The sequence below is a fragment of the Ammospiza nelsoni genome, chromosome 2 (assembly GCF_027579445.1).
Source record: "Ammospiza nelsoni isolate bAmmNel1 chromosome 2, bAmmNel1.pri, whole genome shotgun sequence".
Classification (NCBI taxonomy): domain Eukaryota; kingdom Metazoa; phylum Chordata; class Aves; order Passeriformes; family Passerellidae; genus Ammospiza; species Ammospiza nelsoni.
This window is the reverse complement of record NC_080634.1, coordinates 93,981,478-94,125,656: the sequence shown is the minus strand read 5'-3', so window position 1 is coordinate 94,125,656 and position 144,179 is coordinate 93,981,478. Positions and strand designations below refer to the sequence as shown.

The 144,179-nt window shown below is 37.9% G+C and overlaps 1 protein-coding gene across 3 annotated transcripts; it reads left to right on the top strand.

Moving 5' to 3' along the window:
• Positions 1–23,825: 23,825 nt before the first annotated feature.
• ATP11A (ATPase phospholipid transporting 11A) lies at positions 23,826–141,798 on the top strand. Of its 3 annotated transcripts, XM_059493689.1 has the most exons (30): positions 23,826–24,044; positions 80,385–80,507; positions 91,386–91,475; positions 92,606–92,686; positions 94,181–94,288; positions 97,110–97,238; positions 97,752–97,855; positions 100,503–100,553; positions 102,012–102,076; positions 102,460–102,541; positions 103,794–103,944; positions 105,129–105,326; positions 107,723–107,896; positions 109,275–109,438; positions 109,723–109,794; positions 111,292–111,365; positions 111,605–111,708; positions 113,383–113,564; positions 114,048–114,299; positions 116,163–116,337; positions 117,543–117,645; positions 117,897–118,042; positions 119,554–119,613; positions 121,194–121,321; positions 123,032–123,167; positions 123,725–123,748; positions 128,566–128,631; positions 128,917–129,020; positions 130,833–130,998; positions 137,597–141,798. In XM_059493689.1, exons 1-30 carry the CDS (start codon positions 24,006–24,008, stop codon positions 137,852–137,854), a joined length of 3,609 nt encoding a protein of 1,202 aa, XP_059349672.1. In that variant the 5' UTR covers positions 23,826–24,005; the 3' UTR covers positions 137,855–141,798. The 3 variants fall into 3 exon arrangements, with proteins under 3 accessions (XP_059349672.1, XP_059349673.1, XP_059349674.1); XM_059493690.1 differs by lacking the exon at positions 123,725–123,748; XM_059493691.1 differs by lacking the exons at positions 119,554–119,613; positions 121,194–121,321; positions 123,032–123,167; ... (3 more) ...; positions 130,833–130,998; positions 137,597–141,798 and adding an exon at positions 118,520–119,172.
• Positions 141,799–144,179: the final 2,381 nt, after the last annotated feature.

Here is a 144,179-nt window from a genome sequence, read left to right as displayed (position 1 = left end):
AAATAGAAATACATTTTTTCTGGATATGTATTACTCTATTATTTTAACTATTTGTATATACTTGTTATGTTTCACTAATAGGAGAAGTACGCAAGAATATGGACAAAGAATTAAAAGACCTTTAATTAGAGGTCATGGACAGACCAGTTTTGATGACTCAGACACAGGATGAGCAAGTTTATTTACTGCTAGGAAGAGCTTCTCATCTGATTCATATAGTCAAGAGCCATCTTTACATAAAGTCTCTGGCCATTTTCCTGGGAATGTACAACTGCTGCCACAAAGACACTAGCTACATACCACACAAACTGATTTTAACATTTTATGGCACTGGGACTCCACCTCATGTTGTTTCACAGTCTACATTTAATAATAGATCAAGTCCATGTGCTTGAGCATAGTTTTTATCCCTTATGCAAAGGATGGCTATGGGACATTTTGTTTGATTAAAATTCTGCTGTGACCTAGTCCTCCCGAAAGGAATACCTCTTAAGACAGACAAGTGTCTTGGAGTCTCCACTTGCATTCCTGTCCTTACAGATGTTTGTCTTCTGCAGCTTGGCCCTTGCTGCTCACTTTTTTGATTAGGGGCTGGTAGAACAACACCTCAGTTGCTCCAAGAGCAGCAAAAATGCTTGCAAAACTGATTGTTAATTATACGTTTGCACTTGCTGGGAATTCTTTAGAAAATAACCTTGGAGCAAGACATCCAGCATAGTGAAAACAACAACACACAATGTCAAGCACATATAAATGTATTTCTGGGATCCCTTCAAACTGCTTAGCTGGTAAACTATAGTCATGCTTTTGTCTTTTCAGAGCTAAGACAAGATTGGGTGAAGTACCATTAGCTTTTAATTGAACATTAAAAATATTAGACTAAATCAAGGCACTGCGATGGATAGGTTTTAACTGCCATGAAATGATGTACAGATCTTTTTTCCACCACCATGATGAAGGCTGATGGTACTAATGGGGTAGGCTATGAGAAGAAAACATTTACAATTCCTGTAGCCCATCCCAATAAATCTACCTCTGACAGATATGATCAGACAATCTCTTACTGAAGGAATTAATAAAGCATGCTGTAAAAATGCATGTGTATTTATAACATGCCTGCTTGTATCTGCAAACTGAGTAAAGTCAAATAATGATTCAAACTGCCACAGAAGAACCTTTGCTTAAGTCTCATTTTGAAATACATCTGAAAACAGTCAGTACCAATTAGGATTTCTTAACTGCCAGGGGTGACAAGTATCTATTATTGATGGAAAAGATGAGCTGTGGCAGAGCCATCTCTTAATATGGAAACACTGATCCACATTCCATTCATTTAGAATGAGAATTGCTCATACACAATGAAAATGTTCTACTCCAGCTTCTACAAGTCTGAACATGACAGAGACATATTGCATTAAATCAATTTTGAACACCTCCACAAGACTATTATGATAGGATTTTGAAAGAACATATATCTATCCTATGTCTTTTGGAAGACAACGTATTAAATCCTTTTCTGAACTATGAATTCCTTCCTGTCTTGGCCACATGAACACACACACCCACACTACTCTAGGGGAGTTACATTACTCAGAACTACTTACCTCAGTCTAGAAATACTCACAACAAGCCTATCAGTGAGAATAACTGTATTTTATAATTAGAACCTAAAGGAAAATATAATGCATCTTACATAGTTCTTCTAATCTACCAGTGATTTTAGTTTTCTGTCTTATAACATAAGCTAACAATAATTCCTAAATATGCAATATTTTAGTATTGTACTTCATCAAGGTTAACTTAGCTTAACACCAGTACAATTCCACTTTCAGAATGAACTTATTTAACATCACTGTAAATGTGGTGAAAGAAGTTGTCAACTCAGCACAGATTACTTGTAAGACAAGGTGGAAATTCCCCAAAGGACCAGGTTGTTCTTTTCCACTGAAGGAAAAATTCTGTCATGGGAGTCATTAGCTGCAGGAGTTTCCCCAGGTTAAATACTTTTAACCTTTTTCTGAAGAAATAGCAGAACTGCAGGTTCTAGCTCTCACCTTCCACAGGAGTCTGTGCAACCCCACCAAGATTTTATAAGAGCTGGATGTCTTCTTGTTGCTCATCTACTCCTACGTAGAAACACAGTTAAAAGTACCAGCTGTCCAGTATAGATATCTGCATAATTGCATGCTTTTAAAAACTTACCAGTTTGGAATATTTTCAGTGTGGGAAATATTTCAAAGGAAAAAAATACATCATGTGGCAATTTTACAGACCACTGTCCACTCTGTACCAGGAACAAGGTAAAACACATTCTGTTTTTCCTCTAAAACCATATTCTAATGATAAAAGTTTAGCCACATACTGATTAATTCAAGGAGATAATTTGGACTTTGAAAAACTACATTTAATCACTTATGCAAATCATGTCCAGTTGGCCCATCATTATATCTTGAGATTCAGTTCTTTATCTAGGATCTAACTCTCAATATATGAGTAACAAAGCATCTATGTTTAAAAAAAAATCCACATATTCATTTTACAGGATTGTTTCATAGTCTTACAATTCCATATCAGCAAACTGAATGCACATCACTGAATTTATTGAACTGAAATGAAGGTGACCATAAGTGTTACTATGGTAACTCTTGCACCTAAAAGTTCTAACAAAGAGGAGAAAACCCCTTCTGGCCCTGTTGCCATAGAAAGTCAACATTTCTTGCCCAGGGCTTTTGATCCTGAAAAGTGCTGTTTGAGTGCTCAAATTATGTTAATCAGATTTATTCATGTACTAAACAGAGAAAATGTGTAAGAAGGGAAAAGAGAACCATATCATGTGAATATAAAATAATTAACAAGGTTAGTGGTGGCTGTCATTAGTAGCAGGTGTTAAATGGTTTCAAGCAGAGCTATGTCTTGAACATTTAATTTCATTCCTCCTCTTACATTATATCTGTGAATTCCTATTCACCTTCACTCAAAGGCATTGCAAAAGTCAGTACAGATGTTTCTGTGGTATGAGGTGTATAGAACAGGTATGCTATTATAACTCCAGCATGATTTGTGTTCAACTTTAAATCAAGCTTGCAACCACTTGCACTTAAAGGACATGAGATACGGCACTTAGGTACATGGTTTAGTCATGAACTTGTCAGTGCTGAGTTACTGGTTGAAATCTATGAACTTTTAAAAGTGTCTTTTCTAACCTAAAATATTCTATGATTCTGTGGCTTGATTACCTTCTGGAGTAGCACAGTCTTACCTCTAAGAGGTGCAAGGATTAACAGAAATTTTATTGGATTGTGTTACTGTTTAAGATGATGAAGATTGGAGGAGTTTCTCAGTCCAAGGAAATAAAAGTTGCCCTGGGATGTCATGAAGGGGCAGTAACTCACAGCCTATGGAGAATGCCTTAAATCAGGGAGTGACTTGAAGTGGTGTAAACCAACTTTATGTATGTGACATACAAATACCTAGATCATAAACCTGTATGATTGTATGCAGCTTGATACATAACATATATGTGTATGATAAAAAAAAGGTAAACAAAATTTATAACTGGGAAAAAGGCTGAAGTGGTAAATACCAGCTAAACAATGGGCTATACACTGGCATTTAGCATAATTCAAAATACAAGATGAAAAAAATCTCCTTAAAAGACAGTTAAAGCAGGGCAAATATTTGAAATTCTGTTCTATACAGTAGTGTCCTTTAAAGGCTGAAATGGATATTCACATGAATTAGTAGTAAAAATGAGCACTTATTTAAAATGCACAGTCAAATTGTCCATTGTCATTGCATCATTATATAAAATGAATTAGCAGGCTCCAAAAGTTTCACCATTTTGGCATAGCTTTCATAATTCCTAGATATTTTCAACTGACACAGATGTCTAAGAAATATTATTTATGCTAGGCAGCGGTGTATGAGCTGTCATGGACAGAATAAAAAACTTGAATAATTTTGTTAAACTTTTGCATAAAAGTATTATTTTTGTTGCCTTTGCCATTGTGTTGTCTTTTCAATGAGTATGACAAGTTCTAAAAAATATATCCTAGAAAAGAAAAATTTTCTTGGATGAGGAATTCAATCTTTTTATCTTACTGAAAATAATATTCCAAATAATCATGTTTATTTGTCCTTAAAAACCTCACCATTCTTTCAAATGTCAGCATATATTTGATAGTACAGGACTGATCTGACTTTATTGAATAATTGTATTTGATATTAGATACAAAACTAGCTGACATTATATAACAAGAGATGTGATTATTTCTACTCAATTACATATAACATTATATATTTTGAAATGTAATAATTTTCAAATATTAGTAAAATAACCTTATACATCTGAAATATGGTTGGTTTCAGCCTTCATAATGGCCCAGATTACACATTCTTATAGAAAGAATATAAATATTCTCTATTAAGAAAATCACAGTTAACATAGAAGATAAAATCAAGATGCCTTAGTCTAAGACTCTTTGGCAATTCCCTGTTATGCATATTCTAGAGCTTCTACCACATGAAACTGATTTTAAATACAATCTTCAGTGATCTAAATATCTATTGACTTCTTAAGTAAGTAGAAAAATCACCCCCGGCAGTGTGAAGTTATTTTGAAAATGGCTTTAACCTATACTTACCCTGAAGGTTTGTACCCGTTTGGGATTCAGCTTCTTCTGAAGAAATGCCAGGAATGCAAATATGATAGACTTGGTCTTCTAATATCAGCCAAACAACCCAGGGAATAACAGATTTTACATATTCCATAAATACATCTCTTCCATAACTGAAGACAGGGAGCTCCATGCTCCTAGAGTTAAGTGAAGACAGTTTTTTCTCCTGTACCAAAATCTGTTAGACTTGATTGTGAGAGCAGGGATGCTTTTATGCAAAGGTGCAGGAGGAAAAAATAAAAGAATATTATGAGAAGTTTAAAAGCAACATTTTTCACTCTCAATAATAATGGCATCATAACTAACATTAATATCAACATCAATATCATCAAATGCATTGTGATCAAAGAATGTTGGCCTAAAATCTCTTGCCAAGGCTACATTTGTTGCACAGAGGATGCTGAGACAGAGTCACTGGCACAAATTGTTGTTGTCAGGGGCAATTACTCACAGCTGGCTTACAGTACTTCTCATGTTTTTTTACTTTTTGGGAAGAGGAGAGAGGAGGTAAAAGAGAAAATAAAACCAGCTGAAAAGAGGAGGGAAGGCAGATCATCTGATGAGCACTGTCCCCTGGGCAGCTGGTACCGCCGCCATCGCCTTTCCCTGCGGGGATGCCCCGGGTGGCCTCGGCCCTGCCCAGGCCCTGTCACATTTGCTGTCCTGTGGACAATGCCAGCGTGATCAGGGTGGGCAGGGAGTGCTCTGTGTGACTGCTCTGTGCACTCCTCGGGGTCTTCTCAGGTCAGCAGAGATGGGAGACAGGAGAGGGAAAGGTCAGTCTGGCACTGCTGGTCACTCCTCAGAAGAGCCGCCACCACCACCACCACAGCCCTGTGCCTGCTGGGGTGAGGCTGTGGGAGTAACAGCGGGACAAGAAGCCTGTGGGGCCAGCAAGGGAAAGCACTGAGGCTGTGGGGCCAGCCTGGGGACAGCAGCACCCAGCTGGGAGGAAAAGCAGCGCCCAGAAGGGCCAAAAGGAGACCATTTGTAGTAGCAGAGCAGAAGGTACCCAAGGTGCTGTGCAACACTGGGTATCCTGGGATGACTATATGATACTTTTATCCCCAATTGTCTTGTTCTGTTTATGCTGAATAATAAGTTTTGCCCCTTTAAGACTTGTTCCAGAGAGTGAAGGGGGGAGAGAAGAAGCGTGCAGTTTGTTTTCAGACACTGCACTCACTCTTCCCATATTCCTGCTCCTGGACTGTGATGTCTTTGGATGGACAGACAGCAGGACAGAGCTCTCCTTTGCTTTTAGTTAGTTTTAGCTAGCTGAGGCAAACAATTTCCCTGGACTATGGGGTTTTTTTCCCTTTTCTTTGACCTGTTCAAACCTGCTCTGGACTGAACACCCAGGGGAGCACCGGCAGCTGCACCTGTGGCCCACCGGGCCGGGCCTGGGCCGCGGCATTTCCAGCACTGAGGGACTGACCAGAGACTGAGTGAGCTGAGCTGCAGCCCGGGGAGGGACTTTCTCAGTTTGTCATCTCTTTGGGACCAGAAAGGGGTTTTATTGTTTAATATGGTGTAGGTTTTATTGTTTAGTAAACAGGTTTTTTCCCACTTTTCTCCAAGGAGGTATTTTCTCCTGAACCAGCTGGGGGAAGGGGCCAATCGAATCTGCTTTCCTAGAGGAGCCCTTTGGGGGTTCTCTCCAAAATTTGCCCTGAACCAGGACACTGGGGAACAGAGATTATATAAAGTAACCATCTATCTACACATCCCTGCACATTCTAAAGCTTTTTTTACATCCACCTTTCATGATTTAACATATATAAACTAAACTTCATGAAACACCTGTGTCATCCTTGACTGCACTGAATGCACACATTCCATCACAGTCACCTTTCCATACCCCTCCCAGCCTGAGTCAGAGGCATACCCACTTTCTGTCTACCTGTACTAAGACCAGCATGCAGTATGTTGTATGGTTTTCCTAGACTGAGCAAATTTAGCACTTTTCCTCAGAGGCACAAAGTACATATAACACCACTCTGTCTCTTCTTTTGTGACATGTCAGTGGTCCCTAATAAAATGGCAGAACTCAAAATTATTTCTGGTTCAATGAAAACAGATGTAAAAAGCTAACAGCCAGTTCAAATGTATTTCTATATCTCATAGAAGTGTTTTAAATTAATGCACTTAAGAAAAATAAAAAATAGTCATGAGACACATCAAGATGGATTATTTAGATGTAAAACATTAGCCTAAAATTTGGCATACCAGAGTTTCTTTATATTCTGCCTCAAAGACTTTCTCTATAACCTTTAATAATTCATGTGGAGACAAAATCCCAAAGGACTTCAGTGCCTGACTCCCATGGGATCTAGTCTGAATCTTACTGTTTTTATCTGTATTATCCCATAGGACAGAGGATGGGATAATAGCCAGAATATTTCCTGACAGACTTTTGTTCCCTATCTACCTCACTCAGTAGTTGGTCCGTGACCACCTTGATCAAAGGATGAGGCTACATGGGCTCCAGACACCTACAGAGCCCAGCTGTCCATGCCACATGGGACACAGGGCCACTGCAACTCCCACACCAATCACACACTCCTTGGCTGACATGTCCATTCTCCATCAGCCACACCCTGTGAGAAGGGCTCTGGCTGGATATTGTCCTGGACTCAGCCTGGATGCAGAGGTACCAGCATGTCCAGCTGCACCTGGGATTATGTAGCACCTGGGGTTCCCCCAGTAGGTGTCTACAGTGGAAATGTCTGCATACAGATATGTGCCTACAGGGAAACACATCTGGTGATCTGAGAGCCTCCCTGAGCTCCCTGCCTGCAGTGCTTAGGTCTTCATTGTTTATAGCAGGGGCTCACTTTGTTCAGGTGAAAATTCTTACAGTGTAGACACTGGAATGTAAGTCAAATCACACTCCTAGATTTCATGCCATGGTGTACACTGCATTTGGAAAATCTGAGCTAAAATCAAGACATAAAACAACACACAAAATGCACCACAGATGAGTGTTCTCAGATCCCTTTTGCAAGTGAGGAGAAAGTACTTCTTCTGCCTCACAGTGTTGTTTTATGATAAGAAAGACAAAATATATTACAGCCAATGGTACAAAAAAAAGTGAACTATTAAACTTTCTCTTTATAGATAGAAGGGACAAATATTTTAGGAAGGAGTTGAAATTCCTAGTATATTTTCTTAGTCCTTGCATGTTATGTAAGAATTTATATAATGCAGATTAGGATGAAAACTATTGGTTACCATTTATCTATTTTTCCAGTAAAAGCCTATTCTTAGGCAGCTACAGTAGAGCCTGATATTACAGAATCACAGAATGGGTCTGGTTAGAAGGGATCACAGGGATCACCTGGTCCAATCTCCCTGTTCCAGAAGGACCATCCCAAAACACAGGGCACAGGATTGCATCCAGACAGTTCTTGAATATTTCCAGTGAGGGAGACTCCACACCCTCTCTGGGCAACCTGCTCCAGTGCATGGTCACCCACACAGTAAGGAAGTTCTTGCTCATGTTCAGGTGGAACTTCCTGTGCCTCAGTTTCTGCCCATTGCCTCTTGTCCCATTGCTTGGCACCACTGAGCAGAGCCTGGCTCCATCCTCTGACACCTCCCTTCAGACACTGACAGACACTGACACAGTCCCCTCTCAGCTGTCTCTCCTCAAGGCTGAACAGGTCTGATGCTGCTAAGAGAGAAAAAGCTAAGCAGGCTAGCCAATTTGAATGCATTCTTGATGGCGTTTTTAGTATGATATCATACTAAAATTATATGTTAATGCTGGTTAAACCTTTAATTATATCCTTTAGCCCACGTGCTTGTAACAAGATACTGAAGAGAAAGCACTTTTTGTCATTGCTTTCATCTTTAACACCCACTGGAAGACACTGAGGTTTTGCAGCTAAGGTTTTAGGATTTAATGTTTTACGGTCTTACCCTGATAGAAATTTAGTGATGCTTCACTCCTGAAACTGTTCTACTTGTAAATCCAAATTCCAAGAGTATGATACAAGTTTTTTGCTCAAGACAATGTTTATTAAAAGATTGAAAATCTTGTTAGTTTAGAGGAAACCAAGCAAAATACACCAGTGCTGAGCTCCATATCACTTGAGGAGGTGGTTAAAAAAATCTAATATTCTATTACAGAAATAACAAAATAAACAAATAATCAGAAATATTTATCTTACTTCCCTGGGTATTTCTCTTGATGGGCTATCAATTTTAGAAAATAATCTTTAAGGGAACTTTCAGGCTTAGTATTCAGATTCCCTAGGACTTCTAGTCTCAACCAAAGGAAAAAGCTTATGGCCTACAGTATTCAAAGGCCCTTTCATCCCAGTCCTTTATACTCTGAATAATTTTGAAGATGAACTGTAAGAGACCTCATCACCATATCAAAGATGTCAATCAGAGATTCTTCAGAATTTCACTAATGCAATGTTGACCAAGAGATATCATTTGGGTGAGAAAAAATATGCCTGTATTCACTACTTAGGGTCCTCTCTGCCCTTCTGTAAGCTCCAAATCCCCCAATTTCCCTTCAATAAATTCAAAGGTTTTAGGGGTCCCTTTGATCTTGCCAGCACCTGGCTGAACATAAAAGAACGAATGCTTTGGATCCTAATTTGCATGTCAGCTATTCTGGCTTGACATACCAGGTAATATCAAGCTCACTCTGCCTTTGAAGCAACAGTGTTTGATTTTCTTCCATAGTTTAACTAGATATGAACTGACAGATTAAACAGCCACAGAAGGGCAATGGCTGGGATATAAATGCTTTAGACCTCCTCTGCTTGCTGCAGTGTCTGGGTGATTTGCTTTAAAAATTTCTTCAAGTGGGACTTGAATTAGTGTGCAGAGGTGTGTCTGGTTTCCTTCTGTGTTATGCTGGAGCCTTGCAGGAAATAGCAGATCCTGGTCCTGCTTGTTCAGGCAATCATTTACAGAATTACTCCTTCTGAATTGTCTGTAAGGGAACAGATAAAGAAAAGGAGAGATTCTGACTCTCACGAGTACTAGGTTAAATACAACTGTGACCTCTGCTCAGTACCTGTAGCCTTTCCTGGCTGCACTCCATGATTCTCCATCTCTCCATCCAGGCTTCAGGCTGCTGTTCCCATGCTCAATCTCAGTGACTCCAGCCTCTCCATACATATCTTATTCCTCCAGTTCCCTTTTCTCTGATGATGATGATAACACAGCAGTGCACACCACCTTCAGCATTTATAAGTAATGGAGGGCAAGGAAGTATGTAAGAGAGACAGAATTTAAACTAATGAAGATTTTGCACAGGTCATAGGTATTTTCCCATGTGGGGATCCTTCTGGTCTACATATTTTCTACCTCTTTCAAACCCTCCTCCTGCTCTGCCTGGGAAACATAATCAGCTTTCTTAGCACATAAACCAATTGCCTACCTATGAATGGAAACCAGCAAAGAAAAGCAACCAACTGGAAGAGCATTAACCCTCAATGAGGTTAGCAATTTCATTAGTAGTTTTTTTGGGTTTATTTATTTAAACCAGGCCTATTTAGCTATGGTAAAGAATACTTTAAAAATTGTTACTGGTTTAAGCCAAACTGCAAAAGAACATATAAATCTCATTAAATTCCAGGCAGGGATTATTACCCTGGCTTTCTTGAAGACTTTCTGTCCTGTATGACATCAATGGAAAACTGGTAAACATATAAAATCATACCCAACTGAGAGAGGAATGATGTAGAAAAGTAGACAAGTTTGAATTACAGGGAAAAAAAAAAAGGAAAACCTCAGTGGTATGCAGAACAGTGAAGGTACCCTCATTTTGATGGTACTACAAGCATATTATTAAATTGGTTTCATGACACCCACTGTAGTTTGGGTGAACAGGCAGAAATTTCTGAACTGAATTCAATGATCTAATTTTAGTCAGATATAGCTGAAACTATATAGATGGAGCACAAACAAAATTTGTGGGTTTGGTACATCTGGACTTGTGGATCCCACATGAAACAAGAAAACAGTCCCTTAATAATCATGGAATCATAGAGGCATTTAAGTTGGAAAATACCTTTAAGATCATTGAGTCCAACCATTAACCCAGCACTGCCAACTTCCCCACAAAGCTGTGTCCCAAGTGTCACATCTGTACATCTTTTGTATACATATTTTGAACACCCTGGTGCAACTTGAGGCCATTTCCTCTTGTCCTGTCCCTGGCTGCCTTGGAGGAGAGGGTGATCCCCACCTGGCTGCAGCCTCCTTTCAGTTGTTGCAGAGAGTGATGAGGTCCCCTCTGAGCCTCCTTTTCTCCAGGCTGAACAACCGAGTTCCCTCAGATATTCCTCATCAGCCTTGTGCTCCAGACCCTTCCCCAGCTCTGTTGCCCTTCTCTGGACACTCTCCAGGCCCTCAGTGTCTTTCTTGCAGCTGGGGCCCAGAACTGAGCACAGGATTTGAGGTGTGGCCTCACCAGTGCTGAGTACAGAGGGACAATCCCTGCCCTGCTCCTGCTGCCACACCATTGCTGATCCAGGCCAGGATGCCATTGGCCTTCTTGGGCACCTGGGCACTGCTGGCTCATGTTCAGCTGCTGCCACCAGCACCCCAGGTCCTTTTCCACTGGGCAGCTTTCCAGCCATGCTCTTTCTGCACTGGCAACACCATGCAGGATTAATAAAATTCCATCAGTATTCCTAGAATATTATCATAGAGCTGACTCTTGCATTTTTTATTTTTTATAGAGATTCATTTTGGCCTCTTCCTTTCACATGAGAATCTTCACAACTTTAGTATCAGATTTTCCAGCATAATCAATCATGATGGCATCCTATAAATCATATTAACACAAAGAATCATTTTTCCAGGGAATGAAGTGCCTGCTAGATGCCAGAAAACTGTTCTTCCCTTCTTATTGTTTCCTTTCATCAGAGATTTACATTTGGTAAGTGATTCTCTAAATCTGTCCAAAAGTTTCATTGAGCTTGCATTCCTGGCTCTGTAATGCTTCTAAGAGCTGTGAGCACTAAGAGCATCCTAGAAAGTTACTCCATTCCTCTATCTACTGACAGATTTTTTTATAGCCCTTTTCCACAAATAGGACCAAAATAATGTTTTGAGTAATTTCTGGGGTCTCCTTTCTTGTTACTTAACATTCCAGATTATTTTGCTGATACAAAAGATGACTTTTAGTGGACAGATTTAGAGGAAACAAGCCATTTTGACATATCTGATTGCCCCCAACTTCCCCTCCCCCTACCATTTCAGTCTACCATTGTAGTTCAGGACAGTTTAAAAATTTCTTCACCTGTTGAACAGAAGATGAAAAACAATTAGCATGGTATTGGGTATATTCTGCAGCTGCTACAACTGGAGCCCCCTACCTCACCCTTGTCAGGCTGGTGCTGAATCCTGCCCTGGAGCAGATCACAAAAAAAGTCTGACAGACATCAAATTATGATATTGTTGATACCTACCTATCACAAAGAACACACATTCAGGGCTCTAAATATGACATCTAAGTGAAAAGAGCACTATTATGCTGCTTTACAGCTACTTGCTACGCTCCTTACCATGGGACCAATGCTAAGTAGCTGAAGGCTGCAGGGATTCTCGTCCTGTTGGCAATGTGCTGTGCAGGTCCAGGCTGCTTTGATTTTTAAGATATGAATGTCAAGGGCACAAAAACCTCAAGCACAATAAATCAATTGCCTCATATGTGCCTGCATCAGATGTATGAACAATCCACCCAGGTCTGAGGGGAAAACATGCCAAATTTTCCAGCTTTTAATAAAAGCCTTGGCAGCCTATCAGCATAGGAAGAGTAACAATTAAGCTTATTGAAAAAGGAAAGGATGTTTCAACAGAAAGCACTTTTTTAACCTTAATCATGGCAGAAAGTTCATTGTCTTCACCTTTTCCTGACTGACATAACAGGCTGCATAAAAAAGAGACAGGCTTTGTCAGCAGTGACTGAAACACCTGGAAACACTGTACAGTGCAGGACATTTTGCAGAACCATATCATTATATCACAAAAGGAAATTGCTGGGCAAAAAGGAAGCACAATTATGTTCTTCTCAGCACAAACAATACTTGAGTAAAGGCTGCAATAAGGAGTATCTATTTCAAGTAATGTTTGTGTATTGGAATAAGAGCACCATGAATGTGTAATGGAAGTAGGGGGGATCTCACTATCTGATCTTTCATATTTTTCCACCAATTAATATCAAATAAACAACCAAGCTTCTAGACAAGGCTTTCTAGTGCATTTCTAAAACATTATATGCATATGAAGCACCTCATTAGTTCTGTAGGTCTTCGAAGATGAGTTTTATTACTAAATGTTCTTTTCTTGCATTATTTAGTAAAGTTATTTTATAGCATTTTGTTTATGTGATGAACACAGGAATAAACCAAGTCAATACTCATATTTCATGCAGTTTCCAATTTCATGCAGTAAAAAATGCCCAACAAGGCTTTCACTGTAAAATAAAATTTCTTTAAAAAATCCCATCAATGATTCTCATTGAAGTCAAATTACCTGTTTACTTTCTGCATAAACACAGCTAAATATATCCTGATACCAGCAGATGCACAATTGTGAGATAAAATGTTGTTTGCTTACTTTTAAAATTTTTCTGAGTGTAACATAGTATTCCCACAGCCTTCTTTTGCTCGCTGGGTATGAGACTGAATAGAAAGTCTATGACTTAACAAATGCTTTTATTATCCAGGGTTTCAGTGCCATTAAGAGCTTTTCTAAAAACTACAGAGCTGTAATGGGGCCATCCAAAATCTCTTTAGGCTCACTAGCATAAAGCATACTGGCAGCAGTCTACTCATGGAACTCAGGCAACATATGCTGCTTCTTGACTAAAATTAGCTTTTATGTCCCATAACTGTAACACTTAAGGGATATGTAATACACTGTAGTAATACAGTTTCAGCTTCTGTATTCCAATTCTTTTTTAGCAGCAAGTTCATCTCTACAAAGAGTGTAATTCATACGTATCTGCATTGCATCATCCTGTGTATGTGCTATATTTACAAATATGTAATGTATCATATTAGAAATGCTATCCATTATTAGAAAGGTACCATGATTTTGTATTACTCTGTCTATGTGTGTGTGTGTAGACAGTGACTGGTACTAAAGGGCCTCACTGTAGTCATGCTGTTAAACAGAAAAAAGGAGTTTGTATGCATGTGGCCATGTACACATTTATAAATAATTATGTCAGAAATTAATTGATAAGAGCTACCCACCTTTGCTCTCTCTACTCCCTTTTCCCTTCATCCCTCTTCTCTCTGGCTAGCAGTTGCCCAAGACTTGGTCAAATGTTTTCACAACACTTTGTTTCTGTCTTCACTGTCACCACCCTTAAGCTCAAAGCAGCTCCACAGAAATGCAGGAAGCCATTCAGAGTGATTCAGTGTGATGGTCATTAGGGGCAAATTCCATCTGTTAGCCAAGTGCCAGCCCACCAATGTCAATGGAACTGCACAGTAGCAAGCAAAGATGGGGAGGCGGTCTAAGGGCTAAGTATTTCAAGGAATGAATCCCTGACTCATGACCTTAAAGCACGGAAGCCTTCACAAATCTCTTATCCCTTTACTCGGCTCTTAATATCTTGCCTTTGATGATTAACCCAAGCCACCTTTTCTTTCCAAAGGGGGAGGAAGGGCATAGCAGGGAAGAGTGGAAAAAGTGACATTTCTCTTACTCCCATAGCAAGGAGGAGTGGAAAAATTGACATTTCCCTTACTCCCCTCTCTAAGCAATATGGAAAACTAAGGGAAAAATTTGAAATTCCTCTTTTCTCATGTGCTTCTCAGTACAGAGGAGGCAAAGTAGTTGCTAATTGTAGAACTCAATTTCAACAGCATGATGAAAACAAACAAACCCTCCCCTATCGAGCTATAAATCAATTCCCATTATAGGACTCATTCTAAAAATGTCACACAGGCACATGCACTCCCCAGTTCAGATACATCAGGGCAGGCCTGTGCCACTCGGGACAGAACTCCTACTTTACGTGGCTTTGAATCACAGCTCATCTCCATGTATAGGAAAATTCAGCACATTGATCTTTCTGCAGTAACACTGAAGATCATTTGTAATGGTGGCCTAATTTTAGGCAGTAAGCAATTATTTTAGGAAGCAAAGGGAAGAGGCATACTCAAAAGGTCAGTTTTTATTGTCTCCTTTCACCTGGGGATGTTAAAGCATTAGTTGTTGCACTTGTCACATATTTTTGGCCCTTCCTTTCCAGCACCAGCCAGCTTTGCAGAACCTGTAGCATCAAAATGGGGCAAAGCAACAGCAGCCATAACTGTCTTAAAATCAGTCAACACTGAATGGCTGCTGCAGGACTGCCCTAGTAGACATGTCTATTTATAGAGTACCAAATAGTGTTGGTGGCATTTACTACTGATACATCCCTCTTAAATGGTTTCTGCTGTATTATCCGTCTCCACTGTAAGTTCACTACTACTAAACATCAGTTCCCCTGGATTAATTACCAGCTAAGGATATTTTTTTTCTGTCCCACATTTCTGGACACTAGAAAGTCACTCAAACACCATTAGCAGCTTGTGCCTGGGTCCAGCAGAGGCTTTCCCCCGTTGACAAGGTGGTAACTGATGTCCCTTGCCAGGACAGCCTACTGCAGCAAACAGGCTTTTCAGTTAGGTGCACAAAGCCAGCAAGAGCTTTCATTTGCCTGATCAGAACTTAGGACCAGTTACATGGAAACATGAGCTTCCTCAGAACAAGCCACCTCAGTGTGCACAGACTGAGCATCTCAGGAAAGACTGCTGCTTTGCAAACTACAGCCTCTTGATAAAATCTTTTCCCCACCAGCCTTTTTACCCCGTGTAGATGTTGATTCCCCTTCCTTCCTACTCTGCTGTAAGTCAGGTGGGCTTCCTTTCAGAACTGACAGTTTTGGGAAGCATCATGACAAGGCATGGATGCCATCACTATTGTTTATTACTCCTTTTCTATGCAGCACACAATCCTTATGGCCATTACATGAAATAAAGGAAGACACAGAAAAAAAACCAAACTTGCAGTACAGCAAAAGCACACACAGTGTCAGTGGGCAAGCTACTTTCATAGTCACTAAAATCTGCCTCCACACTCAGCAACCCACATGTCATACTTACAAAACTTAGGCAGACCAGAGCCAAATTTGCCAATTTATACATCTGTCCACAGAGAACACCAGTCTCTATAAAAGTCTGGCTCCCTTTCCTGCTCCCTTTTAGAGGATTTGAACGTGTGGAATGTTAAAGGAGAACACGGAATTGAAACTTCTGTAGTTATATATAATACAGAGATATTTTACAATATAATAGGCTGTGTTCTGGAGAGGAAAGATAAGACAATGAAAATCCTAATATAATTTTTATTTTTGCTCTTTTATGCAACTAATTTATATCTTTATGAGCCCTTTGGTAAAGATGTAAAGGTTTGTGATAACACATCTCTGTCAGGAGGAAACATTCTTCCTGGAATTATTACCTGCTCAACTACAGCAATTTTTCTTAATATATAAATGTCAATTGGAACAAACTTGTAACAGCAACTATATTAAAATTACAGCAAACTCTTACATGAAAAAAAAGAGCAATGGCTGTGGCCATTACATGTTTCACAGCAAGTGACATGATGGAATTGAATGTTGTTATGGTTGAAAGCTTCGGGGATCTCACACACTTCATTGAATCCATCTACAAAATGCTAAGTCCCACTATGTTCCCTCACAGCAAGATTCCCAGTCCACAAAATGCTCATCAGGCCCAGCCTCTGCAGTGCTCAAGGAGATGAGACAGACAGAGCTGCAGTAAGGGAAAACACAGCAGCATTTTAAAGAACTATTTCTCAATTGAATAAGCGGTCACCATAAAAGCACTTTTGATACTTGCTACGAGCAAATGAAAAAACCATGTACAGGCCATTAATACTGAACACATGGCCCAAAATTACTTTGAAAATATATATTGGAATACTTAATATTTTTACTAATCTGAGAGGAAATGCTGATGCTTTTTGGACAATGGAAATGAAAGAGGTGCAGTCTGTGTCACTGTCAACTGGTATTTACCTACAGGCAAAATAATGGACTTCAGACATCCTACTTTCATCCCTACTGCCTGGGGGGGTCATCAGGAGGCATGAAGGGGTGAAGAAAGGACTCTGTTTTGGACATTCTCCTGCCACCACCACTCCACCACTGTGCCCACTCCCAGCCCTTGAGCATGCAGCTTCCAAGAATAACAAAAAGGGAAGGGAAAAGAGAACCATACAAAGGTACATGGACAGTGGGACAAGTCAGAATGCCAAGGCTGCAGTGCTGTGTCCCTTTCTTAAGAATTTGTCCTCCAGCTAGCAGTAACTCAAACTGGAAAATCTGATGACTGCATGACTGCATCATTATTATCTAAGTGAAAAGCTTGTTTTTGTAGTGTTTAATATTTCTGGTACTTTATGTATTGATTTGCAGTTACTCATGCTTCCTAAATAAACAGTTATAAAACAAATTGAACACAGTCAGGAGAAAAAGCAGATATTCTTGAGAAACCTGAACCACTGCTTTTTTTGAAGCCCAGAATGCTGAGATTGCTATATTTAGTGCCTTATTTGGTGGGAAAGAGCAAACCACTAAACGATTTCTTCCAGCTTTGATTGAATGCTACATCAAAACAAAAGTAATTTTACAGATGACATTAAAGTAGTCAGAAAGTGATATTATTATTGTTATTGTTATTATTGTTATTTACTACCCTTTTGGAGGATCAGCTGCTTGCTTTTATGGCTTTAAAGTATTTTCAAAAAGTATTTTCTAACCTGGAAGTGCGTTACGACAAATATTAGTAGTAACTAGTCTATCTGGTTAATAACCATGGAAAATTACTTTTTAAAAAAGTTCTCTCTTTTTTTCTTGATACCCGGCGGGGGGCAGGGGGGAAGTAACCTCAAGACATGTAATTTATTCACAATTTGACAGTTTTATAGTGTAGGATTACTATACAGTTGGACTGTCTGATCAGAAATGTGTAAAAGGTGAAAAAATATATGTAAATGTGGGAACACCTTTGGGAAGACCTGTGAAGTCCTACCAAAATGAAATAGCAAAATAATGTGCTCGTCCCTTTAAGATACCAAAAATAAACACAATATTTTGCTCCTCTAAATCGTGATGCTGCACTCAGCTCTACAGTTACAGGAGTCTGACTGTGGGGAGTTCACTGCTGGATCGAAGCACTGAGGTGTAAAATAGAGACATAAGGCAAGACCCACATTAATGCAAATCCAAAGTGAAGAGAACACAAAGTTCACAAAGCAGCAAGGACAGAATATTATTCACAATAACTGTAGATTCCAGCACTTTCTTTTCTTCTGTTTATTTGCTGATCATTTGTATCTTTTTTCTCTTTGATTGTGCATGGCTTCCACTAATGAGGTTTGTCACTATTCCAACTACAAATATCTCTGGAGGTACTTGTGCATGGTGTTTGAATGAGAAAGCAGGTGAGTGAACAAGGAAGTAAATGGAAAATCACATTAGTAACCATAGCAGCCAACAGCATTTCATCCCAGGAGAAGCTTCCTCTGCTGGAGGCTGGGCTTCCCCTTAATGAGTTTCATACAGTTTCACAGTGATGGGGCAAGTCTTCCAAATGGTCCATGTGACTGCTCTGTCTCAGAAGTAAGATATTCCTGATTCCTGTGCCTTTCCTGATGAAGAGGATAACTTTGCAGCAGCCAGGAACTGGATCTGCATCAGGTAAAGCAGATGAACAAATCTTGGTTGTAATTGCAGTTGACTGCCTGAGCTGGCAGAAGATGGCAGCCAAATTATTTCAACTGATGTGCATTTGTTTGATTGCATCTGTTTAGAAGCCTCTGTTCTTTTAGAGGATTTTGTTAAGAAACTATTTAACAAAGGTCACCTTTGTTAGCAAGGATGTGGGAATTATATGTTGTCACAATGACAGTGCATTTAGCTTTTATAAGAGAAGTTATGCATTATTGCCAGAGGTTAGAAACAGAGAGGTCAACGAGCCAGAAATGTGTCTCTTTTTCACATACATGTTTTCTGGAAAAACAAACAAAAAAAAGATCTAGACAAATAAAGTCAAGCAAGAGTGAAGTGATCTTCAATGTCCAGCGCTTTTTTGAGCCTCCCTCTGTCCCTTTGGGCTACTTTACTTCTATTACAATCATCATCAGAGCAGTTTGAGGCTGGTCATTTTACTTGCTTTGTCTTTACCTTCAGTTTGTTATCTCTCCTGGGCAGAGAGGTTGTCAGAGTACCACTGTAACTGTTAATTATATTCTTCTTCAAATGAAGTACATCTGTCACAAACTCCAGGCAGTGAAATGTTTTTAACATAAAGCATATTTCAGAATTATTGTTGGTATCTCTTTTCACTAACAATATTTAGAGGGATCTGAAAAAAATATTATTTCAGTAGATCAAAACACAAACATCTGTTCACTGAGGGAATAATTTCTCTTTTTAGTACCAATTTACTAGTTTAAATATATGGTGACTCAAGAATGACAAGTTTTTCTTTTCATTAACTTTTCAGAACTATAATAGATGGAGAGACACAATTAAGAAGTGATACAGGGGAAAAGCCAGGAACACTGCAGGATAAACAATTTCACTCAGCGCACATGCCAGTTTCTCAAATAGGTAAGCTGCATACAATTAACAGCTTTTCAATCTCTGCCATTTCCCACTCCTCACACTATTCTCACACATGCCTGAGTTAACCCCTATCACCTATACACAGTTTTTCCAAGAAGTATTTAGTAACTTTGGCTAGAACTACTAGAGGTAAATAGTCACTACCATAATAGGAAGCAGGAACCTAAACAGATGTTAAACTAAAATCTAGAACAAAAATCCTGATGTCTACCATGTTATCCATTTATATTTTATCACCAGCATGCTTGTGAGAACTGTGGCACATTATTGGAGCCCAACTTTAAATCCTGCCTTCCCACCTTCCAAAATCAAGGTGGACTAAACTGCAAAATATCTATTACTGCCTCAAGAAGAGAATCCAGCATGTAGTGAGCTGCTGCCCTTGGACCAGTCTCAACATTTTCACTGCAATGATGAAATGGAGTGACTTAATAAGGGTTTAAAAGTAACAGAAAATACATCTGTACATAAGAAAAGTACATCTTTTGCACACTAACATATTCACCTTGATTTCTAATGCTATTATAGAATGAGTGGGATGTTTCAAGCAGAGCTGTACTGGCACAGTAAGTAAATCAGAAGGGGTGTGAGATTCTGTGCTAAGTAGTAGGATCTAGAGAATGTGGTAATTCAGCTGGGCAGGTAGGAGAATCCTGAAAGGCCAGTAATGGATCACAAGGGATCAATCAGAAGAATAGGAAGGAGAAACAGAGAGCAATGGAACAGGAGGGCAATTCTGCAGTCAGAAAAGACACAAGAAGTTTAGAAAATACAGTATACAGGTAATTTTAGGAATTTTTAAAATGAGAAATGAGGAGTGAAATAAATGTGATGGCATATTCAAAGACAAAGATGATTATTTTAATAAATTGCTTAAAAGTGAAACATTGCATAATAGGCAGAACAGATCCATGACCAATAAGATCAAGGCTCCTCATTTGGCTTGACTGCTAAGTCACAACGTGACCTTCAGCAGGTCACTTTAGGATAGATCCAATAAAGGACTTAGGCACCTTAAGCCTGACTTAGGCAGATTTGAGGTACCTAAGTCTAAAACTGTGACCTCAACACCCTCCTCAGTTGCCCACTGACCCTGGAGAAGCTTGCCACTCCAAAAATCAAATGTGCTGTGCAGTCCTCCCTGCACAACCACGGCTCAGTTGCCAAGGACCTGTGCCAACTTTCAGTGTCCCACCAGTGCTGGCTTCTGGGCTGCACAATGAGGTGCCTTTTGTGGAAATATGGGCACAAACGTAGGATGGGATTTCACCTCAGTATGTGCCCAGAACCCAGATGTGCTCATTTTCTCTCTTTCCTGGCAGTGCAGGGAAGGCAGAAAAATGGCTCAGCTTTGCTTGAGCAGCACCTGGAAATGGCTGTGCCTGTGTGTCCTCTGCCCTGCACTGCAAGAGTCAGTGAGGACAGGAGCTTTTTGTCCCCTTTTCACCTCAGGGAATGCAGCCAATCTACATCTATGAGTTGCTTCCAGGCTGTGGATCTGAGGAAAATGCTTCTTGCAGCTCCACCTTGGTTACCTAAGCTGAGGAGAGAGCAAGGAGCTCAGAAATATCTCCATGATGGTCATGCTCAGAACTGAACCGTTGTTAACTGCTCCCAGCTCAGCAGGTGAAATTCCTTCCCTTCAGAGGTGCTCTGTGAGGTGCACCAAGTAACGTGGGCATGGCACACAGGGACACTCAATGAAATGAAAAAAAACAGATTGTGGCACCTGGATGAAAGAAACTACTGAAAGTATTAAAAGAAAGCTTTAGAAACCAACTTTGTGCATAATTTGAAAATTTGCTTTCACTCCAAGCCCAGGTAAGAAGTAATGTCATTAAAAAGACTGGATTGACTAAATAGTACTGTTTGAATAGAAGCTGAATAACATGAAAAAATATTACAAAATATGAATATTCTGTAAGTTCTTTGAAATTGGAATAGCTATACAGAGAAGTACATTAAATGGAAAAAATTTCCTGTTACAGCTTTGCAATGTGTTTGTTTTGAAACTATCTCTTTATGTTCATGAAGTTCTTCTGTAGTTTTTACTTGATAATAAACTAGTTTCCTGAAGATTGATGACATGCACACATAATATTATTTTAATATGTAACTATTCTTGTAAAGAAACAGAAAATAAAGAAGTTTTGTGTTAATTCATGCAGAATTGCTAATTTTGGGGAAAACTGTTATTTCATGGATCTTTTTCTTATTTTCACCTTTCAATTTCAGTGATGATTTCTTGAAGCTGAAATGCAAGTAAAGAAACCTATGTCACAGAAGTGTTAGGTCTGTAAATGGGAGGTGCTGCAAAATGAATATAAATTATTAGTTGTAACCAAGATGAAAATTGGGGTTTAGACCAACATCCCTTTAGAGTTTGAACAGCAACATTAGCTTGACCACAGTGCACTTAGTGTTCATTAAATGATACATTTTGCAATCTAACCAGCAATAAAAACTGCTGAATTTATAAAATGCACCTACATTAAAGGTGACCTGTAAAGAAACAGTCATATGTTCTTTCTGTTAGTATTTATGTAATGATCTCAAATAGTTCAGTTTCTATTTTTTCTACGTGCTTGTTGTACTGGAAATTTGTGCGTTCTTTGTGGTAAAATATTTGATGGTCCAGAGAGCTATGTAATTGTGACAAAACAAAAGCCAAAATAAGCAAAAACTTCATTGTTTTAGCCATGAACTAGACAATAAAGGACAGCTTATGTGATTGCTGCCAAAGAAGGGAACGAATTTTCATAAGCATACAACTCTGATTTTGTTAAAATCGACTTTTTTAGTAAAAGATTGACTTTTATAAAATCAATAAGTTTCATTTAGTTATTGAGAGAGTATTTGATTTAGAGCCTTCGTTTTATATGAAGTTGTAATCTGAAACTGCGTACAAAATTCCTGCAGACTTGAGTGAGCTCCGCGGTATGAATGGCATGAACAAACAACAGCTGCAGAAAACAAAGGCCTAAATACCTAAAAGGTGTTGTCTTAGGCATCTAGGGGGAAAAAAAGGAATAATGATACGCTTTACTTCTCCTTCGTGCGCATTTTTTGCCGAGTTCTGCTTCTCCCTTCATTTATCCCCAAGTAGTTTCTCCAGTTTGCAGGCTCAGCAGGGCTGTGATGTTTGGGCTTGTACCGCACAGAGGGTTCCTAATCTGCTCCCGCCGCGCTCCGCAAGCGGGGTCGGTCCCGGCTGTCCGCGCCGCGCTGCCCCAGCGCTGCCGTCCCTCGGGCCGGAGCGGGCTCGGCTCCAGCACGGCTCGGTCCCGCGGCCGGGCGGAAGGAGGCACGCTGCAAGGAGGCTCCGCCGCACCGGCACGGCGGGGCAGCGTGCCCGGGAGGCGCCGGGGCGGGCGGGGGTCGGCGCCGTCCCGCCGCGGGCACCCCCGCCCCGGAAAGGCGCGGCGGCCGCTCCCCGCTGCCCGGGGCGGCGCAGGTGAGGGCGGGGCGCAGGGAGCACCCACTGGCACTGCTGCCGCGCCGCAGCGCTCCCGTGCCCGCCCAGGATCGTCGTCTCCCTCCACTGCTCCCAGTTTCCTCCCAGTAGTCCCAGTATCACTGCCCGACTCGCCCTAGTGGCCCCAGCAACATTGCCCTGCTCCATCCCCGTCCCCCCAGGTCCTCGTGCCCATAGCCGGGGGTCGGAATGAGATCCATCTTTAAGGTCCCTTCCAACCCAACCCAAGCCATTCTGTAGTTACGAGTACTCCCAGCATCATTCACTAACTCCCCTTAGTGTTCCCAGTTCACTCCTAGCATCATTCCTGGTTCCCACTCTGTGCTCTTATGCCATCCCAGTTCTTCCAGTATCGCTTCGTGGCTACCCTCAGTGCCTCCAGTGCCACTCCCTGGCTCTCCACCAGTGCTCCCAGTCCCCTCCCAGCGCACCCAATGCTACTCTCTGGCTTCTCCCTACGCTTTCCCTTCCCGCCCGGTTTCACTCCCTCCGGTGCTCCCAGTACGATGCACTGGCTCACGGCAGTGTTCCCAGTCCGTTCCCAGGCACGGGCAGGTTTCCCGCCTCCCCCCGCCGGGAGCCGGTACCGGCCGCTCCGGGAGCCGCGCGCGGGACGGGCGGGACGGGCGGGACGGGGAGCGGGCACGGCTGCCAGCGCGCGCGCCCGCCGCGCGTGACGTGCGCGCCGCCGGGGCCGCCGGGCGCGATCAGAGCGGCGCGCGCCGGGCGGGGGCCGGGCCGGTACCGGGCGGGCCCGCGCGCGCGCGCCAGGAGCGGGGAAGGGCGGGGGGAGCGGCGCGGGGGCGGCCCCGGCCCCGCCCGCCGGATAAAGCGCTGGGCGGCGCGCGCGGCGGGCAGAGCGCAGCGGGCGGGGGCGGGAGAGCGTTCCCGGCAGCGCGGTCCCCTCCGCCTGCCCTCCCCTCGGCGGGACTCCAGCGGCGACGGCAGCGGCGGGGGGCATGCGGGGCCGCGGGGCGACGCGCCGCAGCGGCGGCGGCGAGCACATGGCATAGCCGGCGGACGGCGGCGAGCGCCGGGCCGGCGTCACAGCGGGTCCGGCGGGGCGAGCGCGGCTCTCTGCATGTGGCCAGTGAGGAGGCGAGCCAGGGAGCCCGGCGGCACCGGCGAGCACCCGGCGGCGCGGTCCTGAGCCGCCCGCCCGCCCGCCATGGATTGCAGCCTCCTGCGGACCCTCGTGAGCCGATACGTGAGTAGCGCCGGTGCCGCTCCAGCCCGGGCGCGGGGAGCAGCCCCGCCGTGGCCCCGGGCTCGCCGGAAGGGCTCGGTCAGGAGTTGGACGGTCCCGTGACCGGCTCGGCGGCCGGGGAGCCTCGGGGCCGCCGCACGTGATGCCCGGTGCAAGCGGAGATGCGGCGGCACCGGGTGCCGTGCGCTCCCGGCTGCCCGCCCGCCTCACGGGACTGTCCTTCGCTGAACCTCGGCGCCTTGACCTGAGTTCAGAGCGCGGAAATTCACAGTGTGCTGCCATACGTACTTGGCAGCGCAAATACAACCTCCAGCTCTCCAGCTGCCTTTTTTTTAAAATATCTTTCTTTTGGTTTGTTCATTACCTTTCTCTTCCCTATATTGTTTCAGTCAAGCGACCTTTTTTTTTTTTTTTGTGGAATTGTCCCATTTAAGTATACTGAGGAATGGTCGGAACGGTCCCAAGTTTTTGTAGGTGTGCGTAGTAAGATTCAAACACGCGGGACTTGAGAGTGCTCCGGGGAAAGAGGGCAGATGTGGCTTGTTGGTGATGGGTGAAAACCCATCCGCATGGCCCGAGAGAGCAACCGGGGAGCGCATTGGAGTGGGGTCCGAGTGTAGGCTCAGGTGCGTCAGTGAGTGCAGCTCCAGTTCCATGGAGCCCTAATAAATGCTCAGGATAATAGTTTAAGTAGATTAGCAGGATGTCTCTAAGTGTGGGGTTGTTCAGTACAAGGCATGGCGACCACCAATACTAGGAAAGGGCAAATTTCTGCTTTTGGGCAAAGAAGTAATTTTTAAAAGATGGGGAGAGATAATAGCAATTTTCAAATACAAATAACTTTTCTTTCTATTCAGGAAATACTTTTGCCTTGGTTAGAGCACTCAGGTTTTCTCACTTACAGTAAATACACTTAGTTTTGTGTGTGCCAAGAGCTGTATCCACCTAATACCGGCTGAAGTCTGTCTTTCTGAAGTATAAATGAAGACAAGTAGCAGAGATGAAAATTGTTACTCTTTTTTCTTGTGGTTTACAATAGGATATATATGGGATGAGGAGAGAGTAGAGAGGGGAGTACTAAAAGCAGCTATGTGTGTATGGATCTTTAGAAAGTGGTCCTAAGAAAACAAAGAGAATACTCCAAATAATGTGTAGCAACAATAATGATGAGGTACAAGAGAAGCAATGGTCTCTGTGGATGAAAAGACCAGGTGAGTTGTGCTGAGGTCTCTTTGGAAAGAGGTAGGATCACTTTGGGTGTAGAGATCTGTCAGTGCTGATATAACTGTTGGATTTAGTTTAAGATTTCTTCCTTAGTGTTTGCTCACAAATGGTGTGGTCGTTTTGCACAGAGCAAGCACACTGTTAAATCTCCTGTGCATAGCATTGTTGGTGACCTCTTCCAAGGTGGGCTTAAGCATCAAATATGAAGGAGGTGGGCTTGAGAGCAGCTGCAGTAAAGATCCATGAGAAGACAGTATGTTGAAAGTAAGGAGCTTGAGCTTCTGAGTTGTGGACTGTCACCACCCTCCTGCACTGCTGATGAGTCTAAGGCAGCAGTCTAAAAGATAAATGAAACATTATTGCATCCCATGTGAAGAAGGCTTCCTATTGCCTTGGTCACACTACCTTCTGTACTGTGTCTATGCTGACAGGCTGTGCCTAGATAATTGGGTAATTGCTTGGGATGGTCCATGCTGCCTTGTATATTTTCACCTGTTGCTTCTTGTTATTTTGCTTGGTGTCTTAACTTTGAAACCTTTCTTCCACGGAAAGGTAATTTTAAGGAGAAGGTGCTGTTAAGTAAATTTGTGTTCATTTCAGTAAGACCGTTGAGGTCTGGCAACCTTATGTTTGTGTTGCATGGTTTTTCTCATCTATTTCTCTTTTGCATCTCCATGGTTCAACTACTTTTGTACATCTACAGCAGTGAAAATGAGAAGTCCTAGTTTGACTGCTGGGCCTGAAACTGACTGCTCTGCATGAGCAGCAGATGCAGATGTCAGGTGCATCACTCCAGAGCTGTTCACCAAAGCTCCGTGTGCACCAGCCAGGCACACAGATGTAGATGTGCTTGCCACTTTCCAAACTGCTTTTAATAAGGGAGACAAGGCAGAGACTTCTGTGGGAGAGCTGGAGTGGACAGTTACATCTTGTGTTTATTCCAAAGTAAGCTCAAACTTGGCTTTAGTTAAAGTCAATACAAAAACTCTTTCATGATCAGGGTCTTAGAACTATAAATTTTTGTTCTTCAAGTCTCCTGGACTTGTTCAGCTTCATGTCTTTCCTAGAGAAAGACTGGTCTCTGGATTATGCTGAAAACCTTGGCTGCTGCATCTGGAGATGCTGGGTTAGCTGGGAGCTCTTATGGTATGATGTGGGGAAAAGAAACAGTTGGGATGTGATGTACTAATGGAGACTGCTAATGGATGGTTTCTAATAGTTCTGTGTCCTTACTTTTCTTTCTTGGTCCTGTTTGTTGTAGGACATAGAGGTATAAGCTAAATACCAGAGGATTTGTTGTGATTGGGAAGTTCCCTCCCATTTCTCTTTCATTTACTGGACAGTTTCTGTCCTGAAGCAGTGCAAAATCAGTGCACGTATTTCCAAGGCCCAGTGGAAGAGTAGCAATGACTGGGTGCTGTCAGCTTGCTGGTTAGCATTTTCAAATATTTGCTGCTTTACCTGCACTGAATGTCCTTTTTCTATCTTCAAGGCATTCAAGAGTTTAGTGATGTGGGTTGAATAAGATAATATGTTCAGCATGCTAGTCATACTGTACTTCATATCTCTTCACCAGGAGATGTTGTAGTCTCTTAGAAGGACAGAGGGAATTGTCTTTATCTTACTAAATTTTTCAATTGACATTATTTTATTCTGCCTCTTAAGATCATCCTGCAAATTTTGGGTTCTTTTCACTTCACCTTTTGCTTCCTGTAACCATGACTGCAGCCATACTCAATTTATAGGACTGATAGTGACAAATAACTTTGTTATGGAAAAAATGTTTGTTTCACTGCAGTACAGCTGACAGGAAGTTCAGTTTTCCAAATCCTTTGGAAGCTGATAAGCAGCATTGTAATTTTCTTATTTGTGTATATTAAGGTTAATCTGTATATTTTACTGCTTTAGAATGCGTATGGTCTATATTAGAGGCATCTTTAAGTAACAAAATAGAAACACCCTAATTTACAGCTTTGCTTCCACATGGAATCATAGGAACTTAATAAGTCTTCTACATTAAGGTAAATAAGATGCATTTTGAGACCAAAAAATTATTTTCCAAATAATGAAAATAATGGCTGTGTGTGGGCAATATGAACATTACTAGGTGGGAGTATACTTTTTGTCACATACTCTATAAAAATAGAACCTTTTTTAGATGTTGCTTTTGCATCAGACAAAACGCTTCGCTGTCTTCTCCCTGGATTCCCTAGAGGATATGTGCTACCCCAGGGAGGGCAGCTGCACAGCCAGAGAATACAGAATTAGCATGGGCTGTCCTGTAAGTGTCATGCAGAACCTGCTTAGTAACAAGAGAAACTTGTTAGCTTAATATTAAGCAGTACGCTATTTAGGGAAAAAACAAGCATACAATGGCAATTAAAACTACCTCCATACAAGATTAGCTTCTGTTTTGTAGTTAAATTATTTGGGACACTGTGGACATCATTAGGTGATCTGTTCTGCCTGTGTTAATGCAACTGCTTTAGTTTTCTCTGACCACTTATTTTTTGCTGGTGATATGACTTCTGCAGTCTGTCCCCATCACAGTCGAAAGTTGGTTAATAAGATTTAAACAGGTTTTGGTGACATTTTTCACCAAATGAATACTTTTCTTAATAAAACATGGTCATGTGTTTTTTGTAGCTGTTCATGGCTGAACATGGATTTGGATATTCCTGAATATTGTTGATTTGACTGTATCTGGGCAGTCTGGGAAGATGTTGCCCTTCAGCATATGCCTGTTTGGACACTAAATGGTTGCTGAACATCTTGCTGCCTGTGGTGACAGTCTGTTCTGTATCTGTAAGACAGCTGGCCCTGGTCACTGAAAGCTCCTGCCCAGGTTGATGGCTTTAGGTTGTACAGTAAATGCTACTGGGTCTGAGGTCTGTATTACTGATGAGTTTTGCCTGTGTTACGTAGTATATTTAGAGATCTTGCTACTTTACTGCTTCTCCCCTTCTCCTGTTACTTTAGGATTACAAATCTGGATCTTAAATATTTGTTACCTGTGTAAGTATCTCTAAATGGAGGTAGTAGCAGGTAAGACATGTTTCCAGAAGGAGCAGGGATTTACTACAGCTTTGGTCTCTGGGGAGCTGCTGGCCTATTAGTTGTGCAAAAGATCTCTTTTTTTGGGAGGCTGGAATAAATTGAGTTTACAAATGGATGCTCTATTTTTCACTGTTGTGGAAGTGGGTCAACTTTAATTGTAGTTTGAAAAGACATTTGACTAGCCTAACCAGGATGTTATTGTAGGGATTTTTAGCAAGTTCTTAACTAAGTTTCATGACAGCCTGTGACTTTTTTGTCATTGACTTAGATGATTTTGTTGCTTTTGATCGGCATTATAATTCTAAAACTGTTTTCTAATTAGATTTCCTAAGTATTTTACTTGTGTTTGTAGTCTTAGTAGATATAAATTAATATTGAACTTATTTATTTATCTAACTTCACAGTAGAGGTTGATAACTGCTTTGATCGGAAAGCTGGTGAAATTGTAAGCCTTGGTGCTTTATGGTCATTTGTGTCTTAAAGGACAGTCCATTTGTCAAGTGTTTCAGATTTGTTTTAAATCTAAATTTAGATTTCATATTGTTTTTAATCTAAATTCAGTTAATTCATTTGAGGATGTTTGGTTCTTGCTTTTGATTCTGAATTTATTCAGCCTCCTTTGCAGTCTTGCAGATGAGTATTAAACTGGTGCTGTCTGTTTCTTAGTCAATGTTCCTGTTAAACAGTTTTCTTCCTGGGCAAGTAAGTCAAAAGCATTGTTATGTTTTGTTTCTAAGTTCAGAGATAAAACAGCTTCAGATTTTGTCAAATTATAAGCTGTATATAAACACATTTATATGACAGACTTTGTCTGCTGGCTGTGTTGAGTGTACAAAAGATGCTCTGTGTAGTATCTGTATATGTATTCATGGGTCAGCAATTAGTAACTTGCAGCTCTTAGGAGTTTGTGTCTGTTCCTGGTATGTAATCCATTTTCGTTATCCCTTGTGCAAGTCTGCGTGTCACAATGTTTTTTTGAAACTTGCGGTGCTTCCCATCTCTCAGCCCTGCTTCTCTGCAGGTACCAGTTCTTCCTGCTGTGGAAGGTTCAACAGAGGGCATCAAACAGCACGAGTAACTTTTGCATTCCTGTTTCCCTAAGCACCATTGCATTGTTATTTGCCTAATTGCCTTTTTCTCTTAGTTTTTGGGGGGGTGGTTATCTGTATGGAGTGCTTCCTGCTGACTTTTCAGTGATTTATTTAAAAAGAGCAAAGTTTCAAAGCTTTACTTAAGTTAATCTTGTTGAATGTGGCTGACAGAATTTAGTACTCCTGCAAGTTTCGCTCTTCACACGGATAGTGAGTCTTGTGTTCATTCTGGCTTGTAATGGACTTTAAAGACATGTCAGTATTATCTGATGCTCAAAAAGCACCCAGATAGTCTCCCTTCCCTCCCTTCCCCCATCAGTTATTTATTGCTGAAGGGCAATAAACATGGAGAATTGCATGAGCTTTGTTTTTTCCCCTCCCCTCCACTCCATCAATTAACTAATTTACATAAGAAAAACATTATTTCCTTTTTCTTTTGAGAATAAACAAATGAAAATAGGACATTGCATATGTAAAGCAGTTAACTTGCAGGAAGTCAGTGTACATGTTACATGCTGGTTGCTATTGACTACAAAATATTACTCATCTGCACTCATCAGATGTTCTATGATAGTAGAAAACATTGCTTTTGGAGCATCTAAATTGTAGAACTATTTCAGTGACTTAAAATAGATCAAGAAGTTTTGATCTTTTTTTAGCATCAAAAATACTGAGATGAGAACTATATAGTTGCTTTTGTCTCTTGATAACATGTTGTTTGGCTTAAAAAAAAGTTTATATTGTTCCAGTTTTGTGTTTTCTCAAGCACCACTGAGTGTCAGTTCTGCAAGCAGGAAGCCTTTTGAAAATTATTTTTGGGAATGGAAGAGGACAAAGTACCACACAGCATGTTTATAGCTTAACATATCTGATCACCATTTCTCATTGATTCTTTTTCTTCTGTCCTACAGTAGTGGTCATACAGCACTCAGAAAACGGTGACTGGGCTGACAAGTGAAGGATTCCACAAATACCATGGCTGGCTACTGTTTATGGTCTTGAGATGGACATAATAAAACTTAGTCCGTTTAACTAGGTTGAAGTATGACTGGAACCCCGTTGTGGTTTCTGAGGTGCTCCAGCAGGATTTACTGTGGGATGCCTCTGCATGTCTTGTGCAGGTGTGTCAGGGAGCAGAAACAAGAGAAAACTGTCACAGAGAAGACTGAGCAGATGTTTCAGAACCTGTTATACAACTGGATTCAACTCTACTGGTTTTTTCTTTGGGTTTTTGTTGGGCTTTTTTTGCTGTTGTTTGAGCAAAATAGCATACCTCTGCTCCTACAAGTCTTTCAGACAGATGATATTTTTTCCAGAATAATTCTGGTTATTCAAGTGGCTTACCATTACAGAGGATAATACATTATTTTTATAGTTGTTGAGCAACATTTCAGCAGAAGTTCATCCTGAGCTGTGAAGTAAAATGACACTGGAATGCTATTATCTTCTCTGCTATAATTACCATGGCAACAGCTGCAGGTAGACAAGGCAAACCAGGGATTCTTATTCTACATCATATGTACACAAGCTGCGTTTCTTCCCTCTCAGTAGTGACTCTGAGAAGCCTGTGGTACAGACTCTTGAGTCGTCATTAGAACTGTTTCATTTGTTTTTTTTTTTTTTTCTTTTCAATTTAACTTTGTAATTTTGAAAGTATTGAGTATTTGTGATACTATATTAAAAAATGCCCTTGTTTTGGGAAGAAACTGGCAGCCTAGCTTGGATTGTTTTAGGGGACTGAGGAGATGGGAGTTTTAGGAGATTGAGGGTTGTTTTAGGAGACTGAGGAGATGGGCGGGTGGTCCGGTAATTTTTTTGTTTGGAGGATCACAGAAGATAAATGATAAATCACCTAGATATCTTTCTGCTTCTGGATGTTAATTTCTATGTGCATTCATCCTTTCTTGGGACAGGGATGAGAGTATCGTCCACCTTTGCTGTAGCAAGAAGTTGTAAGGGCAGCTGAGTGCTTCCAGGTAACAAAATTACTGTGTCACCGGAAGAAAACTGGGTGTGAACACAAGCTTGTAATGACTGTGTTTTGGAGTTGTTATTTTTCTTGTTACCTAAGTGTTCTGCATTGCTTCTCATGATACCACCTATTTTCCTCTTTATTTCTCCATCTGCATTTATATGCATTCATGTGCAGATGGGTGTACGTGTGCTTCCTTAAATCATGTGCTATTCATTTAGCAATATCAAAAATTATGACAAGATTTACTAGAGATACAGATGTGTATTGGTATTAAAAAAAAAAGTTCATATGAGCTCTTTTCTGATTAATGAGGCATACTGGGAAAATGTGTTTTGGTGTGCTTCTTATTTACATCATTTGTGTTGTTACTACTAGCATGGAAGCTTAACAATTTGGAGATTTCATAGAAACATTTTTCCTTTTCTTTTTGGTCTTCCCTGTAGACTAATTTCCCTTTTTGAAATAGGAGAATCTGTTTCCTTCATTAATCATTAAGCTCATCTGGATATGGGCCACGGTGAGGGGGAATAGTGTTTCTTTTTCCTGGTGACACTCACTAATCTCTTTGCTTCAGTCCAAAGAGGATTTCATCTAACCTATTTTGAATAGAGGATTAAGGACAATTAGGCTCTTCCTCTGCTTCACCATTAAGATGGGATGTTGTGAAATCCTCTGAAAAGAACATCTGCTGATGCGCCATTAAAGTTTTGCAAAATTAATGTTAATAATCAAAATAGTTGTATGCAGAAAACAAGCCTTGTGTATGAAGTACTTGTCTGGAGATAATTGTATGGATGGACTGGGGAGAGGGAAGGAATACTGAGCTGTTTGCTCAGTAGTTTTTTTGTCTCTAATGCTTCGAATTTACACTGTGGAGTAGACATGCAGATGAACCAAAATGGATTTTTTGTTATCTGAATTGCATTAGTAACTTGCAGTTCATGCTTGGCATTATACATAGTTCTTCACTTCTTTTCAAAGTCCTATTAATGAGCTGTTTGCAGAAATTATTTATGCTAGTTATATTCATTGTAAGTAGCATCTCTTGAGATGAATCTGAATCAGCAGTGGCATTTGATGGCTAGCAAGACACTTCTATATTTGTCAAGAGGTCATTAGAAAATAAAACTGAAAAATGCTGCTGTTACTGGAACATATATGATGTGCCTAAGACGATATAAGGATTAATGTGAAGGAAAAATGTCTGTGTGTATTTTTGAGAAGTTTGGCTTGCAATTTTATACTGTAAATGATGGAACTGGTTGCCTTCCATGAAGCATGGGTAGTATCCTGTGAACCTACAAAGAAGGCAGTTGAATGACATTTGCCACTGAGAAATTGCACTTGCAGTCTTAATTTCATTAATAGTAGTTGTAGGTAGGTTACTGAAACTCATAGCTTTAGGATTATTTCCTGCAGAGCAGCAGAGACTCAAATCTAATCCTGTTTTTTGGGTTGGTAGTATATCTGAAGAAGGGTTGTTGAGAAAAAGCTGAAGTCTATTTACTTGGTCTTTATTCTTGAGGTGACTGTGAGTGGAATAAACTGTAATTTCCCAGGCTGGCATTATCCATGGTTCAGGAATGAGAGGAGTGTTGGGCTCTGGGATCCCAAAGCTCACTTCAAGGAGAATTGGGTTCTGTTGAAATGTATCTGGTGTCTTTGCCTATGGCTTGGGCTTGAGGCTGTAATCATAGAGGGCATGCCAGTTGCTGGATGAATTTTGGGAATGTGGAGGAAATGCTGTTGGGGAATTTGACATCTCCTTATTCAGTGAATACTTTTCCAGAGGGGGAAGACATTATTTAAAATTTAACTGCATGAAAGTTCTTAAAAACCAGGTTTCAATTTAATCTTACTGTAAGATGTGCCTGTGTAGATATACACTCTTACTATGTGATATACAGTATGTATGAAAGAGCTTCATGTAGGCTTAAACCAGTTTATTGACTGAGTCATGGCTAAAAAAGTAAACTTTTATGCTGGTATTTGCAGAAGTGTAGTGTAAGTTCAGGCTACAGGTTGTGCTTTGGTTGAAAAGACTCCATAGACTCTAAGCAGATTTTGATAGATTAATGTTAGTCCTTTAGTTTAATACTCAACACTTTTTCTGTAAACATTGAATACACTGACATGCTGTTATTTATTGGTGTGTTATGTGTGTGTTACAAAACAGCTGTAAACATCTTTCTATTAAATTGTGTAGTTCCTTTTTGGTTTTTTTTTCCTGTGGAATTACACTAATAGTAACCATGATGTTCAGAGTTACCTTAATCTTTCATATTCTAGTTTCCTCACCATCAGTATGAACTTTGGAAAGCTTAGCTCTGATCAGTCAAACTTCTTGCTCACATAGGCCAAGAAAAAAAGTAATAATAAAAAAGAAAATATTTCTCAGGTAACCTTAAGTATTAAAAAATTATCAAGATAATTTAATGTTTGAAATACAGTATATAGATTTTCAAATTTCTTATCCTGATTATTTTAAAAATGATTTGGTGTTTTTATCCTTTTAAACCAGAAGTAATCAGATTTTCAATTACTGACTACCTTAAACAAGCAATTTTCAGAGTTCTAAACAAACCCCCTTTGTTTTTGACTTTAGGCTCTTTCTATGTTGTTGGTACAGCAGATACATATCTAGTTGAATATATGGTTGGTTGTTAATACCGTAGTGGGGAGGATGGGGGCAGGTGGGCTAAAGCTAGGCTAAGAACTTTGTTTAATGACAATTATCGAGCACAAGTACACAATTCTTTCACCTTCTAAGATTAAAAAAAAACCCAAAAAGCACAAAACTAACCCACGGGGTTATTTTAACTTCACCTGCAAATGCTGTGGTATTGTTAATCTCCTGAACAATGTTAACTGACTGCTTGCTATTTACAGCTGTCAAGTGACCAGATGGCCTAATTTGGTAGGAGGTGCCTGTGTATTGGCACTAAGAGGGGAGAAATGAAGAGAAAAATGGGAAAAAGCTCTCTGCTTAGCCCAGAATGGCATGATTGCTTTAAGCTGGTTCATGAATATGAATATGTTGACTTCTTGATGCTGTAAGCTTTTCTCTGACATAAGGAGGTTATGTTTCCATACTGTTGGCTGTAATGACACAGAAGCAATAGGAGAGCTTCACGTGGTTTGGTGAAGCAGTGCACAGTGAGCACAGGCAGGTACAAAGGCATGTTAATAAAGGGCAGTCTGGACTGTGGTTTTGCATCTCCTGCCTCTTTGAGCCCAGAAGGTCTCAAATTTAAAAGGCTTGTCTTTTTGTCTTAAAGGAAGGTTCTTAAGCCTCTGACTGACTTCCTAAGAAGTGGAGAGGTTACCTTGAGCATTTTTACTCTGTTAGTGATATTTGCTGTAACTTGTTTAAAGCCCTTTTATGGCAGCATATATATAAAAGAAGTTTTTTTAAAAAAAATTACTTGAGGCTACATTTCTGCTGGGCATGTGGAATTAAAATATCAGTATTCCTTTGCTATTTTCTTGCAAACTCCAAGGTATTTTAAGATGAAAATGATAATGCTTTTACACAGGCATTTGCTTCCTTAAATGTTAAAAATGGTGACAAAAGCCAAACAAAGTTTGAGTTTTGGCTTGAGTTCAGTCATTGAGAGAACTGCAAATACTTGCAGATCTTTAAGGCTGGTAAGGCAGTGGCATACAGTAAAAACAGGGTGCCCCTGACATAGGGAATGATTGGCATCTGACTCCATGGATTCAGAATGCTGAACAATTGCTTTATTAAACTATATTATATTACATTACATTACACTATATTAAAGAGATACTATACTATACTTAATTACATACTAAAGAAAACTCATGACTGTCTCGAGACAGCCAGGACAGAACTTTGAGTGATTGGCCAAGGAAACAAAACAATCCTCAGCAGAATCCAATTGACAGATCACTTCAGGTGATCTTGCTAACACATTCCACATTGCAAAAACTACAGGAGCAGAGAATAGATATAAGAATTGTTTTCTCTTTCTCTAAGGTTCCTGGCTGCAATTCCCAGGAAATATCCTTGGGAAGTTGTGCCTGCCTGCTCTCTGTGAAGAGAGCTGTGGCTACAGTGGCATTGGCTTTTCTTGCTTTCTCCCTCTGCCCACAGTCAGACCACTTAATTCTGCTTAAATGGCTATTTCTTGCTGCAGAATAGCAGCTGCTTGGTTATGTGGTGTGCAGCTGATCTTTGACAGCCTATGATAAAGGGAAAAAGTGTTACTGCACTGTCAGATTCATAGTTATGTCTCAGAGGTGTGGAAAAGGAGGAATGTGGTCTTTCCAGCCCTGTGGATGGGAGCACAGGGAGCTTCCCACCTTGCACTGGGCACTCAGGTCAGTAGAGGAGTGAAAAAGCATGTTTGTGGGGGCTGCTGGCTGCAGGCAGCTGCATCTTGTCACTTCTTCCTAAAGCTGATTAAAGGTGTGATCTGGACTTCCCTTCAGTTTCCTGCAATATGTGGAAAAGACCAAAGCAGAAGCATTAAGCAAGCTGAGGCAGTGGTATGTGGCTCCTGGAGCCTTGCAAGAGCTGACAGAAGGGACTCTGGCTGCACACACAGGTCTGTGCTTTTTTTTCCTCTTGGGGTGTGCTGTTGGCTCGTTCATAGAGACATCTGTTTCACTTTGCTGAGTGACAAACCACTGGGCAGTGACTGTGTGGGTGCATTCCTGGAGAGGCAGCTCTGTTCCTCGGGGTTTGAAGCCGAAATGGGTGAAGCAGTAGCAACTTTTGCTGGGAGGGAGGGAGTGCTGCCAAGTGCCAGAGTTCTAGTAGTGCTTCTGACTGGGTGACATCCCTGCGTGCTGACTGATGAGTCAGGGGCTGATTTGGCAAGATGCTGACATCCATGGAATGCTGCCTTGTTTCGTGAGTAGCAGCTGGCATCAGAAAAGAAGTAATTGGGAGAGGGGTGGGAGTTAACAGTTTGTGTAAATGTCAAGAAGCTTGAGGACTTACAGAATGAGGAGAAGTATGTGGGGGACTACATACTGGAGAGGATGTTACTGAAAATTAAACCAACTGGGAAATAACTCCACCTTTTTCTCCCCAGACTAACTTGCTGATGTGTATGGTCTTGCAGCACTTGTGTCGTGTGGCTTGACCTTCCTTAAGTTCTAAGTGCAGTCAAAACATAGTGATGTGTGGGGGAAATGGAACAGCCCTTAAGTGCCTAATGTTTCCTCCTGTGTTTATGAGAAGATGTTTTATAGAAATGAGGATGCAAATGCAGGACTACTTTGAGATTATTAAAGTCTATAGCACAGGCAGCTGTGGGAGACTGGTATCTTTGGTTTTATGTGAAGCCAGGGTAAAATGCTTAAAAATTAAGGTTTTCTTTGCATGAAGGCAAGGTGTACACAATCTGTTTCATTAATTATATTTGGAATGAGTTAATTCTGAACATATTTACTTAAACTCAGCATTGATAAAACAAGCAACAAAAAAAAATTGTTATTATCAGGCTAGTCTGAAAAGGCTTCATGCTTTTTAACTCTCTTCCAATAAAATGTGACAAGACGATCTGGAGACATCCCTTCTAACCTGCATTGCTCTAATTCTAAAGTAAGAAGTAGTGACTTCTGCTTAATTTAAATGAAAAAATACTCTTGCCTCTTTTGCAGCCATCTTGGTTTTAATCTCTGAGCCTGTGGTAGGAATAGGACACCCTAAAGTTTAAAACAGGCTTTGTGGGTAAAGCTGCATAACACCCTTAAGTGATAACCCAGAGGCTCCACAGCAGCAATTGGACTGTGTGGTGCATTTGTGCTTCAAGATCACTACAACTTCCCTTGGTTTATCTGCTCAGTGAAAACTGCTGTAGGTGGAGCTGAGGCTTTCACAGCTGGTGCACGTGACCAGGGTAAAGTATTTCTCTTAGTTCCTATTTTTCTAGTCAAAGAACAATTATTGCAGTCAGCCTGTACATGGTTATTATCATCCTTCCCTACTCTCTTTAACTCATGTGCCTATTACGAAAGTTTGTCCTTAAAAAAATTGATTTTTCTCAAAGTATAAGTGTTAAACTGTCTGATTCCTGTGCCTTAATTCAGATGTTCATAATATCTAAGGAAGTTCTAGCCTGAAAAAGGATGATGGTGAGTAGCTGGGTGGAGAGGGAGCTGTGGATGGGGCACCCTTTGAGAGCTACATGCCTAGAACTTAATTTGGACGCTGCTGTTGTGTAAGTGTGACCTGAGAGGCTGGAAAAGAAAAGCTACTAGACTTTAATTAGTAACAAATAGTGTGAAAATGCTTGTGCCCTTGAGACTTAAGCTGGCCTGTCTCAGTTTTCATGACGAGATCGTTGTCACCATGGAGCACTGATGGGTGCCTGTGCTCTGAGGAGTTACTCTGGGGCTCCATTTAGGTGCTGAAACTACATGTGTTTAGTTTTGGGAGTGTGGGAATGGTAACAAGAAGATAGAAAATAGCATAAACTCTGGGCCTTGTTATAGAGTTACTTATGCAATGCCATTAATATAGAAAAAATACTGGATCATGGTAATGGGCATACAGCAGTAAGCTCTTCTTGAAAGACTTCTTACTGGGTTAAGAGGTTACAAGTTTTGGAAAGGATCTCAGGCCTTAAATTGAGGAAAAGGTGAAGAGTGTTTGACTATTAGGAAGGAAAATATGAATGTAAAACCTCCTTGATTTCAGTGCAGTTAACATATTCTCTTAAAATAATTCGGGTTAATGCAATGGGTTTCTATGTCTGTTTTAAAATATTAAAGAGATAAGAATGGTAAAAGAATATTCCGTAGAAGAGTGGGAGTCCTTGACTGCTAGAGAAACTTGAGCATCCTGACTTGCTATCATGTGCTTGAAGTCACGTGTTGCAGCGTGTCCTCTGTGGTTTCTGGGCTGGTGGCTGATGGGGAGCAGGCTATAAATACTTCCCTCTTCTCCACTTATGTGGTCAGTTGAAGCTTGATCAAACTTTTATTTAGAACTTGACCACTAAATTGGCAAATTAAGCCAGCTTTCCTGCTTCTGATTTTAAAAAAGGGCATAGTGAATCTACCTGCTCCTGTGAAGTGCTTTATATTGGGATGCACTCTTAAGAGGCATGTTCTAAAAGAGGATCTGTAAGTTTTGGTAGACTGTTCCAGGAAGATGATTTTTCTTCCTCTCTTTGGGGTAGACTTTTGAAGAATTAATGTCACTCCCTGGAAAGGCTGACCCCAGTACAATCTGTTTACATAAAACTGTTTTTGCTAAAAATGTTTATTTTTATTAGCAAATGTGTTAAAACATCTGGTCTTATTTTGCACAGTTCATGGATGTTTCCATTAGCCTTTAAAATGCTGGAGGCGTTCCTGAAAAGGGTTAATACTGAGCCTAAGCTCAGAATAGATCCCAGAAAGTATACAGCCCTTGCTCTGGAAGGCATCTAACCGCCTCATTTGGCTTGCTAAAGCTCTGTCTGTCCAGCTTTTGCTTCCTCTGCAGATGGTTCAGGATGCTGTTTCTGCATGCACTGTGTCAGAATAATGAATTAATCTTTGTCCAGATGCATCTTAGTCCAGGACCTCAATTTCCCTTTGGTGCTGTTTCAGGTGATCTTACTGTGATTCTTGTTTCTTCTGTAAAGGCTTTCTCAAAGGCCTTTTCTGCTCAGATTTCCTGGTTCATTGTTCCACAGTTATTATCCTCCTTGAGCCCAGATTGTGCCAGCAGGGTCTCTCTGCAGTTCTTTGCCCACCGGGTCTGTCTCCTTGTGTGCATCCCTACTGAGAGGGTACAGGAAGGAACACAGTGAACTCCAGATGAGTTCTCATGGCCTGACAGGAACAGGGGCTCCCCCTTCCCACAGTCTGCTCTGGCTCATCTGATCCCCAGCTGACCAGATCAGCTGCTGCCCTGTGGGGCCTTATACAGGAAGGATTAATTGACCCTTGCTTCCTTTGAAGATCCCACTGCTTTGGGTGTTTGGGAAACTGCAGCCAACAAAGCCTGCTTTTGTTATCTCCCTCAAACCGGGCTCAAGTGTATGACTGAAAGGATTATGCCACACTAAGCTACTAAATATATTTTTGCATGATACTCTTACACTAAAAAGAAAGAGACAATGATAGCTATCTCCAGTAATGACAGGAGTACCTTCTTTTAGTGGACATCAGTGCCAGAACTTTATTTTAGTACCTTCTAAGTCATTAGTACAGAAAACAGTGCTGCAGCTGTCTTGGCAGGCTGTGCTAGGAAGAAGTGCAGTTCCTAATTTAGTGTGTATCTGATTGATGCATTTGAAAGTGGCAATTCAGCCTGGCAGCAAAAGAGGATTGAAAGCTGGTGCTGAGCACAGTAGGGTTTAGCTTATGGTAGCTCAGGGCTACTTCATTCTGTACAAAGGGGAAATGTTAGGGTGCTCACCCTGTTTCCTCAGAGAAATGGATTGCAGGATGGTCAGTGTTGCAGCCTGGCTGCTTGTTGCTAGAAGGAGTTGGAAAATAAAGGTGTCTTTTGGAATAGGTGCCTTGTTGCCTTGAGGCTTTGGAGCTTTGACTGGCCTTCTAGCTGTGAAGCAAGTTCTGTACCTGGGAGAACCACCTGAAAACATTCCCAACCAGCATTATTTTGGTCAGTCCAGGTCTGGTTTACATTTTGGGTTACCTAAATAATGATCTGATGCTTAGGCTGGGAAGCTTTTGTGAGGACACTGGTTGCTATTGGGTCACTTCAAATAAAATCTGGAGGCTTATTCTTACAGGCACATGGTTTGCAGGAGCAGTGATATACAAACTGTCTGGTTGCAGTTTTACAGAGACAGCAAGAGCCTGAGGGAAGCATGTTCCTTTGGCCTCTTGCTAGAGACTCACAGGGAAAAATGGTTGCATTGCAGTGTGTGCTGAGGCCTGCCAGAGCCCAGGAATTGTGGCTGTTCCTGCAGTGCAAGATGCACCTCCTTGATTGCAATCAATCTGGAAGTCACAGTGGGATTGCTGGGTCTGATTATTGCTCTGTGTGTGCCTGTTGTCTTGACACGTATGACTATGACCAAGGCCACAGTGAAAAAACAGATTTGGGGTAAGCTGAAACTTTCCTTGGGTGAAGGGGATGGGCTTTTGAGGAAGGTGTGTTATGTTAAGGCTCCTGCATTCTTCATCTTAGGGCTTTTTTTGTAGATGTAACACGTAGTTTGGTTTGTTAGGTTTACTGTTCTGAAGATAGAACTGCTGCTGGCAGAGGAGGATAGATTCTTTCATTGCATGCATGGAGTTGGTAAACAGTTGTGACCTTTCTAGGTCTGTAACACACACCAGTGGAAAGCTTGGAAAAGCATTGGCTGTCTTTTTGCTTCACTGGAAATGTTTTCTTAAATTTTTTTTTCAGGTGGTGACAAATGACCATTTTGTGGAAAACCTGCATTGTTGACCTTAAAGCAAGGGGTTAAGCTGTCTCATGAGGCTGCTTTTTGTCCTGGAAAGAATCAGCAGTGAAAGTTAGGCTGTCAGCTTTGTTTGCATTTCCCAGCTATTGTGCACTTGCCAGCATCTTTTAAATGTTTTAAATGTAGCTTTTGTATTTTTCTAATGCATAACATTTATATGCGGTGGTTTTTGTGAGGATGCCAGAACAGCTATATAGTAAATATTTAATAAGAATAGTAAAGATTTCTTGTTCTCAGTGGGCTAAGTTCTGATCTAAAGGAAGTGAAGTTGCCATTTTAAATTATTTATGAAATGCTGCACATAAGGAGACATGGTTTGTTTGCTTTATTATATGTAGATGGCAGGAGTAAAGGTCTCAGTTTAGTTAAGACGTAAATTATGGGAGTGGGTTTTAAGCATGATAAAAACCTAAGTAATCCTACTTTTATGGCTGTGAGGGATATATGCTCATCTAACATGGTAGCTGTACTACAGGCTGGATGATGGAAATTATCCTGTCACTCCATACTTCAGCTAACTTGATTTTTGGAGGCCTCGCTATGTAACCCTTTATCTGAAAAGCATGAACTGTTTGTTTTAAAGTCGTAATAATGGAACTGTCATTTGTGCCAAAAACATATTTTTTAACATGGCAGACATATCTATCAGCTCTCATGGGAACATGGATTTCCCTTGTGTTTTACTAGTATCACAAGAGAAATGATTATTGGTGTATCTGTAACTTCAGTGTAAGAGGAAAGAAAGTGAAGCAGCTGTGGTTGATGCTTTGAGCATCTAAGGAAACATGCAAGAAGTATTTTCCTCTTTGTTCAAATGCAAAAGTGACTAGGGAAGAAGTGAACAGAAGTAGTGACGTGTTGAAGGTAAAGGAGACTGAAGTTGTTGCACAAGATAAAAAAAAGGACCCAGTGTGGGTGTCCCTCTGTGCTGACATAAAGCTTCAAGTGCAGGTCCTTGTGTGCTCAGTCAGTTGAGGCATCCTGTATCTGTCCCTTCTCCCCTCCCTCACTATCAGTGTTTGGTTTCTGATGTGTGGAATGAGGAGTCTTAAAATAGAGGAGACATGTGAAAAATTTCTGAAGATTGTGAAGTAGGGTCTCACTGGGATTTCCCAGTAAGGGCCCACAACTTGAGGAGTTAGCTCTCTGGAGAGAGGGGCTTTCTTTCAGCATTGTCATTTTCACAGGTGTGTGGTTCCATTGTGAGTGTTTGTTGGTTTGTTTGTTTTCCCTGGGGACCACAGCTCTTTTCAGGGATAATAAATATTTATTTCAAAACTGAGTCTGTGCTAATGATGGGAGACATGTACTGAGATGGCCTTTACCCAGCTCACTGTAGACCTTTAAATGTAATGCTGGTCTGGTGAGAAGCTCCTGTAGTTTTTAGAGCATTAAAGAAAAAAAGAGCAAGATTGCCTGGCAAACAAATAAGGGCTGTACATGAGAGGAATAATACTTCTTGAAAGTGAAAAGTTCAAATGTGCTTTTTAACATACCTCAACTTTGCAGTTTACTTTTGATGCTGGGTTTTTCTTTTACTTCCTAGTATTAATTTTAGTTTTTGCTTATTGTGCTCCAAACAAGAAACTAAGTTGTGTTTTATAAGCTTGAGTGTTTCTGGAGTGAAAACACATTGTTAAATTGTAAATCACATGAGTATCTTATGCAGCTTTTAATATAAATTATCCAAACTCACTTCTTTAAAAATGAGGGAAGAGATTCAAAGTAGAACCCATTGAAGTTAAGCTTCATTAAAAAATAGGTCCTACTTTTATATTGCATCTCAGTGGGTTTGCAGTTCTCTCTTCCTCTGTTTTCTGTTAAAATAAACCCATTTTGAAGCCCTTACTATGTGCTTATATCTGGCTAGCTATATTCCACTTCTGTAGAAGGTGAGCTCTCAAAAAAGTAGTTCAAGACAGAAACATTATATTTGTGTTCAAATAATGCCTTCCCTGAAAATGCTGATAATTACTCTGTTTTTATGAGCATGTTATTTTTTTTTAGTTTGGGCAAGATAGAGTGAATCCATGCTATTGAGAGATTTATTTGTTTAGAGTATAAGATGGTCTTTATAAATCTTTATAAACATTTATAAATGTTATCAAATATGCTATTGCAACATTAAAAAGGCCTTAATGATTGGGATTTTTAAAAGCACTAGTGTTTGGCTTAAATCTACTGTGGTTTGCTTTAAAATGTCTTGATGTCTTTGGGGGATTGAAATGGAGCCTGTGAGTTAACTTTAACTTTCTGCTATTGTTGTGCATGCTGTACCTCTAATGAAAGACATGCTAGTAGATGTGTGCAGGTTAATTCTAGTGGACCTGGAGAGAGTAAATGGACTTTTTGTGTTCTAAAACATTCTATGAATTAGACAATTTATTTTAAGCTGATTCTTTTTGGGGCAATAGAGATATAATTGAATACTGTGAGTTCATGTATGTGTATGTAAATATATAAAACTTCTTGTGGAAACAAATTGTGTATTGTAGATACCAAGGATGTAGGTGTTCAGCGGAGAAAATGAAATGTGAGAGCTGTTCAAAGTCTCCATATTCCTCTAAGTAGCCCTTTCCATTTCTTTTACTTGAATTCATCAGTTTTGATTCTGAAATAATTTCTCCCTTTCCCAAATGTTTGGTTTTGCTTTGCATGCATTTTTTTTAATGTTGCTTCCCATGTCTCCTGCAGAAACAGCAAATGGCTTTAACAAAGATGCAGCCAATTTTGGCTGTTTTGCAATGAGCCACAGACCTCACTCATGTCTGGTTGAATCCACATTTGGGTTTTTCTGCTTCTGTGTCTGTGCTTCTGAGGAACCTGTTTCTTTCCTGGATTTCATGCTCAAGAGTCTTTCATAGGCAAATGTTTGCAGTTCTCTGCTGTCCTTGTCTGAATTTTGGGATCTCTTCCTGGCTTTTAACATACTGTATTAGTTTGGTGCTTTTGTAGGAAGGCTGGTTATTTCCTGTAGTTTGGAGGAAAAGCTTTCTCTTCTGTAGGAGCCTTTGTCTTCAGGACTGCCTCAGAGCCTATTTATCACCTGGTAAAGTAAGTTAGAAATCATCTGACTTAAGATCTTAAGCAGGTTGTTTTTGTTAAAGCACAGCTTGGTGTATGCCTGTGGTTCTTCAAAGTGCCAAAATGGTTTGCTTGTAGAGAATGAAGTGTTGAAACACTCATGATACTGAGCCAAACATAAATCCCACTAGGGTTTCTACTTATGTATGGAATAACTTCAGAATATGCTCTTCTTGCAGTGGAACCTTTGGGGTTTTTTTGTTGGGTGTTTATTGGTTTTTTGTTGGATTGTTTATTTGTGTTTTTTGTTAGTGAGGGTTTTTATGTTTTTTTTTTTTTTTGTGTAAGGTGATGGTAAGAAAGGAACGCTGAAATAAAGTACTGTTCTTGCTATGTTTCCCCCCTTCTTATTTCAAGGAGTTAGTTACCAGCTTAGATTGCTTTCTGATTAAAAAAAGTATCCTAGAGAAAGGATAATAAGGTAGATTGTTCCAAAATGGTTAATAATCAGCAAGGCATGCTTTCAAGCTATAAACAGTATTGTCCATTTAGCAAATGCTGTTCTTGTACATCTTAGTACTCTTGAATATTTTTGACTAGTTGCAGGTGCATGCAGACTTGTGTTGTCCTTGAGAGCTCTGCATGCTTTCAGTGTTCTACTGTGGGTCATGCATTTACCAGTTCTGATATAGTAAAAACAGTCATGATAAAGTAGTAGATAAGTGAAGACTTACATTTGAGTATGGAAGGGAAGCAGGGAGGGGGCAAAATGTTCAAATGGTGCAAAAGAGTTGTTTGTCAGAGCATATAATGTCATGGACTTGGACTTGAATTTTGTATTTCACCTATTTAAAATGTTTGAAGAATAAAATACTTGGCAGTGTTAATCAGCTTAAGTGGACATTTAAGAACTAAAACCAAGAGAATGCTTGGACCTGTTTCCATGGGTTGTTTTTAGGACCCTTAGTGAGAGGTGCTGTTCCCTGCATGAAGAGAACTCTTTCTGAAACTGGGGAGTCAGGAGAGTACTGGGGCACCAAGAAGTGTGAAACTAAGAGAAGTAAGGATTGTTTTCCTGGTTGTTTCTGGAGAAGTCCCTGAAGGCTCTTGTTGCAGCACAGTTTGGAGATGCCTCCCTGATGTAAAGTGTGTTTTGTTCTCTTGATTAGCAATATTGCCATTTACCACAGTGCTAACATTAGACTCCTCTACTACTACAGCGATATATGATAAAAGCCCAATCAGTAGGGGCTCAGATAGTAATGACTCCTTGCTACAGTGCCATATTTATAACATTGATGACCTGGAGTAATGTGATTCTTGGACTGATATTGCTGCAGTAGACATGGATATAAATTAGGAAGGAAGGAAGAAAGCATTGCCTGCGTAAAGAAAATATTTTCTAAAATCGATACAAGTTTTCCACTCCTTTGTATTTTCCCAATCTGGTAGCATTATCAATTACTATGTCATTTAGTAAGAGATATAAAGTTGCTCAAGTATGGTTAAGTAAATTATTTGAGCTTAGAATGGAGTTTTGGTAACTTCCTTGGCAGTTACTGCCCTTTTAGTACACTTATGAAAAAAGCCCCCTGTGTTTTAATCTTAAAGGATAAATCTCTCAAAATGTATTGTGATGGTACATATAGATGTTAGCCAGCTTCTGTGTATTTAAAAGAAATTTAAAAAAAATCTCTTTTTACTCTTGAGATTTCAGGATGTGCCTCTGATATAAAGCCTGCTTCTTGTGTGTGCATGTTTGAAGCTTTCATATTGTAAAGCATTCTGTGTGCTGCTGTTATGCATTGTGGAAAGCAGCTTCACTCTCTCCATTACTGGCACAGCTTTCTAATGTCCTGTGGAATGCCTTGCCTTTGTGTTCTCCAGCAGTGGTGCTGTCTGTGAAGCATCCTTCCCTTTAACTGCTGTTACACACCAGCTGAGTCTGCTTCCAGGGAAGTGTTGCTCTCATTTCTCCAGTCATCAGGCCTGTTACTGAGAAAGTGGAGCTTGACAAGTGTCTCCTAGTGGCAAGTAAACATTTGTTCATTGAAATTTTTGGGTCTGTATCTGAGTTGTTCTCAATTTTACTTTATTTTGTCTAAGACACCAAAAATGAAGGAAGGACATTTAATGAGGCCTAGCATGCAGGTTATACTTCTCAAGAACAAGTTTTATACTGGTTTAAATCTTGAGAGTAAATGACAAAGGCAAAGATTGAATTATTACATCAGGTCACCTGGGCATCTTAGAGCTGAAAATGGCATGCAACTAATAGCTTTACTTGCCCAAGAGACCTTGAAGAACAGAGGCACTAAGAGAATAAAATTGTTAGATATTTAGGTAGCAATGGTAATTTTGTTACAAAACAAGATTATTAATGGCATTCTTTATTTTGGCATTCTGACTATGTCAAAGTTCATAGTCTAAATTGTAAGAAGGCTGCTATTTAGCTATTCATGCTGGGTTGGTAGGAGGACGAGCCATTATACAGTTGATATCAGATGAATTAAAAGCTTTGTACAAACAGACGTGTGGTGCCTCACCCCAGTTCAATATGTAAATCATTTAATACATTCAAGAATTCTTGTAATTTTGACCTTGGGAGATTAGCTAGGTCAGCACTGGGCATGCTTGACAACTGACCAAAGAAATTAATGCCAGTGAATTGCTGTCTCTGTTTCCAGAGCTGGTTGAGCTGGAGGAGTTTTTTTCATATGCAATGTGTACAGAGTGTCCTAGATAGGATAAACAGCCTAGGCAGGGTCCCTCAAACATAGTGGTGACAGTCAAAACTAGAATTTGTCTAGTGAATGCTCTCAGTAAGACTAGGCTTTCTGATAGAACTGATAACCTAAAATGGAGGTTTTAATCTTTGAGCACCATCTGTTGTGCAGGGCAGCAGCAGGTGGTCTGCCTATTGAGAGGACGGGCACAAGTGGCTGCTGTGCTGCAGGGTGGGTGGAGCTCTGGTGGCAGTGAAAGCTCTGTGCAGTTGTTTGCCTGCTAATGCTTTCTCCCTACCTGATTTCCATTCAGCAGTTATCCAGATGTTGGTTTTGAGAAGTCTGTACTTAGAAGACAAGTTGAGAAAAGACACATCTTTACCTAATGTTGTAAAATTACTTAGTGTGTTCAGGCTGAGATTTCAGATCAGCTGCAAGTATCCTCATTTCTCATGTTTACTGCTGTCACTTTCTTTGAAAGGCTCAGGCATGTAACACAGTTTAAGCAGAGGATGTCTAGCTTTGACTCCAAGGTTTGCAAAGGTGAGTGATGTGATACTCTCATTGCTTATTGCCTTGCAGCAATGTATCAAAGTTACTATGCCATTCTTAACCCACACATTATTTGACTTCAACTGTATTCAGAGATGTACATGTGATACCTCTTGTGGTTGGTGAGAAGGTAATGCACAGCTCAATTGTAACATCATGTGGAAAAAAACTGGTAAAAGCAGGGAATGCTTATGTGGATAATAAGTTTCCCCTTCTTCAAAATCAAGTAGTTGATTTTAACTAACAAATGAAAGCAAATTTGTGCTACTACTTTTTAGCTATTTTTATTTGGAGGAGCAGCATATCTTTGGGTTTGTGGATTTCCTTAAAGACACCTCCCTGCTAGGTGAGCACCTGAGTCATCTGATTTGTTGTTTTAATTGTAGGGCCTATGGTAAAAGAGTCTGTCCTGGATGGGTGAGCAGTCCTCTCCTCCTTCTGTGTGGGTACTGTGCAGGGCTGGTGAGCAGTCTCTGGCTTTACTCATCTTTTAGGTAGTGCTAAGACTTCACTTCTTTTCTTGTTCATGATTTCACTAGCGCAAATGCAGGTTTTACATGCTGGGGCATGCTGAAGTGTGTGTATCACCAGCTATTCTTACAAAGGTGTTTTTCCCATAGAAGAGGGGAGCAAAGACATTGCTTTGAGCAAAGCAGAAACTGGCAGGGTTGAACAGTGTCAGAATAGCAAAGGAACTCCTCTAATTTTGAGGTTGAGGGTTCTGTTTGATTGGTTTCTGTACCTTTAGATACTCTAGTATTTCTTCTAATCCCAAGAGAGTTGAAATAGAACAAAAATTAAAAACTGTGAGTAAAAAATGTACTTCTTTTTAACAGCATTTTTATTAAAGGTAGTTTGCTAGTCATGATAGTTTTGAAAACAATAAAACCAAGAGGCCTCCAAACTCTTGGAAAAATTATCATGCTTAAAAAACTAGACAAAGACTAATTCTGTGTCCTTCTAGGAGCAATGACTATATAATCTGACAAAAAATAAGCGTTCTGTAGTCTAATATGTCATTTTTTGGTGTAATAAGAAAGCTATTCCATGCTCTATTTCCTTTCATGCTATTAATAAGAGGCTGCCACATTGTATTACTTTGTTCCTAAGCTGTGACTTAAATTTTTCACCCTTCAAGCAGGCCAAATTCAGTGATCTGATGTCCACTACATTTATTTTGTATACAAAGTCAGATGAAGTGACAGAATAGCTGCAGGTTATGAAACTTTGACATTTCAAGAGGAGGCAACAAAAGGCTTCAGAGTTTGACAGCTAGTGAGCTACATCAGAAATGTCTAACAGAATGTAAAGGTTGCACTGTAGTTTAATGTGATGTGTTAATAAATGGAATGCCAGTAATTTGCTGTGTGCTAACATTTTTATTGGCAGCATATATTTAAATATGTAGAAAGCATATCCCACCCAGAGAGCATCTGAGCCAAAATCAGGTTGAGACCCAAAGGGAGGATTGCCAGCTGCCATTTTCTTGCTGAACTTTGGGCATTTGTTAACACCTACTGGCAGTGTAGGTAGCTTTGTCTGCTGTTTTGTTTCAGCCAAGTCTGGTTTTCTCAGGACTATTATGATAAGATATGAGATGATAGAATAACTTAGGATGGAAAAGATCACAGAGTCCTGTGATGAACCTTACACTGCCAATCCACTGCTAAGCTGTACTAGTCTGGTTGTATTATTGCCATGCTGTTAGTAATTTCCAGAGCCCAGGAAGTTCATACAGACCAATGCGCTGGCAGGTGGCTCACAAAGTGAGAAGGGTTAAGTAATGATGATAGAAAAGGGGACCTGGAAGAAGCCAATTCTGAGCAAAAGATATGCTTCAGGTGGGCAACAAGCTTTTTAGGCATTCCCATTCTCAGCCTAGTTGTGTCAGAGAGGATGAATGCAGAGGGCTTGGGTGTAGTGAGCTGGTGGTGGCACTGCAAAGGTTCATGAAGGATGTGGCTGAGACTCATAGGGCAATATTTGAGAAGCAGGATTGCTGTGTGATGGTGGTGAGCTGTTAGACCTCCCAGGAACTGCGGAGGGGCTAAAAGGTTTTTCAATGGAGAACTACTGCAAAGTGTAGGAATGGGGAGGTGAATTAAAAATGCAAGGGTTCCTTTTTAGTCCCTGGGATTGAAGATGCACTCTGCCTGTTGTCAAAATCTGTAGTGAAATTTCAAAAGTATACTAGCTTTATTGTAATAAATTTTTTATCATTCCTTAAACTGAAAGCTGTAGAAGAAAAGGGTTTTATTTGGATAGTATTTCACTGAGTGATGAAGGGCCAAGGAAAGTACTTCTGTCCCTTTTTTCTTGTTGCCTCTTTTCTGAATTTTAATGTGTTACCAAATTAAGTCCTCTTCAATGGTATATGAAATGATATATAAAAACAGACAGGTTGATAAAACATGGGATCTTGTGTGCCCTTACTAAAATGCTGTGTGCCTTTTGAAGAATGCAGTAGACTGAAATAGCTATTTTAAAATGAGCTTACTCATGCTAGAAGTGTTTTGAGAAGTTTGATGGAAGACAGATAAGCAAAGAGACTGCAGTATCTGGGTGTGAATATGTAGGAATTGCATTACAGATGAGTTGCTTTAGTAGAAAGATGCTATATTATTAAGGAAAATGGGATAAAGTAAGATATATTAGTTTAAATGGTTTGAAATAGATCTTAAAGGGAGAAGGGGGTTAATACAGTTGCTGTTTTGTTGACTGATAGTGTAGCTGTGCTGTTTAGGCGCTTAATCAGAACACTGAAAATTACAAAAATGCTAGAAGGCATGGAAAAACCAAAAGGCAGAAGTTTTGGTAAAAGTAGTACAGTTCATTTACTCAGGACCGAGGAGGAACAAATCCTAATGTGATGGAGACAATTCTTATTTCAGCTGTTGAGGATGGTTTTTGATCATCTACCTTAATGCACAGAGGCAATGTTTATCTTAGGCAATGGAGGAAGTCTGATTTGAGATGTTAGTTGGCAGTCATCTTGAGAAAATTACCTGTGTTGTATTGGTAAATGGCATTCCTATATGAACAAAAGTGCTCCCAAATTTTTAATAAGCCTTTTTCTTCTCCTTCCCAAAACCTAAGTCAAGCCTCAGACTCAGTGAAGCCAAGTAAGGAGAAATGAAGAGGTAGAGCTGTGAAGGTGAGTCTTGCATGTCAAGACAACAGATAGGAGATTTGGAAGTAACATAATTTTCAAGAAATTAAATAAAACCCAAATCCAACAGGTTGAATAGAACAAAAAAAAGCTAATGGTAGTAATCCTTCAAAGAGCAGAACTATTTGAAGAATGGCAGATTTACAAATAAAAGCCCAAGATAATTACTGATATCACTGACAGTGGGGAGAATGTGAGGAAGGTTGTTGTCTGTTCAGTAGCCAGCACATCAGGGAATTCTTACACATGCTGCAGTTACAGCAGACAAGCCACAGGAGTTTTTTGCAGAAGTGTTCACTGTTAGAAGACTCTACATGAATTCTCAGACTGAAGAATTTCTTACAGGCATGGTCAACAAGATCTTTTTAATTAATGTGTTGAGAGGCAATCAGTATAAATGAGTAGGACATCATGCAAACAATTTAAAACTTAGTCGAGGTGTAAAATACCTCAGACATGTAAGTATCTAGTTTTTCTGTCAGAAGTATGTAATCCATCACTTACAACAGGCTCTGGGTACCAGAGGAATGGAAACTGCAGACATGATACCACAGTGACCTAGGAATTGAGTGCTTTAAGAAAGTAAAGTACCATAAAAAATTTTTAAACACATCAAGTTAAAAAAAAGGGCCCTTTTAAGCTAGAAGTCATGCATCATGAAGCAGTTAGAATCCTTGGAGGGTGCAGGGAGGGAGAGCAGTAAGTATATGGCTGGTGTAATGCACTTCGATTTACAAAAAGCATTTGACAAGACCTCCTGCCAAAGGCTTTTAAAGGAAATCAGCTGCTGTGGATTAAGAGGAACCACCTCCTGTTGTATTAATAACTGACCAGAAGATGAGAAAAATGTAAGACTAAATGATCAATTTCCACAGAGGTTTTTCCAATGGGATCTTCAAGGATATGTGCCCTCAGCAAATTCATACATATTCTAGACAAAGGAACAAAGTGTGCTGACATTGAGCTAGGAATAAAAATGACACAATCCAAAGTTAGTTGTGAGATGTTCCAGAAGAATTTTAAAATAAACAGATACTGGAAAATAAATAGCTGGTGGGATTTTGTATCTGCTAATTGTAATGTAATACCTACTGCAGGAGGAGGATGAACACAGTTCTGGTTCTATGTCTGCTTTAACAGAATCCTAGTTAGTTATGAACCTTTGGCAGAAACGTTATTGGTTTTTTGGTCAACTCTTTCAAGGTATAAACTTTGAGGGCAGAAGTGTTTAGGAAAGGGATAGGAAGTAGAACAGAAAAGATCATTATTGTTCTTCCTTGGTGTGCTGTATCTGTCTTTAGTTCCTGTCCATGAGTAACACTTGTAATGGTGACTGGGATAATCACCGTGGCCTGGCTTCTGTGTGAGAGGAGGCTAAACAGGATTGAGCAGTAAGAGGAGACTTTGTGGGTGAAAATTAAACATGAGCTTCTTCTGGAAAAGGGACCCAAAGGATGTGTCTCTCTGCCTTTTTTTTTTTCCCCGTTCTCTCGCAAGTCCCATCATTTCATTGCATGAAAATTTCCATTATATGCATTACTGTATGGTACTAAAAGATGCTTTGCAGAGGAGATTTTGTAGAGGAGGTCACAGAAGACCTTGGAGAAGAGTCCTGATCAGTTTAAGAATTAATGCTAAATATAAAAAAATAAAGCACTGCAAATACAGCTGACTTTTCAAGGCTGTCATGTAGAGTGTTTGTAATTCTGCTGTCTCTGAGTGACTGGGTCCTGTGTAAAACTTAGGAAATTTGGGTTTCTTTTAACTACATATGGGAACACAAATGTGGACTAACTTGGGCACGTGAACTTTGAAACCTGAAAAACAACTATTGTTAATAGAGGTTTTAATCACCTACAGCCCTGATTATCTACTTCAGGAGAAGCAGTAGTGACCCTTTAAAACAGGAGCAGCTTTAATTTAGTCACCTTCCTCCAGGCCCAAAGTAGCAGCTCTGGTCTCCTCTTCAGAGACCTTGGTGAGTGTTTCTGGGTCAGGTTGATGGCTGAAGCACTGCTGCTTTTGTGAAGAATGCAGGTGTTACAAATTCAGTTGCCAAAATATTCCTGTGTGTCACCCCTGAGTGACTCACCTAATGGACTAGCAGAATAGTTGCCTCCCTGTGAGCTGTGGTGGTTGATGACCACCTACTTAAATTGCTGTCAGATATTATGGGTAGTAGAAGAAAAAAAACTGATCATCCAGTGTAAGCTGCCAGGACTAATTTTCATTTTAAATTTGATGTAAAGGACTGAGGTTACTAACCCTGCCTTTCATTTCATTCCCCAAATTGCTAATAGAAATTTCTGAACAGTTTTTAGTCAAGTGTAGAAAGGGAGATAAAATGGGGGTCACTTAAGTGAGAAGGGAGGGGGGGAAAAAAGCTCTGAAGTTTTACCTTGTCAGAGACAGTCTGGCTATAACATTACTCTGGTTTTGCACAGTGGTTGGTGGTGGTGGGCTTTTTGGTTATTGTAAAAATTTATGCTGAGACACATACTACAGAATTACAAAGGGAAATAGATAGATAGAAATTGAGAATTTTTTTTATTTACTGAGTTATAAATTGTATCACAAGACAACTGCTTTTGAAAGATTGTGGTTTTTGTTCTCAAATTAAAACCAGTAGAAAAAAAAAAATTGTAGCTGAGATTTCTGGTATGCTTGAATCTACTAGAACTGAGAATCATCTGACATTATGTAGAATAGTTTTTCTCCATGTAGAATAAATAATCTAGCAGTAAACTTGGATTTTTGATCTTGCATTTTTTAAAATGGTAGTATAATTTTCTGACCTAATGTTGTTAAATTGGATGTCTGTTAATGTTGTATACCTGTTTTTTTACTTAAATTTTTGTTGAACAGAGAGAAGAGTCAAATTTTCTATATGGAGAAGAGAATTGACTACTCTCTCCTCTTAATAACTGATGTATTGGACTCTATATCTTAATAGTGAAAGTCACCTGAATATTAAGCAAACTAAAAATGAAGCCGTCTCAAGTAAAATTTTTTGTGGACTCTTGTGAAGTTTATTCTATATAACGAAAACAGCTTTCATAAAAGCCTGTCAAAAGTTTCCTGTTAGCAGTCATGATTGGACTTCTGGAGCATTTTGAAGAACAGTGCTGCCCTAGCACTGCTCTTAAGACTTTGAACTTACAGAATTTCTTCAAGGCTTTCTGTAGAAAGGAATTTTTAAGCTCCAGTTCAAAACAGTCTAATCCATACCAGATCCAGATTTTTTTGGATGAAGTTTTGCAATCTTAGTCTTGGTTGTTTATATTGCAGAAAAGATTTATGGGTATTTCTGGATGTAAGTTCAAGAGCTCATTGTTACTCTGCAAGTACAACTTCAAAAATTATTCTTATAGGAAGATGTTAGTTTGTGCAAGAATTCGTGTGGAAATGAGCTATGACAGGATTAGGTCTGCAGGGGGAAAGAACAGGTTCTCCTTTAGGGACTATGACTGTTGAAAATCATTTCTCTAAAGGTAAAAATATTTGACTTCATTTGCAATTTGTATGCACATGCCAGTCTTGTCTCTAGGCAAAATACTTCATTTAATCAACCCCTGATAATGCCTCAATTTTTGGAAATGCCCAAATCTGTTTAAATACTTAGCAAATAAAACAATATTAATTCTAATCTGACAGTGTACTGAAACATGACCACTAAATTGCTTCTGTTCATTACCATTTACATACTAAGCTACTTCAGCCCTTTTTCTACTTAAGTATTGTTAAACCAGCTAATGCTGTGTAATGTGGGTCACTGACTACTCAATTATCTGAACAGAAGGAATAATATGAGGAGGGGAAGACGGATGTACTTCCTGAAAAGTTGGGTTTGTCAGTTTTTGCTTTCTTAATGTTTGGGATTTTTTTCCTGAAGGCTTAGCATACATTGAATAGTTGAGATTTAAACCTGAAATATCATCCTGTAAGGACAAGGTTCAGATTTCCCTTTTTTCTTTTTATGACTAAGTCTTGGTGATTCTGTCAAGTTTAGGTGGCTCTATTACTGGAGGAAGGAGGTTTGCATGATGTTTTGCTCATTCCGGTGCAGCAGAAATTGTCTGGAGAATGGTTTAGTTCATAGAAGGATTAGTATTTCCCAGTTAGAGAATACCATCTCAAAGCTAAAATCATTGTTCTCTAATGTGTGGGAAGAACATGGTTTCAGATTATTTGGGGAACTTATAGGGCTTGTTTTTAAAATTAGGTACAGAAACATCTGTACAAGTGGATTGCACTATTTGTATCAGTGCTTGCAAAAGAAAAAGCTCTCCAATTGTGGCAAAAATCATGTTATGTGCTTATTTCCACAAAACAGAAAATGCTATGGAAAATGACAGATAATCTTAGAGATGCTGATGAGGTATGAAATAAATGCCTGATCTGTGTATTGTTTGAGTGTCAATGCTGCTTAGCAATTTGCTAGTAGAGCACATCTTTCCTAAATGGATTTCTGTCAGGAATAGAATAGCTTCTGTATTTGTGTTGTGTGTAGTTCCCTTTTGAATGTGGAATCATATTTACCAGGAACTTCATTTTAGTGACATTGAAGTGTGTCAGATGTATTTCAGAAGAAACATGTTTTTTCAGAGGACTTGTGCCTATTTGCTGTTTTCATTTTCATGGCTCCTCTTTTCCTTTAAAATTTTTTTCCCCCCTCTTCCTTCCATCCTCTCTTGCTTCTTGTACTCAGTTACATGGTGCTGTCTTGCAGATATAAGTGTTGCCTGGAAGGGCTCAGGTGTTGTGTGGAAAATGAGAGTATACTGATCGTCTTATGCTCGGGACACACTTCACCTCTTGAGATTCTCTTCCTCGATATTAATTCTTTTGTCTTTCTACACACGATGTATTTTTGTTCCTGTGCACATACTAACCTAATTTCTTTGCTCAGAATGTATTTTGTTGAAGCTAGATTTGAATGTCACATCTACTTATTGTTTCAGAAGAGTGAAATTCTTTCTTCTGATGTCTATCTCTGGTGAACAGTCTGAAGAATGCTTTACAGTGCTTATATCATCAGGCAGGATTTTGTGAACTTTGTCTGAATACTAAATAAACTTCTGTAGAAATGTGTTGAGATAATTTTTATATTTATTGCCATGTCCTCACAGTAAATTGTGTGATTTTGCTCTCTTCCCAGCTGCCTTTGTCATATGTGTTAGTACAGTGCCAGGAGTCTGGGTGTTTGCAGTTAAGCTAGAGTTTAAAGCCTCATTTTTACATCAAGACAAATTCTGACACAGCTGCTTTACAGAGACTGTGTGCAGCCAACCTCATGTTAGGTAATCCTTTGGTGTAAACTCACATTTCTTAATCTCCTGTCCCTTTTGTCCCTCATTTCCTATGACCCAAGAGTTGTCTGCCTTGCATTGTTGTACACAGTTCAGCTTTGGCAGTGTGGGGCTCCTTATACCCAGGGAGCCATCCAGGATGCTTAGCTGTGATTCTGTTAGCACTTACCAAGCATGGTTCTGAAGTTTAGGGCTCACTAAGACTGCAGCTCTAACTGCCTGCAGCCACTAGATAGCTGGTGTTTGGTTTGTGAGTCAGACACTGTTAGAAGCCATGAAACAACTTGATCTGGCACTTAGTGCTGTGGTCTGATTGACAAGATGGTGCTCAAAGGTGTTGGACTCTGATCTTGGAGGTCCTTTTCAACTCTAGGGATTCTGTTATTCAAAGCCAGCTATAAATATTTCTAGCAAACTGGTTATATCTCTTGCTACAGTTAGGCCATTATTATAGTGGAGACTTTTGTGGGAAGTTGAATATGTTAATATTGTATGACAACCCCCCAAATACTATTTATGGGTCTTTCAAAGGCTGAAGTAGATGGCTTTCCATTAGCCATAGCTTAGGAAGTTTAGACAGCTGTGCCATTTTTTTGCTGTTGTTTCCTTCATCAGAATGATCTGTTACACTTAAAAAATTCAGTGAGTACAGCACACACAAAGTGCTTCCAAGGAGCACCATCATCTTCTGAGGCAGGAGATACATCTGTGGAATTGCTCTCAGTTTCTTATTCCTTATCTGTATCTTGGGGCAGCAGCTCTGTAGTCAGCAGCAAGATGACTTTGTCTGTGCTGACACTATGACATAATGTTGACTTGACCATACTGAAGTGAGAACAGAAGTTGCTTCACTTAGCTGTGTTGTAGCTATGAATGCTATTAACAGGGAATTAGGAGGGAAGAACAGGTTGCCTTACAGACAGTGATGATTGATTGCTTGTTGCTTCTAGTTCATCACCTTTTTAGCCCTAAATACATTTTGTAGAAATCTTATTGCAAAACTAAGGTAATTACAGTGTAAGTGTAATTAAGTAGGATGTTTATGAGACTTCTGACATTATAAGTCATCCCCATATAATACTATATATAATACTATGGGGATACTCCCAGTTTCAGCCACTGTTTTCTTGGGCAGGAGTCTGCTGGTACCTTATGGACAGGTTTTTGTTTAAGCAAAGTACAGCCATGCCACTTGGACTTGATTTTTTAACTTGGTGCTCTGTTGTTCAGTTAAATACTGCCACTTACCCAGAAACTTAAAAATAATCTCTATAAAAAGGTTAAATTTAGCTGTGGTGGCTCTTATCCCAGTGGAGTATCCTCAATGGTAGGCAGTGATATTTTTATGACTGTAGTTATGGTACTGCAAGGTGAAGGCTTGAGCATTTTAGGATTGTACTATTCCCCTAATGTATTTTGCTAGTTTTGTTTCCAGAGCTGATCCATAGCAATTAGAAAAGGCTCTTTCTATTTCTTAGTGTTGAGGTTTTGTTAATGTAGGTGTAGTGATCTTCAGCTTTGAGGCTACAGGCTACTAGCCTTAGATAATTGAAATAAGCAAAGTCTGAGCTTCTTCCATTTGTTTGGCAACTGCATTAGTTTTCAGTTCTGACTATTGCCAGTTCTGTTAGCTGCACTATATATATATATATCAAATAAATACACATGCATAGGTGTAGTCATCTGTCTTGTCATGATTGTCAGCAGAAAGTTTTCTGGGGTGGAAGAACATTTTAAGTATAGGCAAGATGAGCAATTAGAAATGCTAGGATTGTTAGAAACTTTCCAGTAGAGCAGATGGCAGGTCATGTTTTTCTAAGCCCAGTTCTGAAATACTCTGTATAGACTTAGTAAAATAAAGTCTTGTATTATTTCAAGTGAGTATGTTTCTGTAATGAACAATATCTTAGGATTTAACTTTTTTTGAATGTTAATACATTTAACAGTGGAAGAAATATGCAGATTGGTGGTGACTTAAAAAAATCTCAATGAGAGATCATGTTTTTGTGAGCAAATGATGAGCAGTGCCTTCCCTCTCCCAGATGCCTTTTGGCATTTATTCTTTCATATAAAGTTCCATATGCCAGGCAGCCTGCCAGCATTTGTGTCATCAGTTTGCCAAGTTGGAGAATTGTTAGAACTTTTTTCCCATTGGAAAATTTTTCTTACTCTGCTTCCAAAACCCGCCTCTACAAACAATCAAAATTTCACTACTTTCTTTGGAATCTTAATTTTCAGTCAAACTTTACAGACAATTGATTGATATCTCTTAATGAGCCAAACATTTGTTTAGTACTGATCCCTTTTTATTAATTTGTATTTTAGAGGAAAACTCATTTTTCACACTTAAATGTAATGGATTTCTAGGTCTTCCTAGACAAAGAACGGTTAGGTTCTTCTCATCACAAAGACTCTCTGATTATTGATATAGACCTGCTGTGTGCCTGGTTTGATTTAGATTGATCTTTTATAAAATAAGGAAGACCAGAATAGTCCTTTTTTTGGATGCCACCCATGCCCTGTAAAATGTTATCAGTACATTTCTTTCTCTACAGGCCTATCTTCTGGCCCTCTCCCAGCTGATGAGCTGCCAGTTTATTGCCACAGCTTTTGCTTTTAGTCCTTAGAGGTGCTTCAGCTTATACTCTGGTTAAATTCTACTGCCTTTTTTTTTTTTTTTTTTGTTCAGTTCTCAAGGTGTTCTAGTACACTATCCCAGTCCTCTTTAGGTGTCCAGTTTTGTGTTGTCCTCAAAATTTACTACTATTATGTAAAACTGTCTTGGGGTTTCTGTGCAGTGGTGTGGGTGATCCCCACTTTGCCCAGGCCTTAGTCCTGTTTGGTCCCCAGCTGCAGGTTTGCTTTGCTTTAGTGGCCTGCCTGCATGCTTGCTGTGCTGAGTGTCATCCAGACATGTTGCAGCTTCCATGCTTTCATTATCTGGCACTTCCCCACCAAAAAGCAGATTTGTTGTTCTACTCTGGATTTTATTTGCTTCCCTGTAGTGTAGGACAGTGGAATCATAAAATGGGTTAGGTTGAAAATGATAGCTGATTGTCGAGTCAAACACTAACCCAGCACTGGATAATATTGTCCATATGTATGTCTTTTGTTCTGGTTCAAAGGAAAGGATAGCAGACTTGAGAATCTCTGTTTGTGAATATCAACACCACCCTGCCTACACACACACATTTCCCTGCACACCAGGCCATGTAACATTCTCAGTCATTTTTGGGGGACTGTTACAGAAATAACACATTGAGCTGCAGTGCAGTGTGTGGTCCTGCTGCTGGGTTGATCTTGGACCTAGCTCATGGTTGTGTTGTTCTTTAATAAAGAATATCCTAAAAGCTACTTTTGTGTTGACTCACGCCGATCTCAGCTGGGAAGGTTCTCAAGGTAATGTGTTTATGATCAGATTTTTTTTTCTTTTGTTAGAATTGCATGTCAGCAAAGAACAGGATGAGCCAGCTTAGTTTCAAGGGCACAGTAAGAGACTTGATTTTTCGGTGGAAGTCTTTTGTCAGTATGAATGTGAAAAAATGCTTTCCCAGGAGGAAGACAATAGAAAGCAACTTTTCATGGCTGAAATGGGTAATATAAAGAGTGGAACAGCAGAGAAGGATCTTATTAAAATGTTGATACATTTTAGAGAAAAAGAGTTCTCATGTATGGCAGCCTTGAGAAAACAAAACTTAGAGCTGGAACTACAAGAAGTGTTTAAAGATCTTGTCATATGTCTTACAGTCTTAAAAGAAACTACTTTTCTGTTAGGTTACAGTGTTTGTTTTATTTCCCCTTCCATATATCCAGGTTGTGGCAATGTAAACAGTGTGAAAGGTGGAGCAGGAGACACATTGCATAAGAGGATGCTGCTTGTTATATTATGTCTGGGTGACTTAACAGCTTATGCTATGACTTACTTTTCCTTCATGGAACAGGAGCTGTTTCAATTAATGAAGGCATTTTCTTCTAGAATAATTCTGTATCATTCCCATCATAGTTGTTTAGATCATGTTGTTTTGAATGCAGTTAGGAATAAAACTGTATAGGAAACCGAAGCCCTGATTTTTTTTTTTAACTTGACAGCACTATATGAAATATGATAATCTGATTCAAGTTTTCCTTTGTGATGCCTAGAGTAAAACCTACAGTATTTGAAATTTGCAGATCAGTAGATTGCTTCTCTTCTTTTTGCAGATTTTTTTAGGCTTTAATATTAGTGGATATTAGTAGATATCTTGTTTGTTCCAGCAAGTAAATCTTACTTTCTGTAACATTTGGTGCATTGTTAACTTCTAATCTCTTGTTAGCAGAACACAGATACTGAAGTTTGTAATTCCAAGTACTTTGCTTTTCCAAGAAGAAGAAAGCCAGCATAGCTTTATAACTAAGCATTTTTATTTTGTTTGTGTCAACATAGAATGTAGGGGTTGAAACTTTTGTAGTTTTCTAATTGGAGCAATATTTCAGAAACACCGTATACACCATAAAATAACAGTGCACGTATATTGAAATAGGACAGTCTTGTGCCTTTTGGACTCATCAGGCAAGCTACAGTGTTGTGAGTGAAGGATGGTGGGGCATGGGATGGTAGCGAAGCTTCTCAGAAGGAACATTGCTTTTCCAATAGTATGGTCACAAATATATGAAAGTCAGTTGCTACAGTGTAAAACTTTTTGATTACTGTCCTTGTCTTTACTGCTTCAGAGTTAGTAGTTTAACTGAGGGTGGGAGGAATTTATTCATGTATATAGCAGGAAAAATCTGAGATGCAGATTGCTTTGTATCAGTATGGGTTGGGTTAGGCACATTGAGAGAATCTTACAGGATTTTTTTTATTTTTTTGCTTGTTTATGCCATTTTTAAAGGAAGACTGTTACAGTTAGGAGTAAGCATGTGTTATGTAGAGAGAAGTAATGATGGAGGGAAGTTTATGTGGTAATTGTTTGTTTTATGTAAACAAATTGAGATGGGTAGGATTTATGAAGGCCTTGAATGCCTGACTTGTAAAGTGAAGTAGTTTTGCTGACTGGTATGTGTCCTACATAAAAGGAAGATTTTGGTGATGATAAAGTGGCTGTCAAGTCACTGTTTATCCTAAAATTACTTGATTTTTGTCTGTTTAACTTATTAACTTAGATGTGGTACAGAAAACATAGCAGTTACATGGCTTGTTTTATGCTTTTGGTGATGTGCACTGGAAAGTTGCCTATGCAGATGGGATTTGTGGAAATGGTGTTACAAAGGTAAGTAATTCTGATGACTTCTGGTCCGGGGAGGAATGAGGATGAATATTGTGTCATTGATGGGCTTTACAGTAAGTTTTAGTAAAGAACAATATCAGATTTAATTTTGTCTAGTGGTATATAATTCCTAGTAGAAGTCAGAAGTGATGCTGAAGGCAAACATTTCTTCTGTGCTTGAGGCTTTTTGTGCCTTGGGCTTTTCTTGGTTGTTCCTCTTTTCCTGCTTACAGGAGCAAGCCAAATAGGACTTAGGGAAGCGTGACCTAATGTGCCCTTCCCCCTATGTATGGTAGGTCTTAATTCTCAATGGATTATGAAGATTACCCATGTTTTGTCAACTTCAAATATGTTTGTTATGCCTAATGTGTTCAGAACCTTCAAAGCTTTGTGTTGAAATAGACACATTGAGCAGACAGGATTTACCCAGCAGCATAAGACATAGTTTAACAAAATCCATTGCTTTTTTGAAATTTACAAGGTTAGCAGTGTTTTTGTAGAAATCTGTGACCAGATAACCTTTCTCCCTTTGCCTTTTTCTGATGGATTTCTGTTTATGCTTGAAAGTTGGATATTGAAGGTCTTCTGACCTTGGAAATTGATCTACTCAAATTCTCTAGAGCCTGAGCATAGGAACCTTTTAGATCTTGCTCTGAGGTTTACTTGCTCAGCATGTATAGTTCTTTTCCTGTTTTGTTTTGACTTTCCATTTTACTTCAGTTGATAGTTTGGTTTTATATTGAAGGGAAGCATTTGTAATAGGCTGTGCTGAACAAGTTGTTTTTTTTAAATGCCAGAAGCTGACATGTAGTGTTGGTCCTTGGCTCTGTCTCGGAGTGGAAGAAACACAGGAAAGTTCACTTAGGCAGATCTAAGTGATGATGAAATTGTTTTTTTCCTAGGATTTAAACAAGGTACCATGTGTTTGCCACTCTCACAGTAAGTACTAGAGCTCAGAATTGATGTGTAAATAATCATAGAAAACACCTGTAAAGAATTAACTTGTGTATTAGTGTCATTCTTAGCAAACTGAAATACCTTATAGTGCTTTTTTTTTCTTCTGCTCAATTTTTCTGAAAGGAAAAAGCAACAGCTTGTGTGTGAAAGCACCTTTGTTACTGTATTTGGCTCACAAGACACAGTGCTGACCTGTAATCCTGGGATATTGGTATTGAATGTCATTCCAGAGATGTTTAAAGAAAAAGCTGACCATTTTTAGGGAGCTGGAGCAAAGCAAGTGTCAGGAGAGGATGTGAGTTTTAAAATGTTGCAAAACAGATGTCTCCTAATTGATTTTTCAATTTTGGGTCTTGGAAAAATAGTAATAATATCCTTAAAACAGCTTCACGTAACTTTGATTTGATCTTATTGGCATCACTGGAGGTAATTGTTGTAATTAGAGCTGTGATCTGCTCTCTTATTGACATACAGGAGAATAGGAAAAATAATTAAAGTAATAGATTTGATTTGTATTGACTTATTACTTGCTGTAACTTGAAGGGAAAGTATGGACCTTCTAATTTATTTATTAATTTCAAGGAATTGCCAAGGTGATTTCTTTTCTTAGCCTAGCTTTGTTCTATAGCCCAGAGAATTTTTGAACTAAGATGATGGGACAATCCAATACATTACATCATTTGACTGAATTTAATGTAAGCTCCCTGGAGTGGAACTTGTTAAATCAATAACATTAGAGCCACTCATTTTTAAAGGAAATGGCACGAACCAATAATGACAAGACAGCAATAAAGGGCGAATAGCCTTTTTGGAGGCATTTCAAAAGAATGAGTGCGTTCTTAGATCTTCTGATGTGTGATCATTTCAGAGACACTGGAACTACTTAGCTAATGTTGAAGAGTCCAAATCAGAAAGCTGGCCATATGTTGGCTCTGTATAAAATGGGAGAGATCCGAGATTCTTGCGATTTGATCAAAGATGTTATTCACAGTTAGATGTGTAGTACTTTAACACAATTTTAGACCACCTTCAAGCCTTAATCAAGGGTGTTCATTATCTTGTGGAAATTTGAGTACCAGTACAAAAAACAAAGGTGGTTGAAGAGTAGTTTAAACAAGCTTTAAATGGCTATAAGTACAGTTTAAATGTATTGCTTTAAAAATCCAAACCAAATTGTTCAGTTGTCAGTTGACTTAATTGTGATTCTCCTTAAAGGAAAGGACTTTTCCAAGTATAGAAGGTGCTGATTTTCCCTCAGTTTTAGGATAGAAAATAAAAAATGGTTAAATCAGTGCAACAGCTAGTATTGGCATTGTCTTTTTCAGGTGCTGAGAAGGGGCTGCATTGTTTCCTGTTCTCTTTTACAGTACTGATAGTTTAACTGATTCAGTGGTGTGAACTGATCCACAGTATTAAAAAAACTTGGAACTGAAAACACTTATAGATTAGAAGGTTAACAGGATAGCATTAAGGGACTAGATTGTGTTTAGTCTATCCTGTATAACTCTGTATAAACTCAGTTTTAACAAAATACATAATTTAGAGCAAATATTCTAGAGATGAAGTCATACCAAGAATTAGATGTGGGAAAATAGCTGTGTTAGAAGATCAGAATAGCAAAGGGGAAGATACTTTTGTGTCTTTCAGCAGCAAGAGGTTGTTGTGACAATCATTCTACAAGACTGCATCCCCACTGCAAATCAGTATTTTTTGTACAGGTTGTCTCACTGGAGTTGTTTTTGTGCTTCACTGGATGAGATGTTCTCAGGTAGATGAATTTCCTATCTCCATGCCTATAAATAAAATTTGAAATTCATTCTCTTCAGTGCTGGTTTTTTTTTTTTTTTTTTTTTTTTAAGAAATTCCTTGTTTGCTTTCACAGCATCTTATGGAGATGTGGTGAAGACGCTTTCTTAGCTAAAACTTATCTTAATCTTACAAGGTATGGAATAACCAGCTTGATTTGTGTTGCTCAACCCTTCTGGTGGTGATGGCATTACCATGTGGCCAGAAGCTACAGGAAGGCCACTAAGGTGGCTCTGCTGTGACGGGGGAATTTTGTGTGCCAGCAGTTTTGTACTGAAAATGCAATTTCTCCATGTCTTTTTTTTCCCCCCTGAGATGAATGTGCCTGTACACTGGCATCTGTCACATGTTTGAGGCAATGGTGACTAAGTTACTTGTGTGCTTGGGGCTGCCAAACAAGGATTAGATCCTCCTTAAGTGGGGTCAAGGCCAGGGTTTCAGCAGACTCTGCCAAGTCATGGCATTCTGACACTGTAAAGTAGTGGCCACTGTGGTGGCCCTGGGGCCTGGAAACATCAGTGACATTCCACTTTGTCTGTCAGGCCTGATTTTAGGAGCTTTGCTAAGCATGGTGGCAGCTGTGCGGCCACAGCAGGGTTTGGTTTTGCTAGACTTTCAAAATAAGTTGTTTGGAAAAATATGTTTGATGTAAGAAAATATGAAATGTGAGTATTATGTGACTCAAATTCCTTCAACCATGTGCGTGCACCTCAAAAACTTCTGTCAGTGGAATGTGAAGGCTCAGGGTGTCTGGATGGTCCCTTGTGAGGTTGGGCTGCTCGGCCTTGCAGCGGGGGGCTCTGCAGCCATTTGGGAGCAAACCGTACCAGCTTTACCTGCGTGTGCCCCTGGTGCTGGGCAGAGCCTGCCCTCTCTCAGTGCTGCCCGGCCTCCTGTGCAGGCCTGGCAGTGCCCGTGGCTCCTGCCCTGCACTTCCAGCCAAGCTCTGCCTTCCCTCTGGTGCTGCCGCCATGTCCCTCAGGGTCAGGGCCTCGTGGTGCTCCCCGGGGGCCCGGCCTGGCGCTGCCATGATTAGTGGCTCCCTTCGTGCCCCGTGCCTGGAGCTTCATCCCCAGGTGGGTTTGTCTCTGCCTCCTTGGGCCGGTGCCTTTGTGTGCTGCTTGTTTTCCACTCCTTTGGCCTGTACAGACTTCCTCCATGCTCCTTCCCTTTTTAATTTTTCTTTTTTTAGCAGTTCCTATCATGTAGAATTATTTTCATTTGATTTTGTAAGTACAAAAGCGCATTATGGAGTCCAGTGTCGCAAAGGTTTTGCTCCCTATTAAGTCTAACCCCTTCAGTATGTACCCCTCTGTTTTACCAGACAGTCTTCTGTTTAATTTGCTTAACAAATCTCATGATGAATAAGTAAGAAAGAAATATGAAGTCTAGGTGCTTCCTGGAGGGCTTGCAAGGGTCATGGTGTGGCCTTTGCTGTCCCTTCCTCTCTAGGATCTACCTGAGATACACCAAGCTTGTACCTTATAAAACATCAAGACAAAACCATGGTTTTTCACGAGTATTCCTAACTATTGAATATTTGTTAAATCTAATGTTGAATTAAGCTTTATAATATTTAGAAATGCCTAGACTTCCACAGTAGAGACATCAATGAGGATGTTGATACTAAAGTGAGGGATTAAAAAGGAAACAAAGCTGAAACCAAAACATTTAAGAACTGGAATTTGTGTTTTACCTATAAGATTTCTAGCTAACATCACATTTAAGGTAATTTAAGGTAAATCCTTTTCCATGTGTCCAGTTTCATATCTGTGCAGATGTGTAAACAAAGCACAAAAAGATGTATAAATATTTCACTTACTGCAAGTAAGTATTTAAAATTAAAATGGAAACATTAGGATTAGGCAGATTACTATATACCAATAAGAACAAAACCAGTGTGCTATTTCTTCCTTGTGCTATCTAATTGTAAGAAAACTTGTTTTTTATTGCTCTCTCTCCAACACTGACAAAGACAAGGAGAGGGAGAATTACTTAAGCATTAATTGGAAGACATGGGTATTTGTTAGGTGATAGCAATTTTCCAGCTTTATGGCATTTGTCCCTCCCATATCCATGGTCTAGCTCACTTCCCTTTGCATACACATACAAAGAGAAGGCACTTTGTGAAGTTCATTGCATTTCAGTTCTCTGAACAAGTGTAGAAGAGCTCTCTGAGAGGGTGGTACTTGTAAGGGTTTTTTCTGCAATAAGGCAAAGTAGAAAATGTGATTGTAATCTCTGTGCTCTCAGTAGACCTGAAGTAAGCAGCTTCATCAATTGGATGCAGTGCTGTTGTAGAGACATTGTATTTTTTTTGTTGGTCTTGAGTGAAACACTAGGTATTCCCCAAGTACCAAGTCAAGGTTTTCTAAACTAGCTAAGTTTGATACTGAGTTTACAGACTTATAGCAAAGTGCCTTGTAAAAATAATTTCTACTAAGAAAATCGAAGCAGCTTACAAATAGTATTACAACAGTTCTTTCAGGGACACTCTAGATCATTGTAACTTTTATATTTATGAGTTAGCAAGCCTTTCTTTTCACAATAGCTCCATTGGAACAAGTCAAAACATGCAATTTACTGTTTTGTTTTTCCTCTCCATTAACAGTGCAATGTTAGCATTACTTGTTACAAGGACACACTTTTGGTTTTATGTAGAGCTGAGGCATCATTTTATGGTCTTTTTATAGAGTATATGGGAGGGAGGATATAGGTTCTAATACAGATGATTTAACATATGTACTCAGATTTTATAGTACTTGCTTTGTTTTCACTCAAGATTTCAACTATTATATACAAATAACATCATGGTGGTTTTGGCTGTTTGTACCTTTGAAATAGAGCTTAGAACTATGAGTCAAGAGAGGATGCTGAGTATGTGTATGGTGTGTGTGCAAATGAAATCTGAATTTGTCTCCAGGAAGTATTTTTATAGCATATTAAGATTATTTGGAGGTGTAGTTTTCTGATGGGATTTTTTCATAGGACTTCAGCACTTCTCATTTGAAAGGATTTATGTTAAGTGCAAATACATTTTGGCATAGCTTCTATACTTTCCTTTTACACTTTCTGTAAATGTAAAAATTTACCCAAACTGCAAATGAAACCATTATCTGTTTAATAGGTTTCTGCTAGTGTCCATACAAAAGCATCTGGAGGTTTTGTTACTAGAAGTTTGCAGTTGAACTCAGTTTTCTTCCTTTTGTAATGTTATATCATCACTGAAAAAAGAAACCCCAAACAAAAACCACCAACAAAAAAACCCCATTTAAACCCCAGTGTCCTTGACTATTTGAATATTGTCCATAATAGATCTCCTTAAAAGTTACGAACTTTCTTAACAATAGCAGATTTAACTCACTTGTGATGAATTTGATGCATGATATCGTTACTCCTTGCACGTGCCAGAGCTTGTCAAACTGTGTGAACATTGCTTTCCTTCTAATGGTGGGTCTAGTGCCATTTCCACCTCACAGTGCCCCACTGAGGAGAGGTGGTGGCTCAGCTGAAGTAAAAATGTTCCAGCTGCCACCGGATAGCCTCTTGCATAAGCACATAATCAACTTACATTAAGAAACAAAGTAAGTCATTATCTCCTCTTATCAGAACACTTGGTCCATTTGAATTCAATGTACAGTGTATAATTGACCTCTTAGGAGCCATGTGGACTAGAAAAAACGAACAGATTAACTGGTAGGCTCACAATCTTGCTCTGCACTAGACCTACAGTATCCATTTGCTTCCAGGGGTGTTCTTGTAGGATATGGTAACTGATTTGGCTGCTGTGGCAAGGCCTCAGATGCAGTCATATTCTAAAAAGTAAAATAAATGTGAAAATATTTTCTGCTTTCCTTGATTTTAGTCATAACTGCTTATTTAAAGGAAAAAATGTTGAGTTTCCTTTTCTGTTTGTACTGTGTCTCCTGTGATGATTCAAGTTGTGGTCTATGCCTGATATTCCCTCTGTCTTTACTAAATGTGGTTGTATTTTATTTCTAAGGAATTGTCTAATGGCATGCCTCCTATAACCAAGATAGATAGTTTCTAGATGGCAAAAGTAAATTACTTTCCCCTCCGAAAATTCTCTTACTTAGGGATTGTTTCGTCTTATATTTAGAGGAGGGGGAAAAAAGGAAAGTATTAGGAAGTGGACAGAAATAACTCCTGTAAGACATTGTACTGCCAACCAGGGCACTGCCAAAGATTACTTATCTCATTTGTAGTAATACTCCTTGGGCTATCACCTGAAGTTTTATTTTTGGCACTATCTTTTTGGTATCTTGCCCCAATTTTGTTGGCTACAGGACGGCCGATCCTGCCTGTAGGATACATGTCCTGAAGAGTGCCCCATGTTGTCAAAACACATTTGGAAATGTGGATTTTACAAAACTGGTCACGTGCTCTTCTGCAGAAATCAAATATGCCTCGTTCATTAACAGCCTGTATTTCTGTCTATGGGTGACGTAGGATTTCTAGAATCTTGTCACTTTACTGCATTTTGGGGGGAACAAAGAAGTTAGTATAGAACAAGGATATCTGATTTGATTTAGGGATTGCCTTTGGCTTTCAGCATTTTTAAAGGTTTAAGGTAAAGAATTACCTAATAGAATAAATGTCATGAACGGTTAGGCTTTTGTTTACAAAACAGACTGAAACAGACTTCTGTTTACAAACACAGTTGTGACTGAAATTCGCCAGGTAATCCATGACCTCATGTTAGCCAGTTTAGAGAGAGCATAGAATTGCCTCTCCTAAAATCACTGAATTCTAAGCATTTGTCTTTCAGTTTATGCAACCAGCCGATACCTGGAGGTTATTTGATCTAAACCTCTGCTCAGAATATGGGCAGTTTTATGGTTCATTGAACTTTGAAGTCACTCAAATCTGGTTCACTCTTCCTTATTTGTAGATAGTATCAAATGATTACAAAGTACAGAACAGCTGTGTTGAAAGAAGCAATATTTGGAATATATGTTCCAGTGTAATAACAGCATTGGATATTCGCTTTATAATTCTTATTTCTTCTACACAGATGTAAAAAAAACACAAAAACAACACCACATGACAAGCTAGTTTAATAGTCCCCATTCTTTTTCCCAGCCTAATTTTGCAGCAACTGAGAATTTTCAGTTTGGGGGCTTTTTTCACTTGGACTGATTACAGGAATTTCTAGTTCAACAGGAAAAGACACATGAGGGGGCATGCTGTTTTCTGGGAATTAGTTTTATTAAGCATGAAAGCTGAAACTTTAAAAGAACATTTGTCTATTGGACTCTTTTCAAAAAGAGCACTAGGGAAAATCTATTAAAAATATTTCCTTTGTGATTGTATCTCTATTTCTTAAGTATGTGTATTCATTTGAAACAAAAATAATTGTTAGCAAATATGCTTTTTGTGATTATTTAGCTATTTAATTTTGTAGGTTCTGCTTGTCATACAGAGCAGATTAAAATAGATAATCCTGATGATTCTGGTTCAGTACTTTTTTGATACTTTTTCAGATACTTGAAGTAATATCTTTCAGGTGTTATTTTTCTATTATAAAGGTGAATTATTAATTTCTTGGCTTTTTTCCCTAAGATAATCTGTCGTACAGGCTATCCAAGAGCCGGGTTTATTCAGTTGGTTTCTGAAGAAGCTGGAGGGCCTGTGATGCCCTTGGGTATACATATGCTTTTTCAAATTTGCTAAATAGCAGTCTTTCCTGCCAGCTTGTACTAGGAGCTTATTTCTGTTTGCATTTCCCAAAATGTGGGGTACAGAGACTCCTTTTACTGAGAAGAAAATTTGTTTAGGTTTTTTCTTGTTTTTTTTTCTTTTGCTTATCATTAAAAAGGGAAGGAGTGGCAGATCAGCCTTTGAAGTCTGAGAAACGTTTCTTCAGGAAGATTATTAAAGATGTGACTTGATGTTGTGGAGTGTATTTGTCTAGGAGGAAAAAATTGGTGATTTTTCTTAGATTCTAGAGTCCTGAGGTAGTTTTATGGCAAAAAGCAACTATCTCATCACAAGTTGTTTTTAGGGGGTGATGTATTGTAACTACTTGCCTCCATCCCTTCCTACATCAAAGAAGTCACAGCAGTAAATCAAAGCCTAAAAGTCAATTACTTGTCTCAGGTTTTTATGTATTCTTTTGCTGCTGCGTAGAAACCAGCAGCATCAAAAGGTTGTTAAACCTCTCCTCTGTATCACTGAATGACAGACATGTGGAGGTTGAGATTACACTTATCTCATCCCAGACAAACCTGCATAACCTCCTTTGCCTTTATTACCACAATCATTGCAAGTCAGAATATATTAATCTCAACCTAGAGTACAATTCTAGACTTGATAGAAAACTTTCTTTAAAAATCCCTTTCCTTTTCTGCATGAAGGACACAGAGCAGTTTTGATATATTGAAGTGCAATGTGGACATTTTGTCTTCCACATATAAATAAAAGGAGGTGTATGGATCACTGAAAGCTTAAAATAACATCCCCCTTATTGTATAATTATACTGCTAACAGTCTCATAGTAACATTTTAAAGTGGGAAGTAGCTACAGTTTTGCTAAAATAAAACCATTTGAACCAGCCTTGCTTCTGACCAAGATGGTCTTTCATGTTGTGCTTAGTATACTGGAGCTTGACTTGGATGTGTTGGCATTACTTTGAGTTCTCTGGCTATTATTAATGTTTAATTAGTAGTATTTTATAGGTATGGAATGTTTACTCAGGGTGGCTGTTCATTGTAGATCAACTTGTTGTAACTCGCAGGTGACTATTTGTTGAGAAAGTGATTTTTTTAAATGTTCCTCACCTTTGCTGTATCGCAAATTTCCTCTGAATTATTAATGATATCCTGGTTCAAAATTCACCCTGTCTCCACTGAACTGTTTAAGATATAAAAACTGAAAGTCTGTCCTTGAGTTCTGGTGTTCTGCTTGTTGAGGGATTAGTTAGATACTGGAGTTTCTCTGACTTAGTTCCCAAAGGGTTTATTTATAAGCCTTGATTTTCACTGTTTTAAATGCTAAGCGTTTACTATTTTGATTTGTCAAGTTTGTGATTTAATTACTTGTATAACAGATATTCTAGACTTTCTAGTTTGTTTTTTTTTTTTTTTATTAGCAATTGGCAACTAGCTTCTAACTAAGCAGTCAGTATTGTAATGAATTTTTAAAATGTTATATTTATCTTATATAGGTGACTATATATGACAAAAGAAATAGCTCTAATGTAAAATGATTTTTATTAATATCTGACTTCTAAAACACAGCTGATAGCAAATGCTAGTAAAGTTTATTTTTTGTAAATATTTGACTGATTACTGTAGAATTTCTTGAAGTCTTTTGATGTTTGTAAAAGTACAGAGTTGTGAAATATTTATTGTACTTCAGATTGTTCTGTTGCAAGTCATTAAATCCATTCTTTGAGAGTAAAAGTAAATATTAAAAAGTTCACTGCATCAAAAGAGTTGTAAAGTAATATTTAATCTTAATGGAATTCACATTCCTTAAGTGCAATGACAACAAAAGGGGTTCTAAAATCTTGTGGTTATTGGTGTCATAAACTACTTATGCATCATAAGTAGGTTTACTCATACTCCTGATATGAACACTCAAAGCTACTGAATGTCCTTTGTGTCATTTTATAAGTTTAAAACTCTTGTGATTCATCAATGTAGATGTTACCTGAATTCAGATTTATCACCCTGATGCCTGCTAATTTTGGGAAATTTAAAAGATCTTCGCAATTATGCATGAAGGATGAATGTGACATTTCATCAGTAACACCTATGTGTTAGGAGATAAAACTGTAAAATAGTTAGTGACCTCTTACCAGAATAAATTTTATGTTTTCTTCCCCTGAAGTACTTCAACATGTGGCATTGCTTTGCAATATAGGTAGAAGTAATAGCTTAAAATTTTATATTCCTTGAATATAAAAGAGACCTGTACTTGAATACTGTTGTACATGTAAGAGTTAGAAGTACATTGAAAGTGTTTAAAATAGCTCCAAATAAATGTTTCATTAACCTTATAGCCATCTGTAATTAGGGTCCTTCCTTCTATCAAAGTGTCCGTGTGTTCACCGAGCTGAATTTGCGTAACATCAGATTTGGTGCTGATGTGCAACAAACAGCATGGAAATGAAGGAACAGGATCAGAATATGACCTGACTCCCTGTGGGTTGGGGTGGTGGCAGCAGTCTGAATAAATGGTGGCTGCAGTGCTCCTGCAGTGCCAGGTGTGGTTCTGTTGGAGCAGTGGTTCTCTAGAAGGGTGGAGTTTTCCTCTGAAGGTCCCGTGGTGGTGTACATGGGCCTGGTCTTGCTTTGGGAATCCAGTGGAGAAGACAGCTGCCCCTCTGGCAATCCAGTGGGAAAAGGCTGCTCTGGTGTTCCAAATCTGGGGTTATATCCAGGAAGGAATGCTTGGCTTCTCCCCCTGGGCATCTCATAATGAGATTATGTAATTTTATCAGTCATGCAGTGGCACTCAGTGGCCCATTAACAGAAGATATCTCCTGGAAGGAGGATTGGTTTGTGGAAGAGATAAAGGAAACTGCCCAATTAACAGAAGATAACTGCCCCACCTCTAACAGATGGCAAATAGAATGCACACATATCTTACAACCCAGGACAGGTATCATAATCATAATATAATACAAGAAGGTTGTCCCATCTTCTGTCTGCTAGAATCATAGCTTCACTAGCTCTGTGTCCTTAGGAATGAAAATAATTTTGAAGTCTAACAGGCACTGACCATTAGCATAGTGAGTAGTTTCTACTTGGCAGTGAACGTGTTTTACAGATTTAAACATGATGACAAAGGTTGACAATGGGAGGAGGTGTTTTCTTGACATCTAAATTGCATCTTTTTGTAGTAAAAGTAGGAATAGAGATCTGCTTCTCAGCTGTGTGTCAATAGACCACAGAGTGCAATAGTTAACTATCCTTTTTATTTTTTCATCCATAGTTTACTTGAACAATTTAAAGACCAGCAAACATGTAGATGAGGCATTTTCACAGCCCTTGTACTAAGTATAAAGAAGAATGCAGAAGTCCATATATTTTAATTATCTCTGTCATGGAATTCAGATGGGAAATTTGACTCTTCCCCTTTTGTTTGCTAAAATCCTAGTGGAAGGTAGTGTCACTCTGGCTAGTTCTGACAATGTCTGATGGTAATTTACTGTTCTAAATGTAAAGCATATTTTTAGGGTACAGTCTCTTTTGAATAATCTGAAGCTCCTGTAAGAACACCATTTAGGAATGGATTTCATTTTGTCTGATCTTGTAAATCTTGCTGATGCATACCATTTACATATGCATTATGTTGTTCCTTGGAAAAAAATCACAACAGGCATTCTTGCTTGATTTTTCTTAATAACTTAATTTAATAATTAATAATGTTAATTTAAAAGAAAAGAACTAGTGTGGCATATCTGTAGGTTTATTACTTATTTTTGAATGAATGAAAGCAATCTGCTGCTTGCTCCCCTCCGTCCTCCTGTTTCTTTCGAATCTGTAAATATAATTTTAAAAAAATCCATATTCTACCCTGAAAATTTGATAGCTTTAGATTTTTTTTCTTGTTAGATTACTGCAAACTGAAGGAACTATTGACAACAAAGAGTAAAAGAAGAAAATCTGCATTCTGAAGTATCTATACAACTCTCTCGAAAATATCTTTGTAGATACTCTGAGTGACTGGCACTGCGTGTAGATCTTAGTGGCCTTCAGTTGCCTTAAAAAAATGAAATTGCTCTTCTTTTATGGCTTTTCTTGGCACCAAAGGAAGTTGTAAATTTCCTCCACAAAGCTTAGTTTCAGATGTTGGTCTGGAGCTACTTAGAAATAAACTTGATTTTTAATTAATTTAACTACTAAGGCTGTCAAACATCCTGTGTATTATGTGACACTTTCCCTTCTAGTTTCTCTTACCACTGCACTTTGCAGTGTAGTATTTTTTCTCATTTGCCTTTCTAATTGCAAGTGAGACCCTTGAAAGGATTTCCATGTAGAGGCGGTCCCTGACTGGACCTGGGCAGAGGAGCAGGAGGCACACAGTGTCCCTGTCCCCCTGGCAACCAGGGGCAAAATGTGTCAAAACTGGTGCAGTGACAGGAAGGAAAAGTGCAGCAAAAGCATTTTTCCTGATTCCCTTTAACTCATGTACATCACAGATCTACTTTCTCACCATTATTGCAGTGACTCCATGAAACTAGATGAAGATTGTATATTAGCATGGAATAGGAGACTTTTATCTCTATCACTTTTGTTGTTACTTTCCATGGAAAGAAACAGGGAAACTAAAGATTCACCTGCAGAGAAAGCACAGGCATCAGAAATAGCTATACCTAACCAGCCAGTATGTCAGCAGTATTTGGAATTTAAATTGCTTAGAAAAGATCTCAAGTCTTCTTGGAGTAACTGAGGCGAGTTATGTCTGTGAAACATTTACTGTAACCCTTTTTAGGAGGAACACAGATCACTGGCTTTGTCATCCAAGAGGTCAAATTATTCAACCATTCAAAGTACAGAGTATGGGGAATTCAGATAAAAATTATGTTCCAAACTGGAAATCAGAAAGGAGAATTAGACTGTCTTCAGAGTGCTATATTGCAGCGTCCTGGTGCCAGCTCATGTGACACAACTGGAATATAGTTTTATTAGGATAGCTTCAGAAATGTTTTACCCTAAGTATGATGCACAAAAAGGCATTAACCTGAAGGCTGAAATAAAATTTATATGAAGGACACGCATAGAAATGTTAGGTATTTCACAGAAACTGGAACATTTGCTGTTGTGACAATATCTATTTTAACAGCTGTGAATTGCAGGACTTTGCATCATTTTGTCATCATACTTTTCCATTTCCTCTATAAACATGTCACAAAAACTTAATTCATCCTATTGCTATAAATCTATTTCCCCTTCTGTCTGCATACACAAGACCCTTGCAGGAGGTGGAAAGAAAGATCAGAAAACCAGGATGCACCAAGTAGTGGAGAATATGGCTTGGTTGGGAAACTTGTGGGCCTGGCACCATTTTCTGTAGTTAAGATGTACCTGCCTTTGCTTCTAATCACAACTTTTCCCTGAGAGTTATAAATAAAAAAATCTATTAGCAGTTAAAGAGTGTTAATATCTTAAATTTCTTTTTCCTCTGTGTACACTTACATCCAGTATTCTGTGACTTGTAGGCAATTGATTGGCAAGAGTTTTGATTTCAAATGTTATTTCTGACAAAAATCCTTATCCAAGGATTTAAAATTCATTTGCTGAAATGAAATACATTAATATTCTGTGGTAACAGATCCCTTTATGGGTGACCCACAGGAAATGTGTTAATTAGTCATAGTTTCTGGGAGAGAGTTGTTCTAGATTATTTTGTTTGGTTTGTTTTTGGGTTTTTTTTGTGGTTGCGTCTGAAGAGCTGCATTTTGATATTCCATTAAATTAGTTATTTAATGGCATGTGTCCATGACTCGTAGGTGAACGAAGTAATTTCCTTTCTGTTTACCATGTCTTATATTGAGGTAATCCTTTTTCAGAATATGAGACCCGATAGGGTATTTATCTGATAATTATATCAATTCTTGTATCTGTACTATTCTATATTCATGTGAAACATAACAACCTGAACAGCTTTCAGCGTTATACTCTTCATTCCGAGCTTGGCAAATTCATATCAAGGGCTGGGATAATGCTGTGCACAAAATGTAAAGCTTAAGTGCTCTCTCTCTAGGTATTTGTGAGTTGACCTATAATTTGAAATCTAGCTAAGAGCCTTTAAATGGATAAGAATTTCACCCTTTATCTCCACAAATACATACAAATTAGATTTTTTTTGTAGAAGTGGACTTTTTACAAGCTTAATATATTTTACTGGTTAGCAACTTTAGGAAATATAGGTTATTTAAAAATTATTATTTCTTTAGAGGTATTTTTGTTATCTAGAGTTAAAATATACCCTTAAAAGGACTGGATTTGGAAAGATGACATAAAAATCTGTACTCTGTGCCATTGTTTGTGAAGGGAGATGGCTGCAGGAAGGTGTCAAGTGTAAAAGAGCAGGTACTCAGAACATTTGACAGAGACAAAGATGAGATTATATGATCTCATGGTTTGGTAAATACTGCATGATAAGGATAGTTTCCTTACAGTATTCGAAAGGAAAGCACCTTTTTTTTTGTCTTCACTTTAGTGAATTACAGCTTTGAGGTATTGAAGTTGTTTCTCTTCACTGAATGAGAAATTGGAAGCTGAGAGCCTTTAGTGCAGAGCTGTTGTAATGCGTGAATGTTTTTTCACAGTGTGCACTATTAGTTCTTCCTGGAGATTCTGAGTGATAATGGCTTGGCAGTATCTGATATCCTAAAACTCCAAAGTGGTTGAGCAGCTGTGTTCAGTGTGTAGTTTTAACAGTGGTGCTAATTGTTTAATTGACATCAAATATTCGTGATTCAGTAAAACACGAGGCTGTTAGGAGAGCCTGCCTCTATTGGTGTAAAGTACTCCTGTGTGGAGGAAAGGAGTCTCAGCCTGGGTGAACAAGGCTATAGCTGATGCTGAGAATTTGTTGCAGTCAAATCTGTGGTTAGAGTGCACTATCCCTTTTAATCAAAAGACATTTAGAAAAAAGTAGAAGAGAATACTGTTCAATTAAATGTACTTTGAGCTTGGCCAAGGCAGATTGAGTTTTCAATCTGCTGTACTTAGTGCATATTAACTTATTTGAGTAGTGTTTGTGTTCATATTATTTGGGGAGAAAATAAAATATTGAAGATTGTTGCTGGTAATTATGCCTGAGTTAATAGTTCAAGTGGAGAGTCAGGAAGTGTCAGTGTTTCCACTGATTTCAAAATCATGTTAAATCTCTTTACTAAAAATATGGGGAAAGACTTGGAATCTTTCAAAGTCAGTTACTTTCCCAGCAACTACCACTAGCATCTTCCTATCATCTTTTTGTTGTCAACCATTGAATACCAAACCCCTTGTCTTTTCAGGCAATACATTTGTTTAAATTAAATCTAGATAAAAATTACTGGAGTAGCATGAAGGTGAATCCCAAGCTAGTTTCAGTTTGGTTTTTTTTTAATCAGAAAAAAATAAGCTGCAGAAATACTTAAACTCTTAAGGTAAAATCCTGTTAAGTGTTTCTTTGTGCCTCAGTCTTTTGCTGGTCTTTGCTTTCGTGGTTGCTGACAGTGCTTGAAAGAGTAAAAGCTATGTAACATTTCGTTGATGTGTCAATAAAACCAGGTCTCAGTACATTGAGCTTTACACTATAAATAGAAGCAGATAATGCTGAGGTATATTTATGATTTCTTGGACATATTCTTAATGGGCTTAAGCAATGGAACTTAAAAAAAGAAGTTAATGTAGTTTGTTGTTCTGGCAGTGGCATCAGACTGCTTTCTTCAGTGACTCTGGTGACATTTTTTAAGTTGTAATACCAGAACACTAAAAGAACTGTCAGATCTGGGTGTTTGGCTTTGGAGGTTGGCATTACAGGACATTCAGTTGCTGTGGTTGGATTTCTCTATGTGGCCCATGTCCTAGCTGCAAGTGCTGTTTTTCTCAAAGTATCTTTTTCTGCTTCACGCAAGTGTGGCCTTATTGAGCAATGCACCTGACTTTGTGCATTGTAGTTCTACCTCACTGGCAAAGAGAGCCTTACTCTCCCATGCTTAGTTTTTTACACTTGTACTGGGAGTGGTTTTGGAGGTTTGAAGTTGTTGATTTAGGTTGGTCAAGTGCATTTATTTTCTATAACCTATTAACATAGTGAAAAAGAAAAAATGTTCTGTGCTAGCAGATAGTTTAAGTTAGATATGGTTTTATACATTTGTGGTAAATTTATCAATCTGTGATAAAACCAGATGAAATTAAGCTAATAAAGAGATTGTCTTTTATTTTATATTGATGCTTAAAGTAATGCCTTGCTTTAGGGACACAAATTCCAGAGTGGTTGGCTTATTTAGTGTTGACACAGTACTCCAGGGTTATCAGACCTCTAAATACTGACAGTAATGGCAGGAGGGTGCTGTTTAGAGCTCTATCTTCCCAGGTTCATAGGTAATTTTGGAGGCCTGTTTTAACTGAGTCATGATGAAGACTCAATGTATGCAGTGAAACTTTAAAAAGTGCTTTTTTGAGCTAGGAGTGTTGTCATGCTGTTTGGGTTGGTTCATCATAATTGAGAGATAATTGTCAAGCTGGGCCTCTGTAGAGGAAAGTAGAAACTGAGGGATTTCTTCTTGGTTTTCCAAGTTTATGAGGCATTTCCATTAGTAGTTTAGGTAATCATCTCTGAACTTAGGAACTTCACTTATCAGGAGTAATCTTTGTGCTGTGTTTGTCTGGAATGTTCTTCTTAATGAAAAATTTTAAAATGTTGTACAAGTTGATGTATTTTACAGGAATATCTCACATTCCCTTGTATTTCTAGCAGTATTAAGTGACGCAAGTGTCAGTAGATAATTTCCGTGCATTGTACATTTAGTGCATTGACAAGATAAATAAGTACTGTGTACTGATAAAATGGTAAAGATACCATGTTTTGTTATTGCCATAGAAGTAAGGTGGAATATAGAAACATTGTCATGCTTTACTTCCTTCCAAACTGTTTTGGCTTGCTCAAAGAATGTTATCTGGCCTTCAGGAATGGGCTGAATGACACTTAACTTTTTGACAAGTCCACTTGGTGGTAAGGGAGAAGTTGTCTGACTGGAAAATCAATGCAACTTTTATACTGACCCACGTCCTAGTTTTGAGCCTGTGCTAGCTGTGGCATGGGAGAAATGTGTGTGCACTCCCACTGAGCCAGGGGCACTTGCAGGGCTCAGCACGAGTCCTGACTGGGCTATTGGTATGTCTTAGGAGGGGCTGTCATCTTTACTTCCTTTGTGAACAGCTTCATATCATGTATTAAGTGACTCTTTCAAGTTACTGCAAGTTGAATAACATGTAAGAAAGAAGTGGGGTTTACTTTTGGCTTTAGTTTTATGCCTAGTATTGAAATTTTGTCCATTGGTGTCTTTTGAACATAATGCCTTCATTTTTCTGTCATGTAAAAATCAAGTAATGATTTTGGGTCCTTTGTGTCTGCTTCTAGTATCTACTTCTGGGATGGCAGAAGTTACTTTTCTTTAATCCTTCAATTTCACTTTACATTTTACTTGACTTCTACTCAGCTATTTTGTGGTTAATAGTCTGTGTCCAATAGGTTTTCTTTTTATATTTTTGATGTTCTCTCCAACCTCGAGAAAGTCATGCACATCACAGAGATAATTGTTTTATTAGCTTAACTGCTCCAAACCTGCAGAGTATTGCAAGATTTTATATGTCTATTCCAAATAAATTATGTAGAAAATGATCTTCGGCTGTGTTGCACTTAAGGGCAGTGGAAAAATCACAGATGTGAATTGATGAAGAAAATGTTATGGTGAATGTTCAAGTTTGAGGACTAAATTTTGTTTTAGGCTTAGTGGCCAAGTGTGTACTAGTAAAGTAAATGGACCTGTTGATATGAAGACTAGCTAGAAAAGAAGGAGCCATGTCTGTATGACTGAATTCTGTCAAGAACTGCACAGGTACATCCAGCTGCTGTGGGGAATGATGCCTTGCCTGTGTAAACTACCAATGACACACTGTTTGTGTGGGGTTAGTTTGCTCCATGTCAGTCTGACAGGTCACCTCTAGAGGCAGACAAGCACCAGTGCCCAGGAGCACTTTCAGGATGTATTTAATGTACTAAATACCATGTAGCTGTTGAGGATGCAGAAAATAAGCTTCTGTCTAATATGCTTAATGAAAGAATGGGTAAATGCCTCAGGGCAACATAGAGCAGAGATTTTGAGTTTAATTTATGACATATCTAAATTACTCCAGATTTGACCATATGATGATGTTAAAGTTGCAGATGCCTGGGCTTCTCCAAGTGTTAGGGATATGTTCTGTGGTTCAAAAATGTTTTTCATAAGATAGGTGTGAATTAGACTGTTGACTAAGGGATGGTAATTTTATAATCTATGTCCTCAAAAAATTTACTTCTAAAATGTTAAAAATTGGTTATTTTGGTTTCGTGTAAGTACTTTTTTTACAGTGATTTGTATGGTTTTTACAGTTAATAGAACACAGAAATAGTAATTTTGGGGAAGCTGTAGGTGCAGTAGAGTTTGATGTGAATGTGGGAATTTGGCACACCTACTTCTTTTTTTCTACAGCTTTCATAGAAGAGGAAGTGCTCTGAGTTGACAAACTGAGGTCTTTTCCTGGCAACCTAAGAGTCTCTAGGCTTGTTCATGTGTGGAGAAATGGTTGCTACTAGTATTTCAGGAGAACAGAGTTTCACTTTGCTGCAAATGAAATTCTGAGCTATGACTGGCTAGTCTCAAAATTGTGAAGAATTTGTCATATATTAAAATATTTTAATTAGTACAGATTTTTATTAGTGATGAAAAGAGAAACATATGAATACTTACTAAATACCTAATTTGACTGGGGCTCTTAAACAATTCACCCTTGTTTCACTTATAAACAAAAAAGTCAGAACAGTGATTTTCACGGCTGCTCTTTCATTGCTTTATGGGACAGTGAAGTGCAGTTAAGGAAGAGTTTTGACATTTGACTTGGCTATGGGTGTTCTGGTGATCTCGAGCTGATACAGAAAAGTGTGAGGGGTCATGTGCTGCTGGCTGTGTATGTGTAGATGGTCAGGCATGTGATTAGTTAATTCAGTGTGTGACTCATGTTTCTGCAGGCATACTGAGTGAACTGACACAGTAACTCTTTTTTCTCCCATAGTGTGCTGGAGAAGAGAATTGGGTGGACAGTCGGACTATTTATGTTGGGCATCGTGAGCCACCTCCAGGCGCTGAAGCATACATTCCACAGAGGTTTCCAGATAATAGAGTAGTCTCATCAAAGGTACCTATATTGTCATTCATTCATTTAAATAAATCAGCTGAAGCTATTATTTCTGTTTATTTTTTCAAGTTTTTTCCTGTATATTTTTTGCTTTTCACAACCAGCAAAGGTAAAATCAAGATATCTCAGATTTCTTCTGGAGAAACTAATTGCTCATTTGTCTCTAAAATGAATAGAAATTGAATAATTTCTCCCATGTTTACTGTAGTACCTGGTATAGTACAATCTTTGAGTAATAACGAGCTTTTCAACAAAGAAAAAAACCAATTTTCATTTGAGGCAATCCTGGAGTAAATAAAATCATCCTAAAAAAAAGACTGCATCCTTTGTACTCGAAAGCAATACCTCAAAGTACTAGAAATAATTTAATTTGTTGAGCACTTAGATTCATCATACTCTCTACCCTGAGTGTCATTCCCTTCAAAAGCTGTTCCTGTGGGACTTTGTCAACAGTCTTCTTCATTCACATGAAAGTGCATCATACTTAGTCTTGGCAGTGTAATACATTTGTGCTGTTTAGAAATCTTCTAGTTGACCCTTACCTCAATTAGTAAGTTTTAACTTCCATAAGCTCCAGCAGCTTTTTGTGAGCAGTTGGGATGTTGGTGCTTTCCAGCTGGCTTTCTTCAGCCAAAAGTTTTTACTGCAGTGGCATTGAAATTTGAATGCTTGCAGGTGATGTATGGCTAACAACTCAAGAGCTCCCAAGTTTGCAGTATACTTAGATTTTAATCTTCATGAGCTCTCTTCAGCTAATACAAAATAATCAATTCAGAATTATAGCTCCATTATTGAGAATTTGTTTTTGAACAGTGTCTCAAATCCTCAGCAGTTTTCAGAACCTTGGTAGCATTGTGATCTCAAGGAGCTGAGTGATTACCTTTGTGGACCTGAACACTTGCCAGCCATTAACATCATGAAAGCCAGACTTTTCACAAATGGTGTGTCGGTTCTCATGTGAGATTTTCTATTTGCTACCTTCTTACCATACTTCATTCAAAGAAAGTGTACTAAGCAGAGTGTAGTATTTAGGCATCTTTAGATAGAATGCTTGAATGCTAAGGCAGATGAAGTACAGTCAGACTGGTGCAATGGGAAATCCTGTGCTCTGCACATTGGTTTGTATTGTGTTTTGAGTTACGGAAGAGTAAACACACTTAATGTAAATTTTGGTATTCCTGTGATTTTTTTTTAATTGCATTTGAGATGTATGTAAATAAAGCCGTTGAAGTTACTGCTGATAGTTGTATTGAAATAAAAACATCCTGTTCAACTATGTTTTGACATATTAAGTTAGTGGAAGCAACAAGTTGCTTTGCTTTGCAGAGTGAGATTTTTAAAGTATTACTTAAACATGTGTTGAACTAAGGAATCCTTGCCAGCAATTAGTAAACATATATGACTTCAACCAGTTCAGGATAGAGACTTTACTAGGTTTTTATTTGGATTTACAGAATATTCAGTTAAATATTTAAATGTTAAACTATTTAGCTGTGAATTGTATCTGTAAATAGCCTTTCGTAAACAAAAAATATTAGTGGAAGTACATTTTATATATATAAGATGTTTCTCAATTTTTCTGTTTATTGATTAAACTTGCCTCCTTTATATAAGATGTTTCTCAATTTTTCTGTTTATTGATTAAACTTGCCTCCTTTAAAAAAAATGTAGGCTGTCTTTGTGGAAGTAAATACAGTGGTGATATTTAGGAGGGAAGAGAATTCGTGTAAATGCTTTATAATATTCAAGAGTTCCTCAGATTGATGAAAGCTGTTTGATGAAAGCTGTTGCCTGTGTATGAGACCTTCCTGTGCTGTCCCTCTCAAGAGAACTCTGTTTTTCCCATGCTCCATCCCAGACAAGCTGAATAAGGCACTGTTGTGGCTTGACTAGCATTCATGCTGGTTCTCTGAGCTGCTTCCTCTTCCCCTTTCTCCTGTCCTTGTCCCTTGCTTATGAACCCTCAGAGGGGGCACCTCTTACAGTGTGGGGAGTGCAGACATTACATTCCTTCTAAATGCTCAAATGTGCAAAATTAGAATGGCAAATCCGTAATTGTTAGAGTAAAGGTACATGCTCACAAGCACACTGTATAGTGTTACCTCAACCATGAAGGATACTTCCTTCATCTTTCATCAGCAAGACAGACAGTAACTTTCAGCTGGGCTTTTATAGGTGTTTAGTGCTTATGTAAGAAGGTCTGTGATTGCTCTTCAAGGATCAGAAACTCTAAACTTCTAAGTACAGACTTTATCAATTTAAGACAAACTGAGTTTCTAAAAAGGGTAGTTGAAAAGCATGAGGAAATGGCATCAATTTGTCTGTCTGTATGCTGCTTTACTAAAAATGTCATGTCATAATGCCCTGAAAAAGACATCACCTTGCAGTAGTGTGAACCTTAGACCTTACTGGTCCTTCCAAAGGTACACTTTGCTCTGCTTCACCAGAGGCCTCCTGGTGTCAGCAAGGCAATGCTTTGATTCAAGTGCAGAGGGATAGCTCACGTACATTGCAGTGTCACTGTGGAATGTGGTTAATGCTCTGTCTGCCTAATGATACATTCCTGATTGGGAAAAATGATACAGGGAAGACCTTGTCTAGACAAAAGTGTTCTTTTTGTTTGATGTGTCAATTCAATTACAGTATTAACAATGTATTGCAAAAGGTGTATGCTGAAGTAGTAAAAGACAAAAACTCACGTCTTTTGGATAGTGCATGCTGTTCCTTTTACCTTCTACAGACAGTGACCTTTATAACATGTATCCTTTTGTTGATTTAACTTTCAGCTGCTTCAGCTGCCTTGGGTGTTGGCCTTTGAAGTGGCTGTTAGGTACCCTTGATTGAATTTGTCACATGACAGTGCTGCAGCATGGAAAAATATCAGCTAGTAGAAAAATTCCAATGTTTCAAATGTAGAAGAAAGAAAGTAATTGAATTGGCAGGGAGGTGGCTTGCCTTTTTCTGAAAAAAATTATTGACATTTTGATACTATTTACTTTTTGGTGGAATTTACAAATTAAATGGAAACTATGTTAAACTAAGGAGCCATAGCAGCTACCAAAACTTGGTGAGAAGCAACCTATTTTCCTTCTGAAACAGGATTTTACTTTTTGAAAAAAAATTATAAATTATAACATAACTTCTTAGTACAAAACTTCCTTAAGTTTCAGGCTTCATGTTATTGTGCTGGGAATATGATTGTGTATTTAGTGGTCTTGCATTAATTTCTTCTCTGTGAATCCCTTCAATACCTTTTAAGCCCATGTAAATTCTCAGAATAAAGAACAGTTCAACTGTAGAAATGTTTCCCAAAAGAAACTCTCAGCCTTCATTTTCAAACTTTCTGCTAATTTGAGTTAGTAATTTTCAGATTCAAGGATTTCAAATACAGTTATCCTCTGTTTATAATCTTGTTTCTGTTGGTGGTCTTCCATTATATTTCCCTTGCAGGAGGAATAGCCTGAGCCTGTTCAATAATTGTTTATGTAAAAGCTACTGCAGGCCTTTGCTCAGGTTTGGTCTGTCCCTTTTCCTAAACCTGTGCAATCACACATTTTTCAATATTCAAATTCCCTTTTCCTGAAGTTAATCTAATACTTTTCTAGAATTGCTATGCTTCAAGGAGCTGATTTGTTGACAATGTAGAGATTTTCACTTCTTGTTCTACTGGAGTCAATGAATTGAAGACTGATTGAATGCATACATTTCTCTTGAACAGAGGGAAAAATTGTATTGAAAATAACATCTTTTTTGAACCAACAATATGGAGTTCAGAGGAACATGTTTAGTTATAGCTGCTTATTGCTTTCGGAAAAAAAAAACACCCCCCCCCAAAAAAAAAAAACAAACCCAAACCCATAAAGAAAGAACCACAAGAAAGAGTAAAAGACTTCAGAAATTCTTAGATAGAAGTAATCTGTTAATTGAGAGGCAAGAGTTTTCTGTGTGTCAGAGATACCTGGCAAAATTAGAACATCCACAAATTTTAGGCAGGAGAACAGATTTCCCCCCATACCACCCATAGAGCAGGTTGGGTTAAGGAGACTTGAAAAGGCTTTTGCTCTTCATTTCAGTCTGTGGGTAATCAACACACAGTATTTTGCCTTGGTGGTCCTGTCCAGCTGCAGACTTTTACTGTCATAATTTAATAAAGAGAAATTTTACAGCTACAGAACCCACCTATGCCTGGGTCACCGAACAGAGCTGGAGACAGGAGGGCTTATGCTCCTGGAAGATGATACTGAAGAGTAGTGGGATATGACTCTTGCGTGAAATGCAAGATTGACTCTACAATGTATGCAGAACTATTACTTGAAGAATTTGCCCTAAAGAGGTGTCACTCTAATTAAATGATACATGAAATTACAAAGTGCTCATTTGTGCTGTAGCTTTATTTCTTGTTCTTCCTTATAGAAAAGCAATCAGTTGAACTCAGGTGGGAGACCTGAACCACTGTTATTTCCTACTTTGTAATGCTGTATGATGTATTCATGGATCAGAAGTGATACTGGTTTTGCTGCACAAATAATGCAGTCTTCAGTTGTCTGTCTGTTTCTTGAGGACTTTTCATTAAATACTGATCCTAACATTGATTTCTGTGGTAGTGCCCTGAGATGATAATGCTGTGTTTTGGGAATCCTATACATTGCAAGGCAAAACTTAGCTACCTTCAGTGCTAATCTGATTGAGATGACTCACATTAATCACAGTGACTAATAGTTTAATAAAGTTTAATAATTCTGACATGTTTCAGCAGATGATGATGAAATATTCCTTTCTTTCAGCAGAAGTTCATGCCCTTGTACTGTACCTCTTCCCTGCAGCACTTACTCATAAAAACACACAAAGTGTGTGATTTCTGATTTCTCATTTTGTTGCCACATTTAGAAGAAATATTAATATTTATTGAAGCTAAAGGAAACACTAAACCACCTCTATCAAGATGAGCCCCTTGGAACCCAGCAGAAACCTAGGCTGTCCCACACTTTTCAAAGTGCTGCTTCACAGCTGGCAGCCTTTGGCCTCTCTAGGGCTGTGACATAGCAGTTTCAAAATGAGGAGTTCAAACACAGCCCTGAGCAATATTTGAAAGCCAGAAGAGTGTCCAAAGCCCACAGTGGAAAGAGGCATGGCCGTGTGTTTGTGAAGCCAGTAAATGATTGTGTAGCATACCCTGGGGGGCAGAGAGGGTGGGTAGGCAGAGCTGTGTATGGGACAGGGACTAAAGCAGGGAGTGTTGTGTGTGCCCTTTACTGATGTGCTCTGAATGCAGCTGGAACACAGAGCTCTCCATTTCTGCCCAGGTAATCCCCTGCCTCCCAGCCACCCTGGGGGCAGCAGGAGGTCAGATCCATGCTGCAAGGGCTGAAGGGTCAGGTGTGCCCAGCCCTGCCAAACACTGAGCAGGGCAGGAGCTGTTAGAGAGGAGAAGAGTAAATGGACTTGGCTGGCAGTAAAGCTGAAATGCCTCTGAATCAATTGGGCTCTCAAAGGGGCCAGCTGAGGGATTTCAGTACCTGAGCTGTGATGGGAGTGGATGAGTGTGCACTTCTTCCAGGCACAATAATACACTTTCCTTCTGGGGATAACTGTCAGTGCCTAGAGAGAGCAAGGAAAAGCTCTTCTTTGCTCTTGATGATTCTGCTCAGCATGGGATTTCCAGGTCAGAGGCTCTTTGCAACCTCTCTCATGGTCCCAGGAGAAGCCATTTACCCTTCCCATGGCTCAGTCCAGGGTTTTTAGCAATATTTTATCTTCTGCTCTGGTACTGCCCTTAACAGAGCTTTTAAAGTTTTTATGACAGTGTGGAGTGTTCATGCAGTGAAAGAGAAGCAGAAGAAGATAGGAAAACAACAGATCCAAACCTAATGCCAGGGAAGACAGGTGTAATGCTTTTCTCTTTTAAGTGAGAAAGTCAAGCTTCCTTGCTCTCACATGCTCTTTCTTCAGTTTTCTTAGTATTCTCTGTGACTTCTGTCTTCAGTCAGTCATCCTTGCTGTAAGGTTTTTTTTTCTTTTTTAGAATTATAATTACATAATTACATGTGCTGGAAGATTTGTTTGTCAGAGGAGTTCCTGAAGTTAATAGCCTCTATTTAATAAGACTGGGAGTTGCTGAACAGAGACTACTGAAGATAGACTTGTTTGTAATAGAAATCCTGTTTTATCAGCAACTGGTTTTAAGGAATCCTATGCCAAAATATGTATCTTGGCTTATCAAGTGTGCCATTTGATGTAACTTCACCAACTCTGTTTCATTTTTGCACTTTTTCTGAATGTACTGGTGGGTGTTAATCACTTGTAAAAGCCCTACGTGTAGCAGAGCTTTCACTGATCCTTGTGTTGTGAATGACCTTGTGATGTGGAGAAACTGGAATTCATCCCTCAGTGGAGTGATACACACTGTGCAGATGGTGCATATGTTAATGCTTTTGTTAATGTATTGTTGTGTCTTTCTGCATTCATTCCAAATTGTCATAAATATGGCACAACCCTTTTCAAAATATTCCAGTTCTGTTGAGTAACATATAAGCACAAAGTCTGAATTTTTTTTGCTTCGAGTCAAATTATTAATTTAATACATTAAAGAACATAGATGAGTTCTGTTGTAAATTTCCTTTATGTTTATAAGCAAGTCACTTGAGTTATACAAGGCATACTCTCAACTTACTTCTTATGATTTCAGATAATTACTGATTTCCTGGTTTTTTTATACCCTTTGCAATAGTTTTCTGTACCAGTTCTCTATATAGATATACAAATCATGTTTCCAAAAAGTAACATTTTTATAAATAAAATTAACTTTAAAGAAATTGTGAAACTTTTGATCAGACCTTTTTCAGCTATTCTATTGAAGAGGATTACCTATACAATATATGTAATATTTACATCATTTTAGTAATATAATACTTTGTAAGGTGGTGTTATATATAAAGTGTTATGTTCAGTACCTAAAATGAGACTACAAAAAAAGCTGCAAAGGGACTTTTTACAAGGATGTTAAGTGAAAGGACAAGGGAGAAGGGCTTGAAGCTTAATAGAGGGTTCGTTTAGATTTACCTTGAGCATGGTGAGGCACTGGAACAGGTTATCCAGAGAAGTTGTAGATGCTGCGTCTCTGGAAGCATTCAAGGTTGTTTTAGATGAGGCTTGGAGCAACCTGGTCAAGTGGAACATGTCCCTACTCATGGCAGGGAGGTTGGGGCTGGATGCTTGAGAAGATCTGGAATGTCCTTTTCCACCGAAACTGTTCCATGGTATGCACACATGCCTGCAATCTAATTTTTAAACTGCAGCTTTAAGCTTGTATCGTTTATTGGTAATTGATATAAAAATATGTTCATTAAAAATACTGAAGTCACCATGGACACAAATGAATGCAAGATCAGCTTTTCTCTATACTACCCTGATTTTATTATCCTCAGGATGGATTTTGTTTTGTAGAAGGGATGAGAATTATCATAGGAAGATGTCTATGAACCAGGGCTAAACCAATATAGTAGATATTTTTATTGTAGTAGTTTTAAACATTTATAAGAAGCAGTCAAAAAGGTTGAGTGAAAAGAGTGAAATCAGGGTGTGTTAGAAGAGAGGTGGTGACTATTAAAAGCAAATAATCTGTAAGAAACTGAGGTGTTGACAAAACTCAGTACAAAGTGCTTTTTCGTATAGCTTCAGCTTTTGATGTAAAGTGATTACTTAAGAAACTCTCCTTTTACTTAAGAAAATACCTGCCTCTTAGGGTGGAAAGAGAAGCTTGAAATATGAGCCAAAATTCTGGCATGTGGATACCGAATGGAAAGGTCAAAGTATGGTGTCAAGAACCTGAATTTTATGCCTTGGAATTTGTGTGACTGGCTGTGGAGGTGCTGAAAGCACGATGGTATCAGTAAAGAGCAAGATGGAGCCAGGGGCATGGATGGGAATACTGTGGACCTGCTCATGAGTGCAGAAATACATCAGCACTGCAGCTACTGCAATTATAAATGGGAAGAAAATCTACTTGCATGATGCTGTTTTGACACCAGATTTATCTTACATACTCTTGCACAGTGCTTCAGATGCATCTGTTGGCACCATGTGTTCTTCTTTTGGCTGGATGCATAACTACTACTGCTTTGTGTCTGATGTGTTACCTCCTGTAAGCACAAAGCAGCTGTGCACTCTGGCCTGTGGGTCTTCTGTAGCACTTGGAAAAGATCATTTAAGCTGTCTCCAACTCGAAAGCTTATCTAAATAATGTTTAACTGTTTGGATAAACTTCTATCATTCAAGTGAATTATAGTGAAAAGAAAGTAAATATACACAAACCACTTTTTAAGAGTTTACAAAGAACATGACAAGAAATTATCTGAAGGAGAGAGATGATAGTACTAACTCTCAGCAGAGTAATCAGATGGATTTAATATGGTCAGTTTTAATGACTTGCCTTTAATTTTTTTTTATTTTGTTTCTGCCTAGCTAGGGTAGAGAAACTGCCTTAAATGTAGCAGTCATGAGATAAATCTTGTTCTGAGTGGCAGCCCCTCGGTTGCTTCTGTGAGGAGTGATTATGTTGGTTAAACATTACTTGCCCATCTGTAAATACTGCTCTGAGCTACTGATGGCTTGGGTAGGGGAAGGTCTGTCTAGACATCTTAGTGTTCTTGCTTGCCTAAACTGCAAAAATCATTACTTGTCTGTTGAAGATGAATGTGCAGAATAAAGACATCCTTAGTATGCCTGAAACCCACAGTCATAAAGTGCTAGAAATTTGTCAGATTGAAAATAAAGTTGTAAGAAGTAGTCTGTTGAAGAAGCATCCATTTTAGGAAGCACTTCTCACCCATTAAAGTGTTCCCATGTAATTCCCTTTTATTCACCTAAGAGAGTTTCTGATCAAAGGTGGAGCTGTGGTAGACCACAGCTTGGCAGGGAAAGGAGTGAACTAAGGTTGGAATATGAGGAGAATTTGATACTAAGGGTAGAGGTGAGCAAGCTTTTATGGATTATTGTTTTAATTGATTTACTTGATTTCTCAATCAGGTACTTTAAATATCTAGTCCAACAGTAAAATGCTATTACCAGATGTTTCATCAAAAACCCTCTAGGAGATTTTAATTAGAAGTTATTACATAAGAGATTACATTTTTATTTAATGAATGGTGATTTGGGGGACTTGTGTAAATAATTGAACTTTTAATGATCAGAAGACCCTTTACCATGGAAAAAATAGTATTTTTATCAAAGTAGCTCTATCAAAGGAGGTAAACAGGAAAATGGAAACAACTGTTTTTCACTTTTCTTTCCCAGCAGGCAGGGATTCTTAAAAAAATAAATGGATATAATTAAAAAACAGAGCTAACTTACCTGATAATGATGAAAATACGCAATTATTGTCATTGAATAGAATCCATATGGTCATCTATCATAACAGTAGTTTTGAATGATCAGCATTGTAGTGCAAGCAAAAATAATCAAGTCTAACTCCTTGTCTCTGAAAATCCCATGTAGCTGGATAATGAGTAGTGCAAACTACATTCCTGTCTGATGAAAAGTGTTCTGATTGCAAGACTAGAACACTTGATTTTCTAGCTGTTGCATGTCTGCATGCCTGAGTTTTGGCTTGCTCACAGGTGATTTAATACTGAACTAGCTATTATGCAGGATTAAGTGGTAACTTAGGGCATATTTAAGATAGATACTGATTTTTGGCACACAACAGGAGAAGAACATTTCATTCTTATGTCTTGCACATGTTCAGGCTTTAACACCCAAGTACAAAGATTGCTGTATATGATGGGATTTCTTATATGTTTAAAGCATATTTATCGTGGATACTTTTTGTCTGTAGTTGTAATAAGAGTACTTTCCTTCCAGAGCTCTGTCTTTGCCTTCAGGGCCAAATTCAGAAGATGTCTAGCTCATGGAATAATTTGGTTATCAGCAAGTATAAGTGCGATCTGCCAAGAGGAGACAAGGCACATTTTTAACAGAGCAAATAAATTAGGATAAGCTTCTTACCCCATCTCATTTGAAATGAAAGTTTTATTGGAGTTGTCATTTTATTATGTGTCAATGGATAATTTGGATAATAAGATGGTGCAGTGCTACTTTTCTCAAGCCATTTTTCAAACCTTTTCACACAATTTTAGCTGACATTTTTTTACATGTGTTCCAATAAGCAGTCCTTGCAATGTTTTGCTGGAGCTACAAAGTGAGCTGTGTAAAAGCACTGTAGTTGAAGCTGCAGCAGGGGAGGGGATGGGGACTAGATGATGTTAAGGTCCTCTATCACTTTTACATGACTTTTTACATTTGAAGTTTTCGCATTTACTGTTTGCAGCTTTATGTACTGTTTTCTATGTCATTTTACAGCACTTAGGGTAATTTGTAAGATCAGTACAGAAATATGCAGCCACTTACTCTTATTCACTACTGTAGTTTATCTTGAGTAGTATTTTCGTCCCTGCCAAGGAAGAAAAGAGCTGACAGCTTTTATTTGGTTGTCTTGCTATTACTGTGTAGTTAGCTCTGAGTGCCACCTATCTTGAGTCATGAACACAGCATAAAAGTGAATTAAAAGTGCTCTTTGAAATTAAGGTACTTTTAAAATCCATTAACCGCTTGAAATAAACCATTCCATAACTAGCTAACTCTGGACAAGTATTGTTGCTAGTTGAAAAATTATTACAATCCCTAATACAAAGATTATCACAGTTCAGGAAAACATTCCTATTGTAAGAATACATGATTGTTGATTAAGATTAAAATTCAGTAAATTATTGAACTAACAAAACCACTCCTGCTTCTTTAGTTTATCTTGAGATGTGAATTATAAAATTGAATGTGAATAATATTTTCTTCACAAACGTTCATAATCTGTGCATTTGTTTTCAGTACACATTTTGGAACTTTGTACCAAAAAATTTGTTTGAGCAATTCAGAAGAATAGCTAACTTCTATTTTCTCATCATTTTCCTTGTTCAGGTAAGTGCTCCCCATTTCACAGTAAGTACTGTGCTCTTTCTAAAATAGGAAGAAATTGAAAAAAGTTTTAAAATTACCTGATTTTGATGACCATGGAGGTAAATGGTTGCACCTAGAAAGCCTTTAATCACTGATGATATGACAAAAGGGGTTTTATTTAATTTCCAGGTTGTCAATGTGAAATTAATCTGAAGAGAATTCGACAGCCGCACTAGCTGGACGGCAAGACCTATGTCTTGAAAAAATTGAAAAGAATGTCTGTAATTTTTATTTTGTAATAAACATCCAGATCAGTAAAACTGTTACTATAAATTCTGTTGATGACAGAGTTTTCTTTGTTCTGCAAAAATACTATATTTTATAACAAAATGATGTCTTGATCGCAGTTTTCCAACTGTTCTGTGATCAAAGCTTGTCAGAACTGTTATAATAGGTATTGATATGATGCTTGCTTAGGGAGGTACATAAATGCTTGCTTTTGAAATGAGTTCCATGAATATCTAGTGTGCTGCTTTATAGGTGTCTTAATTCTGAACCTGTCACAGTCACTTATTGTGTTAAATAAAAATCTTACTAAGTGAAGAGCTGTATTACTTTGCAGACCAGGTTCTGTAGAAAAAAAGCAGTGCAGATTCTCAGCACAACTTAAATTTTGTCATTTGCACTCCCTCTGTGAATTCTGCCTCTTTGTTTATATTTGCAGAATCCCTAGCTCAGTATTTCAGAATTTATTCTTTGTGTGCATAAGAACAGCTCTATTGTATAACATGTAAAGCCAGTGCCATGCTAATTTCTAATGGTGCTCCATAATTTTGCTTCCAAAGCTGCAGCTTTCCAGTCTAATACTTCTCTAAAGTCTTGCTGGCAAATATTTTTACGAGGCATTAACATCTGCTATTAATGTGACCTAACTACAGTATTGTATCTTCTTATAAAATCCAATTTTCAAATTTTTACCAGTATAGTACACATTCTTAAAGTTTTATTGAAGTACTGGGGTTTTTTTTTGATTAAAATTCCTTGATGTCTTTTAACATATTGAGGGAATTGCTTGAAAGATCTTAATTGAAAGATTGACTGCTAACATTCACAAAAATATAACCAGAAAATACTTGTTCTTTTTGTTGCAGTTAATTATTGATACACCTACTAGTCCAGTTACAAGTGGACTTCCACTTCTGTTTGTCATCACTGTCACAGCCATCAAACAGGTGAGTAATGTAGGGACCAAAGAGAGAGTTGGGTCAGTTTGGGTTTGCTGTCCAAGCATTGCCCCCTCCCAGCCTCTTACCCACCACAGCTTGCTGGTCTGCTCTGGGAGAAGGTTCAAGAGAAAGCCTTGATGCTGACACTCTTCAGTGGTAGCCAAAACACTGGGGTGTAAAAAAGACTGGATTAGCCCCAAGTACAAAGCACAGCAGCACAGGACTGTTGTGAAGAAAGTTAACTCCACCCCAGATGGTCCCAAAACAGAGGATAATTTCAGTTGTCCCTTAATAGATAACTTAGTGCCTTCACAGTCTTTATGCTAAATGCAGACTTAATGATTCTTCAAAGAAGCTATGGAGAGTTCTGTTTCTCTTTCTTTACAGTGGGTAACTATGCATAATTGAGTATATTCTATACTTAAATTCAGCACTTCTTGTTGAGCAAAAGTTGTGATACATGCAAGTATGCAAGTTTAGTGTGACTTTCCCACTCTTAAGATTTTAAATGTTACACTTTTAAGTGTTACTGTTAGTAGTGACCTACCAAAGCCTGGGTTATGACAGGCTGTGCCTGGTACTGCAGTTCTGTGTATTTCCTTGATTTTTCTTCCCAACAACTTGTGTACATTTTGGGACCTTCTTGAGGAGCTGTACCAACCCCTGGAAGTATATTACACTAAAGTTATAAAGTCTCTATACATTCTCAGGTTATTTTTGAGAGCATCCAAGGTAGTGGTACTTTTGTTCTGCATTGAATTTTCAAATGTGCTCAAGAGAGTTAGATCTAAAAATACTGTGGACTACAAGTGGTATTTTCCATCTCAACCACTGATGACTTTGTCAATCCCATTTTTGTCATATGGCAGGACCTTTTCAATAGAAAGCTGCAGATTCTCTATCCTTTAGTTTGTCTGCTTGTATAAAACACAAATTCATAGGGTAATTGAGCCCTAAACATAGGGTACTCTGCAAAATTTCTCGAAACAAAATTGTTCACAACTGTATATTGTATATAGGGTTAAAAGGTTTGACTTCAATGTAAGACAGTCATCAAATATGACAACCTTTTGTCATGTCATGTCTATCATCTTACAGGATGAAGTCCCATTCTTCCAAAATATATTGCCTACACTACCATCTTCTTGACAACTGCTTTTATGAGTACTGTGCACTAACTTGAGTCAAGAGAGTATGAGCAAGAGATAATCACTTAAATACCAGAAACTGTTGTACACTTTTGAAACCCTTATTCATGCAGATGTCTTTATTGAGATACATGGGTTTGTTTGACTAATTGTAACCATGAATGCTCTTTTTCATACATACCCAGCACAGCTCTGGTACTGACATGGATCACAATTTCATATTCTAGTGAGAATATTTTTCCCTTACAGTGATCAAGGATAATTCTTAAAATTTTTCTTACAAGCTAGAGCTATTCTGTGTCTTTATAGCCAAATGTGCATCACTGTATCATTCCATTTCACTCTTTTCTAGGGTTATGAAGATTGGCTGAGACATAAAGCTGACAATGCAATAAATCATTGCCCTGTTCATTTCATTCAGCACGGAAAATTGGTTAGAAAGCAAAGCCAAAAATTAAGAGTAAGTAACTATGACTTAACAGGTTTTGTGAGTCAGATTTTACTTCACCATTCTTGTACACTTCACACATAAAACAAGTTATGCAGATATGTACTATGATGATGCAGCATTTATTGCATTTAATGATTAGATCTACTGCATACTAATTTTTAGTTTTATGTTTCTGAATAAAAGATTTTTATAAAATTATAAAATTAATTAGTATTTTTATAAAATTATAAAATTAAATTCCTAATGAGATTAGATAAATCTCATTTATTAACATAATTCTAAAATTTTGTATTTAGATGCTACTATTGCTGTTTTTTTATCTGGCTATTTTGCTTAACTGGCATTAACTAACCCCTTCCATAAATGTTACTTTTATTTTCCATTTTTAACTTGGAATTTCTGTCATGATTTATCTTTTCTCTATTTTCTGTCCACTGTGATTATTGCAGAATCATAGGATGCTTTGGGTTGGTAGGGACTTTAAAGATCACCTAGTTCCAATCCCTTTGCCATGGGCAGAGACACCTTGCACTAGACCAGGTTGTTCAGAGCCTTATTTGACCTGGCCTTAACACTCTTTGGGATGGGCTATAATTACTATTATGCACATTAATAATTTATTTAAGTCAGATTGTGATAGTCAGTGCTGTGTATAGAGATATATGCATATGTGCAGACAAAACACATTCTAAATATTTTCCTCAAAACCCATCAAATCACAATCTCTCCATTGACCTTGTGAATGCTGCTACATTCCCCTTTTGGCATGTTTTCAGAAATTAATTTTTGCTGCTTGTTTTTTTGGGTTTTTTTAACATTATTTTCTTAACATTATTTTCTTTAGAATTCAGAAAATTTGATAGATATTTGTTTGGAATTTTCTTTTTTAAAATATATTTGTTTGGATGTCTTTTTCTGCTCTGCTGTATTTGGGCATAAGTGTATCAACAGTGTTCACAGCCTTTCTGCTGTGACCTTCCATTTGAGTGTGATAGCTTCTGCCTGGGACTTCCTAGTAATAAAAAAAAATTAGGACATCACATGCTTGAGAATTTCAGGTGTATTAACTAACCAGTTAAATATACCAAACAAAAATAGTCAAGTACCATGCAACTAGATTTTGAATTTTAGTGGTTAATATGTCACCCATATTTTCTTAATTTCTCCCCTGTTTATTACCTTTCATAGGGTGTGTATTGAGTGACTGAATGACAGGAGAGACAGACCTTGAAAACATTTGCCTAGAAAGGGATACCTGTGTCTATTTGTAAATGGGTGAAATTCTCAGATCTATGTCACATGAGAAAACAGACTCGGTTGTAAAAAGTAGGCCCCTCTGCACCTAAAGCCTGAGGACACTTCATCATGAAGAAGGAAAAAAACGATTGCTAAAAAAGGAAGTTTTTTTCACACAATCAGAGAATGGGTGAGGTTGGCATTGACAGTGGCTCTACTTCATTTTACTGGTGGTTTTCTGGTCCAGCCCCCAGCTCCAGCAGGGCCACCAAGAGCTGTTTGCTCAGGATCCTCTCTAGACAGGTTTCAAGTCTCTCCAAGGATGGAGACCCCACTGCCTCCCTTGGGCAGCTGTTCCAGTGCTCAGCCACCAGCGTGGTGAGAACGAGGTGGACCCACTGCCTCAGGTCCTGTCACTTTCCACCAGAAAGAAACTGTCCCTGTCCCCTTTGCATCCTTAGCTGACATACTGGCAAATACTGGAACAGCTTTTAAATTGTATTAAGATGCTATGTACTAGTACTTTTAATTGGTTTGGTTTGAGGAAAATGAGAATTTCATACCTGATTGTTGCAGATATGCTTAGAGTTTGTGTTCTCTTGTGCCATGTGTAAAATCTGCAATTTTTCATTGCTATTGGTTAAGGAAAAAAAGCCTTTTTCATATCTACAATTAGATAAATCTCATTTTTTATAATAATGCTAAAATTTTATTTTTAGATGTTACTATTGCTGATTTTTATCAGACTGTTTTGTTTAACTGGAATTAAGTGACTCCTGCAAACTGCAAGGATAGTGGAATTTAGCTTTATAAAGATATAACAAGCAATAATTAAGCTGGTTCTTATTATAATAAATTACAACACAAAAGTATATTGAACAGATGTTGACCTACATGAAAAATTGCAAAAATTATGTATTTCTGATGGGATTTTTATTAAAACCCTGATATTCTTAGAACATGGAATATGTCTTTGCTACTTGTTTAATCTCCAGAAATGTAGAAAAACTAATTTTTCTTCAATGATTTGCATGGATATTTTGAATTTGTAATTGGTTGGCTGTTCTCTTGCAACACTCTAACGTGATGTAATATGTTGCCTATCTTTCCATGAATAAAAATTATTTTGCTCACCTTTAAACATGGATAAAAATAGGATGGACCTCTAGTCAAAGATTCTGCTAAAAAATGTATCCTGTTTTCAGCAGCAGATTAAATTGCTGGCTTTTTCTGATGCTTCTTCATCTGTGTCTAAGAGTAGTTCATATATCTCCTGCTGTTTTTGAAACAGTTTTGTTGCATTTCGTCTTAAAACAAATATAATATCTTCCATCTCTCAAATAATGTTGCAAAACTTAATAAGACAGTACTAGCAGGATGGTTATCCTGAGAGGAAAGCCAGAAACAGTAGATCTCAGTAATTCTACAAGGTATAATTCAGTTTTCCAGAGATATCTCTGTAGTTCTTTACTCTGGTGTTAAAATGGTGGTGTAAATAAAAACTGCTGAATTTTCAAAATATTTATGTTAATCTAGGAAATCTGAAATTGGGGCTGCTACATACATGTTTTATTTTCTTGTGTTTTTTCCTTAGGTTGGAGATATTGTAATGGTAAAAGAAAATGAAACATTCCCGTGTGATTTAATATTCCTATCAAGTAGTAGAGGAGATGGAACATGTTTTGTTACAACAACTAGTTTGGATGGTGAATCCAGTCAGAAAGTAATTAAATATTCTACATTTTCTTTCTAAGGCAAAGTTTGCTTTTAATTTTTGACACAGACCACAATATGACTTCATGCTTATATGTGTAGGCAGGTACACTGATTTGTGTAATTTATGTTTCTACCATCTGACTTCATTTTTCTTAAAGTAATATTATTTTATGAAAAGTTCTAAGACATTAATTTGTGATTTTGTTTGTGTCCAGTATAGGCATGCAGATTACAGTGGTAATACACTAATGTTTTGTACTTATATGCTTTCATAGTGACCTGATTTATGAATACACTGCAAGGTACTTTCACATTTCTGTATAATCATTAAAAAAAAAAAGGTTGGAAAAGACCATGTAAGGAGATGCCAAAACAGGAGCATTTAGAGGTGCTTTGTATTTGAATTATGAGCTCTTACATAAGTTAGTAGATTTCATGCTGAGCTGCAGTGTATGTACAGATTAATGTCTTGTGTATCTGTTCTTTTTTTATTTTATTTACATGTTTTTATTGATTCCAGACTTACTATGCTGTTCAAGACACAAAGGCATTTCACAATGAACAGGAAATCGATGCACTACATGCTACCATTGAATGTGAACAACCTCAGCCTGACCTTTATAAGTAAGACAATAATTCTTACCTGTTTCATTTAAGGTACCTGAGCAATAAATCATAAAAAATCATAATGAAAGGATACTGGCTGCATCTCTCTGGTTAGAGTGAGCCCCAGAGTGAGCTTGAAGTCAGGTAGGTCTTCCATTCATACTCCTTTTGTGGAGGTAGCTCCCTAGGTGTGCTCTGGGGTAGTGATTTCCAAAGGGGAATGGCACAAAGCAGTTCACTGAGGAATGCAGTGAAAATTTTAGAACTTCAGTTTCTTTTTCTTTTAATACAAAAATAAGGAAGAAGTTAAGATTTACTAATACTTATTATAGGTCTTGATATTGGCACCCATATCCTCTCTGTGTGTCACACACAATTTTGAGGTTCTCCAGAGGAACAGGGTGTTCCACTATATGGAGAAGTTGCCTGTGGCACTCGCTCCTTTACTTTCAGCATATTGTGAAGTATTGTCATTTATGTACCCAGTTAAATGGATTTACAGATTATGTTGCCTAGTTTTAACTAAAATTACACTCACAAAATGCTGAAGTGGCTTAAAAAGACTCTTGCAAAGATATTGCAGATTGAAGATAATAGTAACAGTCTAGCACAAATGCACAGCAAGTAAATGACAAGCACTTCAAGTCCTGGTACAGAACTTCATCAGTCACATTACAAAGTAAAGCCACTGTCAATCTAATCAGATCTGAAAGGATGTCAGCCACAAAAAATTTAAATTGTCAAGACTATTTGAAATACAGGTTTTCATGTGCTGTTATTAACCATGAGCCTCATACCACAGGCTTTGAAGTACTGGCTAATGACAGCATGAAGCCATCACAATTAGGAAAACACTTCATTGCAGAACATGAAGAAAAATATCTACAGTTGCATAAAGTCATACAACACTCAGTATTTTACAAAAAGAACTGTACACAATTCCACTAAGCCTAATGAGAAATCTTGAGAAGCCCCTTTTGAAGTTTCTTAATAGTAATACAAGAAGTCCTGTGCCATTGGGAAAGCACTTATTTTTTCTACCACAGTAAAAAATGGCCAAAATAATATAATACACAGAAAACAATATGATCTGAAGCTGAAATGCACTCTTTTGGCAGCAAATACTGTTGGAAGATGCAGAAAAAACATTGCTTATTTCTGAGGTGTGAAGGCATCTCTTTTCTGTGATCTTGGTGATTAAGAAGCTGGTTTAGAAATCTGCTTGAGAACAGGTTCTTCAGAGTATCAAGTCCATCACTTCCTTGATCCTTTTTTAAAATACTTTGCTCTCAAAGTGAATGACTGCAAGTTGAAACTCATGCTGTTATAGGTGGTGAAATTCTTTGGGATAGCTGTTGACACAAAATACTGAAAATGTTTATTGGTAGTCAGCTTGTATCTGCTGATTCTAACTTGAAATTTTACCTCCCAACAAAACACGGTGGTGAATCTTCTTTTCCAAAGGCATGTCGTTATTTTGTATCATGATGCATCATAACCAATTGTACATTACTGTCTTCAGATGTGGCCCTACCATGTTGTATGTTCTCTCAGCAGACAGGTTACCACTCCTGTGAGCCTCAGAGGTTCCATTTTGGGGTAACAGGCTCACCAGCTCCCCACAGTTTCCTCTACAATTGAGAACCCTAATGTCCAGCTTAATCCCCTTTGCATTAGGTTATCCACTTGGACAGTGGTATTGCAAATACAGTGTACTGATTATGGCTGGAATGAAGTCAGTTCCCGTCGTAGCAGCCAGAGTAGCGTAGTGTTGTTGCTCTGAGACTAAAACAGCATTAATTGCACACCATGGTTTTAGCTATTGTTGCCAAATTTTTACAGTGTCGAGCTTTTTGTTCCTCATTTTGCCCCTCCAGAAAATAGGGGGTGGGCAAGAGGCTGGGCATGGACAGAGCCAGGATAGCTGACCTCAGCTGACCAGAGGGTCTGTGCCATGACCAGAGGGTCTGTGCCATGTAGTGTCATGCTCAGCAATAGAACCAGGGCCAGGGGGCAGTGTCCCAGAGCAGCTGTTGCTTGGAGACTGACTGGACATTGGCAGGCTCATGGGAGGTGGTGAGTAGTTGCCTTTGTGTCACTTGTTTTTTTCCCTTCACTTATTAAACTGTCAAGATCTTACTTTTGCTCTTCCAGTTCTTTTCCCTGTCCTGCTGGGGAGGGAAGGAGCTAGAGGCTGATGGGTGCTTAGCTGCTATCCAGGGTCAAGCCACCACACACAGATAAAATGTACTGACAAATACTATGAGGAAGAATTACTTACTGGCTCTAGGCTTTGGTTTCCTTTGGTTTTAATTTAGCTGTAGGCTTTAGCTGTTGTAAAATGTAGTAATTGCACTGACTTATCTCAGGTAGTTTAGGGAATAAGACTTTTTATTTCTTTTTCATGGGTCTACTTAGAAGATTTATCCCTATTTTTTACACCTCTTTGTTTGCAAAATTTATGTCAAGTTACCATTCTATGTATTTTTGTATTTACTTGTTTTAAGTGTATATCTATATGTATCTCTTACGTTCTTGTTCATGTTCTGGATAATTGGAGCCTGTTCAGTTGGAAAGTGTTCTCTGTGATACATACTTTCTAGAAAATATTTCTTAAATAATCTATTAGCAGTACTGTTAAACTACTTGTATATTTCCCTTTCAGATTTGTTGGTCGAATAAATGTTTACCATGATAGGAATGAGCCTATTGCAAGGTGGGGAAATCCAGAGTTTCTACACATTTAAATATTTCACAGTTCAATAAGTATCAATAATGAAAATTACCTTTGGTTCACCAACATTGTGCTGCTATGTTTTAATGATAAAATATTTTTCTCTTAGAAAATTCCAGACTGCTGTTTCATAAATAATTGATATTTTGTCTTCTAATCATATTTCTCTTTAGTATTTTAATGTCTTTATTCAACTTCAATTTTATCTGAAATGTATTTAGTTTGTAAATGATGTTGATAGGATGTTGACAGCACTTGTACAACAATGCCCCATTAGTGTGAGATCTTGGTAGTACAGTAAACAATATAAATAGTATCACGTGTGTTTTTCATTTTTCTTAAATTTTGAAGGGTTTGACCATGTCAAATATTTTTTTTACTGTAATTTTACTGAGTGTGTTTGTACTTCTGTGTAAAGTGTCCATAATGCTGTGTGTTCAAGGGAGACAACATCCAACTTGCTGTACCTGATTTTATTCTGATTCTGGTCACAAAGAGGCAAAGCAATAGGAGAGAAAAGCTGCTTGCTGGGGTGATATTCTAGATCCCAGCATGTGGGGAGTTAGGCAGTGCTGTGCTGGCTAAGTGCCCTGCTATCCTCCGTGTGTCTTTAGATATGTTATTTTCTGTCTCAGTCTGCTATGAAAACTGTCGATTGATCTGGGTCATTCATGTAACATTGTTCCCCCAGTTTCTTGAAAGTAGTTTCAGGTTTTACATCAGCATTGTGACCTTTTTGGAGTTTCTTGATTTTTGGGGGGAGTTTCATACCACAAGTGCACTTCAAATAACATTGGAAAATGCCGAATGTACTTCTTGGTTTGGTTTTTTTTATTGCTGTATAGATAGAATAACACTTCTGCATGCAGTCTGCCTGTAAAGTAGTCCTTGGCTTTGAACTCATATGATGATTATGTACATATCATGTTCCAAAATGTTATTTAAACTTCATTGCAGTCCTTACATTAATTCCAGTACTCTTCAATAAATTATTTTACCTATATTTATTGGCATTTTGAAAAATGTTTACAGCAAGTATCAAAAATATCTTGTATGCTATTTCAAGTAAAATGGAGGATTGTATTGTCCTTAAGAAGTTCTAACATACAGGACACTATCGTTTATATAAGCCTAAAAAATGATAGAATTAATATTTTTAAAAATAAGTACTGTGCAGTTAGGATGGTGAGTCTTTATTTGGGTACCTACATATATGGGGTTTAGGTGAATTGGTTTAAGACTTGAATTGTGAAATTGTGATCTTAATTTTAGGCATATATTCATTTATTTTTAATTTTCACTTAAAAAATTTAAATATGCCTTGTAATTTGTGAAAATAAAAGGTTTTTAGTAAAACAAATTTCCTGTTTTATGTAACTTCCACTAAGGCCTGATGGATTTCTAGAAATGTTTAAATTTTCTAATACTTACCTTTTGCAGGCCATTAGGATCTGAAAATCTGCTTCTTAGAGGAGCCACTTTAAAGAACACAGAAAAAATCTTTGGTAAATATTTCTGTTGACTACTTTAATGGGCCCTGAAGTAATAAGCAAACACCAAACAAGGTTACAAGCTTACAGTTACTACTGAGCTTATGATTTCTATTGCATCACTTGTTTTATAACTTTTAATGGTGTTTAATATTGTTACATAGAAATACTTCAGCAATTGGAAACTGTGACTGGAATGGGATGTAAATGCTGCTTAAAATTTCTATGTACCAAGATAATTAAGCCATTTCTAATTTTGGGTTGTCATCCAAATCTGTGGTTTCTTTCTTCAGACTAAAGAATTTTAAAAATGTCAGAGTATAATAATCTAATGAACTGTGCTCTTTTGAAGTTACTGCACTGTGCAATCTTTAGTAAAACAAGTTGTCTAATTTCAGGTGTTGCTATCTACACTGGCATGGAAACCAAGATGGCATTAAATTACCAATCAAAATCACAGAAGCGTTCTGCTGTAGAGAAGTAAAATATGTAATACTTATTTTGGGGTTTGAAAGCTGCATGTTTAAATGGTGCAAATCAGATTTTTTTTCACTGAAAGTGTATATTCCATTGATTTAAATGAAAGAAAAGAGGTAGAGGGATTTCAAATTTGCTTATTTTTAACTATTTTTTAACTTATAATGCAAGTCTTATAACACCATATAAATGAGGTTCTCAATGCCGAATTATTCTTGTTAGATGTTGAAAAAATAAAGCAATTTTGATCTAATGCTTAGCTGTTTAATGTATGATGTTTTGTTGTTCTATAACTTTTTGTTGTTTGCTTTTCTTTCACTGTTTAGAGTACATGTACTGACAGTTTTCCAAGGTTATATTTTTTATTATCCTAGCATTCAATGCTTTTCGTTGCAATTCAGTAAAAGTAACTTTTTAAATGCACGTCACAACAGTGCTTGTCTATGACATGTTTTCCATGGTTTAGCTAAAATTAACAAGTGCCATACAGACAAACATGGTGGGAAAGTATGACAATGCTATCCTTAAGGAGTGAGCTGACATTGATTGCTTACTATTTTCTATTCCTACTCTATCTGAAATCATCAGCTCTGAGTAAGGTGTCCAGCCTTGTGAGAAACAAGATGTCATTGGTTGAGGCAAGATGTACTGACCAGCTGACAGCCTTTCTCTTACACAGTGACTGAGCAATGGTGTCGTGTCTCTTTCTATTGGTATTGGTGTACAACCCATGGCTTTTAGTTCATGCCCATCATTAATGAAAATATAATCTTAAATGCAAAGTGTTCTTGCTCTTTTTTTAGATCTGCCTAGAGTTAAAACATTAAAGCTGCGTAGCAAAATGTTCTTTTTTAGTTTTTTTATTTCTATAAAAGTACTTATGTGAGTGATCTTAGAATGATTCAACGAAGTGGCACGAAAAGGTCTGCAGATTCAAGGCCAGTTGTTCTGTTATGATTCTATCTGTGCTGTTGTTTTGAGTAATATACTAGTTTTGGTAATTTGTCACACACATTTTGGAAACAACTATAAGAACGGAAAAATAGAAAAAATAGGAAATACTGTGGTTGTAAATTTTAATGCAGTAATATTGTTCTTCTTTGGAAAGGTACTTTGGAAGAGTTATTTAACATCTTAGCATTGTTAGACTTGCAGCAAATATTAGAAGGATGTATAACAGACTGAGTATAACATTTTCTAATAAACTCTGTCGTTTATATGCTAATGGGGTTCTTATTTTGCCCTTTTTTTTTAGATCAATGAATGTATTTCTTGTTGTATACCTCGGTATTCTCGTCAGTAAAGCAGTAATAAATACTGTTCTGAAGTATGCCTGGCAGAGTGACCCATTTCGTGATCAGCCATGGTACAATCAGAAAACAGAGCCTGAAAAGAAAAGAAATTTGGTATGGAAATAAATGATAATACCAAGAAAGTTTCCCAAAATCCTTAATTAATAGAGATTCTACTGAAAAGTATGTACAGCCTGCTAACTTACCAGTCATGCTTTTTTGCTGACAGTGGTGGTAGTGTACTTGTAGAAAGCTTGTATGTTAAATTTTTTCCCTTAAGTTGTATATGTGAATTTAACGGATGAGAAAATCTCTAATTTAATATAAAAAGCTTCATGAAACTGTTTTGGAACTGCCTGTTATTTATATAAATTACTAAAGAATTGACCTTTCACTGAGAAATACAGGGACTAGAAGGAATCCCACAGCTATTGGCAGTTCTGTAAGAGACATGGTCAAAATAATCCACTGTGGGAATCTCCATAAAAATGCTCCTCATAAGTTTAGTTTCATATTATTGGTGACTCAAAGCATCAGAGAGCTTCAGTCACCAGTGCCAGGTGTTCTTACAGGAACAAGGACATTGTCCTGAATGGACTCCCAGAGGATCGCAAGCAGTGAGCTGAACCTTGCCCTACAGAAAGCACAATATTTATTTCACTAAATCCTCCCAGTCAGATTAGGGGAAAATTTGCTTACTTACCCTAAATGCATGAGGGGCACATGCTAGGCAGGCTTCCTAGAGTTCTTGTTAGCACCAGTAGCAATGTCTCAGCTTGCTCAGCAGGTTGACTGTAGTTCCACCAAGTTTCCACCACTGAAAAATTGAGCCAGGTTATGTGCATACATTCTGCTTGTGTTGAGAGAGGGAAAGGAAACCCTTTATTTATTTATGAAATGCTGCCTGAAAGTTATGTAATTTGATAATCCTTGAAGGAGTTGCTATGGAACTATGATTTTTTTTTGTAATTTTTTAATGTACGTGTTAATGTTTCCCAAAAAGTCTTCACCATGCTCATTAGTTGCTCTAGAACTTTACAATAATGCTATGTTATGGCATTCTACATCTGTATATCTGTAAAGAAAAATGCAAATTTCAAAGAAAAAGCTCTATTGCATGCCAGTTGTGATGTTATAAATCATGAAGGTTTGCATCCTGTGCTGAACTGCGAGCTATGAAAGACATTGCTTATTGTTCAACAGTTATTTGAAAAAACTGATTTGTAAATACGTGTAGTAATCTTGCGGTGTTTAATGGTACATGAAAAATCAATATTTCCATCTTGTTTCTTTGTCAGTTTCTTCAAGCTTTTACAGATTTCCTTGCATTCATGGTTCTTTTCAACTACATTATTCCTGTCTCCATGTATGTCACTGTGGAAATGCAGAAATTTCTTGGTTCTTATTTCCTTGCATGGGATGAGGAAATGTTTGATGAGGGTACAGGTGAAGGACCACTGGTGAACACTTCTGACCTCAATGAAGAGTTGGGACAGGTAAATTTCATTGAATTATACTTGTTTTTTCAACTGCTTCTCTTGTAATTTTTTATTTTAAAATTGCTACTTCAAGGTTTTTTAGTTTTGTTTTGAGTTTTTTTGGAGCTACATGTATTTTCTTTAGTGCTGATTAATTTTAAAAATAAAATCTGAGATATTTTTGTTTTCAGAATCAAAAATTCTGATTTCTCATCCAGTCAGTGAAATTCAATCAGTATTACTATAGTATTAAGGAATAAACACTTCTTCTCCATTGATTATAGAAGGAAATTATATAAGGATCTAGCTTCCTTAGATTAAAAGTTAGATGCAAAAAAAAAAAAATCCCTTTTTGTCGGACTAGACTGACACTGCATCTCCAGACACAAGTTTCATCCATTAAAACGTTCAATGGGCAGCCTCATTTTTGAAAGGAAATCCTGCTCTGTCTTAAGAAAATCATCACCTTGAGACAGATACAGATAAATTTTGTTTGAGAAGATATTTAAGATCTCAGTTAAAAATACTTTCATAAGTTTTTCAAATAAATAAATAAGATGTTGTATTTCTTTCTAGTTAAACAGGTAATAAAGGTTTTAAGGATACATATCTACTTGGATTAAGGGTGGTACCAGGTATTTCATTATTATGGCAGACAATTGACATTGCCTCCAATGAGATCCTCAAAGAGGATCTGCTGAATTACAGCCTGGATGAGCAGACAGCGAGGTGGATTGAGCAGGGGGTGAACAGCCAGGCTCAGAGGGGTGCACAGCGGGAGGCCAGCATCTAGCAGTGTACACTGGGGTCAGTATGGCTCCCATCCTGATCATGAATGAGTTGGGTGACTGGGGGCCATCCAGCTGGAAAGCAGCTTTGCAGGAAAGGACCGGCGTGTCCTGGTGGAAATCAAGTTCAGCATGAGCCAGCAGTGTGTCTCTGTGGCAGAGAGGGCCAGGGTATCATGAGCTGCATTACGCAAAGTGTTGCCAGCAGGTCAGGGGAGGCAATGATCCCCTCTCCAGGGCTCACCTGGAGTGCCATGTCCAGCTCTGGGCTCCCCAGTACTGACACATGAGCATACTGGAGGGAGCCTAGTGAAGGGCCACAAAGACAGACAAGGGACTGGACTTTCCATGGCTCATGCAAAGACAGGTAGAGAGAGCTGGGACTGTCCAGCCTGGAGGAAAGGAGGTTCAGAGAAGATCTTACCAATGTATACAAATACCTGAACAGGAGGGTACTAAGAGGATGGAGCCAGGATTTTCTCAGTGGTGACCAGAGGCAGTGGGCCCAACCTGAAACTGGAGGATCTGTCTGAACACGAGGAAACACTGTGACAAAGCAACACACTGAATGACTTGATTGATAGCAATTTGTAAATTTAATGATGAAACTGAATGTAGGGGTTGAGGTGAAAAAAATCCATATAAATCCTGTCCACTCAGAAAAAAGTTTAATTGCGGGAAATTTGTCTACAGATAAAAAGCCATTGTAAAATTTGGCATTTGTCTTTTCGGATTAGTGCATATTATAAAAGTCTGTCTCAGTGGAAAGTGTGCATAATTAATGATGGTTTTGAAGAGAGAGCAAAAATTTATTTGGTTTTTAGTTTGCTCGGTGCATTGCATAAATGGTGAAGTTTGATAAACAATCTGATGAATTCTAAGTAATAGCCTTATTTTCAGTGCTTAGTTCCTTACCTTAGTTCATTTTTTAGTTTATCAAATGTGACATGCAGTAGGTATGCAATACCTACATCCAGGATCCAAAATTGAGCCAATCTAGTTCTTCTAGTTGATAGTGCAGATTTTGGTTTTAGTTTTAATATTGCTAGACTTAAGCACTGGGGCTCATTGTAAAAGATAAAGTTAATAAAAAATTAAATAATGAGACAAAATGAGTGTTTCCAGGGCAATTACAGTGCCCAGGTGTATAACAGTATGTGTCCACAATCCTGATTTAAGCTAACATAATTGTAGTGGGGAATTCTGATACTACCCTAGAGACTGTTCTGACAGTAACTGATCCACATCCAGGCATGTGCATTAAATAATAATCCCTGGGAAATGAAATTTGTATGCATTTTGTTTCTATAAATACCTGTCTTGCAGCGAGAAAGACATTAAAAACTAAAAAGGACCTAGAGAGAAGAGTGGAAGTAGGTTAAAAACATCATTTACATCCGTTATGAGGCAAAAGATAGCATTGTTTGTTACTCTTACAGGAGAAAATCTTTCAGGGCCTATATTTCTATGAAGATAACTGCCAAAAGAAATTGTTGTCTTCCTTTTCTGAAGGGCCATAAAGATTTTCAAAGAAAGGTGTAGCCCAGTAATAAACTCAGTTTTGTTCAGAGATGTTGGAAAATTCTGTTCACATTCCTGCGATTTTTATTTTGTGCTTGTTTGCAGATTGAGTACGTCTTCACAGATAAAACAGGAACACTAACTGAGAACAATATGGAATTTGTAGAATGTTGCATTGAAGGGCATGTTTATGTACCACACGTTATCTGCAATGGCCAAATCCTCCATGATTGTACAGGCATTGATATGATTGATTCATCTCCAGGAAGTAATGGAAAGGTATGATAACTCTCTATATGTTCCTGGTTTTTTACAATGAAACATGAAAATTGAACTGTACTGATGAAGGGAATGTTAGAAATCCAACATTCTTGAATTTTACTAATCAAAGTAGATAACTGCATAGACATTTCAATTTCCTAGTTAAGAGTAAGATTTAAAGACTTAATGGGAGGGTTCTTATTTTAATGCAGTTGTGAAGCTGAGTCAAAACCTAAATAGAGCTTTCTCTAGTTAATAGCTACAGCCACAGGTAACTGGTTTCCATTTAACCTTAGCTACAACAGAGAAAGCAAGACAGGAAAATCCTCGAAGGGGAAAATGGGGGCTTTGTGCAATCACTTATTAAGTCATCACTGAGTGAAAATGTGGCCAGAGAATGGTTTATGATCGAATTAAATTACTTTAAAATGTGACTTAATCTAGCCACATCTGAAGTGTGCTACTTACAGCATGTATGTATTGTGGTTATTTGCTGTGTTGAAAGTTGAAAATTAGTTGGAAGTTCGGGAGTCTTCATGTGTCAACAGGTGAACAGGGTGTATATGGGCAGGATAATCACAGCCAAAGTACAATGTATTTTTTATTACATCAGTACAGTATCATAGTCACACTCACTTCATATCATACCCTTCACTGTGACAAAATGAGGTCTCTTAAAATATGTTGGTGTAAGTCAGCAGCCTCATGTCTCTCACCCATGGCCCTCAGAATGTGGTCCCGAGGTATGGTGAGTATTCATCTTGGAATCACAACGTCACAGTCAGTTTGTATTTAACAGCACAGAAGAATAGGTTTCAGGCAAAAAGATAAAAATAAAACACACACAGGTATCCATGAAACAGAAATCGCTTTCTGGTGCCAGCTACTATCTGAAATTTTGTAAGAAGTGTTTGACTGCCCAAGTATGTGCACTTCAGTAATTTATTTAGTTCTGAAGGTTGTTCAAGCTGCTCAAGAACTTGAAATCTGTAAGCCCTGCTAAGACCTGTGCTCCAGGTACTACATCCTTCTGTGTGAGCTCAGGAGTTCTAAATGATACCTTGACTGGTATATAATCAATACAAGTTGTTAAAGTTTAAGCAAAAGTAAAGAAAAAACACCTTCAGCTACATATAGGCATTCAGAGGCGGTGGAAGATGCATGCTCGGGGTTTTTTGCATCATTAGCTTGACTGGTATGGAAATACTAAGGGTACAAACAGCTGTGACACAAGTGTGTGGTTACCACAGGGAAAGACCTGGCTCCCCCTCAAGGAGCCTGCCTTTGTCTGATTAATAATCAGGAGTAATCAGTGATATGGATCACCTACAAAAAGAAGAGAAAGAAGAGTTTTCAAGCGATAACCATAATGACAGCCGTTCCTTTTATTTCTCAGGAGAGAGAGGAACTATTTTTCCGAGCTCTTTGTCTCTGCCACACTGTTCAGGTAAAGGATGATGATAGCGTAGATGGTTTGGAGAAAGACGAGGTACCAAGAAAACCCTGTGTATATATATCATCATCACCTGACGAAGTTGCTTTAGTTGAAGGAATACAGAGGTATGTGTGTACGTAGGTATTATATTTTTCTAAACTACAGATGTAATCACTGAATCTCAAATTTGTTTTCAGAACAAAAATCATAATAACGAACACCAATCTACGGCTGCTTGTTTTCTCAACATGAATTCATTAATACTTCTAGCCTAAAATCAACTAAAAACAGTTTGGGATTTTGGTGTTGGTTTGTTGTGGACTTAGTCTTAAATCCTTATGACAATGCTTAAACTGGATAATTATATATTTATTACATTCATTCTCTTATTCTGTGTTTCATTTTACAGACTTGGTTACACCTTTCTAAGGCTGAAAGAAAATTACATGGAGATCTTAAATCGGGAAAATAACATAGAAAAGTGAGTGGTTAAAAAGATAACAAAATAGACTGATGAGTTTTTGTTGAAGCATTTAATAAGCCATTGTTTCCTTACAGATGAATTTCTAAGTCAGGAAAGCCAAGAACCGTGCATTTTAGTAGAAAAATTAAGAAAATCTAGTAATTTTAATTACCTTCACTTTTTTGACATTATATGCAGTATAAAATATTGATATGACAGTGAGGGTGTTGTGTGAGATTCATGATCTAAGCTAATAGTTCCTGATGGTTTTGTATATTCTTAATAGAAAATGCTGTGTACCCAATTTGCTGTTCACAGATGATCCATGGAATTTACAGGAGGGTAATATCTGTGGAATAAATTTAGTGGAACATAAATATGAGTCAAATTTTCAATAACAATCAAATAGTACAGATGTTCTGTGGTATGTGCATATCCTTGAAAATTTACCTTACACATCTCTAGATGTCTGCTGGTTGTCTCTGGTATATCCAAATCTTCCTGCTTGGGTACTCTGCTAACTGTACAGGAACTCTTGGACACAAATATAGGAACCCTGGTGTTGCCTTCACCTCCTTTTAGGATAATATGGAGACTTTTTAGGCTCAGCTCATAAGAACTGGAGTCAGTATCATTTGGTGACTCAGAAGAAATCACTGTAATCATTGAGAGTTTTCTCCCAAATGCATCACAGTTTGTAGACATAGGCCTGATGTAGCTCTGCACAGGTCTGAGTTCTAGGGTGTTAAAAGGACTTAGGACTGAGGGATTTAATTAAACATGCAGATTTGGACAGAGACAAATGCTGAAAAAGTTGGGATTAATGATTGGATTGTTTATGTTTGCTCTGGAAAAGGGAGGCTCTCTTAAGTTAGGAGAAATAGATAAGAGAGTAGAGGATAGAAGTAAATTGATTAAACTAAAACAATGCAGCAGGAGCTTGTGTTCATTTTTCCTCTTAAAAAGGAAAGGAACAGGTGATAAAATTAAATAATATAAATAATGGCAAGTATAAAACCAGTAAAAAGAAATATTTTTCTTTTCACTTCAATAAATTATCTTTAAACATTTGAGCAAGATTATGGAATTAGGTCAGCACTTTAGGGAGATTAGGAATAATAAAATATAGAAAAATATAAAATAAAGATTTGGGTGTAAGCATGCACTTCAAGTTCTAAGGCTATGTCCAAGTATTATACGTAGAAACATACTTCATAATCAGTACAGTGCTCTGCTGCAAGGTTTCTAGTCTTGTACTTAAATTAGAGTGACTGTACATCTGACAATACTTAGGGACATCACAAGTTCTGTTTCAAGTAACTAGGAGCTGAGGGCTTTCCTTACTTACTGTTTGCAACCTGCTGTTTCATTCTTACTAGTTTCATATTCCATGGTACTCAACATAATCTTCCATGTTAGAAGAAATGTTTAATTTATGTGCTTGAAGTCATAATAACCACTTTAGGAATCAGGAAAAATAGAGTTGTGTAAAAAATAGTTCTGTTTCTGTTTCAGGTTTGAATTATTGGAGGTTTTCAGTTTTGACTCTGTGAGACGGCGAATGAGTGTAATTGTTAGATCTCCAACAGGTAGGGCTGTCACATTCTGTTTGATTTTTTTGTCTCACTTGAATTTGTTTCAGATTTATCAGAGTTAAGCATTAAACACAGTCTGTATGCCCTTCTTTATAAAATAAGGGACCAGGTACTAGCATGAGTACAATGCTACCAAAAAGTTGGAAGAAAACATTTTGAAGACTTATTAATTTGGAAGTTTTTTGAAGAAAGTATATTTGGTCATTTTGAATTCCATATGCTGTCTCTTTTAGGTGATATATTTCTGTTTTGTAAGGGAGCAGATTCCTCCATATTTCCTAGGGTTAAAGAAGGTAAAATTGACCAAGTACGATCCCGAGTACAACGCAATGCAGTGGTAAGATTCCATTTTATTGATCTGTTCACATGATATCAGTGTCCAAAAGAAATTAAGTGTTCTGACCTCCTGCATTTTTTGCTAACAGATTTGTTTTTACAGGCACCAAGGATATTCTATGCCAAGGTTCACTCAGGCTTTGTGGCTAGCAGTCTGTGTAACTCCCTTATTTGCATCTGTCCTCTAGCTCATCTTCCAAATGTCAGTTGTGGTGCAATATGAATACATTAGATATGCCCAACTGTATGATAAACCAGAGGTCATCAGTTAGCTCGTTAGTATGGCAATTTCACAAATGTGGTTTGAATTAATTTTTGGATAGACGAGAAGTGAAAAACAGTAAATCTCTGTAAAAACTATTGCTAGTTTCAGCCCCCAGCCTTAGCAACTGTGATTTGCTGCCTTTGATTGCTTTACAAGCTCTGAGACAGTGGAGTGATCATCAATATCTTACATTTTTGCTTGCTAAAAATCAGCTATGAACTGGCTGATCATCTTCAAAAGAAATTTAGAACTTGGTTTTACCTGAAAGTAGTATTTGGAGGGTCAAGTAAGGAATTTTGTTGTATCTAAAAATATGCAGAACTCATTGCAATGCAGGACAACTGCCAATCTTACATAGAATATAATTTGCTGGCATCCAGTGCTCAAACTGAAAACAAAGTATTATTACAGATATGTGAAAAAAAAAAAACGCTACAGTGTCACCTGCTTTTGTTTTGAAGCAAAAAGCTCTCAAAGTGCTTTACTAAGCTTCATTTTATGGGACAGCTGTCTGATAATAACAAGTAAAAGAGGCTAATGAAATTGAAAAGTATTTACATATAATATCCATTCAGTGTCAAGAAAGAAATCCGGACCAGCACCTATTTATTCATCTTGCATAATTGGAAATAGGACTGGCTCCTACATACAGAAGCCTCTCAAAGAAAATATCTGGCACCTGCTTTTATAAATTTCAAGAGGCAGGGAGATATTTTAATAATTGTCCTTCTTGGTTTGGTAATAAGTAACTATACAAAGACTTACTGATGAATTAAAGTTAAGGAAGCTGAAGTGCCAGTTAAATGGTGTTGTGAGAAGCAATATATAACTCAGGAGACAAGACCTTACTGTGTTTCTCCCCACCTTACACAATCTATATACTTGCTTTCTTATTCATCACTCAGTCCAGAAGTTTGATGCAGTCTGCAACACCCACAGCTAAATTTTAGTTTTCACTTGATTGAAATGGTACAGTTGGATTTTCGCTTTCAGTTCTCTTTGTGATGTTTGGTCCCTGTCTGTGGATCTGCTGCAGCACAGCATCAAAATCAGACTCTGCAGAGCTACTATTTAGGTTACTATTATTTATTCTGACTCATCCTGCCTAATTATACACATAGAGAAAGAAACCTTTAGCTTGACTTTGCCTTCCCTTGTAATCTCATATATCCAATTGGATCACTGAGCTGTTTACCTTCTGGAGATTGAGGTTGGTCTGTCAGGTTGTAACTGCTTCTAGAGCAGAGCAGAATTAAGCTGAACCATATCCTAGTCTATACTATGCTGTACTAGTCTATACTTAGTCACTTCATGATGTTCCTTTTTCAAATCCTCCAGCATAAACACCAGCAAGAAGTTTAAGAAGAGTTTTGTAAAATACATTTTGTTTCTTTTGATTGCGCTCTTTAGGAGGGACTGCGAACGTTGTGTGTTGCGTATAAGAAGCTCTCAGCAGAAGAATATAGCGATGTACAGGAGCTGCTTCAGGGTGCAAAGCTGGCCCTTCAGGAGCGGGATAAGAAATTGGCAGAAGTGTATGAGCAGATAGAAACAGATTTTATATTACTTGGTGCTACAGCTGTTGAAGATCGGTTAGTTTCATTATTTCTTAGTTTCTTATCTTCAGTGATGATGACAAAGTAATTGAAGACTCTTTTTCTGCATTAGAGAATTTTTAGGAAATCTCTTATTTTAATTGATTCCACACCCTTACCTTACTAAAGTTACACATGGTAACTTTATAACCTAGTGAGCAACTAATAATAGTTAAGTGTACAAAAATCAGTGTATTTGAACCGAGTAATAATTTACTCGGTTCAAGTTAATAGGCGAAAGTTCCAGAGGGAAGGACTACAAAATGGGTATTGAGGAAAGGAAGGAAGAATCTTTACGTCTTAAAAAGATTCAAAAACACCCACTAGTCCCCTGAACATTTTTAGAGTCCCACTTTGGGGAAAATTCTTAGATCTGGTAACTTCTGTTGAAACTTTTTGTTTGTTTATGAAAATCTTTCAATAAAGACCTTTCTCATTTCCAAGCAATCCATCAATGTATGCTGTCAATTGACTTTACAGGCTACAAGAAAAAGCTGCTGACACTATTGAAGCACTCCAGAAAGCAGGAATTAAAGTTTGGGTTCTGACAGGAGACAAAATGGAGACTGCTGCAGCTACTTGCTACGCTTGCAAACTCTTCAGAAGAAATACACAAATACTTGAGCTAACCACAAAGAAAATTGAAGAGCAGAGTTTACATGATGTGCTTTTTGACCTAAACAAAACTGTCATAAGACAAAATGGCAGCTTAACCAGGGATACCTTCTCAGGGTAAGGAAAAGGTTGGATTTGCAGGCCAGAAGTGGGCTTCTGGGCATTTTACAAGCAATGAAATTATGACCAATGACCTTAAGAACAACAGTATGCTTCAGTTTCTGTTGTTAATGTGTGAATTATTGTATGGCAATTAAGCATAAGCTTCTTTAGATAAATTTAGGGTTTCGGTCATGGTTCTTTATCTCATTTCTGGTACTACTTTTACTATTAAAAGTCACAACTGATACTGTAATAATTTTTCCACCATAAAACTATTAGCAATGAGTTAACAAGCATTTGTGTTACTATTTTAGCAGAGATTTTCTAGAACTCATAGCCTTGCAGCTTAAATCTCTAGACCAGGTAATTTTTCTTAGCTCTCCTTACAATTTATACCCCATTGATCTAATCAAGAACATTTGTATATTCAGTTAAATAAATAATTTTCATCCATGTCATCTGTACCATTTTGTTTAAGTACCACAGGTCTTACAAGGTGTGATCAAACATGTTTGTTTCACTTTTTGTGCAATGCCAAATTCTACATGTTAAAGTTCTTTGGATTTTTTTTTTTTTTGCCTCTATCTCCAGAGCTAGAGAATAGTACTAAAATAATAAAAGCAGGATTCTACTTATATATGTTCAAATTCAGGCTAAAAATATTTCACTGTGATACACTAAACATTCAGTACATTGCTTGAAATTTATAATGATACCTTTTTATTTGATATCATTGTACCCCAATGGCATTGCCCTATTTGTGCCAACGGTAGCAAAGTGGTGAAAATATCTGGGAACTGTTATTAAATGTAGTTTACAGAATTTTTTCTTACTTGTCAAAAATATCTTCTGTTCTAGTAGAAAAAGATGGAGATGCCTAAAATACATAATAATAAATATGTGTTTTTCTCACAAACACTGGTGTTGGTGAAACCATGGTTGTTGAAATCCCATGCACAGTAGCGTATAACCTTGGAACACTGAAAAGAGAGTAAAAGTAAACTCTTTTATACAACATTCACTGTTGACCTGGAGCCTGAGGCTGCTGTGTACTGCAGGCAGATGCAAGGGTGCTCTGAAATAACTTGTCTGGATGCCACAGAAAATGGTTCTTGCAGTTCAGACCATCTTATCTTCCCCATTGTTCAGTATATGATGAAGTAGTAAATAAACTGCTTCCTGTGACTCTGGTTACACTTCTAGCAATGCTCAAATAACTACAGGCATACTGCTAATAGATTTTTATGGGTAAGAATATATTGTAATATTGTAGGAAACATAAATAATTAATTTAGTATTACAAATAAAAGTAAACTTGTATTTGACTTAGCCACTACTCTAAAGGCAAAATATCCATACTCTAGATGTAGACAGTGGCTTTATCCATCTGGGCCAACAGGTTTCTTTTAGGCATTTCCTTCAAGGCATGATTTACTTCTGTAAACAAAAAATATTTCCTCATCAGAGTACCAAAAGCCTTTCCCTTTAACTTATTTTTCCTCTGTGTTATGGAGTGTGCTGCAAAATTAACTTTATTCCTGCAGCTTGGTTTACCTCACTGCAGTTCGTGGAACCTTTTCAAACCAAACTGAAAAGTCATTTATTATACACTTATACTCACTGGTCAAGTCACTGAGGTATCAGATTTATGCATTCAAACTGGTGAAGCACTGAGTATTTTCAGCATAATCCAGAATTTTAAGATGTTGAAAATATCAGTCTTATACAAGGAATTTCCTTTAGAAATGTGTTAACTTTGTGGTATTCTATACTCATTATTTTTTCATTAATTGATTTTCACATAATTCTTATTGCCAGATTTTAAATGTGTCTGAGAATTTTATAGTGACACGTAGTTTATATTTTATTCCTGAACAGACTCTCTGCTGATACTCAAGATTATGGTTTAATTATTGATGGAGCAGCATTATCATTAATAATGAAACCAAGATACGATGGGAGCTCTGGTAACTACAGAGAGATCTTTCTTAATATTTGCAGGAACTGCACTGCAGTGTTATGCTGTCGAATGGCACCTCTGCAAAAAGCACAGGTTTGTGTTTAGTTTCATAATTGCTTGTTAGTGATGCACATATGAAAATTCTGAAGGTTAATACACTGTATGGCTTACTATGATAACTTAAGATGCTGCCATTCATTTTTGTATCTTCTAAAATGGAAAAATGTTAAAAAAAAAACAGAGAGGAGAATTTCTGCTGGCAAGCAATTAAGATAATGGTATTGCTAAAACAGCACCCAGCTGTGCATCTGAATTTGATTTAGCTACATATTATTCAAATTTATGGTTGGTATATGCTAATATGAACATATTTAATAAATGAACTAACTGCTCTCTTTTTAACCTAGCAATCTTTGTATGGTCTACTCTTTTGACACTATAAGAACCAGTGTTATTTATTACTACAGAATGATATTTTTTCTCTGTTTTTAACCTAAGTGGAAAGTCAAGAGGAATCCAGACAAAAAGTGTGTGCATTACCATGTTTAAGTATACCTGAAAATTGCATTTGTTGTTTGTTTCAAGTAAAAATATATCCTTCCATTACTGAAACCTCTCAAGATAGCTGAAGAACTTTTAAAGGAAAGAAGTACTGGAATATGCATTCCTTTTTTCTCTCAGTTTGTCATATCTTTTTCTCAGTGTGCAGGTACAGCATATGTAACCCTTATTCACGTTAACAGATGTATTTAGCCAGCACTATAACTATCTGGAGGTTTGTAGAAGTTTTTAGTTGCATCTTACTTGGTACCAAATTTACAGAGGTGATAACTTGTAATGGAGAGATTTGGAGTCAAATTTTTGTATACAGAGTCCAATATATTTTCTTAAATGTAAGAAAAAAATTCAACACAGATGAGAAAGAGAAGTTTTTAGCTTTCATTTCAGGATTTGTTTGAAATGATGCACTCTGTCTCTGGAACCCTCTTAATTTATTGATGCACTGACACAACATTAAGCAATCTCAACAACATCTTCCATTCTTTGGCTCTTCCTTTGTCCTGTCCCATCTCTCTCAAAGTATTTTGGAAGTATTTAAAAAATGTTGGGAACGAATACTTTGTAACATGAAGAAATGGTGATCTTTATGCCCAGCTATTGCATTGAGTAATATTGCTTTTGTGTTCCTTCAGAGAATTTCTTATTAAACAGTTTTGGTAAATTTTTAAAAATGTTATACTTACGCAAAATAAGCAAACCATTATAGAGGAGAATTTCTAACACTATTTTTTTTCCAGATTGTAAAGTTGATTAAGTTATCAAAAGAACGTCCTATCACATTAGCAATTGGTGATGGAGCCAATGATGTCAGTATGATTCTAGAAGCACATGTTGGTATAGGTAAGACTGCTAGTATATTATTTCAAGTGAAATGACAAAACCCATATATTTCTTAAAATAGGCAATCTCAAAGAATCAGCTTGTGTTATAGACAACTTTTCATGCATTTTTCCTAGGAATTGTATGAGATATAGTCATGATCTCCCATTACATCAGTACCATACAATTATTATATAATTTTGCAATTTATTGTATCTTTTTAATAGTTCTTTATTTATTAAATAGCTTCACCTCTTTTTTGTTTTTTAAAGGAGTCATTGGCAAAGAAGGTCGTCAAGCAGCAAGAAACAGTGACTATGCAATACCTAAATTTAAACATTTGAAAAAAATGTTGCTTGTTCATGGGCATTTTTATTACATTAGGATATCTGAACTTGTGCAATACTTCTTTTATAAGGTAGGAGAATGCTTATTCCAATTACATAAACCTCAAAAACTTAAATGGTAATATCTGACTATATACAGTTTTTCCAGCTAATGGTACAAACCAGCAACAATTCCATAAAGAGATTTTCTTGAATACCAGATGCAGTGCTGAAGTGGGATTATTGGTTTTATTCTGAACATGAAGTGAAATAGCTTTTATATAGATAGATTCTATAATTGATGTTACATTTAAAACCAAAATTCTTAAATTATTTTTTCATATCCTGCAAATTCCATCTCAGACTGTTTTGCTTATTTCCAGTACCTTCCAGGTTGTCTCTATAGTGAACTTTTAAAGCACATTGGAAATAGTATTTGAGACCTTAGACATCACTGCATATTAAGTTATGCTGAGTTCATTAGGATGGTGTAGTTTGAGAAAGTTCATAGTGAGCATCCTCCTATTTAGACAGTTTTGTTATTTCAAAATGTTGGTGTCCTGGTTTAGGACAAATTAGGGGAAATCTCCAAAAGGGAGCCCCCCAAAACAAAACAAACCTCCAACCACCCCTCCCCCAACACCGGGTTTGGGAAGGAATTTCTCGGAGGAGCAAAGTGGAAAACAAAACCTATTTATTTACAAGTAACAAAAGAACACTCCCCAACACAAGAAAAGAAAAGAAAACAAAAAACAGACTGTGTGTTGAGAGGGCGCGGCGCTTCTCTGCAAGCTTCGGGTGTCCTGGACGTCTCAGGTCAGGTCCGGAGCCGGTCCAGTATCTTCAGGGGAGGGTAAGAAAGAGGGAGCAAGAGAAAAGAAAAAAAACAGCACAAAAAGCAGAAAGCAAGCAAGCAAAGCGGCTAGCCAAGCCAAGCAGCAAAAGCCAAAAGCAAAAAGGCCTGGTCAAACACTCCCCCCTCTCTTCCCCGCCCCGCCGCAGCAAGACGGCCGGGGAGGGGGGGAAGAGAGAAAAGGCACAGCTGCCAGACACAACACACGATATTGGGATAAAGGCTGTCAACCCACGACAGTTGGTTTCCAATGCAAGTTCTTTTGGTAAGCAATGAAAGATTATAGAAAGGAACTGTCACAAGGTAATTCAGAGTTCTGGTGTTTGACTGTAGTATAATTGGGAGAAGATGGCATTTGAGGTTACAGCTAGAAACATCTTACAGTTGCTTTGCTGGTAACCATGCTAATCCATGAGCATCCATGCTTGCTTATCATGGTTTATCTCCTCCTGCGGATTGTCCCTTTTTTGCTTTGCTTTAACTGAACTGTATTCCTGGATCCCAGATTTTACTGCCCTTCATTTTTCAAACTGTAGCCTTGTAGGATTGTCTTGAAAATATTTTAAGTGTTTTTTTTTTTAATAGTACTACTGCAAGATGTGACTGTTGAGATTTAACAATATGGTTTTGTCTACTGTTCCTGCAATGCTTACTATTGTTAGCACTATAAAACCATGATATACTAATCTATAGCATTGTATATAAATTGGTGCTTGCATTTCACTTGACAACAGTCACTTTGTTTTTCAGAATGTCTGCTTCATTTTTCCTCAGTTTTTATATCAGTTCTTCTGTGGGTTTTCACAACAGGTTAGTTGATCTTTTTCCATCAATGTAAATTATCTCTTTTGCTTTTTTTGTAACAAAAAAAGGATCTTCCTGAGAATTTAGTGTTAATTTACAAAGAACAACATCACTTTTGGTTCTTATGGTATTCAGTGGCAATTGCATTTAAGATACAGAAGTCAGTTATATGAATTATCATAAAAGCAATGTTAAAGTCAAGGAATACAGAAATACAATATTTGGAACTGGCAGTGCAAAGTGAAATGTCTGTGGGAAATGTACAGTCAGTTAGATTTAAGCCTATTGGATGTGAATAGAGGACATCCTGAAAGATGAGTAATTGAATCAGTTGTTCATTTTTAGAATCCAGAATGAAAATGAAACAATAAACTAGTTTTCTCTAGCACGAACAGCTATGCATTACAAATTTCAGATGAATAGCAGCGTTCAATTAGTTGAAAAGAAAATGTAAAAACTGAAAAATAGAGGAAAAGTGAACTGTTGCTCGCCAGAAAAGTGCCATCATTCAGGAGATGATCAGTATTTGCCTTCCTAAATTTTTGTTTCTTCCTCCCTTGCCATCATCTAATGTGTGTAGAAAAGATCTACCTCTTCCTTCTTTGAATGAGGGAGCACAAAACAAAGGAATGAATGGCTGAATTTAGACAAAAATAGTTTATGTTTTCCATATTAAATTGAATGAGAGTTGGATTTAATTGGGAGAAAATAGTACTATTGCTTTGAATTTGTTGAAAGAAAGCCCCAGGAGGAGTTAAAATAACAAAACTATTTCTTCTGTTTTGGTTTCCATTTCAAACAACCACTGAAAGCTTTGTAGGTTTTTATAAAGCATTATTATGATTTGGATGTGAAAGCATGTCTTATGAAAATTTAGCTTAATTTTTATCCTTTTAAGTGATAAATATAATTTTGGATCATAAAGGGGGTTTTGATAGCACTTTTTCCAGAATAAATGATTACCAAATAGATTTTGGGAAATAAACAGCTCCCTTTGTGGATGACATGGTAGGTTTGAGGGTACACTGACGATACATATGTGAAAAAGCATCTCAGTGAGAAGAAAAATCAAAGACACATTGGGATATTTCATCTTTGGGATGTTTAGGGAGCTCATTGCAGTCACACACAGCTTTAAAACCTCTGGAGTCCTCTTGCTTCTTCTCTGAATATCTCCATGTTTTATAGACATTGAGGAAATAAAAGGGATGTGAGATACATGGATGTTGTGTCAGAGAAGAATTTCTGCCTCTAAAGGAATGTGCTCTTCAGTTTGGGTACTTTGGAGTTGGTATTACAGCTGATGCAATAGGAGGGGTCAGTAGATAGACCAGACTGGTCCATGAAATGAGTTTTTCTGCTGATTTTTTTCCTCCAGGTAAATGGAATACAAGTGGAGAGTTGTGTCCTATATCAGTTAGCAGCTGTTCAGGGGTATTTACCTCCATTCTGAAGGAATATAACTTTGGTTGCATGCAGAAGTTCATGTATTCATTTTAAATCAAGTCTCATGCAGAGGATTTAATTTTAAAGTAAGATAAAATTTTAAATTAAAAGTAGTTGATTTAATTCTTTTCCATCTACAGACTTTATATGATACTGCGTATCTAACACTGTACAATATCAGCTTCACCTCCCTTCCTATCCTCTTGTACAGTCTAATGGAACAACATGTCAGTCCAGAGACACTCAAGAGAGAGCCTTCCTTGTACAGGTAAAATTAAAACACTGTACCCCAGAGTTTGACTGTTCAGTTGGGGGACCTGTGTCTGTTACAGTGGATGTCGTCAGGATTTCTGCACAACATCAGATACACTGCAACAGAAGGGTTGAAGATCACATGCATGGCCTACAAAGTACAGTAGATAAACATGGAGTTTTATATGCACATTTAGAAACCACACCATGCATTTGCTAGAGAGGGAGTGAGAGCAAAACAGAAATCACTCTTTAACAAAATCAAGTTAGGAGATTTAGTTTAGAACTCTATTTCCTCCAACCATGGGGAATAAACATGCAGAACAGAAGTATTTTTAAAAAAGAAAACATGCTGGTTTTTTCTACTTTACATGTTTTATTCTGAAAGATTGTTAGAGTGTATCAGAGTATGTATTCTGTGCGGGTGTCCAGCATTATCCTCTGCATTGTTGACTCACTTCTGGGCATTGGGATTGACTTGTTTAGGTTTTTAGCCACTTGAAATACAGTTCTTGCCTATTAACTGCATTTGGCCATCTAAATTAGGAACAGTGTCCTGTTTAGATCCTTGTAGCTGCAAAGCCAGTATATTTCAGGGAGGGGTAACAGTAGATAATAAAAGAAAAAACATTCTTTGAAAGAAGCAATATTAGCTGCCCAAACGTTAATCAATGTAGTGATATGTTTTTAACAATTAAATTGAAGAGGAATACAAGAGATTACTGTTGAGCTTCAACAGTAAAGTTTTTATTTTCTCTTTGATATTTTGAATGTTTTTAATTTAGAAATGGTAGTTCAGAAGCCTTTTTTTTAGTTTATGAAAGCTAGCAGAGCTTATTTGTGAGAAACTTGTGGGTTTTGATACCCAAGAGAGCCTATTGCTAAGCTGCTTTGGGCAATAGTAGTTGTTCTGGGCCAGGTGAGGCTATTGTTGACCACCTATGGGTTTGCAGTCTGTATTATTAATCTCTGGGGAGAAATTACTTCATAAAGTCATCAGACAGTCTTTATGAAGTTCATATAGTGGAAGCACTGGTTGGTAGTAAACGTTTCTGTAACTCAGGGTTTTCATTTAGCTGTGTCCTGATTTACTCTGATGCGTTCTATACTATATGCCAAGTTGATACATACCCATTCTGTGGAGAAGAACTGAAGTTGTAACATTTAAAATTTTTTGTAGTAAGAAAATGCATGCTAGTGAAGAGTTCTGTTGTTGACAAATCCCTCTATGTTTTTGTGGAAAAACATTCAAGAAACTCTATTTGACCTGAAGCTTCAAGTCAACTGTAAACCCCTTGTTTCACATTCCACATAAAATTAATTTTTTATTTTGTTGCAATAGTCCATGTAAAAGTATCCTAGGGGAAATAAAACAAAGTCTCCAGGGACCTCTAGTGTTTCCATTTAATATCTGCAGTGGATCATGACATACATAGCAAGCACTGGAAAAGAGATACCTTCTCTAAAAAGATTGAAAAGTAAATGGGTACAGCACAGGGAGTTTGCCATTATTGAAATAAGCAGAATTATAGGAAGCAGTAAAAAGGGTTTAGTAAGAATTAAATAAAAATGAATAAAGAGGACATTTTGAGGAAGAAGTTAGATTTGAAGTGGTAGACAGTTGTAATGTGGAAATGTTGAGGTTTTCAAGGAACAATATCAATTATCTCATTTATCTGGGATTTTCAAGCCTGCTGATAATGAATATGTTTCTTGTCTCACACAGAGATGTTGCCAAGAATGCTTTGCTGCGCTGGCATGCATTTATTTATTGGACATTCCTAGGAGTGTTTGATGCTGTGGTATTTTTCTTTGGTGCCTATTTTTTGTTAAACAACACAGTTGTGACCAGCAATGGACAGGTTAGTGTTGGATTTCATCTGTCAATGGTAATTTTTTAAATGCCAGTTGCAAAAAGAACATAGTTTTAATTGTTTTCTTCAGTATTTCATGAAAGATGATAACATTTTAGTGAGTTACTATGGGATATATGGGTTATCTGTTTAGTAAAATCTGAACTATGCAATAAAACATACTGTGTATTAGTAAGCAGAGACATAGGATTGGATACTAATTAGGAGGAATATATAACATAAATTCCACACATTACTTCTGAATTTATACAGTAACTTTTCCGTTTCATACTTAACATGCATCTGATGATAATCTGTTTAACATATCAAAAGACTCTTAGTAGTGTAGTTATGAATGATCATAAAAGATCTTAAATGTAACAAGCTTTTTAATAGTTTAATTATTTTGACATATAGCAGCTTAAAATAATCTACTTGCTTTGCAGTCACACGAATGCAAATTTTATGAACTTTTGCATTTTATTTATTTTATCCATTGATATTTTGGTCTATTTTATTTGTGTGCTTTTTTTCTTTTTGCTACTTGCTTCTCTTCCTATCCTCAGCTAATGACAACCAGCACTCACATGGTAAGACTATTGTGGATTTGTCATGATATCCATTTCATCTTTCACTGTTCTTAAATTAAACTGTTAAAGAGCAGTAAAATATCATTTAAGCCTACAGTTAGAAATGTTCTTTATAGCTACTCTATAAGTACTTAAAATAAAAGGAACTTCATACAAAGTGTATTGAGGTATATGAGGTGTGGTAAAGAACCATGAACTTTAAAAAAGCTTTTTGCTTCCTTGCATTTTGTTATTCTGTTGTATACTTTTCTGTAACCTATGTTTCGTTGCTGGCTCTTTGCTATAGAAATTTTTTACAGTTTATGCTATGATGTGCTTTAATGGCTTTAGAAAATGTCCTCAAAGGGAGAGAGAAAACAAACTCAACACAATTTTGTTGCCTGTATGCGACATGCACATTTGCTAGAAATGCAGTGTTCACATACCATTGAAAACCACCTTTGTGACATCTATCAGGGAATGAACTTCTACTGTGAGAGAGAACACTTGTTAAAAAGCATTTTTCCTAAGGACACAGTGAACTTCCACTAGACGGAACTACACACTGCACTACAGCTTTTTTGGGTACCATTATGCTCTCTGTTAGATGTCCAAAATTCTTCATCACCATATACTTATGGTGCTGAAAATTAGAGTTGCCATACCTGTACCAATTTTGTAAACAGTTTGTTTTGCAAATATTCTGACTCAGTTCCTTTCTGAAATTCTAGTTGTCTTCCATTGCACACATTCAATCTAATTCTAAGGCTCTAAAGCCAGATTAATGCCTAATTCTCAAATTTCAGATGTTGAAGTCTACAACTAGATACCCATGTTAACACTTAAAGATAATGTGTTGCTTCAGAAGACATTCTGAGTCTTGAATGTCTGTGATAGAAAATTTGTCATTAATTTGAGGATGCATGCCTGTGTTTATGTATAAAACTTGAGAGATACTGAACTGCAATTTTAGATTTAAGGCCTGAAAATTTCAAGTGTTCAGGAATAGTCAGAGACACTTACATGAGTGCACAAATGAATGCTAATAGGTGTTGATAGTTATTTCCCAGTTTTTAAATTATGCTACATCTGGAAAAATTCAGTGAAGAATTTGAAGGTTTGAAAGATTTGCTACTGCAACAAGATATTATTGAACAGGGGAAAGGTGGAAAGCAGTGAAGAACATAAAAGAACTGGCAGTAACACTAATGCCATAAGTGATACATAGTGATGCTAGTCAGGATCCAGATTGTTAAAATGGGTGCTGAAGCAAAAATTTACATTTTTTTTCCCCACAAATGAACTAATCACTATTTTGTTATTACAAAACTAGTGAAAAATTACCAAAGCAAAGATCTTTCCCATACAATGATGCCTGTCAGACTAAAATGAATGTACCGTTAAGCTTGCTTCCAAACACAATTCCCCCCACGATGTTTCTCAGTATTTAGAAATTAGTTTGAAACATTTTGCTTCCTGTAGTGTGATATTAGTAGAATAATGGAAAAGTGTAATTCTAATCACTGAGACCTACTTCATAAATGCCTCCCTTGGTCACTTTCTGGTAAGCAAAATTAAGATGCCAAAGATTTATCTCCTATAAATTGTTAATAATTTGTGATGCTGCTTTGTGTGTATGGTATTCCACTGTAGATAGGACATCATGGTTGGTGTTGCAAAAACATACAGTTAGAAACCAGCTAGAGAAGAAAGGTAAGAAGAAAGGGAGGCACTGCAGAAGTCATTGCAAATGTCATCTTAGTTTACCTATATAATAAAATGTATTTCCTGGTGGTTTTCTTTATTTTTACAATTGATACAGAGTACATTAAATGCAATTAAGCAGGGTTGAGAGAGACTAAGTTAAAAGGAATAACCGAATGAGAAATACAAATCAACAGGAAAGAAGATAGGTGAGCAGAATGCTGAACTGGTACATGGAAGATCAACAAATAAAGTCGCAGTAGGTGGAAGGGAAGTCTTGGATAGGCTGGAAGCAGAACATAGAAAAATACTTGTTAATGAACTAGATGTTAATAAACAGACTTACAGAAGAATGATTCATTGCCGGAAGACATGAGTAGTATCTTGAGACATTCAGTAGTTAACAGACATTGTGAATTTTTGTAACTCACACCTTCCCATATTGCTTTGCTTACCTTTCTCTGTGCCAAAGTAGCAGCTTTATGAATCTTGTCCCTGTGCTGGGACCTCACTTTCTGAGTCAATAAGATGGGTGGATAAGGGATTTGGCTGCAGAGCAATGCTTTCTATCTAGCCTAACAAACAGACAGGGGAAGGTTGTTTCAAATGCTTTATTTAATCTAGCAACTTTTATTGCAAGTATGGACAAATCTATTCAGTATGCAGAAATGTAGACTGACACTAGGTTCTCTGAGAGATGCTATATATGACAAGAGAATCTGCAAGAAGAAGGTTGGTAAATGGCATGGTTGGAAGTTGCTGATCCAGATTCCTGTCTGGTGTTAGCTGCACAGGCTTTTTTAGGTCACAGAAAGTAAAATGATGGCATGAGCCTATTACATATCAAAGTAAAAGATCCAAATGATGAAGGTTTTCTGAATTTTGTCTAGTGTTCATGAAATGATTACTGAGAATAATGAATAATGAATCTTCTGGGCCAGTCATTTGTTTATTTTAGGTTTTTTTTCCATTCCCAGTTGATTGCATTATCTTAGCCTAGCTTCCTACTGATTTATGTCCTGTGGCTAGCTGTGGTCTTCATTCAAAATTTTTCACACAGAGCATATTTGTGTGATCATCTTCCCACATGGATACCGTGTCATGTAATATTGCGTGACCTCATACAAAAAAAGTATAGATTTGACATAATCAAGTCCAGCTCACTGCTCTGTGCACGGCTAATTAAAATTAATTTGCTGAAGGCTTTGTCTAGTCTTTTACAGGATTTCAGTATCTCTGAAATGCAGATTCCATAACCTTTCACGGCAACCTATTCCAATGTCCTTCTGTCTTCATGGTGGAAAAATTTCTCACAATCCCTAAGCAAAATATTTCTTGTTGTTGAAGAGGGATTTGTTTCAGTTCTTCATCATTGTAATTCTTCGGATATTTGTGGGCAGCTGCTAGATTGTTTCACAACCTTTCCTTCACCAAACTAAGCTCCTCTACCCCTCTTTGCCGAAGAGCCATAGGCTGCTAAACACCTTGGTTGCAGGCCACTGATCATTTCCTGTTTTTTTCATATCACTCATGAACTGAGGGGCCCAAAGCCCAGCAGTGTTCCAGGTTAAACCTCAGTGTAGCTGAGTAGAGGGGAATAATAACCTTTCTTCAGTTGCTGTGCAGTTTACCTTATGTATAGAGAGAGAACACAGTATAGGCTTGTATTCAGCCTGCAGTCCACATAACCCCACTGCAACTTCCTTTTCAGCAGGGCCATTGCACAGCCAGTCACTGCTCCATCGTAGGTGTAAATCTTTGCACTTCTCCTTATTTAATTCCATAAGGTATCTGTTAGCCTGCTTCTCAAATCAGCACAGGTCCCTCTGGATTGAAACTCTGTCATTCATTATTTCAGCTGTTCTCTACTTTTATGCCACCTGGTAGTTTGCTTATGATATTCTGTCACCATCCAGGTTCTGACAGGGATATTCCATGATTTCCAGCCCAGTCACAGTAACAACTTAACCTGTTGATCCCACATGCAAGGAGGAGGTTTGTTAGTGAAGACTATTATCCAGAGTACTGAGTAATTCAGCATTTTTTTTAGACTTTCCACTAGGTTGTCTTACCACTTCATCAGCAGACTTGCATTCTTCCTTTGAAAGCAAGGATATCTGTAAATATCTTTTTCTGTCCCCCTCAGTAATCCTAGTTAGAGCTGAGTTTTGTATGTGATTTGTTCTTCTGCTTTTATGCTGTTTGATGCCTGCCCATATTGTCATCTCTTGAATGCTCCCATTTTTCCTTTTTGTCTATGAAGTAACAGCCTACTTTGCCAACTGGATCTTCTGCTGAAATTCCATGCCTGCGTAGAAGTCTCATTCCTGAAGTTGTAACTGCAGAAGGGAGTTCATGAGATCTCAAGAGTTATCTTTCAAAGTAATTTGGATCTCTTGGAAACTTCTCTTTCATGGGTGCAATACTCTGAATCAAACACAGTCTCTTCTAAAATACAGCATCCTAACTGTTGCTTAATTTCCCAGTATTTCTCTTGATCCTGAACCTGGTCATCTGGTAGCTGCTGAAGTCCAAGGAATCCTCTGTGACAGTATTCACCACTAGTTCTTCCCTGTGTCAGCATTAATGGTCATTTCTGCCTACTTGAAAAGCAGAGGTGTTTTTGTGTCATTATGCAAGCGGGGAGAAAATCAAACACAAGTTAAAAGTTGTTTACCTTAAAACATATGTGAATGTTTTTGTACTTGTATGGTTATAGCATTCTTATACTTATCTGTATAACATGCTGTTGAATCTCCAAGAAATTGTTGGATGCAAAGGACATCCAACAGAAAAGGGAAATCAGGAAAAAGATAGCATCCAAGATTGTTTTTCAATCTCAGTGATTTGTTAATTGTGCTACCCTTTATTTTTATTAGGAAATATATGTGTGGACTGCAAGTTCAGAGCAGAATGTTGGTTGTGGTCTTTTTTTGTCTGTCTGAAATCTGAGGTGTGTACACACAGAGCAAGAAACCAGAGCACTTTGCACTGCATAGATTGTGTAGGAATTCACTTTGCTCAAGTGTCAGGTCATGAGACAAAGCAATACTAAGCTTTAAGATGTTCACTCTGAACAATTCACAACATGGTGGACAATATTGCCTATAACTGCTTTGGACCATTTTTTATAGATATTTGGAAATTGGACCTTTGGAACAGTGGTGTTTACTGTGCTTGTATTCACGGTTACATTTAAGGTAAGGTATGCTTTATTTTATCCACTGAAACTTCTTAAAACTTGTTTTTTAATTGTTGCTTATTTATGTTAGTTTCTTTATATCATCATGCATTATTTTATTACTTTGAATAGAAAGTTTGCTATCTGTGCCTTCTTAACTGTGCTCAAACTTGAAAGATGTTTTTAACTACTTGTGTGTAGAATTCTTCCCTATTTTCAAAGGGTATAATTCTGGTTTATCTCCTGCTGGGAATTCCTGTTGTGTCTAGATAGTAATAACATCATATATTATCCTTTTTTTCAGCTTGCAATAGATACACACTATTGGACATGGATAAATCACTTCGTGATCTGGGGATCGCTGGTATTCTACATTGTCTTTTCTCTACTCTGGGGAGGAATTACTTGGTATGAACCTTAATATTAACTGCATTGCAAAAGTTGTTTCAGAAACATAAAGTTGTTATATTTCACCTTTTTGTCACAGAATTAAATGTAGCCTTTATATAATCCAGAACTCTATTTTAAACACATTGTAATTGCTAACTAGAGCAATTACAATATCTTCTATCAATAAATGTCTGCTAAAATCTTCTTAAAGAAGAACGCAAGGAGAATATCAGACCGCAGACTACCCCATTGGGTTTTATCTCAGTAGTGTCAGTCAAAAGCAGCCCAAGGGTTGGTTCAAGGAGCTGACATTGCCTTAATCAAAATGTCACAAAATAGGTCATGTCTGTTCAGAAGGTAATTACCCACCTACTTGCTGAGCTTGTGTAGGAAGCTGGCTGTAGCAGTCAAACTAGAGACAGGGACCAGAACTCAATATCAAAGTCATGTGGATGTCCAAGAGTCCTTTGTTTGAGCTCATTGTTTTGCCTCCTTACTTATCAAAGGGGAGTTACTGTAGGTGTCTGATCACCTACTTATTCATGGTGGTAAGAAGCTTTGTAGGAATTAGTTGTAGGAATTGGCTCTTGTCCATAGCCAATTTAAAGTGTTGGGGGGGGTTGCTATTAAGAGTTCTATGTACTTGAGACTGAAAGTTTTGGAAAGGAAATCAAGTTGGAACAAGTTCAGTTCCTTACTGTGCCTGATTGCCATTAGGGACTGGAAATTTTTTTTCACACTTGTAGAGCTCTCAGTTACAAGGCCATCTTTTTAACTATTGCTAGCAGTTAAGTACTATTCTACTTTGTATTCACAATATTTTGATGGACTAGAGAAGGAGAGGGCAAACTATTGCTTGGTGATTAAGATGCCATTTAATTTAGAGGAAGGATTTGTATTTAGCATGGCTTTTGCAAATGAGTAACTACTTCTTAACTACTTGGATATTTAGCTGCCTCTTCTTTTTTCTAGTAATATCAGATCTCAGTTTCTTTAGCATCAGTTTGCAGAAGAGACATTTTCCCAATGGTTTTCCAACCAGCATTGCTGTGTGTTAAACATGTGACTGTGTGTATATAAAAATTAATTTCAGCTTAGTTACCTTTTTAGTATGCAAATACTATCACTTTTTGAAAACCATCAGGAAACTGCCCTACTGGTTTTACACTGCAGTGTTGCTGCAAACTGTCCCTTGATCTTGGCTCAGTGATTATGGCCTCTGATTCCCAGTACCATACAGTGCTGGCAATGATTTTAATTTTAATGATCATCCAACTGCATGGGATGCAGGGAGGTTGGGAAGAGAAGGTATTAATAGTGTGGTTAGATAAGTATGTGGTGCATAGGATGGGGAGCATAACATGAAAGTAATAAGAGATACTTATGGGAGCCTGAGAGGTGTGAAAATAAGGATGGTTAACAAGATTAGTCTGAGGATACACACAAAGGAGTGTGCCTTAGCAAAGACCAGGGGAATGGTGGGTGGGACTCTAAGAAGAAAGGTGGAAAATACCTGGGACAAGCTAAGGGTACGTGGAAGAGCATAAACACATTAAGAATGAACTTAATTTATCTTTGCAAGGGAGAGACACTATGGCAGGGAGGGGACAGCATGATATTTCCTGCAGTCTGGAAGACAAAAGGAAGGTAGTCACCTCCAGATGGTGCATGGCTAGCACCAGCTCCCTTTGAGAAGACTGGGATGGATGAACTCCCACAAACTGGGAAACTGAACCTGAAGTATTTCACTACTGGCATAATTCTTGTATTTAATACTGTCAGCCTTTCTTTCGTGAAGTGTAAAAATTATTGTCTCTTTTTTCCTCCCAGGCCTTTTCTCAATTATCAGAGAATGTATTACGTGTTCATGCAAATGCTGTCCAGTGGTCCTGCGTGGCTGGGTATAATTCTGCTCATAACTGTCAGCCTTCTTCCAGATGTTCTGAAGAAGGTCTTATGCAGGGAGTTGTGGCCTACAGCAACAGAAAGAATCCAGGTAAATAATCTTTTTCATTGTGAAGTTAGGCATTTTTTGTATTACAAGTGTCTAATCACCTAGGCCAAGGTCAGAGATAAGATTAAAGCAGAAGTTCCCCATCTGTGGTGTCTAAGCAATATGGTGAAAAATGCTGCCAGTTATTTACATGGTGGCATTAACCTGAGTCCTGGGGCAACACTTGTGCCTCCATACCAGCAACCACAGGGAAATCTGCTGATGAGGGTGGTGGGAGACAGCTACATGGCTCAACGTGATTTCTGATTTGAGGAGATAAGAAGGGCAAGGGAATTGGGATCTCCAAAAGGGTAGATAGGAGGCACTTACATCTGATAACATGCTGATGCCTGCTACAAAAACACATGTATTAAAACTGACTCATATCTTATTTATAGTTTTTTCCTCTTATATTTCAACTTACATTTTGCCTGTTCTGATCCATTATTTGTACATAAATGTGCCCTGCTGTACCCATGGGAAGAGTATTTTAAAATCTATTCTCTCCTTTCATCTGATCAGGCCAAAAGGAGAAATGACTGTGTAAATACAGGCAATCTCTTCTAAGGGTGGAGTGGAAGCCAGGTTCTGTGGGAACCATGGTGCCATGCTGGGGACATGAATAGAAAATGTTTCCTGTATTTTAACCCAAGTAAACTTTTATATATTATGTATGTTAGAATGTGAAGGACAGTAGGGGTGTGCTGAGCTTTAAACTTAATTTTTAAAGGCCCCTGCCCATTTCAGCCCATGAGCTGCCACCAGTAGGTTAAAAGAATGAGTTACTAGTAACAAAAGGGATTAGGTAGCATTTTGATTTTTAATTGAGAAGGTTCTTTGCATTAAGAGGAAAGTAATAAAGGAACTTCGCTACCAAGGAAAATAAAATATCCCTGTGGCAAATGTAAAACCCTCTGCCACTGTTTTGTATTCCTGGAATGTACAGGTGTAATAATGCCTTACTTCAGGAAAGAATAGAGAATAGCAGGAAAGCATTCCCAGGCAGATCAGTACTTAATGTTTTTTCATTCAAAGATATTAGATGTCATATGTACTACTTGTGGAAAGAGTTGACCTCAGTATAGATTCTGAATAGTTAATTTGAAAGTCTAAAGAGAGAGAATGAGCAAGGGTTAAGGTGAAGAAACAAGCTAGTAAATAAAAACCCCTACTAAAGGTTTTGTGGCATTTCTTACAGACATTGTCTATTCGTACTGGAAAATGTATCAGTAGTCAAGCAGACTTTGGGCTCAACACTGACAATATTAATTTTTTAATATTTAGTCAAAGATCTGTGACTTTTAACCAGTTATATCGCTTGTGTTTCTTCTTTCCTCTCTTTGTTTCTTCCTGTCTTCCAATCCCCTTTGTCTAAATAACTGCTACCTTGCTTTAAACATAAATGATGTGCTCGGTTGCTTCCTACAATCTTCTGGGGAAATCAGACTAAACATCAGTGCCTTTCTGTTGAGCAGTCCACCATCTTTATGCTTTCTCAGACTTCAAGCAGTCTAAGTTTCTAATGGAACAAAAGGTGACTTTTTTCTGCCTTTCTGCATGCTTGGCCATTTCATTCAAAGGACTTTATAAAGTTGATCATCAGAAGTTATTTACCATACTCATTATCTCCATTTGTGATTCATGTCAACTATATTTTGAGGGATACAATTTAGTACAGCTTTTTCCTTCTGAGTATCTCAAAGATTGTATGAATTGTTGTCACAGTCCATCACTGTCACTATCAATTTTTGTCGCGGTTCTTGCTGCATTTTACAGAATGTTTCTGCCTCAGGAATCTATGATTCTTTTATCCCCATATTAATCATTGGTCTGTCTGTAGATGAATGCCTGTTGTGTTTCCATTGTACCTGAATAAGTGGGATAGTGGCCACACAAACAAGTGATAATTCTGATTAGGCTGATGTTGCTAGCATCCTACAGAAAATGTGATACTGGAAATGTGACACTTAAACAGTCTTTGGAATATATTAATGTATCTTGTCTGCTGCTAGAAAATGCAGCTTTTTTCTTTTTCAAGCATGCATTTTAAAACTGAGCTTTCCTTATGTTCCCTTTTATGAAATTCTGTGCTCTTTCTAGAAAGAAAACAACTCAAGGCCTGAAAGTTCATTACATTATTTAATATAAAAGTAGAAGAAATGCTAGTAAATCTTGTTTCTCCTACAGTCTGCAAGAAAACCATTTTTTACTTAATATTCAGAGACTGTCGGTTTCCATTGCAGATTTTAGACCTTTCTTTCTCAAGTGGTTAAGATAAAAAAATGTATTTTCTCCTTTTTTCCCCCTCAAAAATAGATGGTCAGTAAAATTTACTGTAATTATATAAATCAGAGGGAAAATAGAGGTTTTTTCACTATCAACAATTCTGAATAAAATTGTCTCTTAAGTGTCTTAGGATTGGTTTGAACTGAGCTTATAAAAAAGCATTCTTTATAAGTGTACTGCATTCCTAAAATGTACAGCTTTCTTTATAACAAAAGGGCTTTGGGAACAACTGAAAAGATAAACATAGGACTAGTGACCATTTCCCAGGTTACTAAATTGGTTCTACTCAGCAATAAGAATACATAAAGCCTTTGAAGCAGTTCTTATACTTCCAGATTTTTCAGTCATTTGAGAGTCACTTCAGTGTGTGGTGAGCGATTGTTTACCATCATTAACATTTGAATGTTTTTAAACATTCCACATATAGCTCTGGGGCTTTTTCAGAGAGCTTTTCTGTGATATAATATATATATATACATACATACAGACATATATGTGTATACAGACACATATATGTGCATACAAGTATATGTGTATATATATATATGTGCATGTATATGGATATTGATATAAATATTATATACATAGGAACTGTTGTCTTTCTTGAGCTACAACATTATTTCTGCAAAAGCTTTGGAGGAATCTGTTGCCTTTTGGTAATTTTGGTCAAAATCTGCCTATTTCTTATACATGTGGTCTCTGCAACTCTGGCTCAATGACACAGACTGAATTTTGTGCTTTAACTGGTGACTGTGCAGCTGCAAGGTTTCTTTCAGCTTTTACTTTTAAAAAGCAATAGGGCTTTTTTTTAATATAGCCAATCTACATTGGTTATTTTTTTTTTATTCTTCTTTCATTAGTAGCAGAATTTTAGGCACTCTGTTAGGGAAAATATAAATTCAATTTAAATTATCCTATTTCCATTTTTATAATTTTCATTTTGATTGACAGTGTTTCAGCAATTCCAAGTATTTGGTAGCTGAAATACCAGGTGTTTAGTTTCTGAGCTGTAAATGACTTCTGTACTTTCATTCCTTTTAAAGAAATATTTTTCTTTTTCTCTTTGACTGATGATTTTTTACTGTGCTTTCACTCAGTCACAAGCATGGGCCATCAGCCATGTTATGAGATCTTGACCCTTTGCTGCACCTGGGGAAACCTGGGGAAGCTTCTCTGGGATTCATCATTCTTCTGTTCCTCAGTGGCCTTAGCTGCTGTAGAACAACTGCCCTGGGTGCTCAGACAAGTGTTCACCAGCAAACTGCTGCCTTGTCTCGTGTCAGGCTCCTCCTCTGAGGGAGCAAAGCAATGCATCTTGCTGTTGCAATATTTGAATGCTGTGGAAGAAGTTTCCTTGGCAGCTCCCTGGCCCACTCTGCCCACAGTGTAATGATGGAGCTGTAAGTCAGCCTAGATGAGCACCACCCCATCACCTCCATGTGGGGCACTCCCTTGGTGTGCCAGGTGTTCTGGGGAGTGGGAAAACAGGATGTCCACTCCTTAATGTAGGATCAATTTGTAGCACAGGCACCTCTCCCATTCAATGCAGGCTATTGTTAGAGGGGCAGGACACAGAGCACGCAGTACTTAGTCAGTTTAGTGCTTTTGAGAGTAATTTTTAACAGAGTTTGAAATGGAATTAAAAACACCCTCAAATGATTAGTCTCAGGATCCAGAAATAGAAACCTTGTTTTACACTGGATAACCTTTCCATTTTAAGACTGTGAGAAAATCCATCACTTTTACAAGACTTTGCTATAACAGTTACCAAATGGTACAATTCATTCACATTTCTTGTATTCATCAAGAGTCTCACTGTTTTTCCTCATCCTTGCAGAAGAGTATGAGACATAAAACAGGCCAAAATGCACTGCCGAGCTGCGATGGGCCACTTCTTGAAGGAAATCTTTCACCTTCCGAGCCATAATTAGATCAAAGCTAGGTAACAGTACTGTATGTGTTGCCAATTTGGATTAATTTCTTTTGGTGCTATTTACAAATCAACTGTTTCCTCCAGAGTTTTTGATGTACTTTATCAGTATTGATAAAAAACATTATGTTTTACTTGGAGAGCCTAGTTTTTGCAAGAGATGTCCCATGCCACAGGTAAGATCTTTTTGTCTTAGAAAGTTAATCATGTAAAGCAAACCAATAAATTGATATACCCATATTCATGTCCTATATAAATACATTGTATTATGTATAGGTGTTGTGTGACATTTCTTCTGTAAGAGCTGCATTCATTATTGCAGTGTGTACTCACATTACACTACAGTGTAGAATACATAAAGTCAGAGGCAATTCTTACCCAGGAGCAGTTTCTCCATCATCTTTCATGTTCTTGAGTACATATATAGACCAAATGCAGCTGGTAACATGTGGAGATAACCACAGCAAGTCACTTGTGAATAGGACCTTGGGTCAGAAGAGCAGGGCTGTGCATGTGACAGTGTCTGTCACAGTGCTGTGTTCTGTACAGACCAGGGCATTGCTGTGCTACTGCCTCAGATGAAGAGAGAAGTGTGATAGTTTAGCTGAATGTCTGAGACAGCAGCATAAGCAGTGAACTAAATTCCCCAGACATAAGGCCAGCAGAATGAAGTTCTCTGCTTTATGTCATCTCCTTGCTATGCCACTGATGACAAACTAGTAAGAAGGCACACTTTTTACTGTAATGATTCTCACCTGGATGCCATGACTGTTCCAGTCCCTTCATGCTCTCCTGACCCCAGAAGCAGCACATGAGGAGCTAAGTGAAGGTGCAAAGTTAGCAGTATGTGAAAAGGACAAATGTCATGTGCTCTGTGTGCTGTATGATTTTAAAGCAACTGAAGGTAGCTGAAGTATCTGATTTGCTTTAAATGACTGTTGCACAAGTAGTAATAGAAAACACCAACTTCTTTGACTAGCTTCAGGCTTGGTAAAGGCTCTTGTCTTGGAACCATATGTAGAAAAATGCATTTTATTTTTAGAACTATCTCTGGTAACTAAAATGCTCACTTTCTAGCTCAAAGAAAAGGAAAATTAGTTACCAAACTGTATGACTACTCCCCGTTACATTTCCAAAGCAAATCTGCTGATGCGTTACTTGATTTTTATGTAATACTGTTGCTATTTGGTCTATATGTGTTTAAAAGAACCCAGGCCTCACTGTGGTGAGCAGTTTAGGAGAGTTTTGTGACCTTTCCAACAGTGTGTTTTTTAAGAGAGCTTTCAGATTACTCCAGATTATGCAAGAGTAGTGTTTCAAGTTTGTGATTGGCATTAAAGTGTCATGTTACATGGCAGCCAAAGTTCTATAAGCTACATCATTAATATTTACTTTGTGATTTTTTCCTTTTGGTGTTCAAAAGGACAAAATCACTGTGTTCTGATTAACAGGGAAGAAGGGAATGATACAGGATTAACTGATTTATGTATCATTCATGGAGAGACTGATTAATAATATTGCTTTGAACCATGTTTATAATACATTTATATGTTAGATACCATCACAAAACCTCCATACCTCTATACCTGGAAATTATATGTGCATTTAGTGAAAAGAATTTCATAAACTCATTGGGGAAAGGCCTGTGTTAGTTTTATTTCAATTTGTGCACACGTCCAGGCTCTTGTCATGCAGCTGTGGTGTTCTGTAGTCCTGAGCATTTTCTGACTGGAAGTGCCAGTTCTGCCAGAGTGTGGAGCGACTGTGTGAGAAAGATAAATTTTAATGGGCAATCAGACCAAGGTAGTGCTGAGATGTACAGTATAAATTGCCTGTATAGATGCTACACGTAACCTAAGCAAGTCTAAAATTCAGTACTGCTTAGAAGTAGGAAGCAAGTGTGTTAAACTCTGGAACCTTCCTCCAGCACAAACTGACTGTAAAGAATTTCCTCTTTGTAACTACCAGGCAAAGTGCTTGAATCTGTCCTGTCTTGAAATTACACATAAGTTCAGGGATAAAAAGATGTACCAGGAGAAATTCCAAAATTAAACATAACCTTGATCTAAAACACTTTCATTTGAAGGCAGGTCTCTGTGTCTTCATCTCTTCTCTGAAGAGCCCATTATCAGGTTTAGAAGTTAAGTGTAAAATCATGCCTGGTTCTGTAGTCTTAGTATAAAACTAATCATGTTGAAACTGGTTGATTGCAAAGCAACACGAGGGATTATACTTTGACATGAAACAAATATCCAGAGTGGTGATCTAGGGAAAGGTGTTTTTATACCAAGGGGACAGTGGTCCTATAAAAGAAAACAGTTACATACTTTTGGTTCCTAGATTGTCTATTTACTGTGTATTTGTTTCTTGATTTCCCTTTAACAGAAGGCATCGAGGCACTGTCAAGAGCACATCTCGGAATTCACACCTCTTGCCTGTCTGAAAAGCCCAAGATACAGGAGCAGTGACTGCAGCAATTCCCCAGCAAGAAGGTCTAATTCTCATTCTAAAAAAGTGATGTTTACGCAGTGGAAAGGCATTGATTATTCAGTACTTCCATCTGTTTTTGGCTATTCAAATAAGCACTGGCGTTCCAGTGCAGGCTACCACTACGGTGGGTCAGGTTTGGAAACGTCCATATGACAGAACACCAAGTCAAGCCTTTCAAAACTGGTTTTGTTTATTTATTTTTTCAGGAAACAGATGTGTTACAGAGAGATATTAAACTATATGTGGCTTTTGCAGTCTGAGGTAGTGTTGAGAAAACAGGATCAAGAGCTAGAAATATGAACCCTTCCAATGGCCAATAGGCCTCTTTTTATGTTTTGAACTACTGGAGCAATGAACAATCTGCACAGTCTGGTACTGTGAGACTGGTAGCACTAAAAATTCTCTTCATCCTGTGTCAAGACTTCTGTGTATTTACTACTTCTGTCATCTTTAGTGATTTTCTTTGTTACTTGAAGTGCAGTTTCAGTCAGTGACCTACATTTTGAGATCAACAGTTTTAATTTTAAGCCAGGAGCAATTGTCTCAGTTATCTCAAATGAAATTCTCCTAAAGCATATTTAACAAGTGCTGTTTCTGATTTTCCCATGTCCTTTTTTCTTTCTTTGCTCTTTCTGTAGAACAAACTGGTGTTTCCTCTGTGCAAATCTGCTTTCAAGAAACTCTCTCTAATGTTCACTTCCTTGTAAGTGGCCAAATCAGGGCTATGTATGGTTTTGTTTAGTTTTCCCCTGTAGAAAGATAGGCAAAACAATCCTTGTGTAGAGTATGCACACACAATATGAAGTCAAGTTGGCTGTTAATCAGGTAAATATCACCTGTGTTGGTATTTACTTACAAACTGAATGTAAGCATTTTGCCTAAAACATTTTCGAATTTGTCAAAGATGCACATTACCTGGTGTTCTCACTTCCTGTCCCTATGATTGTAAAATACATATAGCAGAAAATATTACATATGAAGCTTTTTTTGACAGTTTGTTGGGTTTTTTTCTTAAAACAAGAAAAGCTGTTTTGCTGGATGAGTATCTTTTGCTATCTTGATTCATACTCTTAATTTTGATTTTTTTGTGTGCATGTATGGTTAGATTCTGGTGAATGGGCTTGGTAGATGTAGTACAAAGCACACAGCTGTTAGCTTCTGCAGGCAAACCACGAGGTGGCACACAACTGTTGACTAACAGTTGAACCACAGGTGGGATAGAGAAACTAGTATGACTGCAAGGATTCTGTTTGAATTCCCTTAAGAATGACAGCCAACTTGCACTTCTATTTTCTCTGCTACATGTATGTTACCTTGCAGTAATTCAACTCTTAGCTGCATCCTTGTGTTGTTTCTTTAGTCCAGTGTTTTATTTTGGGGTGCAAAAATATCTGAAGCAGTAATCCCATTTCAGTCAATTTCAGCTTGGTGGTTACAGCTGGTTAATGGCCTCAGTGAGGACATTACTAAAAATGTATTTCAGTGTGAAAACAAAATACTTGAAATCAGACCCGCAGCATTTATTGGAAGACCTGGCCAAGACATTGTTAGTTGTCTTTCATGTGGACAAAGGTGGCAGAGAAAAATAATTTCCCTTTTTGTGTTTTAACAAGAAAAAACAGAGGCAAAATAAGTTTACTTACTACTTTACTTTTTTAATAAATGAAAGATCAACTTACTAGGAAATGTCTCTCACAATGTTCTGAGTAGTTTTCATATTAAACAGTGATTTATTATTAAAATGCCCTGGGTCAAATAGAGATTGTAAAGTGAGTTATGAAATCTTCAGTATACCAAAGATAACAGAATTTTACAAAGTCTAACAGTGAGCACCACAGATAAAGGTTTTTTTATCATTTGACATATAGCACTTTTAAGTTTCAAAGAATATCCTTATAGCAGTAGCATTTTGAAATACATACACATGTGTGGGTGTGTGTACATGTACTTGCCATTGCAGACTTGAATGTTGGTCAGTCAGAACCGTCCCCTACATAAAACACTGGTGTATATATTTTTAAGAAGTTAATATGGGTATACATTTTATACCAGTAGCAGTGACAAATTTCTTGTGTGTAGTTAACAAATTATTTGTAATGTATTTTTTAGAAATCTTAAAATTGCCTTTGCACTGAAATATTTTTCATACTGTAGCTATTTATAAATCTGTTTTACGCATACATTTGTTAACACACCATTTCTATTTTTTTTAAGTATATGTTTTGAAGGCTTTTTTTATAACTATAAGTTTTGGCCACTTAAATTTAGCTTAAAATGGAGTTGTGGCTGAATGTTGAAATTCTAATGAATGTCAAATTAGAATACAGGTCAGTTGCTCTATGAGTCTCACCCAAGTTATTGATGTTTTGTTGGGATTTGTGGTAGCAGCGATTAGAGCGCTGTACTTGCAGTGCTATATTATAACTGCTAGCTTTTTTACTCTATAAAGCCTCCTGCTTTTTTACTTTGTGAGTTCTATCTTTTAGCCTTAAATAAGGAAAATTTTGCTTGATATTTTTGAAAATGCTGCATTCCTGTTCTGCCTACTAACAAAGCAGTTCATTGCTAACTTCATGTGGCCCTGCACTTAGATATTGTTGACAACATTGTTCAGGCTGAAACACCTGTATACATTTGAGACATTTTAGTTAAACATGTCATTTTTTTGGAGAAAGAATGCTTGAATTTAAGTGGAAGTTTCTGCTTTGATTTAGCAATACTTTTACCTTCAAAAGTTGGTGCTGTTTGTTTGTTAAAACAGACTGTTTAATGAAATGAACATAAAACATCAACTTGGCTTCACTTTATGTGTTTTTGCTTCAGTCCCTGTTACTATTGGCATGTAAACCTAGTCCACTGCAGCAGATGTTAACTTGGGAGTTTTACTGCAAAAGATATAAAAGATGAAAAAGTAGAAATTAGATCAAAATGCATTAGAGTGTTTTATTATGGGTGGGACACTGAAAGGAGACAGATTTTTATGTATGAAGAAAAAAAAGAAAGAGGAAAAGTCCAAAAATGTATGTAACCTTCTAACTTGCCTCATTTAAATTGTTGCAGCTTTAACAGCATAATGTCTCCATAACTGCTTCTATAAATGTCTTGAAACTGGTAAGCGCTAACCAAATGTATGTGAAGACTTAGAAAGTATTTCAAGCTTTTTGGCCACAGAAGCTCATATATTCCTGCAGTGGCTTGTGGCAAAAGATCTTTTTTGTTTTACCATGTACAATAATTGTTTGTTCAGCCATTTAATGTAAAAGCTTACAGTTTACTTTCTTGCTTGCATTAGCCTGTGTGTCTTGAACCAACTGGCTTGCAAAAATAAGAGGAAAAAAATAGCATAATTGAGGAACTGCACTACTTTTCTTTTGGAAGCCAGTGGGATCCTTGTGCTCATGCTACTGTCTCTGTTAAAAAAGCTTTAATGGAAATTTGTGAAAGTATTACAAAAGTGAAAACGTACATGATTCTACTTTGCAGAATAATAAAAAAATCAGTTTATATAGCTTTAATTTTTTACCTTATGAAAATTCACAGGATTTCAATCTGCATTGTCTTGGACATAAATTCTGTGCTGTGTACACTTTGCATTTTAGAGGTTCTTTCATGATCTAATGTAAAGTAGAATCTGCGGAAGTTGCTGTATGGGGCTGGGTTAGTTATCTCTGCTTTAAACATTAAAGATGTCTGTAGTCATCAGCACCAAATACTGACATTTATTTTAATTGAACAATTTTAGGTGCATTTATTTGAAAATAAATCAGCCTTCAAATCTAATGTTCAGATTATCATATACTACTTCATTTATTTGATTTGAAGAGTCAGTGTGTGAATACATTACTGTAAAGTTTCTTTTCAGTGCTGTTTTTAACTTTTATTTCTGTAGACAACCAAATATAACTTGTTTATATTCAGCCACATTTTGGATCCTTATGTAGAATATATAAGCAGGAGATACAAATCTGCTTGCAATAAATATAAACATTCAAGACTGGTTTAAGTTTGCTCACAAGTAATTACAGTAATTCTAGTATGAATATGAGATGGTTTCATATTAGTCTGTAATAAAATGTAAGTACATAAAGAAAACAGAATGAGTGTTTGATTTGGTTATTGAATATGTTTGTTCTCACGCTCATTTCTCATACTGGAGCAAGTCCAGCGGAGCACCACAAAAATGACAAAGGGGACTTGGAGCATCTCCCTTATTAGAGACTGCAGGAGCTGGGCCTGTTAGTCTAGAGGAGAAGTTGTTTAGACTAGAGAAGAGAAGTCTAGAGAAGAGACGACTGAGAGGGGATCTCATCAATATAACTATCTCAAAGATGGATGTCAAGAGGATGGTGCCAGGCTCTTTTCAGCAGTGCCCAGCAACAGGATGAGGTGCAGTGGCCTGAAACTGAAATTGAAGTTTCACCTCAACATGGGGAATAACTTCTTTACATTGAGAGTGGCAGAGCACTAAACAGGCTGCCAAGGGGCTTGTGGAGTTTCTCTTTTTGTAGACATTCAAAACCCACCTGGACACATTCCTGTGTCACGTGCTGTAGGTGACATTGCCTTGGCAGAAGGGTTGGACTGGGTGATCTCCAGAGGTCCCTTTCAGCCCTACAAGTTCTGTAATTCTATGATTTTCAGAGTGTGTGTAGCCAGCTAAAAAAGCAAATTAACAAAAAGAAATGCAAAAAAGGCTGGAACATGAGCTGGAGGATGGGGGGTTGTTCCAAAACTAATAGAAATTGGTACCGGTGCAGGAGAGCTTTGTTTCTCCTGCACTGATTAAGTGCTAAAGTTCTTTCCAAAGTAAACTCATAAGCTATACATGAGAAAGTCTGCTACGTTTCCTTGCAGTTCTGCTGTTAAGGTACCCAGACCTATTTCTCTTTTCTTTTGCAACGTTGTGAATTTAAAGAAGCTAAAGTAAAAAACATCAGTGCTCTGATGTCTGATTTGGTAGCAGTGTTCATATATTGTTACAGAAGAGGCTGAGTGCATGGAAAGACCATGATTTTATTTCATTTGGTGATACAATTTTACAGAACTTCCTTCAGTTTCAAAACCATTACAGGCTCCAAAGTACATTGGCTCCATCCGGGTGAAGGTATCCCAGAAAGCCTCCACAAAGCAGTTCAGGGTTTGGTCCCTCCTTCTGCTGCTCTGAGCATATGTTGAATGCTTAGGCCTTAGTTTCTATATTAATTTTGCACTTCCCATAATAAAGGTTTCAGAGGAATGGGTTTGTATTTATATAAGATTCTTATCTAAACAATGCAAGAATGTTGTACCCATCTCCCTTTTGTACATCAAGAAATTTTGTGTTTCTACTGAATGAACTCCTAGAGAAGATAGTTTGAAGGAGCTGTGTAAATATGGAAGATGTTTTCCCCTTTATTCATGCAAAGAAGAAAAAAAATGCATAGATTGCAATTAGATAGGATATTACATTGAAACTGGTTTTGAAAAAAAAATGCAATGATGTATCTGGATTTCAGGAAGAGCACAGTACCTATACAGACATGTTACCACACAACTTCATTTTGCACATAAAATTACATTTACCTATTTAAAGGAAAAAAAAGGATAGAAAATCATTTAAGTGACAAACTGCATTCTCGATCAAATACCATGTGTTTTCCATTACCTTTTAAGTTATGCTCTCTTAGTAAGCTACATTATAGAATTGATTGAAAACTGACTTTTATAAGGCTCAATATTTTCTGCAATACATGCAACAGTGCTCTGTAAAATCTTTCCTGAAGGTTATCTTGATGTGAAGTGAGGTAGGTTGGAGACAGACTGAAGTTCCTTGGTTTTGTTTTTCAAATATTCCGATTTCCTCAAGTGATACTCTACAGGAATTTAGAAACAGTATTTGACTATTCTATAAAAGCTTTGTTGTTGTGTGTTTCCACTGCACATACAGGTGTATTCATTTTCATGTTATTCAAATGCTAAAGCAAAACCCATACCCATTTAAAGGCTTCATTTACACTAGGAAGTGATAAGAGAGTGATAAAACCAAATATATCCATTAACTTCCTTCATTATACAGATCAGTTTATCAGGTGCCTAATGTCCCAATCTAGGTTTAAAAGGTTTTTTAAAAGAAAATGGCACTATGTGATCTTTCTTTGTTAACTGGCAAGTCTGCAGTAAATTAATAATGTTGAGTGTTAATCATTTAACTGTTGGTTTTCCATTTAAAAGTGACAAACAGTATTCAATTTTAAACCACCAAAAGGCTTGTTGTTTTCCATTATTCATTCCGGTCAAGAAATCTCATGGTGCATTATGCTTTTAAAAATACATAGGATGCAGTGTCCTGCTAGGTACAGAGGCTTCCTATTTCAGGGAGAACTGCTGAGTTTCTTATTTAATGTAGAAAAACTGATCTGTTTTTCTTCCTAACAAAATAAGGAATGTAAATATTTTTTTCAAAAGTAGATCAACGACTTACCTTGAGATTTCAGACATC

Excerpts from the sequence above, each read along its gene's own strand:
- ATP11A (XM_059493689.1), top strand. The coding sequence starts at position 24,006 with ATGGATTGCAGCCTCCTGCGGACCCTCGTGAGCCGATAC. Across the intron at positions 102,542-103,793 it reads AAGCGTTCTGCTGTAGAGAA|ATCAATGAATGTATTTCTTG; the intron begins GTAAAATATGTA and ends CTTTTTTTTTAG. Across the intron at positions 105,327-107,722 it reads TCAATGAAGAGTTGGGACAG|ATTGAGTACGTCTTCACAGA; the intron begins GTAAATTTCATT and ends GCTTGTTTGCAG.